At 43.8% G+C, this 144,179-nt stretch overlaps 2 protein-coding genes across 2 annotated transcripts in view; both read right to left on the reverse strand.

The window, feature by feature from the left end:
- Nucleotides 1–4,978: 4,978 nt before the first annotated feature.
- LOC144607020 (unconventional myosin-If-like) lies at nt 4,979–74,900 on the reverse strand. Its single transcript, XM_078423563.1, has 28 exons — nt 74,738–74,900; nt 61,267–61,404; nt 47,403–47,492; nt 42,316–42,410; nt 40,841–40,928; nt 39,438–39,527; nt 38,785–38,916; nt 38,266–38,400; nt 36,405–36,537; nt 33,446–33,642; nt 32,623–32,703; nt 29,004–29,090; nt 28,382–28,465; nt 27,065–27,232; nt 25,675–25,760; nt 23,553–23,634; nt 21,156–21,262; nt 20,565–20,663; nt 19,716–19,860; nt 19,391–19,505; nt 17,272–17,441; nt 15,373–15,518; nt 14,228–14,374; nt 13,535–13,683; nt 12,665–12,745; nt 11,571–11,784; nt 10,729–10,892; nt 4,979–8,952 (listed from the first exon to the last, which is right to left on the reverse strand). Exons 1-28 carry the CDS (start codon nt 74,738–74,740, stop codon nt 8,876–8,878), a joined length of 3,303 nt encoding a protein of 1,100 aa, XP_078279689.1. The 5' UTR covers nt 74,741–74,900; the 3' UTR covers nt 4,979–8,875.
- A 15,910-nt stretch (nt 74,901–90,810) lies between these two features.
- The window catches only part of LOC144607203 (A disintegrin and metalloproteinase with thrombospondin motifs 6-like), a 188,147-nt gene continuing 134,778 nt past the window's right edge, over nt 90,811–144,179 (reverse strand). Inside the window, exons 14-24 of the mRNA XM_078423883.1 lie at nt 130,358–130,460; nt 126,451–126,584; nt 125,893–126,016; nt 123,653–123,733; nt 112,513–112,676; nt 111,680–111,818; nt 106,446–106,575; nt 104,413–104,617; nt 100,331–100,507; nt 97,003–97,159; nt 90,811–95,508 (exon numbers count right to left, since the gene is read on the reverse strand). Coding sequence (XP_078280009.1) covers nt 95,399–95,508; nt 97,003–97,159; nt 100,331–100,507; nt 104,413–104,617; nt 106,446–106,575; nt 111,680–111,818; nt 112,513–112,676; nt 123,653–123,733; nt 125,893–126,016; nt 126,451–126,584; nt 130,358–130,460 — 1,524 coding nt within the window. The 3' untranslated portion in view covers nt 90,811–95,398. The remainder of the gene's footprint in view (nt 95,509–97,002; nt 97,160–100,330; nt 100,508–104,412; nt 104,618–106,445; nt 106,576–111,679; nt 111,819–112,512; nt 112,677–123,652; nt 123,734–125,892; nt 126,017–126,450; nt 126,585–130,357; nt 130,461–144,179) is intronic.

Here is a 144,179-nt window from a genome sequence, read left to right on the forward strand (position 1 = left end):
AAAAAAGTACTGGTTATCAATATAATTGTACACAATGTGTTTTTCTAGACATTTATTGTTTTTTATCAGGTAAATTAATATTTAATGATCTGAAAATAATCTATTGCATGAAAAAAATACTGATCGTAAAGACAAGACGGTAATATCAAAATAATTGCTACAAATTATGTGAATGTCTGAACTTAAATACACAAGTGGTATAATAGTATACAGTTACAGTAAAGCTCTTATTATCTGCTCACTGATTTTAAGAAATCCCGATGGTTCAGTACCTGGCCCACAAATTTTCATTTCAGGTGCTTCTTTTAAACCCACCAGGGCCTCATTCCCATGGCCCTATAAAGTCATGGTGCTTTGTTGCACCCTTAAAACTCACTGGGCTTTGTTTACCTTTTTCTCTTTAGTTGAATGATTTACAATACCATTCTGTAACATTTAAAACAAGTGTGAATGAAAGGTGTGTGAAAGGAAATTAATAGAAACAACATCCAATAGCTCAGAAAACCAGCCAGTCCGAACCCACCAAGGGTGGAGATTATCAGAGTTTTACTGTTTGTTAAATACTTACAGAATCTGACTTATTTTCTCCCAACATCAGTTTAAGTTTGATCGCATAAGGTAAGCTGTAATCATTTTCAAGTTGAGGTCAAATCTCTTTCAAGTTGAGGTCAAGCTGGGCGGCACGGTAGCGCAGCGGTAGAGTTGCTGCTTTACAGCGAATGCAGCGCCGGAGACTCAGGTTCGATCCTGACTACGGGTGCTGCACTGTAAGGAGTTTGTACGTTCTCCCCGACCTGCGTGGGTTTTCTCCGAGATCTTCGGTTTCCTCCCACACTCCAAAGACGTACAGGTATGTAGGTTAATTGGCTGGGTAAATGTAAAAATTGTCCCTAGTGGGTGTAGGATAGTGTTAATGTACGGGGATCGCTGGGCGGCACGGATTTGGTGGGCCGAAAAGGCCTGTTTCCGGCTGTATATATATGATATGATATATTATGGCGAGTCCGAAACTTGTTGGTTGTAGACGAAGTTTATTGCAGCCGCAATACACGAATACAGAGTTAAACAACAAGGTACAGGACAACCAATACAAACTTACTGTCTTCCTTGAAGACTTCGCCGAACTGACTAAAACGGGCGCCAAACGCGCACCTGACATCGCTGGCCAATCAGCGATGTCGTTCCCTGGACCAATCCCCATGGTCGCGTTCCCACGTGACCTCGCTGGCCAATCCGAGGGTTCGACGACCTGGACCATTCTCTATGGTCGCTACATGACCCCCCCCAGAACCCGAGGTGCGGAACCTAGCTGGGAGCCGGATTTCGCGACCATAACGAGTACGGAGAGGGACAGCCTGAACCACAGGAGCCGGAGGTTCCGGACTTGGAGGAACAGCCGGAACGAGAGGTTCTGGAGGAACTACCGGCACGGGGGGTTCTGGAGGAACTGCCGAAACGGGGGGTCCTGGAGGAACTGTCGGAACGGGGGTTTCTGGACTGGGCGGAACTAACGGAGGTCGGCCTCTCCTAGGGGTTTGACCGACCAGGACTGGTTGATCCGGGTCCAAATGGGCAGGTTTGAGCCGGGACACCGAGACGAGTTCACTCTTGCCGCCCATGTCTAAGGTGAAAGTAGCCGTTCCCTTACGTAAAACCCGGAACGGCCCTTGATAGACCTTCTGCAACGGGGCGCGATGGGCATCTTTACGCAGAAAAACAAACTCACAGTCCTTCAGGGAAGACGGTTCATGTACCATGGGACACCCATGACGTGAAGTCGGCACTGGAGCCAGGGAGCCCACCCGTTCCCGGAGAGATGCTAACGCTGATGGGACTGTAGGGAGCAGGGCTGAAGGGTCCGGAAACAGATCTCCGGGTACTCGAAGTGTCGAGCCATATACTAGCTCTGCGGACGACGCACCGAGATCTGGCTTAGGAGCAGTCCGGATGCCCAAAAGAACCCAAGGGAGTTGGTCTACCCAGTCCGGGCCTTCAAGCCTTGCACTGAGGGACGCCTTAAGTTGGCGGTGGAACCTTTCTACGAGTCCATTTGCCTGGGGGTGATATGCAGTTGTGGGTTGTAACTTGGACCCGTACAGTTCCGCCAGCGCGGCCCAGAGGGACGAAGTGAACTGTGGCCCTCTGTCAGTTGTAATAACTGCCGGGACCCCGAAACGAGCTACCCAATGAAGGGCCAAAGTCCTAGCACAAGACGCTGACGAGATATCAAACAATGGGAAAGCCTCTGGCCACCGGGTGAACCGATCCACCACCGTGAGGAGGTGGGTGTAGCCCCGGGAGGAAGGCAAAGGCCCGACCAAATCCACGTGGATGTGGAAAAAACGACAAGCCGGGACCTCGAAATCCTGTACGGGGGGCTGGACGTGGCGCTGGACTTTAGCGGTCTGACAGGGCACGCAGGAACGTGCCCACCCCGCTACCTGTTTCCGCAGGCCATGCCAGACAAACCTCGCTGCTACCAAGGCAGAGGTGGAGCGGATGGACGGGTGCGCCAGCCCATGAATGGCATCGAAAACCCGGCGCTGAAGGGAGGGCGGTACTACCGGCCTGGGACGAGGAAGAGAAACATCGCACCAGACTTTCGTGCCCTCCGACCCACAAGCTACCTGGGCCAACTTCAATCCCGAAGTGGTGGACCGGTAAGCCGAAACAGTATCCGCTAGGAGCTGTGCCTCCGCAAGCTCCTGGGGATCCACTTCGCAGTCCACCGCCGAAATAGGGGGGAAAGCAGGTCTAGACAGGGCGTCAGCAACGGCATTAAGCTTACCCGCGACATGACGGACATCTGTGGTAAATTCGGAGATAGCAGTTAGATGCCGCTGCTGGCGGGCCGACCATGGGTCAGACAATTTCAAAAAAGCAAATGTTAGTGGCTTGTGGTCCGTAAATGCCACAAATGGGCGGCCCTCGAGGAAGTACCTGAAATGACGGACAGCTAAATAGAGAGCTAGAAGCTCTCGGTCAAACGCGCTATATTTCATCTCGGCCGAATTTAGTTGCCGGCTGAAAAACGCTAAAGGCTGCCAACGGCCACCGACCTGCTGCTCCAGAACCCCGCCCACCGCCACGTCAGAGGCGTCAACCGTCAGGGCCGTGGGGGCGGAGGGGCTCGGATGGACCAACATGGTGGCGTCTGCCAAGGCTGCCTTAGCTGCTGTAAAAGCCGACTCTGCAGTCGGGGACCACAACAACTCTACCGGATTCCCCGCAAGGCATTGGAAAAGCGGGCGCAGGACTCGCGCCGCTGCCGGAACAAATCTATGGTAGAAATTAACCATGCCGACGAACTCCTGCAGCCCTTTTACTGTGGTGGGCCTGGGAAAAGCCCGGATAGCCTCTACCTTCTCGGGCAAAGGGGCGGCGCCGGCAGGAGTAATTCTGTGCCCTAGAAAATCGAGAGCAGGCAGGCCGAATTGACATTTGGAGGGTTGGATAATGAGCCCGTGGTCTTGGAGCCGCTGGAACACGGTCCGCAAATGGACCTGGTGTTCCTGCACTGAGGGGCTGGCGACCAGGATGTCGTCCAAATAAATAAACAAAAAGGGTAAACCCCGGCCCATGCGGTCCATCAGTCGCTGGAAAGCCTGTGCCGCGTTCTTTAAACCGAAAGGCATACGCAACCATTCAAACAACCCGAACGGAGTAATAGTTGCAGTTTTCTGTATGTCCTCCGGTCGCACCGGAATCTGATGGTATCCTCGCACCAAATCGATTTTGGAAAACACCACCGCTCCTTCCAGCCCAGATGAAAAGTCCTGTAGGTGCGGTATGGGGTAGCGATCAGCCGTGATGACAGCATTGAGACGCCGATAATCGCCACATGGCCTCCACCCCCCAGATGCCTTGGAGACCATGTGTAACGGCGAGGCCCACGGGCTGTCAGACTGACAGACAATTCCCATTTCCTCCATCTTCCTGAACTCCGCCCTTGCCACCACCAGTTTATCTGGCGGTAGTCTCCTGGCCCGAGCGAAAACGGGAGGGCCTTCGGTGCGGATGTGATGGACCACACCGTGCTTAGCCGAAGGTGCGTCAAAACGTTGGACGAGCAGCTCTGGGAACTCTGCCAGAATCGCAGCATACGAGTCGGGGTCACCAATATGGCGAGTCCGAAACTTGTTGGTTGTAGACGAAGTTTATTGCAGCCGCAATACACGAATACAGAGTTAAACAACAAGGTACAGGACAACCAATACAAACTTACTGTCTTCCTTGAAGACTTCGCCGAACTGACTAAAACGGGCGCCAAACGTGCACCTGACATCGCTGGCCAATCAGCGATGTCGTTCCCTGGACCAATCCCCATGGTCGCGTTCCCACGTGACCTCGCTGGCCAATCCGAGGGTTCGACGACCTGGACCATTCTCTGGTCGCTACAATATGATGATAACATTGAACTTGGAAATATGTCTGATGCACTGGATTAATATACACTAGGATCTGTCTCCCATGAGGTCCAAGGCCTTCGCAGTAGCACATCTTTTTGCAAAAAACGTCCCCAAAATCCACATTATTTGAAAGGTTGAAGATTGAAAGAGAAATAAGGTTGGAATTCTAAATGTTCACAGCATTTATTGAACTATTTAAATACATTTAGGACAGATTCTGTAAGGAACAGAGGAGGAAGAAACATTATGGAGTTCATAAATCATAAGAGTAGAATTAAGCCATTCTGCCCATCGCGTCTACTCTGCCATTCAATCATGGCTGATCTATCTTTCCCTCTCAACCCTATACCCCTGTCTTCTCCCCTTAACCTTTGACACCCTTACTAATCAAGTAGCTGTCAATCTTTGTTTTAAAAATATCCAAAGACTTGGCCTCCACAGCTGTCTGTGGCAATGAATTCCACAGATTCACCACTCTCTGGCTAAGGTTACGGGGAGAAGGAGTCAGGTAGGAAGGTGTGCAAACTCCTAATAACAGGAAACAAATCTTGATTTTCCTTCACATTATTTTTTATTTTATTTTTAAAAAATTTTTTAAAATTTTTATTTTATTTTTGAAAAGCATATGTACAGATAGAAATAAGAAAAAACACATTTGTTACAAAGTTCTTACATAGCTTCAATTTTAAATTATTTGTAATATTAAGATTTCAATACAGATATTTTCTCATTTTATTTTGTTCCTCATGGCTTTACAATGGTTCATTTCTTTGTTGAACATGAATTAGTAGTTGCACATCTCCATTTACTTTGTTCCAACATCTCTTTGGTACCAAATATATTTCCCTCTTTAGGTGCCTTGGAAACTTTAAAACATTACTGGAACTTTATAAATACAAGTTGTGCTTTCACTGATAGTTATTAAAATATAGTAAACTTGTGGGTTACTTTGCAAATCATAATCGATCAAATAACTTTTCTAATAAGACAAATATGACAAGCATTTAAGGCCTTTGGACACAAAAGTGCAGAGCATTTCTTCGCAGAAAGAATATTTTTGTACATTTTTCCATGCCTAAAATTTGTTTTATAAGATAAACCTTTGAATCTTTGAAGGTAAGTGCAGGCGAGGTTAGGGGAATACTAGCTTGACAAAGGATTGGTTAACTAACAAAACAAGCAGTCAGGACAAATTTTTGTTTGGCGATCAGTAACTAGTGGGACGTCACTGTGATCAGTGCTGTAACTTCAACTAAATGCAAAAGAAATCAATAAGAAGGGGAAGCAGTGGTTCAATGGAAGAGCAGCTGCCTTACAGGGCCACAGACCCAGGTTCGATCCTGACTACGAGTGCTGTCTGAATGGAATTTGTACGTTCTCCCCAGGACTGTGGGTTTTCTCCGGGTGCTCCTGTTTCCTCGCACTTTCCAAAGACGTACAGGTTTTAGGTTAATTGGCTTCAGTAAAATTGTAAATTTTCCATAGTATGTAGGATAATGCTGGTGTAAGGGGTGATCGCTGGGGTTGGTGTGGACTCAGTGGACCGAAGGGCCTGTTTCCACGCTGTATCTCGCAACTAGAAATAAGAAGCATAAATGGCTGGCTTGCATGAACAGTGGCAGCTGTGGAGATCATGCTACACTAGTGGGAAACGGTGCTCTTAGTGATGGTGCAGACAATTGTTTTGGGATGAAACACAGCACTATGGTTGTGAACAGTCAGCCTCAGACAGTCACAGAGAAGAGATGGCCTTGGCAACAGCAAAGGCATTTACGATAGGAAGTAGGCAGTAGATTTGTTCTTCCAGTATAAGTTGGAGTAAGTGTCTGCTCTTCCAGTGCTGGATGCCAGACTGCAGCGTGACATGTCAGGAACAGTGACATTGAGGTAGAGTGGGGCATTATCTGGTACACAAGGACGCCTGCCTTATGTTTACAGATGATGGTGTCCAGGGGCATCTATACCCCGGCAATAAAAAGTGTGTCAAGTGAGGTCTTGAGGAAGTTTCCCTAAGTGAAACGTAAAACGTGTTGATTACTTCTGCTTGAAACTCATGTTGCATCTGCCCTTCTTTAAATAGGAAATGACTAGTAAAGTGTTGATACTAAATTGGCTTCACTAGGCCCAATATGTGCCACATAATTAATATCACTAATCTCTCTTGGACTGTACATTTTCTCTTGAGACACTGTCACCGTCCTACTTGGTGGTGTGCAATGGACAGAGGTATGCAATCCCACAATCAATGGATCAGATTTAAGCTCTGCGGTCCTGCCACAGCCAGTGGTGAATGGTGGTGGACAACTAAACATCTTGCTGGAGGAGGCTCCACAATATCCCCATCCTCTGCGATCGATGGGGAGCCTGCACTTCAGAACAGCAGAGAGAGCTGAAACATCTGTGCGAACCTCCAGCCAGAGGTGCCAATGGAGGATCCATCTCGGTCTCCTCCAGTGGTCTCCACAATTGAAACCAGTCTTCAGCCAGTGCGATCCACTCCGCGATATAATAGAATGATATCACGAGACAGCTGAAGGCACTGGTTGCAGCAAATGCTGTGGGACTTGACGCATTCAGACAACAGTGCTGAAGAATTGTGCTCTGGGACTTGCCATGCCCTTGGCCAAACCGTCCCAATACAACCACAACATTGGCACCTCCCCGACAATGTGGAAAGGAGCCCAGGTGTGTTCTATCCACAAGAAGCAGGACAAATCCAACCCGGGTAATTACTGCCCCATTAGTCTACTCTCAATCACCTCAGAGTGCTGGAACAGATCATCAATGGTGCTGTTGACCAGCACAAGCTCAGCAACACACTGCTCACAGAGACTCAGTCTGAGTTTCACCAAGTCACCCAACCTCATCATCAGGCTTGGCCCAAACATGGACGAGAAGCTGAGCTCCAGATGTGGCATAAAAGCAATTGTCATCCAGGTAGCGTTTGATTGTGTGGCATCAAGGAGCCAATGAACTGGAATCAATGGGAATGGAGAAAACCTGCTAATTGGAATCACAGCTTAAAAGCACCAAGGAAGATACCTGTGGTGCTGGGGGGCACTCACCTCAGCCACAGGACATCTCTGCAAGACTTCAACGTCTGAAGTGGGGATGTTTGCTGATGATTGCACAATGTTCAGCACTATTCACCACTCCTTAGATAATGAAGCAGCTTATACCCAAATACAGCAAGACCTGGACAATATCCAGGCCTGGAGGTAAATAACATTCATATCACACAAGTGGCAGGCAGTGCGATATACAACTAGAGCAAATCCAGCCATTGGTACCTCACTTAAGTGGCATCACCATCACTGAATCCCCCATTATCAATAACCTGGCACCACCATTGACCGGAAACTGAGCTGAAGTAAACATGTACACAGAGCAGCCACAAGGAAGGTTTGAGGCTGGGAAACATGTGATGAGTAACTCACCCTCTCATCCCCCCACAGCCTGACCACCAGGCAAGGCTCAGGTCAGGAGTGAGATGGAATACTTTCCACTTGCTTGGGTGAGTGCAGCTACAACAGCATTCACGAAGCTCGACACCACACAGCCTGCTCGATAGGCAACTTGTCCACAACCATTCCCTCACTCCACCATCACACAGCAACAGCAGTTTGTACCATCTACAGGATGCACTGACACAACAGACAAAGACTCCCTAGACATCATCTTTCAAACCTTCCCCCTCTACCTGCTCGAAAAACTAGGGTTGCAAACATACAGGGAACACCACCAAGGGAAGTTGCCCTCCAAGCCACACACTGTCTTAATTCGGAAATATATCACCGTTCCTTCATCATCACTGGTTCAAGATCCTGGAACTCAATCCCTAACAGCACCATGAGTGTACCCATACCTAAGGACTGTAGTGGTTCAAGAAGGAAGCTCACCACCACCTTCTCTAAAGGCAGTTGGGGTTAGCCACTAAGTGCTGGCACAATTTACAAAGCCCGCATCCCTGGAATGAATTAAAAAAATCTTAAGACCCGTTGTCTTATTTTGCAAAAAGCAACAGTCAAAACAAATAATTTATGAAAACTCAGTGATTTTAGTCAAGCTTTGCTTTTTATGAAAATTATAAAACTCATCTGGATTGAATGGTAATAAAGTAAACCTTTGGTCAAAAACATTTAAAAAGTATCTTCATTGCCTTCTCCAGTTTAGTTATTAAAGCAGATCTGAAATGTGACCACTGAATCCCAGTTTTAGCAGATCTATAAACAACTCTAATTGAAAAATGTGGCAAGATTGTACATTGAAACAGAAACTTATGTAATGGTGCGACGGCTGCAAATGTGGAAAAGCCATTTCTACGTTTCCTCCTGTGATGTTTACTCAGAGTGGAGATGTGATTGAGTGAGGCCCCACATGTGGACATTCTGATGTCCATGTCCGATCAGTACCCTTGAGCTTCTGATGATCAGTACAGTACTATTTGAACCCAGATCTGGGACAGTTCAAATCTTCTCCACATAGTTTCCTGGAAAAAGTCCTTCTCTTCCACATAAACGGCCCTTCCACCATCCCGATGGATCTGGAAAATTCAACAAATTCATCACATTTGAGGACATGCCCCTGTTAATCTTGTGCCTACCAAACCTCTCAGATCAGCATGGTCCGAAACACACCTGGACTCTGCTATGGCACACTGGACCTTTATATATGTGAGGTAGAAATTAAATATTTCTGTCGAGTTTTGGCCAGGTGGCTGTTCCTTTAAATGCAGGGAAGGACTGGAAACCTAACACGCACAGGAGTGAGGAGATAAACGGGTCTATGTGCCAGTATAACATGCTCATTGATAGGGGTGGTTGTTTAGCACTGGGAATTCCAGTTGTAAACATACACACTACAATAGGTGAAGTCAGGGAGGTCTGGATTGACGGTCACTAACCCAGAGAGCAGAGTTCTGGCCTCAGTCATTGGTGTTAAATATAAAATACCATTGTAATCTGGTTCCGAAATTCATGTCCATTGGCTTCAGTTATTGAGAGCGTGCTTCAAGCCTGAGGTCTCAAAACAAAAACAAAAAAGAAAACTCCTCCTCAAACTTGTTGAATTTAACAAACGCCTCACAGAGTCAGAGACCCGGGTTTGTTCCTGACGTCATGTGCTGTCTGTGTGGAGTTTGAATGTTCCCCCCTGTGACTGGGTGCTGCGGTTTCCTCCCACATCCCAAAGATGCACAGGTTTGTAGGTTAATTGGCCCCTAGTGTGTAGGGAGTGGATGAAATAGTGGAATAATATAGAACAAGTGTGAACGAGTGATTGATGGCCAGTGCGGACACGGTGGGCCGAAGGGCCTGTTTCCATACTGTATCTCTAAACTAAACTAAAATTAAACAACATGTATAATAATAATAATAATAATGCATTTTATTTATATAGTGCTTTTCATATACTCAAAGACGCTTTACAGAGATTTTGAGAACATAGGGAAATGAATAAATAGATAAATAAGTAAATAAATAAATGAACAGAGAAAGGAGACAGAAGGTGAGGTGACCTTCAGTGGTTGAAGGCAGTACTGAACAGGTGAGCCTTCAGCGATGTTTTGAATGTGGTGAGTGTGGAGGAGTCTCTAACGGTTTGGGGTAGTGAGTTCCATAGGGTGGGAGCAGCGATGGAGAAAGCCCTGCCCCCCAGGATCTGAGTTTGGTCCGGATGTGGGGGGATAGGAGATTGGCAGCGGCAGAGCGGAGGGTGCAGGTGGGAGTGTGCCTGTGGAGGAGGTCGGTCAGGTAGGATGGGGCCAGGTTATGGAGGGCTTTGTAGGTTATGAGGAGGATTTTGTACTGGATTCTCTGGGGGATGGGGAGCCAGTGGAGTTTATAAAGTACGGGGGTGATATGGTCACGGATCGAGGTGTGTGTGAGTAGACGGGCAGCGGATGTATGGCAGTGCAGAGAAACTACTCCAGCACTGAGATGCTGGAACTGAGATGCACTATGGGGTACACAGCCTAATTATCATGCACTTTCTGGGGCTGACTGCACCATTCTATACTTTTATTCTGAACACCTTCATAAGAATTTAAAGGAGAAACACTGAGCTACCATCTGCAGAAGGGTCCCGACCCATAACATCACCTATTCATTCCCTCCACAGATGCTGCCTGACGCACTGCATTCCTCCAGCAGTTTGTGTTTTCCTCGAGGTACAGTTTGCTCATTTTTGCTTACGGCAATTAAGGAAAGATTTTTCAACTTCTCATCTGACAAAAGGAAAGGTTCCAGCTTCCGGTTGAACTAGTCGTCAGTAGTGTTCATGGGCTGTATTGTTAATGTACATGATGGCTCCATAATCTTACCTTCCAAAAGGAGATCCATGACGTCATTGACATCAAAGCTGAGTTCATCCACGTCCTGACCGGTGTACTGATAAAGCGCCCGACACTTGGGGGTCCGCGGCTGTGGTTTAGGGCGCCCCACTGCCGGCTGGGGTCTTTGAGATATGCTGCGTCTTCTTTGGATTCTATCAAGATAGATTTCAGTGCAACTGGTTCAGATGTTTGTTCCCTTATCCGATATTAACTCACTCTCCAAATAAAAAACTCAATATTGAATTCTCCATCTTTCAGTAATTTGCTCTCTCTTTTTGGTAGTCTCAGAACTGGCCACTTCTGTTATCATATTAGCTCAGTTTTGTTTATACTTTCTTTTTTTCTGTATAGTCTAGCCCGCCGGGTATGTCCCGTTCGTCTGATTTTATCTGCTACTGAAGTGCCACATTTAGTCCAAAGGGTCCCGACCTGAAACATCATCTGTCCATTTCCCTCCACAGATGCTGCCTGACCCATTGAGTTCCTCCAGCATTTTGTTTTGCTCAAGATTCTGGCATCTACAGTTTCCAGCATAATTGAATAACCGTTCTCACCCTATCGGAGATATTTTCTTTGTTCCTCACCTTTCCAATATTTGATTTTTCCATCCTGGAGAAAAAGATTCTGACTACAGTGTGTGTGTTATTGCATTAACGGGCCTGTAAAGCTGCAGCAAGTAAGAATCTCATTGTTCCATTGCTGGTACATATTACAATTAAAACACTCTTGAGGCTCTGAGCCATTGCCCTTGGCCCAAGTGCTCTCACCAACTCTGGCTAAGTGAGTGAGAGCAAACACATGCACAGAGCTAGAGAGTTCTCCTCACTTACCCTGCAACTCCTTGATCAGGTACCTTCATGAACTCCATGTTAGCATTGATGTTTATGGACTTTCTTGCTTTGGTCGAAGCACCTTGTTTTGGCAGCGAAGGCATTTCCGAACCGATTCCTGACCTTGCCGGGCCTTTCATGGGTCTGGAATACATTTGTTCCTGACTCATCTGAGAGTTCCGTGAGAACCGAGGTGCACCATTACCACACCGTCCTTGGGAAAAAGAAACAACAATAGTGAGAGATTTATCTTTGCTTCCCCACCGCTGCAGGGACTGGTGAGAACTGCATCTGTGGAGCTTGTGGCAACATTTCTAAACTGCAAGTCAAGCAAATTCTAATCACCCTAGCCCAATACCAGTCCAAGGAACGGTGTAGATACTGTGGGTAATCTGGTCTGGATATTTGATTATGATGAGGTGGTTTAGGTTTAGGTTTATCATTGACATGTGTACCACCCCACCCCCAATCACAAACTCCCAAACTTCCTCCATTTCCCACCCACCCTTGGGTGGAGACTGTGCTCTTCAGCCAATGTCAACCTTACCCACCCGCTCCCTAATTCACACCCGCTGGGCGTTACTTGGGGAATGGCGTCACTCAGTGAGTGCCTCACGTGGGAGGCAAGGCAAACATACAAGCAAACTCACATTGAGGTATCGCACAAACTCAACAGACTGGAGGCCTGACACAACATCTACACTTCACGCTGCCTTGGAAAAGCAGCCAACATAATCAAAGGTGTCCCACCCCGGCCATTCCGTCTTTTCCCTGCTCCTGTCTGGCAGAAGATAGCTTTAAAGCACATACCACCAGACTCAGGAACAACTCCTTCTTCCCCTCTGTCATCAGGCATCTAAATGGTTATTCCAGAAGTTTGGGTACTGTCTGATTCCTTGCAGCCACATTTGCCACATTGGACTTCGTCCATGGAGCAGATGCACTACAATGCTGAAAAGTATTATCTTCCCTTTGCTCTATCTATAGTACTTGAGTCTGGCTTGATTGTAACAACATTATGATGAGTAGTTCACGATACACGATGAGACGACTCATTTATTTACGCCGGTCGACCGTGCTGAGGGACTCAGTACCTGATGGTGCTGGGGGAGCAGCCCTTGCAGGAGAGGGTTTCTTCAACCCTCGGTTCTGTGGAACACTTTTCTTCGTTGGCTCTGTCCAGGGAGAGATAAAGCAACCATCAGCATCACAGCGGGAGGAATACTACAAGCCGGAAACTGGTCGATGGTTTACTCTGCACCCCTCATTCCCAGAACATCTCAGCTTTGCAAGGATTTGGGTAACAGTGAAATAGGCTGGGAACTTGATGGTGATGGAGAGGATGCAGTAGTGAAGGATGGTCGGTGGATAGGCGGTGGGATTGGGAAGCCAGAGATTGCGATTACAAGGGAACTGGGCCATGAACCAATGAAAGAAAGTGTGGAGGCGAAGTGAATGTTGAGGATCTTCCTCCCAGTCAGAGTGGAGGAGACGGATGGTCTGGGAAAGGCATGTCATAATTCTGAGAGCAGCGAGCTGGTATAGAACTGACCCTGACCCTGACCCTGTCCCTGTCCCCCACCCCATGGGCTGGGTGAGAGGTGCTGGAAGAAGATGGTGAATGGATGGAGGCAGCAGTGATGTTGAGAAGCGATGGCTTCAGAGTCGTGGGGATGCAAGTCGCAAGGTTAATAACAGAATGACAAGATCAAAACTTGATGAGGGAGATTGGAAATGGGGATGCGAGTAACGAAGCATGTTCATGATACCCCCACATGCTCAGGTCTCTGAATTTGAAAACTCCACTGCAGTACTTCCCAAGCTCTTTAATGAAACAAGTTCGACAGTTGTTTAAAACTTCTCTTTCTCTTAACCCAATGTTGACCCGGTGGGAAATAACTCGACACACTCAGCAATCAGCTCACCTCAACAACACTTCATGGTGGTAATATACGGGAACTTACTGGAATTCTTGGGTAGTCCGTCTCCAATAGTAATGCTAAGTATCTTCCCAGCAGGTTTCATTGCTACCAGCTCTCCCTGGCCTCTGCTGAAGACAAGGTTTCGAGAGCCACCTCCTCCCCACCCATCCTTCTTGATTTTGAATTGTATGCTGTTTGACACAAACAAATAAGGTGAAGCCACATGATTACAATCAGAGGAAAATCTTGAATCACTCCTCGAAACAAACAACATTTAGAACAAATTGCTGGCGTTGGTGACAAAAGGCATATTTTACTCCTGAGGAAATGGCCTCAGCTCCGATGGTCTGTGGTCCAGGGTTCAGGTGTATATGGCGTGATCACAGAAGGACAGTGCTTGGACCTCAAGAAGAGACTGTCTATGGTTATCCACTCATAATTTTGACCGGAGGAGCTTCTACATTTTCAGTCATCTTATAACTTTGTTAACTCTACTGCAATGTTTAAGAAACATTTAGATAGGTGCATGGATAGGATAGATTTAGAGGGATAAGGGCCAAACACAGGCAGGTGGGACTAGTGTAGATGGGACATTTTCGTCAGTGTGGGCAAGTTAGGCTGAAGGTCCTGTTTCCACACTGACCTGCTGAGTTATTCCAGCACTTTATGGTTCACTGTGAGCTTGAATGTTTACCCAACGACAGAGAAAGGGAAAGTAACAGGGTGCATCCTTACGAGTCAGAAAAATTGAGCTTTAATTTTTGACGGGTGAGCTCTTCAGTTCGCTTGCACAGGAGACTGATGAGCTCCGTCTTAAAAATGGACTCCAGGAGGCTGTCATACTCTGGTTCGTGTAGGACAATGAAGTCATCTTGCCTGGTGCTGAAATAAAAACAATCAACAAGCCATCATTTCCCGCATCATCTCTCAAGAACAATGGTGGGTGTTTACAACAAGTAGCTTTGAAGTAGCTTTGAAGTGGGAAAAATAATCCACGATTGGTATCATGAACATGAGGAATAACAAGAGACTGTTCTTGAACCTTGGGTTCGAGGTTGACCAACTCAAACCCAATAGTTGAGTTAGTGCATCTCAGATCAAAACATGTAGGAAGGAACTGCAAATGCTGGTTTATACCAAAGATAGACACAAAAAGATGGAGTCACTCAGTGGGACAGGCAGAATCTCTGGAGAAAAGGAATCTAAAGGGTCCCAATCCGAAAAGTCACCCATTCCTTCTCTCCAGAGATGCTGCCTGTCCCGCTGAGTTACTCCAGCTTTTTGTGTCCATCTTCAGATCAAAATATTATTGCCAAACGGTTCTCAAACTTGGAATGGTTGCTGGGATTGGCTCAGCTGATTCTGAGCAATTTTGGAGGGGCAGGTTCATAGTGTAGATCTGGGCACATGGTCAGAGTTCCTTGTGTCTTATTTAGAATCAAAAGGCAAGTGAAACCGGTTGTTGTGGTGAAAGTAGGAGGCAAGACCAGCACCAAAAGTGGAATTATTTTCAAGAATCCTTCACGTGAAAAGCACTAGCTTTATTCATTAGATGGATATCCTTAGACCATGGAACAATACAGCACAGGAACAGGCCCTTCAGCCCACGATGTCCGTTCCGAACATGATGCCAAGTTAAATGAATCTCTGCCTGCACGTGATCCATATTCCTCCATTCCCATCATATGCATGTGCCTATCTAAAAGCCATTTTAATGCCTTCTTAGAAATATAATATATTTTTCATAATTATATCAACGTGCAGAATAGGTGTTCAATAGGTGCAATATATCCGAATTTGACGTCAATCCCCAGGCTGGGTGAATACCAATAGTTTCAGTCAGACGCCCAACAGGTATTTACAAAGCAAAGTCACTGTACCTCAATGACACACCAGTGATGTTCTGGATATCAATCTTCCTCTTCAGGATCTCCTTGATTTGACCCTTTTCCGGTCCTTTCTTGACTTTTTCTCGACCAATTAGATAAATATATTTAGGAGACAATATAAGGTCACGCTTTATTCCCTGAAAATGATGATTGAATATAACAATTACCAATAAACACCAAAAACAGGCCGATGCAGGTATATGAATTATTGCAATGACCAGGCATACATTGTTGCTGCTGCATCTGCAGGGTATTCTACGCAATGGCCCCAATGCGACAATAATCAAAATTCAGAAGATGTGCCGTGGGATTATTATTATTATCAGACAACGGTAACAATCCCTTGGCATCAGAGCATAGAGCATAGAACATAGAACAGTCTGGCACAGGAACAAGCTCTTCACTCCATAATGTCCGTGCCAAGTTAAACTAACCTCCTCTGCCTGCACATGATCCACATCCCTCCATTCCCTGCTTATCCATGTGCATATCTAAAAGCCTCTTTATTGCATCTATCATACCTGCCTCTACCCCTACCCCTGGCAGCATGTTCCAGGCAGTCAGTACCCTCTGTGTAAAAAACTTGCTCTGCACACCTCTTTTGAACTTTGCCCTTCTCACTTAAAGCTATGCCCTCGTCTTCGACATTTCCACCCTGCAAAAAACAAGATTCCGACTGCCTACCCTATCTATGCCCCTCATGAATTTCTACTTCTACCTATCACCTACCTGCCCCTGTCCTACCTTTGCCCTCTCTTCTCTATAACTATATCTTCCCTCGCCACTCTCAGTCCTTGATCCAAAATGTCAACATCCTTACCCTCCACAAATGCCCGCTGAGGTCCTCCAGCAGTTTGAAGATATTGTGTATTTTTAAGGTGGAAATAGATAGGTTCTTGATTAGTTAGGGTGTCAAAGGTTATGGGGAAAGGCAGGAGAATGGGGTTGAGAGAAAAAAACAGATCAGCCAAGATTGAATGTTGGAGTAGACTCAATGGGCTGATTGGCCTAATTTTGCTCTTATTGCTTTTCTGCGCCAGATTTCAGCATCTGCAGTCTCCGAGATCAGGAGATCTGCATTCCACATCTCATCCATCCTATACTCCAGAGGGCTGCGTCTCTGATCCTTTGCTCTTGAAAAATATTTATTCCCTCGAGTGCAAACATTTAAAAAGACATTTGGAAAGATTTATGGAGAGGAAGGGTTTAGAGGACTATGGGCCAAATTCAGGGAAATGGAATGACCCCAATATGTCAATTCGGTCAGCATGGACAATGCGGGCTGAAGGGCCTGGCTTCATGCTGTATTGCTCTGGGTTTCCATGACTATGAGGGTAAAGAGGAAGGAAGATCTGGCTTGGTACATCTCTGCTCCTTCTTCCTTACTTTAAGGACAGAGGCAGATTTGTTTTGAGTACACAGGGAGATGGGCTGTCGGGCACAATGTGGATGAAACCAGAGAGCTCTCCATCACTGCACTTCCCCTGAGCCTGACTTTCCAGCGGTGAATCTCACAAAAATTGCTGAAAGCGATGTTTCTACTCTTTAAGGTAAATGGATTGAAAACCTTCAGCTCCCAGATTATTTGCTTAAGGAAACAGTGCAGAATAAACAGAGTATGTTTATAACATTTATAACATGATAACATTTCCCACATCTCCTTTGTCTTAACATCCAGTCCCTTTCCTCTGCTTTGAGTATTCCCAGCAGAGCAGAGAACTATTAATGTTTGGAGTACGATCGTTGCTTAGCTTGGCCAGAGCTCTGTACCCACCAAGAGGTTATTGGTAGGGAGGGAGGGAGGGAGGGGAGAGCAAAATCAATGAGGGAACTAAAATAGTCCATCTTTCTCCTCTCCTTTACTCAGTGATTCGATTATCAAACTCTTACCTTAAATCTTCGATCAAATTTAGTGACAGAGTCTGCAAAATCGACTCTTTCCCGCTTGCCAAGAAACTGCTGCAGTTCTGGTCTGTCTTCAATGCCAAGGTAGTCACCGACAAAGTTTCGGTTAATACTGTTCCGCCGTCTCTCTTTGAAGTTGTAAAGGATGCTGGAGGCTGGAATAATCAACAATAAAATCACTGAAATGTCACCAATGTAACAGAAACAGGAGCCTGATGGAAGTGACAGAAACTTTTTGATGTTATATTAATTTCAAGCTTCTGTATACAGGGGGGTACTACAGATAACACAAAACACAGAGGGTACAGGGAACTATGAGGAGAATGGCAATGGACTAGGAACATACAGACAAGTTGGAGATGCTGGATATGTGCTTGTAAATTTAATGCAGACAATCTGAGGTGACACAATTCCATTGGAACAACAAGTAGAGAAAATGTAAAAAAAAGGATACAATTCTGAAAGGGATCCAGGGACAGGTTTATGGGGTTTAAGTTTCAAGTTTCAAGAATGTTTATTCGTCATGTGCATCAGATATGAAATGGAACCATGAAATGCTCACTTGCTGCAGGTTTACAGGCCCCATGGGCATCAAAGGTTATTGGGAGCAGGCAGGAGAATGGGTTGAGAGGAAAAAATAGATCAGCCACAATCAAATGGTGGAGCGGACTTGATGGGCTGAATGGCCTAAATCAGCTCCTATGTCTTTTCTTGGTCATTAAATGCGACAGCAACACAAATAAATGTACAATAAATTAACAGTTATTCTCAGGCCATAAATGTCCATAAATAATTGACTTTGGTGGTCAGGTTGAGAAAGCACATGTGATTCTGTATCAAGGGAGTCATAGAGTCATAGAATCATACAGCCTTTGTCTCAGGTTGCCAATGCCGACCAAAATGCCCTATCTAAGTTGGTCTCGTTTGACCACATTTGGCCCATATCCCTCTAAACCTTTCCTATTCCAATGTACCTGTCTAAACATGTATTATATATTGCCTCAACTACCTCCTCTGGCAGCTCGTTCCAAATACTTACCATTCTCTTTGTGAAAAAGTTGCCCCTCAGGTTCCTGTTATCTCTTCCCCCTCTCCTCTTTAACCTATGCCTTCTAGTTCTTGATTCCCCATTCTGTGGAAATATCTTTGTGTTTTCATTCTATCTCTTCCTCTCATGATTTTAAACACCACTCTCAGGTCACCCCTCAGTCTCCTGCGCTCCAAGGAATAAAGTCCCAGACTGCCCACTTCTCCCTAGAGTTCAGGCACAAAATAATACTGATAACATCCTTGTAAATCTTCTGTGCACTCTTTCCAGTCATGCCAAACCTTTCTGACCAGAGTTCAGCCACAGCTGGAGGACTGTGTTGGTTCACTCGAGGGAAGATGTGAAAGCCTCAGAGAGGCAGCAGAAGAGATTCACCACATGGTCCCAGGCACGAGGAGCATTATTTCTGTGGACAGGCTGGAGAATCCAGGGCTGTTCTCCTTGGAACAGAGGAGGTCGTGAGGAGATCTGATGGAGGTTTTCATAGTCATGGGGGTATCGTAGAGAGAAACTGTTCCATTGAGGAAGGGGTCAAGAGCCAGGATGCAGAGAGTGAGGGTGACAGGTTAAAACAAACCCATGACGTTACCGATGAAAACCTTTCTCAGCTGTGAGTGGTCAGCTTCTGTGAATCACTGCCCAAGTCAAGAATGGAGGCAACTACCAACATGGCTGTTCCAAAAGTACATCATTAGGCCTTGTAAGGATGAAGATTGCTGGGACATGGGGCGAGGGTTGGTGACTGATATTGGTGGATTGTATTGATAGGGGAAAGATTTAATAGGAAGCTGAGGGGCATCTTTTTTACTCAGGGGGTGTTGGATGAGGTAAGTGAGGAAGATACAATAACAGCATTTAAAAGATATTTGGACAGGTACATAGATAGGGAACGTTTAGATGGATATGGGTCAAATGCGGGCAAATGGGACTAGCTTAGATGGGGCATCATGGTCGCATGGACAAATTGGGCCAAAGGGCCTGTTTCTGTGCTGGATGATTTGATGACTCTATGACTCTACATACAACTTATGATGACTAGTTCCGTCAGAGTTTTACCTTCTTCTCTCATCTCTTCATACTTTCTCCATGCGATGTACTTCCTCCATGCTTTCTGGATGACTCTAGCGTATCTATCAAACTTCCGTTCTCTCATTTCCTCCAAAAGGAAAAGCTGGAATTTCACCACAGCGGATGATTAATGACAGGAGTGAAGGAGTGACAGAGAAATAAATCAGTTAGACACGGATACAACCCTGCTGGATGGTGAACAGGCAAAGTTGCTCAGCACACAGCCGCTGCTGCACCTCGGGAATAAATCAGGTTTGGGCACTGAGACGCAGCTCACTAAACGACGTGAACTCAAGCCACAGCGATAACTTACTGATTCTGGATTCTTGATGAATATTTTACTTTTGCCCATCTGGTACTGGTCGGAGTCCATGTTGACAGAACGAAGCAAATGTTGAGCACCTTGACGTTCATCACCACGCCAATGGGGCCAGGTCTCTGGTGTGAGGATGGCATACCTTTAAACAAGGGGACAGCACAGACATGGGCCTTAGTCAAAGGAAAAGGAGCTCCGCATGTCTCTGCTTTTATATATAACATCCTATTTCCAGTTGCCATGTCCACACCAGGGAAGCCCGATGTCCTGAGCCTTCGCCAGTTAAACACACTGGTGTAATCTTTCCATCACAAATCACCAGAAATGTCCTTTGCCTGCCTATTGGTCCCTCTGCAACTCTCTGACCCCAAACAAGATAAGAGTTACAAACAGTTCACAATCACATGAGAAGCAGAGGCTGTTTGGCTCATCGAACTAACCCCACCATTCCTCGAGATCATGGCTCACCACCAACTTCCTGCACCATCCCACATCCCTTGATTCCCTTAACATCCAGAAAGCTCTCCCTCTCTTCCTTGAACACACACAAGTTGTTAGTGATGTAATTTATTTCACTTTAATTAAATCCTCCAGTTTGGCAGGAGATTCCAACCTAAGCCATTGGTTCAGGTCCCTTGAAGCCTGGGTTAGAAACCTACCCCCGGCTCCCAGAGGTTGGGATGGGTGGTGCTGTGATGAAGCCACTCGGAAGATGTCCAACCAGATTTGGCAATCTCATTAAACTGTGCGTAAAGTTAATAAAGGAATAAAGCTCCCTTTCATTTTGCACACTGAGCGTCTGAGCGGAGATACTGTCGGGGCGAGAAGCCATAAATAGGAATGTACCTCTGCATGAATTTTGGGAAAGCCCTTCTGTAGGCAAATCCAGCTCTCCGCACTCGAATATTCTCCTTCAGTCCCAGGTATTCAACTTGATGCTTTACCCTGAGAGATTTTGGATTGAAAAAGAGAGGTTAGAAATATATCACTTCCTCAGTCAATGTTAAGAATTATTACTTTGGGTTAGATACATGTGGATTTATCGTAACAGCATCAAACTACTGATGCATCACATAAATTGTTTAACTGAGCAACATCACATCATCATACTGTGGGCTTGCGCATCTTTCTTCTGCTGTTGAATCTGAGCACACAAGACATTCCCCCCCCTGCCACTTCTCCTGACTTTACTATCAGAGGTTTCCCAGACTGATTCAGTGGATGTAAAAAATGAATCTAATCACGCAGATTGGTTACAAGAAGTGGCGCACTGAGCACCCAAACCCGACGTTCCTTGCAATGATCCGCTTGCATTCTCAGACACCTATATCCCTGGAGAGTCAAAAATATTTCCACTCAGGGAGAAAGGATTTAGCCACGTCAATAACAACAAATCACTGCGAGGTTGTCAGCCAAATGAAACCAATAAAAACATACCTGCTCTCCTCCCAGTCCCTTGGTTTCTTTGTCTCGTTGGGTTTTATACAACGGATGTATTGTGGAGTACACTTCATTAACCTGCTTACCAGGTCATTTGCTTGTTTCTAAATCAGAGAAAGGAATGAACAACTAACTTTAAATATTACCCGTAATTTGAAGGCCTACTAAACGATCCTCTCCATAGCTAGGATGTAGTCCCGATATTCCAACCGACCTTGTGATCCTTGGACCTTTTTCTCTGTAGCTGTTACACTATAATACTGTAACCACTACATTCTACACTGTGATATTATTCTCTTTGCTCTGCCACTTCTGCATGGCTTGATTGTACTCATGTATGGAGTCAGTTGACTGGATAGCACGGAGAGTATTTCACTATATCTCGGTACATGTGGCAATAATAAATCAATATCAACACCAAGCCCATGTAAAAGGAAAGCAAAAATCTTCCATTCAGTGGACTTCCTCGCCTCCTGAGCAGTTTCAGGCACTTTGGGGCTGGAAAAGTGAGACACATATTGTTCTGCTTCAGACACTTGTTTGCACTGCAACCTAATCTATGTGTGGTGTGGGGAGTGAGCAAGGCAGACGCAGGAAATCGGTTTATTACTTGGGAACGTGACAATTTACACAGTTGTTCAGATTCCTCCCACTCTGCCGATTAAAACTAACTTGTTTTCTTTTGTCCTTTGCCCACTCATTTGCTAATCAAATGATTCTCCTCCCTCAGCTGTATCCACCTATCACTTACCCACCCCCATCTCTCCTCCAGGTTTCTCCCCCCCCCCACTACAATCAATCAGAAAAAGGGTCCTGCCCAAAACATTGACTATCCATGTCCTCCAGAGACGCTGTCTGACCCACAGAGTTCCTCCAACACTTTGTGTTTCACGAATGTTTCTCGCGTCTGCAGTTCCTTGCTGCTCCAGGGTACTTTACAGATGTTCGGGTTTGTAGATTAATTCGCTTCTGTAAAGTTGTCCCTAGTATGTAGGGAATGGATGAGAAAGTGGGATAACATAGAACTATCTGGGGGAGTCCAGAACCAGGGGCCACAGTTTAAGAATAAGGGGTAGGTCATTTAGAACGGAGATGAGGAAAACCTTTTTCAGTCAGAGAGTTGTGAATCTGTGGTATTTTCTGCCTCAGAAGGCAGTGGAGGCCAATTCTCTGAATGCATTCAAGAGAGAGCTAGATAGAGCTCTTAAGGATAGCGGAGTCAGGGGGTATGGGGAGAAGGCAGGAACGGAGTACTGATTGAGAATGATCAGCCATGATCACATTGAATGGCAGTGCTGGCTCGAAGGGCCGAATGGCCTACTCACGCACCAATTGTCTATAACTAGTATGAACGGGTGAATGATGGTCGGCGTGGATACAGTGAGCCAAAGGGCATGTTTCCATGCTGCATCTTTCAAGCAATCAAAAGCCAAAGTGAGATTCCCCCTGCCCAAGCATGGCAGATGAGACAATTAAATGTTGACTTAAACAAAGCTTTTAGAGTAGATGGGGCATCTTGGTCAGTATGGACGATTTGGGCTGAAGGACCTGTTTCTGTGCTGTACGACTCTGACTCTGAAATCATCAAGCTTTTGAGGTTTCCTATATACCTGACTTATATGATGAAATAATTATTGCAGTCATCATTTAATTTTCAAACTTATTAAATCTGGCATTACATGAAACTGACTTTTAAATCATATTGCAGAAAAAGTGCCAGAGCTGCCTTGCAGAGGAAGGAAACAGAGCTGCAGTGATCCCTGCATCCACATGGTGGCAGGCAAGAGGAAGGAACAGTGTGCAGTAGTGGCTGGCTGCCTGACTGCAGACTGAGGAAAGTGGTTCTGAGACACAGTAGGTTGTAATGTAGAAACATCTGACTGGGATCAAACGACCTCAGCTCTCATCATCACCTCGTTTTCTGTAGACACAACAAACTGCTGATACTGTTTACAAAAAAAAGCACAAAGTGCTGGAGTAGCTCAGTGGTTCAGGCAGCATCTCTGGAGAACGTGGATTGGTGATGTTTCAGGTCGGGACTCTTTTTCAGATTTATTGTGGTTGGCGGGTGCTGGGAAAGCTGGAAAAGTGGTAGGGTTGGGGCAAAGCCTGGCAAGTGATAGGTGTATACAGGTGAGAGGGAGATTTGGATAGACATGACTGGTCTGAGGTTGCGAACGTCACCTATCCATGTTCTTCAGAGATGCTGGCTGAGTTCCTCCAGCACTTTGTGCTTTTTTATTTACCCTGTTTTCTGGAATAAATGTTGCAGGAAATAGAATTGAGTCAGAGTCAAAGAGAGGCCTGAGTGGATTAATCTGGCAGCAACACTCTCTCGTTAACCTCTCCCCAAATGGATGAAGAACACTGCTGACTTTAACTCTTGATAGATACCTTGATCTTCGTGCTTGTCGTGGTGGGTCTGCCTTTCTTCTCATTTTGGAGATTTTCTGGAAACAGCGATTGAATGAAGCGGCTGCAAGGAGAATCACTCACAGATCAGAAGGAGACAACAGGCCATTCAGCCCCTCAAGCCTGCCCCGTCACCCAATCCAGTCACGGCAGATCTGCCTCAGGCATTAACTCATCTCCCGTGTAAGTTTGACACAGGCCTCAACTCCGACACAGCTGGACTTGGCCTCCACAGTCTTCTGTGACAAAGAATTCCACAGATTCACCTCCCCCCATAGCTAAAGAAATTCCTCCTCATCTCCTTCCTAAAGGAACATCCTTTAATTCTGTGGCTGCAACCGGATGTCCTCAACTCTCCCACGAGTGAAAACATCCTCTCCACATCCACTCTATCCAAGCCTTTCACTATGTTTCAATGAGGTCCCCTCTCATTCTTCGAAATGCCAGCGAGTACAGGCCCAGTGCCGTCAAATGCTCAAACAAATTCTGTACATCTCTTCCATTCCCATACCCACAACCGCGCACTCTATTGATCAGCATGACGACTAGCTTCCCCCGATAATGTCAGCACCTGAACGACACATTGGCACAATGGTAAAGTTGCTACCTTACAGCGCCAAAGACCCAAGTTCGATCCTGACTACAGGGTGCTGTCTGTACTGATTTTGCAAGTTCTCCCTGTGATTGCGTGGGTTTTCTCAAGGTGCTCCTGTTTCCTCCCACATTCCAAAGATGTGCAGGTTTGTAGGTTAATTGGCTTCTGTAAATTGCCCCTGGTGTGTGGGATAGAACTAATGTACAGGTGATCGTTGGTCGGCGTGGACTTGGTGGGCCGAAGGGCCTGTTTCCACGCTGTATCTCTGAACTACACTAAAACCTTCCCTGCCCTCCCATTCACTCTGCCAGTGAAACCAACCTTCATGTCCTTAGCTCATCCTCAACTCCAGGGCTCCTGTTGTTCCTTCCACAAACCGCAGGCAAACCAACCTCTGAACCAGATGCCTCCCCTCAGCACACCCTGCACTGGAATCACCTGGTGATCACCAATGCCCCCTGGATTTCTCTCGCATTAAACCCTCATCCGTGCTGAGTTAAAAAGCAGGATCTGAAAGTAATGACAGGATTACCTCTGGTGCCCTGTGCCCTCAGCACGCGAGTAAGATACGGCAGATGGATGTGTGGCTGGAGAGATGGCAAGGGAGGGAGGGGGCATTAGATTTCTGTGACACTGGAAATGTTCTTTCAGAAGGGGGGGGGGCAGTGAAAGCAGTTTGTCAGGAAGGTGGGAATTTCAAAGGGAATTCAGGAAGGAGGTAACCAAAACGGGGAAAGTGAAATTAGAAAAGCAGAACCAAATCAGAAAGCAATGGGGGTGGAGGTACAAAATATCTAAATGACAAAATAAATGAACAAGTGAACTAATGGCATCAATATAAGTTGACAGGAATAATCTCATTGCAACTATGGAAATGTGGCAGCAGATCGTCCGCCCAATGCTGGGAACCAGGAATATTCCAGGGTATTTAACATTGAGAAAGCACAGCAGAAAGTAAAAGAGGTTCGTGTGGCGCGGTAATAAGGGAGGAAATCAGTACAGCGGTGAGAAATTATTTTGGCTTCATATGTCATGGTGTAGAATTGGAGTCAATGGAAGGTCAAGATTGAACATTGGGAGTTATTTACAGGCCATCCTGGGTACAGCAAATATCAGGAACATAGAGGAACTGTACTTAAAAATGCACGTGCATCTTGTCCCTCAGAATCCTCTCCAGTAACTTTCCTACCTCAGATATTTGGCTCACTGTTCTATGGTTCTCAGAATTTCTGCCGTTGCCCTTCTTAAATAGAGGCACAACATTAGCCACCCTCCAGTCATCCGGCACCTCACCCGTGTCGAACGATGATTCATTAATCTCAGCATAGTGGACTCAGCAGTTACTGTCACTGTGTGTGGGTGAACATTTACATCAATCTCGGAGCACCGGTATAATGAGGTACTGACACGTTAATAGAGACACTACAGAACTAGTTTGAAGGTTTCAAAAGTTGAAACACATAAGAACATCTTTTCAGGAACATGAGTGATGGATGGTGAATAGCTCACTGTTCACTGGTCTGCATCAGCTCGATCAAATCGTTGAAGAGGACATCTCTGTTGCGCTCACAACATCCGTTTACATCATAGGATACCTGCAGGGAGATATTTTAAACAAAGCCCAGATGTATCACTTCGAGAAAGTAAATCCTTAGGTTTATTATTATCATGTGTACTGAGGTACATTCACTGCTCTTGAGTGGAGAATGGTCACATCCAAAGTGTGAATAGAGGACCAGAAAAGGAGGATCAAAGGGCCAGTTTGAGGAAGGGTCCTTCCTCGAAACATCGCCTGTCCATTCCATCCACAGATCCTGCCTGACCTGCTGAGTTCCTCCTGTACAGGTGTCCCCAGAATACCGTGCGGTGGTGACTCAGGACATGGGAGCAGGTTTCTCTCAAACTCTCTGCCCTAAAGTCAACCAAACCAAACTGACTGACTGATAGAAAATTGAATCAAGAGGCCTCCTCTTGTTGAAATTTCAAAGCTCTGTCTCTTCAGTGTGATTTACATATAATTTTGTTTCTGGCAAATTTGTTCCTTAACTTCTCCAACTTGGGACAGTTTATTGATACCATTGACCATAGTTGGAGGGATTGGACCCTTCTTCAGACTGATGAACACTTACTGAAATCATTGTGTGATCTGCCAGCTGAGAAGTGAACCAGCATTACTCCTTCTGTGTGAGCAACCAAAGCTCTCCTGTTCCCAGAACAGATGCCCTATTACTTCCAACCGTCTCTCAAAATATCCACCTTTGCATTACTTTCCTCTGATAAACGTTATGCTTTTAAATCTGTGTTTCTCTCCTTGCACAGATGATCCACAACTTCTACAAACGTGGGGGTTGAGAGCATCTCACTGGTGTGGAAGCTTTGGTGAGCTCTGCTGTGGTGAGACAGGTTTGTCCTCCTTGATCCACCAGCACCTTGATGTTTTACCAAAGATACCAGCATCAGCAGTTCCTCCTTGATCCTACTCTTAATCATTGGCCACACATTTAGAGATCAATGCACGATGATGAGGAGCAGGAAACCGCTTTCCCTGGCCGCTAAGCATCTAAGTCAACATGAAACCCTGCGGTGGTTTCGAGGACGTGCACAGCATATGCCACCTGATGAAATGTATTACCCAATGAAACTTCAGAGGAAACCCTATTTAAAGTGGCATTGCCGCTTCCATTGGTTGGTGTTGGGTTTCAAACATTCACTGTTGTTTCTTTTGTTCGTTGTCTGTTTGAGTCAAGCTTACCGTCTCATCTCTTTCTGTTTGAGGTGAGAGGAATGAACTGCAAGTCAGGGTTGCAAACAATTATTTCCTCTGCTTTGGTAAGGTTACAAAAGTCACAGGGAGGGGAAATTGCAAGTAGATAAGATATGATATTCAAATGCGAGTTACCTTCCCAGCGTAGTGGTGGATTATGAACCCTTGGTTATAGCTGTTGAAGTGATCGTGACCTCCCACAGCGGCCTGGAGCTTCTGCAGTAACGTGGAGTCAACCCCCTCTCCTGTGGCGTGCATCGTGGCACAGACATCATCCAGCACGCACATAATTCCAGGCGGACTCTGGAAATTAGAACAACAATTCCACACTGCACATGGATGAGAACTCTTTGGGTGCCTCAACGAAAGTTAATCCAACAAAACTTTTTCCATTAAAAAAAACCACCAACTGCTGGAGTAACTCAATGGGTCGGGTAACATCTCTGGAGAACATGGAAAGGTGAAATTTCTTCTTCAGATTTCTAGTTTTCACTGGTGGGGGAGTCATGGGTGAGAACTTCCCCTCATCCGTGTCTACCTATCACTTGCCAGGCTTTGAAATATACTTATTCCATTCCATCCCCAGATGCTGCCTGACCTGCTGAGTTATTCCAGTATTTTACCAGCCTCTGCAGTTCCTTGTGTCTCCATGAGACACAATGCACAGTGGTGGGTATCTGGAATGGGCTGCCAGAGGAGGTAGTTGAGGCTGATACACTAACAACATTTAAAAGACATTTGAACAGGTACATGGATAGGAAAGGTTTAGAGGGATACTAGACCAAGTGGACCCGTTGGGCCCAAACCTCTCCTGCATTGGTGCAGCACCCTCTCCTACCCCCCTCCCCTCCCCCTCCTCCCTCCCTCCTCCCCTCCCCCTTCCCCTCCCCACCTCCCCCTCCCCCCTCCACCTCCCCTCTGCTCCCCCCCACTCCATCCCCCTAAACCCCCCTTATCCTCCCTCCTCCCCCTCCCTCCCTCCACCCCCTCCCTCCCCCTCCCGAGGAGATAGATTTAAACTTTAAAATGTGAATAACTTAAAAAATATGACACCGATTTCAATTAAACTTCTTCCATTAGCACCAAAGAGATGACGGTGAGTAAGGTGGGCCTAAAATTGCCACGCTATCGTGTACCGTTTTAGCTGTAGTTCAAGAACAATCAAACAAACAAACAAAAGTTTTAGTATATAGATGGGCCAAATGCAGGCAGGTGGAACTAGTGTAGATGGGGCATCTTGATCAGCATGGGCAAGTTTTGCCAAAGGGCCTGTTTCTGCACTATGAATCTACGGCATAATCCATTATTTTCATGTGGACCATTTTGATGAGTTCCTCAGTGAAATAGATAAAAATACACACATCAACTCTGCCTCCCTCTCCACTGGCATAGCCTGATCGACAGCACTTACATTTTCAGGGTTTTCAGTCTGCACTTGGGAAAATTACTTACTTTGCTTTCGATAAGATCACAGACAACTTTATTATTGAAGTACTCAATGGGGGTCCACTTTATCCCCTCATGTACATATTCTTCCTGCAGATTGGAGAGAATAGCATGTTTCAGCAGGGCTGGTACCAGAAATCTGTTACCATTACAACTCTTTTCCCATCTTTAACTTCAAACCACTTCTACTAACTTATTGAATTTTTGTTCATTATATAGTATCTGGGTGCATTGTGTTTACAGGGTTGTTTTGCAGCTGCAAGTAAGAATTTAATTGGTCCGTTCTCGGTACATATGACAATTAAACACTCTTTAAACCCAGTTAGGTGTGGGTAGCAAACATTGCTCCATGTTGTAGTATTTCTACAGCAGCTAATTTAAAGTTTAATATCTATTTAATATCCAGGTACAGAGCCTAGTCATTTTTCTTTTTTGTGTTATTATTGACAATGCGTGTTATTTTACTGGCATGTCATTTTACAGGCGTGTCATTTTACAGGTGTGTCATTTTACAGGCGTGTCATTTTACAGGCATGTCATTTTACAGGCGCGTCATTTTACTGGCGTGTCATTTTACAGGCTTGACATTTTACAGGCGTGTTATTTTACGGGTGTGTTATTTTCTTACCTGTTCAGCTTTCAGAGTTAATTCAATGAAAATCTGCTGAAGCTTCTCATTTACAAAATTAATGCAGAACTGTTCAAACCCATTTCTCTGTGAGAAGAAAGGAAAGTATTATTTTCAGATATTCTGGCATAGAAAGAGGTGCAATCAGCCTCTTTAATCTATGCTAGCTCTCCGAGTGATCCCAGCAGGCCCATTCCCCAACATATTCCTTTAAATTTGTCCCTTTGTTTCTTAAAGCTATGCCCTCTGGTCTTTGACATTTCCACCCTGAGAAGGTGGTTCTGAGTGTCTTCCTGTCTATGCCTCTCATAACTTTATTTTCTTTTATCGGGTCTCCTCTCAACCTGTGATCCAGAGAAAACAATCAAACCTCTCCTTACAATTAAAACCCTTTAATACAGGCAGCATTCTGGTAAACCTCTTCTGCACCCTCTCCACATCCTTCCTGTAATAGGTGGACCAGAAATGCACCAGGAAGTTGCAATGTGACTTCCTGACTCTTATACTCAATGGCCCGATCAGTGCCATTTTCACCACACACCTTTTTCACCATTCTATCTACTTGTATTGTCACTTTCAGGGAGCTATGGACTTGGACCTCAACATCCTTCTGCACATCAATGACATTAAGGGTCCTGCCCTTAAGTGTGTACTTTCCCTTACATTCCACCTGCCAAAGGTTTTCCGTTAAATAAACTCTTGGAGACCAAGGGAAACAACTATTACTGTCTGAAATCTACAGAAAGAAAACTAGCAGGAAATGAAACTCCTGTTAATGGGGAAAATGATGATGACAGCATGCCAGAATGATGCTTGGATTAGAGGGCATGAGCTACAGGGAAAGGTTGGCCAGACTTGGATTGTTTTCTCTAGAATGCCAGAGGTTGAGGGGAGACCTGATAGAGGTATATAAAATGATGAGGGGCATAGATAGGATAGACATTCAGAACCTTTTCCCCAGGTTGAATATGTCAAATACGAGAGAGCACGGCTTTAAATTAAGAGGTGCAAAGTTTAAAGGAGTTGTATGGGGCAAGGTTTTTTGTATAGATGGTGATGGGTACTAGGAATGCGCTACCGGGGGTGGTGGTGAAGGCAGATACGATAGCGGAGTATAAGAGGCTTTTAGACGGGCACAAGGACAATGGAGGGATATAGATCACGTGCAGGAAGAGGAGATCAGTTTATCTTGGCATCATGTTTGGCATGGACATTGTGGGACATTGCATGGACATTGTGGGCTGATGGGACATTGTGGGACATTGCATGGACATTGTGGGACATTGCATGGACATTGTGGGCTGATGGGACATTGTGGGACATTGTGGGACATTGCATGGACATTGTGGGCTGATGGGACATTGTGGGACATTGCATGGACATTGTGGGCTGATGGGACATTGTGGGACATTGTGGGACATTGCATGGACATTGTGGGCTGATGGGACATTGTGGGACATTGCATGGACATTGTGGGCTGATGGGACATTGTGGGACATTGCATGGACATTGTGGGCTGATGGGACATTGTGGGACATTGCATGGACATTGTGGGCTGATGGGACATTGTGGGACATTGCATGGACATTGTGGGCTGATGGGACATTGTGGGACATTGCATGGACATTGTGGGCTGATGGGACATTGTGGGACATTGCATGGACATTGTGGGCTGATGGGACATTGTGGGACATTGCATGGACATTGTGGGCTGATGGGACATTGTGGGACATTGCATGGACATTGTGGGCTGATGGGTCTGTTCCTGTGCTGCACTGTTCTATGCTTGCTGTTCTATCTATTGGTTAATTCACATTCCAGAAGCCACACCTCTGAACAACTCACACTTCAGGGTCACGTGGGTCACAGTTTGAATAAATATAATGTTCTAACTGATTTATCAGAAGCCTGCAGCTGAGTGTGTACCCAGAAAATATGCAAAAGTTTCAGCATATCTGGGTTACACTCTGCTTCTGATATTTGGGTCACTGATGTTTGTCTGACCCCAGTGTATTCTACAGGGAGAGGATGTCTGAGAGCTGATGTATCTGTAGAGGATCTGTGTGCAAGAATGATTCTATGACACACGGTAACTTAGACCCCACCCTCAGTTGTATAGATGGGGTGTGTGTGTGTGATTGAATAGAGCATAGAACATTGAACAGTACAGCACAAGGACCGGCCTTTCGGCCCACAATTTCTGTGCCAAACCCTGATGCCAAGATTAACTAATTATCTTTATAGGACTTTGTTTGGGCCGCATTTGGAGTATTGTGTGCAGTTCTGTTTGCCCCATTACAGGAAGGATGTGGAGCGTTTGGAAATAATACAGGAGGTGGTTTACCTTGAATTAGGAGATATTAGCTGTAGGGAGAGGTTGGACAGACTTGGATTGTTTTCTCTGGAACACTGGAGGTTGCGGAGAGACCCGAGAGAAGTATTTAAAATTATAAGAGGATAGATAGGGTAGACAGAATATTTTTCCAAGGATGGAAATACTAAATACTAGAGGGCAAAGCTTCATGGAGAGAGGGCAAAGCTTCAAGGCGAGAGGGGCAAAGTTTAAAGGAGATGTGCAGGGCAAGTTTTTTTACACAGGTGGTGATGAGTGCCTGGAACATGTGCTGCTGGGGTGGTGGTTGAAGCAGACACGTTAGTGGCAATTAAAAGACTTTTGGATAAGCATATGGATATGCAGGGAATGGTGGGATATGTGTTATGTGCAGGGAGATGAGAGTTGGTCTTGGATTCATGTTCAGAACGGATATTGTGGGCCGAAGGGCCTGTTCCTGTGCTGTACTATTCTATGTTCTATGTAATCACACACAGACTCTGAAGACCCTTTCTCTACTCAAGAACAATGATGCATTTAGACTTATTTTTACTGACTGAAATATTTCCAAATCCAGGTCATAGATCATAAAATATATTGTTGTGTTTACAAAAAATGGCACCAATTATTTAGAAAAGTAATGGTTAATAACGATTGAAATGTAACCTGGACAATTGTGCTGTCATTGTGCTGGTGTTGCCGCTTTGGAAGTGTATGGTCTGGGAGAGTTAAACAGGCTGGTCACATCTGCACAACCCGTCCACCCCACCCCTCTGGCAGGACCAGTGGATCGAGCAGCATCTGGAGATAGAATGGAATGGGCTCTGGTTGGCCTTGTGATTGGAGCAATACTGAAGCCAAAGGTTGCTTGGGATGTTCTATCCAATCTCTCCTTGTAGAAAACCCCTCCAAACTCAGGTTTTACCACCAAGAAGAACAGATTAAGAACAGATTAAAGTACAAAATTGTGGGGAGATTATGGAATCCTGGCAGGTAAATCTCATGAATATTTTTTAGCAACCTGCTTTTGTTGGATGGGCAATTTTAAAATTGCCACCCCCAATGCCCAATAATTTAAACCACGTGGCCTTTAATCAAAAGATGCAGGCTCTCACAGACCAACAGTTCAACCCGTGTCCTCCGTCTCTGCAAAGAGTTGGGGTTGAATCTTCATTGAAATCACCTCCAATTACATTCCTATTTGCAACCAGGAGAAGCTGAGATTTGGAACAAATGCAACTGCAGGGCTCGTGCAGAAAATTAAGGGACCTGATCTTTGTACGTTACCTGGAAAATTTCAAAGCCGTAAATGTCCAGCACTCCTACACTGTATTCCTCGTGGGGTTTCTGCATAGCTTTGTTGGCAGCCTAAAATGAAGGAAGAACACAAGGTGGTGACACAAGGTATTAAAATGATAGGGTCCCTCAGTAGAGTACGTAACCCTGCATCAAATGCTCAACTTTGGTAAGTTCTTGCAGCACGAGTTTATACAGTCATAGGTTTATAGACATATGCCTCATGGAAATAGACCCTTCGGCCCAACTTGACAATGTTGACACATTGCCCAATCGAGCTTTATCCTCAGACAGCTTGTTCCATACACCTGCTATTCTTTGTGAGGAAAAAGTTGCCCCTCGGGTCCTTTGCAAATTTTTCCCCTTGTTCATACCCGAACATATGCCAGAAAAAGTTCAGACTACCTACTCCAGCTATGCCTCTTATAATTATATATTTCCATCAGGTCTCCCCAGAGTTGATGATGCTCCAGAGAAAACAATCCAAGTTTGTCCAAACTCTCCTTGTGTCTAATAACTGGTAATCCAGACAGCATTCTCGTAAACCTTCACAAAACATAAAGTGCTGGAGTAACTCAAAGGGACATGCAGCATCTCTAGTGGAGTATGTATAGTATATTTTTGCACATTAACCAGCATTTGCAGTTCCTTGTTTCTCCATGAAGTAACCAAGGTTGCAAAGACCAGTCCTTGGCTGTTTGTGTTGCCTTTCAACCCGTTGTTCATGCTCCGCAAGGAGTTTACCACATATCCCTGACTCTTTATGCAAAACCACATTCGGTATCAGCTCAATTATTCCTTGAGAAATACTTACATCCACCAGATAGTCAAAGAGTCGCGCATAGAGAGCTTTGGCCAAGGCGTCCCGGGTATATCCGGCCTGCTGCACATTCAGGGTCATGTTGATGGACTCCGTCTTGCCTCCCCATTTGCTGTCCATCTTTCTACTGGTCACCTTCTCTCTCAGTTTCTTCTCGTTAATTCCCAGTAGGAATGACGGGAAGGCCAAGTCTTTGTGCAAAGGGAAGGAAGTCAATCAATCATTCACAGTGCCTTCACCACCAACAAATCTAGCATAAATACTTAAATAACCGATGAGCAAAATAATAGGAATAGCAATGACGTCCTAGCAGATGAATCTAAAGTATTGGTAAAGAAGACAAATGGTATGCCTGCCTTCATTGGCCAGGACATTGAGTCAGGAAGTCATGATGAAGCTTTAGAGGTCTTTGGGTAGTCCGGATTTGTGTGCAGTTCTGGTCGCCCCATTACGGGAAGGATGTGAAGGCTTTGGAAAGGGTGCAGAGCAGGTTTAGAAACATAGAAAACTTAGAAAATAGGTGCAGGAGGAGGCCATTTGGCCCTTTGAGCCAGCACCGCCATTCATTGTGACTGGTTATCCACAATCAGTAACCTGTGCCTGCCTTCTCCCCATACTCTTGATTCCGCTAGCCCCAAATTTAACTCTCTTTTAAATTCATCCAGTGAATTGGCCTCTACTGCCTTCTGTGGCAGTGAATTCCACAAATTCACAACTCTCTGGGTAAATGGCCTCCTCTTTATTCTAAGACTGTGGCTCCTGGTTCTGGACTCCCCCAACAGGGGGATGTACAGGGCCCTAGTGAGACCACACCTGGAGTACTGTGTGCAGTTTTGGTCTCCAAATTTGAGGAAGGATATTCTTGCTATTGAGGGCGTGCAGCATAGGTTTACTAGGTTAATTCCCGGAATGGCGGGACTATCATATGTTGAAAGACTGGAGCGACTAGACTTGTATACACAGGAATTTAGAAGGATGAGAGGAGATCTTATCGAAATGTATAAGATTATTAAGGGGTTGGACACGTTAGAGGCAGGAAACATGTTCCCAATGTTGGGGGAGTCCAGAACAAGGGGCCACAGTTTAAGAATAAGGGGTAGGCCATTTAGAACTGAGATGAGGAAAAACTTTTTCAGTCAGAGAGTTGAGAATCTGTGGAATTCTTTGCCTCAGAAGGCAGTGGAGGCCAATTCTCTGAATGCATTCAAGAGAGAGCTGGATAGAGCTCTCAAGGATAGCGGAGTCAGGGGGTATGGGGAGAAGGCAGGAACGGGGTACTGATTGAGAATGATCAGCCATGATCACATTGAATGGTGGTGCTGGCTTGAAGGGCCGAATGGCCTCCTCCTGCACCTATTGTCTATTGTCTATAACATTGGGAACATTTTTCCTGCATCTAGCTTGTCCAGTCCTTTTACAATTTTATATGTTTCTATAAGATCCCCTCTCATCCATCTAAATTCCAGTGAGTTCCTCAGAATGCCTCCTGATTAAGGGGTATAAGCACAAAGGAGAGGTTGGACAGACTTGGATTGTTTTCTTTGAACACCAGTGGTTGAGCGGAAACCTGATAGAAGTATATAAAATTATGAGAGGTAGAGAGAGAGTAGACAGTTATAACCTTTCTCTCAGGATCGAAATATCAAGTACTAGAGGGCATAGCTTTAAGGTGAGAGGGGCAAGGTTTAAGGGAGCTGTGTGGAGTAAATTTTTAAGTGGTGAGTGCCTGCAACATACTGCCAGGGTGGTAATGGAGGTAGATACAGGTGACATTTAAGTATTTAGCTGTTCCCATGGACATGCAGGGAATGGAGGAATATGGATTATGTGCAGGCAGAGTTGGTCTTGGCTTCATGTTCGGTACAGACATTGTGGGCCGAAGGGCCTGTTTCTATGCTGTGCTTTTCTATGTGTTTCTATTAATTTGCCCATTAAGCCAAGATACTCACAAAAGTGTTCAATGAAGTGGAGCGATGCTGCCCAGTCAAATCATACAATAAATTAGTACAACCAAGCCATACACTAATACCACAGGTCGTGCAAGGATAAAAGCATGGGGATAAGCAGAGACCATGGGGAAAAACAGTAAAAAAATGGTCCAGGGCAGTGAGTTAGTGGGAACAGTTAGTGTGAGAACACAATCAAGTGGCAATGCTTTGTTAAAGTTTTTCAAATTTTGGCAAGTTTTAATATAAAATCATTGCTGAAGTTTAAAATATCAATGTTATTAATTAAATTAGGTGCTCAGGCCTTTGAACATCTTAAGCAGCTTGTAGGCTGATGATCCATCAAACACACCAACAGCAAGGAACTATCTTGGTTGCACAAAGGCCCTTGTGCTTTTTGCACTGGGGCTTTTAATGGTTTTGTTTATTGAGTTATCTGGGAGTATTGTGTTTACAGGTCTGTTATGTTGCTGCAAGTAAGAATTTCATCGTTCTGTTGTCGGTACATATAACAATCAAAGACTGTGCCACCCCTCGGGGGCTGTTTGTGTGGAGTTTGCATGTTCTCCCTGGGTTTCCTCCAGGTGCTCTGGTTTCCTCCCACATCCCAAAGACGTGCAGATTTGGAGGTTAATTGGCCTCTGTGAATTGCCCTTCGTCTGTAGGGAGTGGGTGAGAAAGTGGGATAACATCGAATAAATGTGAACCGATGGCATGGACTAAATGGGCTGGACCAGTTTCCATTCTGTATTTCTAAACACTTGACTCTTGATATACAGAATGGTACCTTTATGAATACAAAAAAGGCACAGACAGAGGATGTAGGAGCAGTGAAATGCAGAGCAGAGGGAGGAGGCCGGCAGGTCTGCTTGGGGACATTCTCTGTTCCCACACATAGGAAGAAGGAAGGAAAAATAACAAGCCGCCTCCTTCCTTTCTGAAGCGCCTGTCAATCATCACTGTGACGCAAATAGATATTGAAATATTGAGGAATAATTGTTGCTCACGAGCTTCATTCTCCACGTCTGCATAATTCCCAACTTCCATAAAACTGATGTTCCCAAGGTGCAGAATTCCAGCAACAATGTGCAGCACCATGACTTGAACCTCGGATGGAATACCGATGATCTGCATGGCATTCTAAGGGAAGAGAATTGTCCTCAGTAGTTAGATGGCAAGACCAAGGTTCACAAGAAATCTATTTGAAATATGATCAAGTCAATTTGGAGTTAAAAACATTTCATTGGTTTTGTGTCACTCTCCATAAATTTAACCATTCAGCAAATAACAAATCACATCTAAATGCAGAAATCACTAAAAGCCGATGAATTTGTCTATAAATAATTTAAAAGACTAATGCAGTCCTGTGCTTTATCACAAGAGGTCAGAATACAAAGATGGAGAATTTTTTAACCACAGATGCTCAGAGGTCCGGTTCGAGCCCATCGGGCGCACTCAGGTCTGGGCACCGCAGCTTTGAGCCGATACATTGGCTTTGGAGGAAGTTTAGCTCAGGGTCACCAGACGAAAAGAGGATGTGAAAGGTTAAATCAAGAGGGAATCGTGCAAACAGTTAGAACATGGAACACTACAGCACAGCAACAGGTCCTATGGCCCGTAATGTCTGTGCCGAGCATGATGCCTAGTTAAACTAATTTTCTCTGCTTGCATGTGATCCATATCCCCCCATTCCTATATATCCATGTGCCTATGTTGGCTTGCAATCCCTTTGTCAGAGAAGTCTGAAGGAAAATGTAACTGATTGTTCAGGATGATTTCTTCGTTTCTTAGTTAGGTGTAAAAACATTGTATCATCTGTTCAGTCCAGAACAAAATAATTGGAGCAAAATCTTTCAGGGTGATATGGAAAGCACCTCTTATCAGAAACATTGTGGGAATCTGGGAAACATTCCCCAAAAACTATCTCAGTTGATCCGTTGAAATTCTTAGAAGTGAAACAAGTAAAGTTGTGTTGTGAAGGGTTATGGCATAGGGTGAGATCTGGAGTTAATTAGGACAGCCCTGGTCCAACTGAATATAGAATGTTCAAGGGGCCGAATGGCTCACCGTTTAGTTTCTGACCTCATCAATTGCGATAAAAAATTGCAAATGAAAAAAACCCCCAAATGTTGAGAAAAGAAACAGAAAATTGGTCATCACGTGAAGAAAATAAACATGTTAAGGTCTGGGAACTAAGCATAGGGCATAGAACAGTACAGCACAGGAGAACACGTCAAGTCCTTCCAGAATGTGTCACTGGGAATAGACTACAGGATGCTCGCTGAGTCCAGTGCAGTGCGGACCTCAAGTGTGTGAAAAGTCTCCCAATTTTATCAGTCTGAAGAATGATCCCAACCTGTCCATTCCTCCCCACAGATGCTGCCTGACCCATTGAGTTCCTCCAGCACTTTGTGTTTTGCTCAATATTCCAGCATTTGCTCAATTGTGTTTTGCTCAAGATTCCATCTGTTAGTCTTCGATTTCAGGAGGAGCTCAACACTCAGCTGGTAGAGCTGCTGCTTCACAGCGCAGGAGGCCTGGGTTTGATCCTAACCTTAGGTGCTGTCTACGCGGAGTTTGCACATTCTCTCTGTGACCATGTGAGTTTCCTCCCTCATCCCAAAGATGTGCATGTTGGTAGGTTAATTGGCCCTCTATAAATTGCCCCAAGTGTGTAGGAAGTGGACGAGAAAGTGGAGGGATAACATAGAACTAGTGTGAATGGGTGATCGATGGTCAGCATGGACTCAATGGGCCGAAGGGTCTGTTTCCATGCTGTATCTTACAATCAAACACTGTCAATCAATTATACAGTTTGGCACATTCTGCAATGATGTGTGCAGCTTAGTTCATAACAAAAACATTTACCATCGTTTCCGCAAACTCTTTCTTGTCATCTGTTCCATCCACCTTGTAAGTCCCTGACTGGTTTAAGTAGAAGTAATACGTAGGATCAGCAATGCCCAGGTTTTCAATCTGCTCCCGCGATGCACCTTCCAGCAGCTATTGGAAGAAAAAATTAACCTTCAATTTACCGCTCATTCCTCCTTGCTACAGAGTGCTGAACAGAGTCTGTCCTGTCATATCATTGCAATGACCCAATCCCACTTGGCCCAACAAGATGCCCCATCTAAGCTAGTCCCATTTGCCTGCATTTGACCCATATCCCTCTAAACCTTTCTTATCCACATACCTGTCCATGTCCATAAGTGTCCTTTAAATGTTGTTATTGTATCTGGCTCAACTACCTCCTCAGCCAGCTCGTCCCATACACCCGCTGCTGTGTAACCCACTAGATACCCATTACCTCTGCACAACCATACCTTGCATGTGATGTTACACCTGTAGGTGTTTGCCTTTTAGATCTGGAAGGAAATGATGAGGTACCTGGTAGTAGATGTGGAAATTCCTCTCATTCTCATTCTGATTAACAACCCGGGATTTCTCCAGAAGAAAGTTTGAAATTTTTCCACCATCCGGCTCACCACCGCGACTGAACTGAATTTCAACGTATTTTCCCTAAGGAAGAAATAATACAGAAATATAGGATTTAAGCACAAGCACAGCCAAACTCACACATATACCATGCATATACAGTCTTCACAATAATACGTAACAGGACCAATTTTCCCTGCAGCCAGAGTGCGTATCGGGACCACACATCTCAGACCCTGGAATCTCTACAGAACTTTTTTGATCAGTGCAATCCAGCAGATCACCAAAACTGCAGGGACACAAAGAGTTATGGAGGGAGAATCCTTGGGATCCTCCCCCATTGTATTTATAAACCCTTGGGGTCACTGTGAACCACAAGCAACTGATACACCATGATGACATGACACAGGGTGGCATAGTGGTGTAGTGGGTAAATTGCCCCTGGTGTGTAGGGAGTGGATGAGAAAGTGGGATAGTGTAAAACTGTTGTGAATGGGTGATCAATGGTAGGTGCTGACTGGGTGGGCCAAAGGGCCTGTTTCCATGCAGTATCTTTCAATCAAATTTTGACACCCACAGATATACAGACTCTTGGGGTAACTTACAAATCGACTGGAGTTGTTGTTTCGTACAGTCTTGGCATTTCCAAAGGCTTCAAGTAGAGGGTTTGATTGTAGGATGATATCTTTTACGTGCTGAAACCAAATAAAAAATAAATGATGTCCGTGCCCCATTATAAACATGCAGCAAAGACGTGACCCTCACATTTCTTCCACTGATCCTGGGTGACATTCAGCTCCCAGCTGGAATGAGAGGATAGAAGATACAGTTATACCCAGTCACAGCTCCAAGTGCTGACTCTGGGTCTGGGCACAGGTGGGCACTCTCTTGGCTCATCTACATCTAGACTTGCCCAGTGCCAGTAGTCCACTACTTGTGAGAATGAGCCAGTATAAGGGAATATTCTGCTGAAAGGTAATCAATCTAAACTGTTCTCTCCCCGCAGATGTTGCCTGACCTGCGGAGCATTAGATAGAGAGATACAGCATGGAAACAGCCCTTTGGCTGTTCATACTGATCATTAACCATCCACTTACATTATTCCTACGTTAATCTAATCCAACTTTATTCTCTCCGTATTGTCATCAACTCCCACCAGATTCTACTACTACCTACACTCTTGGAACAATTTACAGAGGACAATTAACCTGCAAACCCGCATGTCTTTGGTATGTGAGAGGAAACCAGAGCACCCGGAGAAAATCCATGTGGTCACAAGGAGAATGTGCAAACTCCACACAAATAGCACCCGAGGTCAGGATCGAACCCGAGTTTCTGACGCTATGAGGCAGCAGCTCCACCAGCTACACCACTGTGCAGCTTTTATTTAGGAAATATAGAATGGTTCCTCAAAGGTAAATAGCCCTGGTTTAACTCCATGCTCTGCCCAAACTCATCTGGTGTCAGGGAGGAAGGAGAATATTTACTTGTTATCTAATAAGTAAGCCAAGTTGACAAAGCAGAAATTCACCTCCACTCTTGGTTGGGGGTGTGGGTTCTAATCAGTGTACCTCAGGTTCCAGTTTTCTCTCACATTCTAAAGATGTGCAGGTTGGGAGGTCAATGGTCATTGTGGAATTTCCCGTAGTATGGCAGAATTTGGGCTTAGTTAATGGGAATGTATGGAGAATAAAACAGGATTAATGGATTGGTGTAACTGGGTGGTTCATGGTCAGCATGATCTGAGAGGGCTGAAGGGCCTGTTTCCTGGCCGTACCTCTCGATGACTTGGAGAGTTGGGCTGAAGGGCTTTATGACTCTATGACTAGGCTGATGTCGTTGGCACTGTTTCTCCCATGCCCCCATTAATCTTGGATGACAGGAAACTCTTCAGTGTCCCAGAGAAGGTGGATCAGTGCATTGGTTTCTGGCGCCTCCTCCTCTCCCCTGCAAACACAAACTGATGATCCTCAAATAATTTCCCAAGCCAACCAGGCTCTGTGATTACCTGAACCTTTGATCCTCCTCCAGATACTTTGGAGATGTAACCCATGATATATTTTGCAGCCACCGTTTTTCCAGCTCCACTCTCACCACTGGAAGACAAAATAAGGGGCGAGAAGCCCCAGAAGTAAGACCTATCACAGGCGTTTCTGCCACATCCACTGCGATTCTCTCTTAACCTCAGGCTGGCAATCGTTCAACTCTGACACAAACAATTTCAACGTGATTCAAGAATAAAGTGAGGTAACAAAGGAAGAACGGTTTATGGAGACGTTGGCACATCACATTCACATCGCAAGAAGTCTCCCCTTTCTAAACCCTTTCTTCCAAAGCTAAATACAAGTTCAAAATGCCAACCACAGAAGAGCTTATCTCAGCAAATTTTCTAAATTTTAACAAAACACCTGCCAAGGTCAATAAAAGGGAAGAAATATTGTTTCAGAAAATTCAGAACAAGAAGAAATGCAGCAGGAGGTATATGTCCCAAGTACATAATGTGCGTAAAACAAGAATCAGAACTGTTCACCTGGTGACCTGGCTCCCATTGAGTGACTACTGTTCTGTCGAGGTCCCATTCCTCCCACCTCAACACCTCCTGCAGAACCCAAGGGGTTACAGCTTTACAGGACTTTGGCAAGGCCACATATGGAGCATTGTGCGCAGTTCCGTCGCCCCATTAGAGCAAGGGTGTGAAGACTTTGGAGAGGGTGCAGAATGGGTTTACCAGAACGATACCTGGATTAGAGAGTATTAGTTACAAGAAGAGATTGGACCAACTTGGATTTTTCTCTGGAGCGTCAGAGTTGAGGGGAGACTTGATAAAAGTATATAAAAGTATGAGAGGTAGTTCCTGACCTTTTACCCAGGCGGCAATATAGGAAAAATTTAGAGGGCATCCGGTTTCTTCCCATATCCCAAACATGTGCAGGATTGCAGGTTAACCGGTTTCTGTAAATTGCCCCTAGTGTGTAGGATGTGAAACTGAGATGACATAGAACTAGTTTATGGGTGAATGAAGTTTGGCGTGGATTCAGAGGGCCAAAGAGCCTGTTGCCATACTATATTTCTAAACTAAATTAAACTAAACTAAACTAAACTAAACTGGAAACTGCAGATGCTGGAATCTTGAGCAAAACACAAAGTACCTGACTACGGGTGCTGCACTGTAAGGAGTTTGTACGTTCTCCCCGTGACCTGCGTGGGTTTTCTCCGAGATCTTCGGTTTCCTCCCACACTCCAAAGACGTACAGGTATGTAGGTTAATTGGCTGGGTAAATGTAAAAATTGTCCCTAGTGGGTGTAGGATAGGGTTAATGTACGGGGATTGCTGGGCGGCACGGACTTGGAGGGCCGAAAAGGCCTGTTTCCGGCTGTATATATATGATATGATATGATATGATACTGGAGGAAGCGGACCAGGCAGCATCTGTGGAGGGAATAGACAGATTACATTTTGGGTTGGGACCTTTCTTTACATACCTGATTATAACACACTGGTTCTCTGCATCAATTAACATGTTCCTGTACATACTGTCTGTAAGAGCGTAAATATGAGGTGGATTTTCATACTGAGCCTGCAGAAAGAAAATAAATTGTCTCAGCAAAAGTAGAAGCTGCCGCGTGTTGAGGGAGGGTGGGAGGCGGACGTGGGAACGCACTGTGCAGTTTTCTGCTGTGGTAAGACCAGGGTGGGTGAGGACATACACATGTAACATCCCAAATGGGCACGTCCAAAATCTACTCAGTACAATGACGCCGTCCTTTGCATAAGAAGCATACATTCCGACAAACATCAGAAATAATGTAAAAGTGTCACACAAATGTTTCTGCTTGCTTTTGAAGAATACTTGGCATCAAACAAATATCTTCCAGGAATTTTCCAGAATCATTCCAAAGACAGGAATAGTTAACTTGGAATTTTAAAAGTGATTGGCCATGTGGCCAAGAGAAAAATGGAAACTTTGAGTTGAAACCAAGCAGCAGGCAGAGTCAAGGTTACTCTGTGCATCGCCCTGTCAGTGTGAGTGGCCCTCACATCTTCACTCTTGGTCACTCCCCAGTCTCGGGGCTAATCCTGCTCTGAGCTGCTGAAACAGTAAATTAGAAGGCAGCTTCCAGTCCCCACAAAGTACAAGTAAAACACAGCGTTGGAATGAACGTTCATGAGACAAAAAGAGAGGTCAAAGGAAAAACGCAAAAGAGCATCTTTACATCCCCATAAAAACATAAGAGAGCATTAAGTCCCTCAGCTCCCTATGCAATCCCAGCAAACCCATTCCCTCTCCAGTTCCCTCTCACAGTCCCATCGACTCCCTCCAGATTCCACCACACACCCACCTTGGGACAATTTGCGGAGGGCAATTAACCTGCAAACCTGCACGCCTTTGGGATGTGGGAGGAAACCGGAGCACACGGAGGAAACCCATGGTGTCACAGAGAGAATCTACAAACTCTGCACAAACAAGACCCGAGGTCAAAGTCATACAGCATGGAAACAGACCTTTCTGCCCAGCTGATCTATGCTGACCATGGTGCCAGGGCCATCTTAACGCATGGGCCTGATGGGCACTTGCCCGGGGCCCCACGAGCATAGGGGCCCCATGCTGATCTGTGTATGTTAAGTGACTTGCAATAAATAAATACTACTTTAAAAATGTAGGTTCAATAAGTGCTTTTTTCGCAACATTTTCGGTCACTAAGTGCTTCTCACAGCGATCTGTAAGTGCTTTTCGCAACAATGTAGCACCCTGTCCATCGCTAAGTGCTTTTCGGTAAGTGCTTTTCGCCGGCACGACAGGGGGGGGGGTGGCTGGTAGGGAAAGGGGGGTGGGGGAGAGTAATGGTAGGGGCCCCAGTACACTGCTTTGCCCGGGGGCCCATAATGCTGTAAAAACGGCCCTGCATGGTACCCCATCTTAGTGAATTCCATTTGTTGGTGTTTGGCCCATCTCCCACTAAACTATTCCTATCTATGTATCTGTCCAAATTTCTTTTAATTATTTTTTATCACACCTGCCTCAACTACCCCCTCGGGCATCTTGCTCCATATAGCCACAACCCACCATGTGAAAATGTTGCCCTTCAAGTTCCTATTAGCTCTTCTCCCTCTCACCTTAAACCTATTCCTACCAGCTCTTGATTCTCTTACCCTGGGAAAAAGACTCTGTGCATTCACCTCAAGAATTTTTATACACCTCTATAAAATCACCTCTATCAAAGTCTGCTTCGCTCCAAGGAATAAAGTCGTAGCCTGCCCAACCTCTCACTATAACTGAGGTCCTCGAGCCCTGGGAATATACTCGCTAATCTTTTCTGCACTCTTTCCAGCTTCATGATATCCTTCCTTTAGCATGGTGATCAAAACTCAACACAATATGCCAAATGTGGCCTTACCACTGTCTTGCAAAACTGTAACATAACATCCCAACTTCTATGCTCAATACTCTGACTGATGAAGGCAATGTACCAAAAGCCTTCTTGACAACCTTATCTACCTGTGACCCCGTTTCTGAGACATATGTATCTGCTCTCCTAGATCCCTCTGTTCCACTTCTGTTCTTACCTATGCCCTCTAATCGTTGACATTTCCTAGGTTCTCAATGACGACCCTATCTATGCCTCTCATAATTTTATATACAACAGGTAACAACGGGTCCAGGTGAGTGTAAATGGTTGAAACAAAGAACTGCAGATGCTGGCAAATACACAAAAGGACTCAACCCAAAACGTCTCCTATCCATGCTCTCCAGGGATGCTGCCTGGCCCGCTTAATTACTCCAGCACTTTGTCTCCTTGAGTGTAAATGGTTGTTTTGAGTACCTGCTGTTACAAAGCAGTGACGATGATGGAAATCCCTTAAACTCATCCTTGAGACTGCAACAAGAGCACGTGTGCAACTTCATTTGGAAGAATGTCAAAAGGCAAGGAAGGAGAACTCAGAGTGGTAGCAGATTGAGAACTAAAATGACAGGCAGATGCATTAGCTGATGTTAAGTAGGTATTGCTCAGCAGAATAGAAGAAAACATTCAGTGCCTTTCAATCCAGACCTGTAACTTTGCTAAAGGGATTCTGTTCTTCGCTTCCTCTGGTCTTTCACGCAGTAACCAATGTAGACAGCCTTTTCACTATCCACATCCACCCCTGGTGCACATACCATGACTTCCTCAGTATTTTCCTTCCCCAATTAAAACAAGTAGACTATTAATTCTGAAAGCCTGAAAACCTCCAATGTAGTTGTTTGTGAATCTTTTCTAGAGTAAGTATCGCTCTCTGGGGAACAACAACATTATCATTTGTGGCCTTCGTGTTGAGCAGCACAGTGTGGAGAAACTCACAAGCAGGAGATCATAGACAGTATAGAATAGCAACAGGCCCTTCGGCCCATCATGTCCGGACCAAATGTTATGGCAAGTTAAACTGGAGAAGAACCATTAGAATCTGGTCCACCACCAACATGACTGTGGTAATCAACCTGAACTCAGCATCTTCTCCTCATCCTTTCACTGGGAGAACTGGTTCTGGACTCTCTGGGTGGAGGCATTAAACTGGAAAGCACTAAAATGGTATTCAAGGATGTTACTGGGAAAGGAAGGTTTGAGTTATAAAGTTTGATAGTTTGACAGTTATAAGGTTTGATAGACTGGGAATTCTTTCCCTGGAGTGAAGGAGGCTGAGGCATGCGCTCACAGAGTGAAGCTGAGAGCTGGATACATTGTATATATGGCCCAATATTGCTTTGTCGTTGAGCTCGGAGAGTCAGGCAGCACAGAAGATCATCTGATGTGGCAGCATCAAAGCTTTGGATCAAATTATGAGAATTATGAATGGTGTAGACAGCAGCAAAACTCCCCCTAAGGCAGAGGTACCTGGAGCTGGAGTGCAAGGTTTAATGTGAGGAGGAATAAGTTTAATGGGGATGTGAGGAATATTCACCCAGAGTGTGGTGATAATCTGGAATGCACTGCCTGTGGAGCTCTCACAATATTTAAGATCTGGACCAACACTTGAATTTTCAAGGCAAAGGCAGCTAAGGGCCAAGTTTACTCCCATATACCAAAGATGTGTGGGTTTGTAGGTTTATTGGCCTCTATAAATTGCCCCTAGTGTGTATGGAGTGGATGGGCAACTGGGATAACATAGGTGATGGGTGGTCAGCGTGGACTCAGTGGGCCGAAGGCCTGGTTCTATGCTGTATCTTTCAAATAAAATAACCCTAGTTGTACTGGGCTTAGAGGGAGCAGAGTTATAAAGACTCGCAATACTCTGAGAGAAAATATTTGCTTCATCTCTTGTTTTCTGTGGTTGCCTCTTTATTTTTGAACACTCCTGCTTCTCCCACAAGGGAACACATCTTCTCCATACCTTCCCTGACAGGACCCCCATATCTGGTAGCTCTCCACCATGTCCCCCCCCAGTTCTTCCATGATCCAGTGGATCAGGCCCAGCCTGTGCAATTTTCCGCACCAGGCAACACAAGCAGATGATGTTAAACTGAGATCACACTGACCTCCCTTTACATACAAAAACTGCAACGTTTTATGGATCAGTAATTGCACCCCTTGGAGTTCTTATCTGAAAAAATAGACAAAGAACTGACACAACACTGAAAATCATTGTAAAGCATCTGATCAAATTACAATCACTGCAGACTTCTGGCTGATGATAAACCTTATAAATCCCAGCTTGCAGCGACAGGCCAAACAACCTAAGAACTTCCTACAGCAAGAAACAAATGTTGGAGCTGAGATCAGGTGTGGGTCAGGCAGCATCTGGGGAGGTAATGGACAGGCAACGTTTCAGGTCGGGACCCTTCTTCAGAACCTGACGTGTTAATCATCTATGCAATGATTCTACTTATCTCCTGTCACTCGTGGGTACCCATGCTGGAGTGCAGTTGTGTGTCAGCAGAGGTAGGAATGCAAAACAAAGTCTGTGAATCCTGGAATTCTGATGGCAGCACGGGAAATGGTGGTAATATTCAGGAAGATTCCCAGCTCGCTGGTGATGAGGCAGTGCTTGGCGGTGCAGAGGGGACAGAGCAGAACTGGAGAGATGTGAAAGTAGCTTTTCCTCAGAACATTCATAGAGCGTGGAGAGAGGTTGAAGAAGGGCCGTCACAAGAGATGCTGTCCAACCCACTGAGATACTCCAGCGCTTTGTGATTTATGAGTTATACACAACCTGACCTGCTCAGCTGTCATATTTTTGTATCTGCAGTTTTTTTAACTTTACATAAATTGAACACTCTTTATTCAAAGCAAAGGTCTTCAACGTGGAAGTGCAAGCTTCATGAGGTGGAATGCATGCTTTAAATATCACTAGGAAGATGCTTTTACAACTGAGTGACAAGTAATGTCACCAGTGACAGGATTACATGACTCTGACAGTTGCAGTAGTCCCAGTTACATTGGCAACTTTACCACAGAATCGCAGGCACAGTGCAGCAAAATAGAAAAGACAGTGGCTCCCACACAGTTCTGACCAAAGTACTGGGGGAACAAATATAAAAGCTACAAAACAACACCAGAAGTTTGGTTTGCATAGAAAAAGTATTAAAGTTACTTACAGCTCCTTGATAAATTTCAACTTCTCTGTCAGTGAAGTAAGGCATCTGTTTGAAAGGGTTGACTGAGATGAGCACTGTACCGATGTAGGTCTGACACACAGGTTAAGGTTTGTTCCTGAATGGTTTGTTAAGAATGGAAACAGACCGTCCCTGTTGTAAGAGCGGTGTCAGGAACTTCCCAGGAAAGTGGCGAGTAGTTTCCTGGCAGCACCTGTAAACTCAACACCTGTTGCACATCGCACCAGAAGAAAATGCATTTGGCGGCACGAGGTTGTGTATGGATTCAGCCACAAAGTCACAAAAATAGGCCCTTCAGCCAACCAAATAAATGTCAACCCTTGCACATTCATTTACCAGAACCTGATCCATAAACTTCTTTACTGTGCAATTCAAAATACTTTCCAAATGTTGTGAGTGTCTCTGCCCCCACCACACCCTCAAGGTAGTGTGTTCCAGATTCTAATTACCCTCTTGACAAAATTTGTCCTCAGATCAAGGTGGCACGGCGGCAGCTGGTAGGGTTGCTGCCTCACAGCGCCAGAGTCCCAGGTTCAATCCTGACCTCGGGTCCTTTCTGTGTGGAGTTTGCATGTTCTCCCTGTGACCACCTGGGTTTCCTCTGAATTCTCCCATTTCCTCCCACCTCCCAAACATGTGCAGGTTTGTAGCTTTATTGGCCTCTGTAAATTGTCCCCAGTATGTGGGTCGTGGGTGAGAAAAGTGGGATAATAGAACTAATGTGAACGGGTGATCAATGGTCGAAGGTAGACACAAAATGCTGGGGTAATTCAGCGGGACAGGCAGCATCTCTGGAGAGAAGGAATGGGTGACATTTCAGGTCGAGACCTTTCTTCAGACGTGGTCGACGTACACGGTGGGCCGAAGGACCTGTTTTCCATGCTGTACCTCCAAACAAAATTTCCTCCAAACTCTTATCCTAAATGTATGCCTTCTAGATTTGGATACCTCTGCTATGGGAAATGTTTCCTACTCTTACACCCTATCTGCCTCCCCTCCAGCTTGACCACCTTCATCGTCCACTCTAAGGAAAACCATAGCTGCCTATCCAGTCTATCCTCATTAACTCCATGCCAGGCACACTCTGGTAAATGTCCCCGCACTCTCTCCAGCATAATCATGGCGCTCCTATTGCGTAATGAGTAGACTATCATTGCTGAACTTGGAGAAGCACAGCCTGTTTATGCTGGTCATTACATCCTCTCTGTGCTGGTCAGTACAGCTTCTCTCTGCTGGTCAGTTAAATTCAACCAGTTCACACACCAGTTCAATTCTCTGATCGATGAAGGCCAACATGGCAAAATAAAATGTTGCTACTCTATCTACCTGCGACGTCACTTTCAGGGAACTATGTACATTGTTCCCTGATAGTGACGTCGCAGGTAGATAGAGTAGCAACATTTTATTTTGCCATGTTGGCCTTCATCGATCAGAGAATTGAACTGGTGTGTGAACTGGTTGAATTCCTACTCCTAGATCCCTCTGCCAAACAATACACCTCTCCCCCTCACAATGTTGGAACATTCTTGTGAGTGGTAAGATGCTTAACAGAAATGTTTTATAATTTGGAGTGATATAAACTAGATAATTAAACGTTATAAAGATGAACAAATTCCTACAACATCAATTTCGAAAAAAGACTTGCCCTCACATAAAACTTTCTACCTCTTGGGCGCAGGTGATGTGTGGTAAAACTGTTCTGATCTTCAAGAAGCAGTCATAAATGCAGGAAAAAAAATCACCAAGCAAATAATTGTGAAGCAGTTCATGTTTTCAGTGACTATGAAATGTGATAAGGAGGTTCTAACACTTGTTCAAATAAAAAGAAACAAAATGCATTTATAGAATGCATTCACTGACCGCAGGACATCTCGGAGTGTTTTACAGTCAATCCAGTACTTTTGATATGAACTCACCATTGTAATTTATGTAAATATTAGGGCCAGTTTGTGCAAAATAACACACACACATAGTACAAGTATCATTCAGTGGTACAGTTGGTAGAGCTGCTGTCTCACAGTGCCAGAGACCCGGGTTTGATCCTGACCTCGAGTGCTGTCTGTGTGGAGTTTGCCTGTTCTCACTGTGACCATGTGGGTTTCCTCTGGGTGTTCCGGCTTCCTGCAACATCTTAAAGAGTGTATGGAGGTTAATTTGCCTCTGTAAATTGCCCCTTGTAGGGAGTTGGTGAGAAAGAGAGATAACATAGAGCTAGTGTGAAGGTGTTATCGATTTTTGGCATGGACTTCATGGGCAGAAGGGCCTGTTTCCATGCTGTATCTTTTAATCAATCAATCAAGTCAGAGATGTTGGTCAATATGTAAATATTGACCAGTATGCAGAAGAATATTTCTTCGTTCTTCTTCAAAATAATGTCACGGTATCTTTTGCAAGGGTAAATTTGTCATTGCATTTGGCACATTGAGCAGTGAAATGTATGGTCGGCATGGACAAGATGGGTCGAAGGGCCTGTTTCCATGCTGTACACCTCTATGACTCTAAACATCACAACTCTGAAAGGTAGATTATTGTGCATTTAAATCACACTTTTAGTCACCCATGAGAAAAAAGAAAGGCACTGAATTTACAGTTAGATATCCTCTCTGCGTCTGTTGGCTAAATTAGTACAGAGGAAGAAGAAGTGAAATGGTGCAGAATGTGAAATAGTTCTGCAGTGTTGCATTGCTTTCCTGCGGACATTACCACATCAAACGTTGACAAACGAGATGCTTCACGGCAGAGAGGCACGGCCACAGAGAAAGGGCGACGGGAGTAGGTTAACTGAATGACCCGGCCCCAGTGTTGATCCAGCCAAACCACGGCATTGCTGGGAGTGGGGTGGGATCTCAGAGTTCACACTACTGATGGTCCACATCCAGCCAGCTCTTGGACATAGTGGTTGAGTTCACATCCTCTTTGTGGTTGGTTCATCAGCAGCTTCTAACCAGCATGGTAAGAAACTGACCCAGCACTAATCTCCTGAGAAAAGCAGTATGGACTGACTTCACCCAAAGATTAATAAGAATCTGAGAGGCAACTTTTTCACACAGTGGGTGGTGGGTATGTTGAATGAGCTGCCAGAGAAGATAGTTGAAGCAGGTACTATAACAATCTTTAAAAGGCATTCGGACAGGTACAGTACATGGATAGGAAATGTTTAGAGAGATAAAGGTTTAGCAAGCAAATGGGACTAGCGTGGATGGGGCATTTTGTTCCTTCCTACCACCTCCTCTCACCTGTCCTCCCTCCCCCCTCCCCCAACAGTCCTCCATACCACCTGCCTGGTCTCTCTACCCTCCACCTGGCCTGCCTACACTCCACCTACCCTACATACTCCCCGTCCACTGCCCGTCCTCACTATCCCCACCTTTCCTCTTAACCACCCCTCCATCCCAGATCTGCCATCCCTATTCCCCCTGTCATTTCCCTCCCTTCCCCCCACTATCTGTCCTATCCATCAGGGAACTACAACAGATAATGAAGTTTATGATGGTTATGAAGGTTATGAAGTTGACGATGAACTGGTGATCTCCTCTGGCAATGACAAATACCTGGAGTCAGTCGTGTTAAGACGAGGCATTCTGAAAGAGGCTGAGACTATTTCTTGTGAAGGCTCCAATTGTGTCGGCCAATTCCAAAATGTGGCCGAAAGGAACCACTTTCTGTAACTTTCTGAGTGTTGGGGGAAGGAATGGGGCAGGGATGGAAGCAAGTGGACAATAAAAGAAGTTTATAGAATCTGGTATAAATGATAAACTGGAAGTCTGAATTTACATGTTGGTGATGAGAAAACTCAACTCTTGCTTGCCTTGACCTTGCCTGATGCAGTAACCAAGCTTCTTTCTGGTGAAGCAAAAAATATACCAAGAAATTCCTCTAAGCAGTGCCTATATGAATCTTATCCAAACAGCGCAGATAATTAGAATGGCAATTTCTGAGTTTGCAGATTCCAGGGACCTAATCCATTGGATAACTTGAAGGTTTAGCAAAAATGTTGATTTCAAGTCTATCAATTCTTCAAAATGTTATGACTTTACATTTTTATGCAAATTGCTAACTGCGCTTAACAACTGTCCATTCACCAGTAAGGCACTGACTCACTGAGATGCTGCAGAACAAATTCCCAATCGCTCACGTTGTTCCTTGCTTTGTACCACCTAGTTCCTAGAAACACAAAGGGTTCTATATTTGTCTGAAGAAGGGTTCCAACCTGAAAAGCCACCCATCCTTTTTCTCCAGAGATGATGCCTGATCCATTGAGTTAATCCAGCATTTGTGTCTGTCTTCAACACAAAGGGTGAGGTTGGCAAAGTCGATAGAGGATGTTATGGAAACAATATCGTTGGAGTAGGTAGAATCCTCAAATTTGGACCACTGATCAATAGAGGGTGGGTCCTTGATCATGGGCTGATCACGTTGGAGAGTACTTACCTTTTCATTTAATTAAGACAAAGTCAAAGTAGGTTTATCCCAATAAACTGAAAGGCCTTTTTAATTGCATGTGGTCCACAATAACCAAATTCCCTGGCCGTCTATATCCTTCCCCTGAGATACTCTTTCATTCTTCAGATGTCTAGGTTCATTGCTCCCCACTGCAACCCACCCCTCCTCACCCACCACCCTCAGTCAAGGCAACACTCTCTTCCCTCTAAGGACTTGATCCAATCTCTCAATCCCTCTTCACCTCCTTTGAAGGTTCTCACAGGCCCCTGGAGTCGCCCCTTCGCCACACTCGCCCTTCAGTTCATTCTTTGATCCTGATCCATGTCCCAGCTGCCGTTCCTCACTTCCTCACCAATGTTACACCTCGGTTTATTCCTTTCCCAGCCCCAAGTTAACATTACACCCACTTCCTCAGTTCATTGGTTCCATTACATTCACTCCATTAAGATATTGCAAGCTCATGTGTGATTAATTTTTCCAGTAGACTATGTATTCTCCATTGACAATTGATCCCTCATGTAAAAGAAGACCCATTTGTTCTGTCCACAAGTAAGTGCACTGAGAATATGGAATAGCGTACTGTACAGCACAGGAACAGGCCCTTCAGCCCACAATGTCCGTGCGGAACATGATGCCAAGTTAAACTAATCTCCTCTGTCTGCTTATCCCTTCATTCCCTGCATATCGATGTTATTCCGATCCAAAATTCTCTTGAATGCCATTATTGTATCCGTCCCCAGCACCAACCCCGGCAGAACGTTCCAGGCACCCGTCACGCTTTGTGCCAAAAACTTGTCCTGCACATTTCCTTTAAACTTTGCCTCACTCACCTTAAAGCTGTGCTCTCACGGTTTGACATTTTTACCCAGGGAAAACGATTCTGACAGTCAACTATGCCTCTCATAGTTTTATATAATTTGATCAGGTCTCCCCTCAACCTACATTGCTCCAGGGAAAACATCCAAGTTTGTCCAACCTCTTCTTATAGCCAATACCCACCAATCCAGGCAGCATTTTGAATGCACAATGCATTCAAAAGGGCGTGTGTACTCTGTCAGTAGTGGGGGAAGATTAATTCATCCACTTACTCATTCTCAGATTATCATAGATAGATAGGTACATAGACAATTGGTGCAGTAGTAAGCCATTCGGCCCTTCGAGCCAGCACCGCCATTCATTGTGATCATGGCTGATCATCCACAATCAGTACCCAGTTCCTGCCTTCTCCCCATACCCCTTGATTCCTCTAGCCCTAGGATCTCTATCTAAGTTTCTTTTAAATGCATCCAGTGAATCAGCTTCCACTGCCTTCTGAGGCAGAGAATGCCACAAATTCACAACTCTCTGTGTGAAAAAGTTTTTCCTTATCTCAATTCTAAATGGCCTACCCCTTATTCTTAAACCATGGCCCCTGGTTCTGGACTCACCCAACATCGGGAACATTTTTCCGGCATCTAGTGGGTCCAGTCCCTTAATAATTTTATATAAGATCCCCTCTCATCCTTCTAAATTCCAGTGAATACAAGTCCAGTCGCTCCATTCTTTCATCTTATGACAGTCCTGCCATCCCGGGAATTAACCTTGTGAACCTACGCTGCACTCCCTCAATAGCAAGAATGTCCTTACTCAAATTAGGAGACCAAAACTGCACACAATACTCCAGGTGTGGTCTCACCAGGGCCCTGTACAACTGCAGAAGGACCTCTTTGCTCCTGTACTCAACTCCTTTCTTTATGAGGGCCAACATGCCTTCTGTAAACTGTAGGAGTCAATGTCTATAAAGTATAGGACACGATGGATTATTTTAACAGAAGCAAATTAAAAAATGCTGGATGAACTCAGTGGGTCAGGCAGCATTTGTGGAGGAAAATGAACCAACAACATTTCGGGTCAGGACCATTTTTGGTCGCCTGTCTATTCCCTCCACAGATTCTGTCTGACCCCGTGAGTTCCTTCAGCAATTTGTTCTTTGTTCAACACTCTAGCATCTGCATTTTCTTGTCTCCAATTTAATTGAAGCAATTGAAAAACATCACAGAGAATGCAAAAAGTCTTTAAATATGAATTTTCAAAAAACGTTTGATAAAATATATGAGTAAATGCCAATATGTTCTTTGATGCTGACAACTGTATTAAAGAGAAATGTTTCAGTAAATAGCAGGGATGAAGGGTGTCTGAGCTAGACAGGGTGTGGCTGTGAGATGCCAGAGCCACATATCCCAATAACTGTATGGTAGATGCATTCCAATTACACAATAATTTAATATTAGACACAAGATGAAAACCAGTGAAGATGATTGCAAGGGTTTGCAGGACTGCAGAGAGGTTAGTGGCGATAATGTTTATTACAGAGAAACGGAAGCAAATCCTAAGAATAGATTTTCAAACTGAACTAAAGCTGCAAACCTTCCTGATTGCAAGAACCTTCTCATGGCCCCTTTCTCTCATCTCTCTTAAAAACAGGACAATCTATTTCTGGCTGGTTTTCACCTTTTTTTCACTCACAAACAATTGCTCTATTCTTTTACATCTCTTTTTGACCTGTAAGTAACTATCTTCTGCACTCTGTACCCTTTGATCTATCCATTATCCTTGAGTTTGACGACTGTTTTCATGTTGAGTGACAATAGACAATAGGTGCAGGAGTAGGCCATTCAGCCCTTCGAGCCAGCACCGCCATTCAATGTGATCATGGCTGATCACTCTCAATCAGTACCCCGTTCCTGCCTTCTCCCCATACCTCCTCACGCCGCTATCCTTAAGAGCTCTATCCAGCACTCTCTTGAAAGCATCCAACGAACTGGCCTCCACTGCCTTCTGAGGCAGAGAATTCCACACCTTCACTACTCTCTGACTGAAAAAGTTCTTCCTCATCTCCGTTCTAAATGGCCTACCCCTTATTCTTAAACTGTGGCCCCTTGTTCTGGACTCCCCCAACATTGGGAACATGTTTCCTGCCTCTAATGTGTCCAATCCCCTAATTATCTTATATGTTTCAATAAGATCCCCCTCATCCTTCTAAATTCCAGTGTATACAAGCCCAATCGCTCCAGCCTTTCAACATACGACAGTCCCGCCATTCCGGGAATTAACCTAATGAACTTACGCTGCACGCCCTCCATAGCAAGAATATCCTTCCTCAAATTTGGAGACCAAAACTGCACACAGTACTCCAGGTGCAGTCTCACCAGGGCCCGGTACAACTGTAGAAGGACCTCTTTGCTCCTATACTCAACTCTTCTTGTTATGAAGGCCAACATTCCATTGGCTTTCTTCACTGCCTGCTGTACCTGCATGCTTCCTTTCATTGACTGATGCACTAGGACACCCAGATCTCGTTGAACTCCCCCTCCTCCTAACTTGACACCATTCAGATAATAATCTGCCTTTCTATTTTACTTCCAAAGTGAATAACCTCACACTTATCTACATTAAACTGCATCTGCCATGTATCCGCCCACTCACACAACCTGTCCAAGTCACCCTGCAGCCTTATTGCATCTTCCTCACAATTCACACTACCCCCCAGCTTAGTATCATCTGCAAATTTGCTAATGGTACTTTTAATCCCTTCGTCTAAGTCATTAATGTATATCGTAAATAGCTGGGGTCCCAGCACCGAACCTTGCGGTACCCCACTGGTCACTGCCTGCCATTCCGAAAGGGCCCCATTTATCCCCACTCTTTGCTTTCTGTCTGTCAACCAATTTTCTATCCATGTCAGTACCCTACCACCAATACCATGTGCCCTAATTTTGCCCACTAATCTCCTATGTGGGACCTTGTCGAAGGCTTTCTGAAAGTCGAGGTACACCACATCCACTGACTCTCCCCTGTCAATTTTCCTAGTTACATCCTCAAAAAATTCCAGTAGATTTGTCAAGCATGATTTCCCCTTCGTAAATCCATGTTGACTCGGAATGATCCCGTTACTGCTATCCAAATGCTCAGCAATTTCGTCTTTTATAATTGACTCCAGCATCTTCCCCACCACTGATTCAGACTAACTGGTCTATAATTACCCGTTTTCTCTCTCCCTCCTTTCTTAAAAAGTGGGATAACATTTGCTATCCTCCAATCCACAGGAACTGATCCTGAATCTATAGAACATTGAAAAATGATCTCCAATGCTTCCACTATTTCTAGAGCCACCTCCTTAAGTACCCTGGGATGCAGACCATCAAGCCCTGGGGATTTATCAGCCTTCAGTCCCATCAGTCTACCCAAAACCATTTCCTGCCTAATGTGGATTTCCTTCAGTTCCTCCATCACCCTAGGTTCTCCGGCCCCAAGAACATTTGGGAGATTGTGTGTATCTTCCTCAGTGAAGACAGATCCAAAGTAACGGTTTAACTCGTCTGCCATTTCTTTGTTCCCCATAATAAATTCCCCTGTTTCTGTCTTCAAGGGACCCACATTTGCCTTGACTATTTTTTTCCTCTTCACGTACCTAAAAAAACTTTTGCTATCCTCCTTTATATTATAGGAGTGTTATCTGATCTGGTTAAATACCATGCAAAACTCATCTTATCACTGTATCTTGATACACGTGATAATATTAAACCCAAACCTAAATAAAAATATGCTTCCAAAAAGCTCATTTCAAGTTACATAATCTCTCTGTAATATTACACCTTTGTATTTTTAATTTTATATTTGCTGCTGTATTTCTATTTTTTAAAGCATTTAAAAAATTTCTCTTATCTTTTTATTTTTTAATTAAGATCTGATTCTGACAGCCACTTTCTTTATGGTTACGGTGTTGGTTTGCAGGTAGCAGGGCAATTGTTTCTCTTGTGTTTGTTCCTGTCTTAGGTCAGGAATAGTGTCTTTCATTTATGGTCACATTTATAGTGATGACTAATTTCTTTAAATTATTTTTTAGAGATGAGGAATTTGGGCCAAACACGAGCAAAGAGGACTAGCTTAGATGGGGCATATTAGTCGGAATGGATGGGTTGTGTCAAAGGGCCTGTTTGTGTGCTGGTCACAATACTTCAGCCGCCAAAGCCCTGAACTCTGGAATCCTATCTCAGAGCTTTCCTCACCTCCTCTCTTTCCTTTCTTAAGATACTTTTAATGTTAATTCACATGGAGTCCATTTCTTGATTACCTCATGTGGATTCTTGTTCACCAGTAAATCTGGAAGTTCTATGATTTCTGCCCCAATCATTCCCATCGTTGGGACTTTACCATTCCCACCCAGAGACATGGACACCTCTGTGTGTGGGCCTGGTTCACAAGAAGATCCTGTTGAACAGGGCTAAAAGCTGCCCAAAGCTCGGACATAATGTGGCCACTGAGGAAAGTTGCATGTGAAATTTTGTGATCTTTTGCACCATTTTATTTGTTTCTGTGTGACTTGAGCCAATATTTAGAATAACAGAGCACTCTGGGGCTGTCATGAGGTTTCATTTGAATGTGGCTTTCAAGCACAAACTTCCCAGAAGCGATGAGAAGAAAATTATTTAAAACCGATGCAGAGGGGGAAATGAGAAAACAATATTAATAATGCAACACAAGTGAGGGAAGAGGAACAACAAGATGTTGCTTAAACTAAAAACAGTACATGCAAATAATGTACATTAAAAAAGTAAAATGAAGCATCTAGGCTGTCTTTTCTCTATGTTCACCAACACCAGTACTCCACTGATACATTGGATAGTCCTCTATGTGTGGGATTTACAGTTTTGGAAGCTATTTTATTCTGAAAGAAGAGTCTTGACCCGAAATGTCACCCATTCCTTCTCTCCTGAGATGCTGCCTGGCCCGCTGAGTTACTCCAGCATTTTGTGATACCTTATTCAGAAAGATGTTTCCACCAAATTGTTTGTTGTGCAGCTCAAACATTTTCAGAAATGTATGTGCAAAGTCCTGAATACAATGCAACTGTTGGTGAATCAGTTGGGTCTGGTGACCTTGTCATGGAAGAAGCACCATTTTGGGATCTTTCTTCAGACACATTGTAGTAGGAGGGAGAAAGCTGGAAAAGAGAGGTGGGGGGGGGGGGGGGGGCAATGCCTAGCAAGTGATAGGTGGATAGACACAAAATGCTGGGGTAACTCAGAGGGACAGGCAGCATCTCTGGAGAGGATTGGGTGATGTTTTGGGTCGAGTTTGAGGATGGGTCTCAACCCAAAACATCACCCAATCCTTCACTTCAGAGAGGCTGCCTGTACCGCTGAGCTACTCCAGCATTTCGTGTCTATCTTCGGTGTAACCCAGCATCTGCAGTTCCTTCCTACAAAAGGGAGAGGCGGAAAGAGGGGAGGGGCGAGGCGATTAGCAGATGGGTGGAGAAAGTGACAAAGGCTAGAGATGAAAAGGAGACAGAAGGGTGTGAGATAAGGAGAGAAGAGGAGTGGTGCCAAGCCAGAGGGTGGAATATAAATGGAAGGGGACAGAGTTTGTGGGAAGAGAGAAAGGAGAGTGGGGAAAATGAATGTGTATCAGAGTGGGTGGGAGGCACAGGAATTAGGAAGGGGGAATGGGGGATTTAATTAAAATTGGAGAATTCAATATTCATAACAATGCCACGTGAGCTACCCAGGCAGAATATGAGATAGTTATCAAAGGAATCTTGTAAAGTTTCTGTGAAAATCTTTGCAGAATTTCAAAAGGCTCAAAGATACAAAATAAAATGTCATTATACTGCCATTGTATCATTGCAAGCCTTGATTACAAGGCCTCAATATCAAGTCATTATCAACCAAGTTGGGTCAATAATTTTGAGAACATCAGCGCATGAAAGATTTTAAAAAGCATAATTGATAGGTTTTATGTTGGAAATTATAAATGTTGACTTGAAAGAGAATATTTAGGGCCACTGTAATTAAGAAACATCACTTGATCCAGTGAACTGTTGAAAATCAGCTTTCATTTGGAGCAATTTGAAGCGGCCAGGATCGTGTTTAAACAAAAACTCAAAATATTGGAAGGCGAGGAAGAAAATAACTAACGATTGCTCAAGAAAATTAACTCTGATTATATATTGCTGTTCTTAAGTAGTTTGCAGCTTATCCTTTTTTTTTGCTCAAGGTTAGTTCTTGTTTCATACTTAGAACTTCCTGTAATTTGCAGAACTACATTTTCATGATTCATGGTGGACATCTGGATAGTTGTAAAAAACAGGAACATTTGCCGAAGGAGAGGGTTTCTAAACTCCACTGACCAGTTTTGCTGTGTAGGAAGGAACCACATATGCTGGTTTAAACTGAAGATAGACACAAAAAGCTGGAGTAACTCAGCGGTTCAGGGCAGCATCTCGGACGTTTTGGGTCTGAAGAAGGATCTCAACCCGAAACGTCACCTATTTCTTTTCTCCAGAGATACTGCCAGACCTGCTGTTACTCCAGTATTTTGTGTCTATGACCAGTTTTACTTTTGATAACTGTTGCATGGCCATCAGAACATAAATCATCACTCCTATTGTACTTCCATCAGAGTGGGGAATGTGGAGGAGCCGCTGTGATGCATGTTTATGTTAAATTTAATGTAGCTGTGTGTCTTGTTGCTTTTTTGGTATGATGGTATGGCAAATCAAATTCCTTGCATGCTGCAAAACATACTTGACTAATAAATTACTCTTATGATTATGATTATGATTTTACAGATTCATTTATTTTGTGGTGAAACAAAGTTGATAAGTCTGGGAATATAGCCATCTTTGCTTCATAAACCACAGAATTTAATTGGATATATTTGGATATTTGGTAAAACAGATAGAAGTATAAAAAATTATGAGAGGTTTAGATGTGTTGGACAGTCAGAATCTTTTTTCCAGGATGAAAATGTCAAAGACTAGAGAGCACAGCTTTAAGGTGAGAGCAGCAATGTTTAAAGGAAATTTACGACGCGTTTATTTTATGCAGAGAGTGGTGTGAACTTGGAATGCACTGCCAGAAGAGTGATAGAAGCAGATGTGATATCAATGTTTCAGATGCATTCAGACAGTCACAAGAGCAGGCAGGGAGGAGAGGGATATGGATCTTGTGCAGGCAGATTGGATTAGTTCAGATTGGAATCATGATCAATGCAGACATTCCAGAACAAGGGGCCACAGTTTAAGAATAAGGGGTAGGCCATTTAGAACTGAGATGAGGAAAAACTTTTACAGTCAGAGAGTTGTGAATCTGTGGAATTCTCTGCCTCAGAAGGCAGTGGAGGCCAATTCTCTGAATGCATTCAAGAGAGAGCTGGATAGAGCTCTTAAGGATAGCGGAGTCAGGGGGTATGGGGAGAAGGCAGGAACGGGGTACTGATTGAGAATGATCAGCCATGATCACATTGAATGGCGGTGCTGGCTCGAAGGGCCGAATGGTCTCCACCTGCACCTATTGTCTATTGTCTATTCCTGTACTGTACTGTTGTGTATTCTAAGTCATGTCAAAGTCACAGATGCTTGTGGGTTCCATGATACCAGAGCCATCTAACTCGGCAAAATTTGTTTGTGATCAATTCCACATCATGTCCAACAGTGGAGGACCTCGTTTGCACTTCTGCTGGGAGAAAGGCTGGCAATACTGATCTGATTTCCACATGACTGAGGAGAGCTGTTCAAGTAGAGTTAGCTCCAGCAAATGGAGGGTGTCCTTCCAGTGTTACATTCTACCCTTGTGATGATGACAACGATCACATACTACAGTTTGTGTGCATCACATGTTGACTATTAGCTAATGTCTATTTACTGACTGTCTAGCCTATCTATGATCACATAGTTTTAAACACTTCTATTTTTTTCTCCTCAACCTCTGACACTCCACAAATAAACAATCCAAGCTCGCCCAGTCTCTCCCTGTAACTAATACCCTGGAAGGCCTTTCTTCAGCTCCTCAAACTCCTTAGTATTTCTGGCAAGTTTTTAAATTCTTCTCTGAAGACAAACACAAAATAATTGTCTAATTCCTCTGCTTTCCCTTATTTCCTGTTATTAACCTCCCATTTTTGCAAGGATCGAGATGAGGAGAAATGTTTTCAGGCAGAGGGTGGTGAATCTTTGGAATCGTCCACATCAGAGGCTGTACACAGTCACTGAGTTCATTCAAAATAGATCAAAGAGGTGCAGATTGTAATGGTATCAAACGATGTAGGGAAAATAGCTTTGATTTAGAAGATCAAGTGAGATCTTCAACAATGGCGGAACAGGATTGAATGGCCTGCTTCTGGCCCTAACTCTCAAGTTCTAATGTTCTTCTGTCTAAACTTTCCTCTAATTTTTATTACAGATTTTAATGCTTATAATTTTAATTGTACCTTACATTGACCTTAATTTTAATCATACTTTAGGTGGAACTATCTCTGCCATCTATTTATATTCGACAACCTTCAACACAACTGTACACAGCCGTGGATGGTTTGTAACTGGGGCATCCATGTTTCATCGCTGTACTTGTTGAAAGGATACAAAGATATAGTCATCCAAGTAGCGTTTCTTAAGATTCTCCACGATAGCATCCTCCGTGATCTTGGACAGAAGCACCATGTCGTCCACGCCACTCTGTTTAACATTGTGGCTCTGCCAGTGATACTTCTCCTTGCTCCCCTGAACAAAAGAGGAAACGTGAATGTTTCAATGCTGCCAGCCAAGATATCTTAACGTTTACCAGCATGAATATAACATATCGTTTTACATGTACACAAAACACACTCACGCACACAGTCAATCAGAACCTTTATCCCAGTGTGGAAGTGTTGTAGACGAGAGGGAATAGCTTTCAGGTGAGAGATGTGCAGAGCAAGTTTTTCTACCCAAAGGATAGTGAGTGCCTGGAACGCACTGCCAGGGATGGTGGTGGAGGCAGATATGAGAGTGGTATTTGAAAGGTTTTTAGGTTGGCACATGGATATAACAGTATAACAGTATAACAGAACTTTATTGTCATTCGGTATAAATACCGAACGAAATTTCAGCAGTCACAAGACACAGCAAAAAAGAAAAGAACACAGGACACACGACCCCAACACAAACATCCATCACAGTGACTCCAAACACCCCCTCACTGTGATGGAAGGCAACAAAACTTCCACTCTCTTCCCCCCGCGCCCACGGACAGGCAGCTCGACCCCTATATGCAGGGAATGGAAGGATATTGATCATGTGCAGTCAGAGATTAGTTTAATTTGGCATCGTTCGGCATGGATGTTGATGCCTGAAGGGCCTGGTCCTGCAATGTACTTTCCAAGTTCTATGTTTACACACATATTGTACTCAAGAATTCCATGACATAAAATAGTTGTGCATGCCTGCTATCTTCCATTTGGGGTAGTGGAACATTTTTGTTGTTTATTTCTTAGAATTGTCAGGAACAACTCAGTTATCATCTGATGAAGGTATGTCAGCTGAATCAGGTACTGCTGTTTTGAAGAAATCAGTTAGATAGTCTTACTGTTTTACAGCGCAGAGACTCGGTTTGATCCTGATCTCAGGTGCTGCCTGTGTGGAGTTTGCACATTCCCCTGTGACCGCGTGGATTTCCTCAGGGTGTTCCAGTTTCCACACACATTTCAAAGACGTGCGGATTTGTAGGATGATTGGCCTCTGTAAATTACCCCAGGAGTGGATGTGACAGTAGATAACAAAGAACTAGTGTGAATGGGTGATCGATGGTCAACATGGACTTGGTGGGCTAAAGAATCTGTTTTATTTTGATTAAAAAAAAAAAAATCTCTCCTCGATACTCTCCAAGTTATACACTGAGGGAATGTTATACTTACTTGGAATAAACAAGTATAAAGGAGTCAGTGGTGGAGAGAAGAATGGAGTTCTTGCAAAACTGGCTCAACATTAGAGCACAACAGCAAGAGAAAATGGATAGAAAGAAATCTTGCATTTATTTGGTACTTTTCACCTCCCTTTCAGGATGTTCTAAAACGCTCTGTAATCAGTAAATATGGTTACTGGACATATGACAGTCATTTTGTGCACAGCAAGCTCTAACAATAGCAATGTCTTTTTATATGGTTCCTTTAACAGTAAAAAACCCACTAATGGTTCCTAGTAAAGAAGAACAAATGAACAGTGTTTGTGACACCTCATTGTCAGGTCCAAGCCTTAAACAGGGTGCAGGGTCCTTTCGAGGAACTCATGGGTGATTCCATCCTGTTTGAGGTTGTTCCTAATTCACTACGTGTAAAAAAAATCTCCTCAGAGTACCGCTATCTATCTTCTCCCCTGCCATGGGAAACAGACTAGCTATCTACCCCATCTGCTATTGTTCTGCCTAACATCCCAGCACCTCATATTTTGCTTGGGGAGCTTACAACCCAGCAGTATGAACATTGATTTCCCCAATTTCAAGTAACCTTTCCATTCCCTCCCATCCCTCACCCCCTCCTCCCGCCCCACCCCCACCCCAGTCATCCTAACAGTTCCGTTGTTTGCATCCTTATATGTCCTTGTTATCATCTTTTCCCCTGCCAACAATGGGTTATTATGGGCTCCACCCTTCCTTGGTCATCTGTTGCTGGTCCTGTTTTGTTCTGGCCCTTTCTTAACTCAAGTTCCCCCCGTTCTACGTTCAGTCTGAAGCAGTGTCCCGACCTGAAACATCAACCATACTTTTTCTCCAGAGATGCTGCCTGACCTGCTGAGGCACTCTAGCACTTTGTGTCTATTCCCAGATGATACATGTCCCTCTGGGTTCACAATGTTCATCACAGTCTGTTATCTCACCACTTTATGTCTCAGCAGCAACATACTAATCAGGTATATTCTCTGCAAGATTACTTCCACACTCTATTCCACCCCCCTTCCCATTTATAAATCCTTTGGTCCTTCTTTGCTGAGTTCTAAATTGTTCCCAGTCTGAAGAAGGGTCCTGACCCAAAACGTTGTCTGTCCATTCTCTCCCCAGATGCTACCTGACCAACCGAGCTCCTCCAGCACTTTGTGTTTTGCCGTTTCCAGTCCACAGTCTAATTATTTTCAGAACTGACTATTTAAGATTGAGAAAAGTAAAGTGTTGGAAGAACTCTGAGGGTTTGGCAGTATCTGTGGAGGGGCAATGTTTCTGGTTAAAACCCTTTTATAAACAGTCTTTTATAAACAGTTAATGGACCACGAGTTGTGAGTCACCAATTGATATTGATCAGTTGTGAATGCTTGTACATTTATGACACTCAACAGGCCAGTCCAATGCCTTTTCTTGCCTTACGTCCTCAAAGTAATAGATAACTAATTTCATATAATGCATTCTCTTTTTTGATGTATTAACATGACTGAAGTGAGAGCAAAGTGGGGCTGGATGCAGGGCACTAGTCTGACAATTTTGGTTCATTATTTTATGGTTTGGGATCTGCCCTATAAGGACAGTGCAGGAGGAAACAAAAAAACCTTTTGCAGCAGAAATGCATAAATGATTGAAGGAAAACAGCTGTTGGACTCAAATGAAAGGGCAGAGCAGAGGACAACATGAATGATGGAACCATGAACTCTCTCCTCCAGACATTATACAAAAATACATGACGAAAATGGCCAGGTGATCCAGGAAAATGCCTGTACATGATCCATATCCCTCCATTCCCCAGCATATCCATGTGTCTATCCGTGAGCCTATTGAACACCACAATTGTATCTGCCTCCACCATCACCTCTGGCAGCACTTTCCAGGCACTCGCCAGTCTCTACATAACAAACTTGCTCTGCACATCTCCTTTAAACTTTGCCCCTATCATCTTGAAGCTATGCCCTCTAGTCTTTGACATTTCCACCTTGGGAAAAAGGTACTGATTTCATATCTCTCATAATTTTACATACTTATGACAGGTCTCTCCTCAACCTCCGACACTCCAGAGAAAACAATCAATTTATCAAACCTCTCATTACAGCTAATACCCCCTAATCCAGGCTGGATTCTGGTAAACCTCCTTTGCACCCTCTCCAAAGCCTCCACATCCTTCCGATAATAGGGCAACCTGAACTGCACACAATACTCCAAATGCAGCCTAACTAAAGTTCTACAACGCAATTCAGGGCCTCTTTTGACCCTTTTAATTCACCAATTAGCCTATTCACTTCCAAATATGAGTAAATCCTATCCCAAAGAATCCTCTACAAAGTTACTCTGCCACTGATTTGAGGCTCAACAGCCTATAATTCCTTCGATTCCCTCTACTTCCCTTTGGGAAAGGAACAATATTGGCAACTCTCTGTTCTTCTGAGACCTTGCGGATAGAGGATACAAAGATCTTCATCAAGGCCTCTGCAGGACCTCTCCACCAATATCGCTCCACATCTGGGACACAGATGTCGGGACTGCACGACATTCATGCAAGAGCCAGCAGTGATGGGGCTGGCTGAGTGGCCTTCCTTCTCTGTACAGACCTTGGGAGGGAGGGCAGAGGGGGTTGGGCACTGAGGAGCAAAGATCTCAGGGAGTCTGGGTCAGAACGGTTGGGTGCCGTGTGGAGTCAGATGGGGTCTCTACGTCCGGATGAGGGAAAGGGTGGGGGGAGGGGGAGAATGACAACAGGAAGACGCAACTTCCTGAGGAGCAATGCAGCCAGGAAATGGTGCAACGCCGCAAACAAGAGCCAGTCGCAGGAGTTAACATGCAGCTTACTGCTGTGACTTTTCTTACCAATGCATTTTCAAGGGATGAACCTGTTATAAATAGATTATTTGAGCTATTTTGTGGCTTCTTGCAAACCTTCAGATGCCAACACAGCAGTGGCAGCAAGCTCTGGACAGTGTATCAAAGCTGAAGCAAAACACAAGGGGGCAGGCAGCATCTGTGGAGGAAATGGATAGACGATGCTTCGGGTCGGGACCCTTCTTCAGACTGATTGGAGTTGGATGGAGAAAGCTGGAGGAGTGGAGGCAGGTCAAAGCCTGGCTGTGATATATGGATACAAGTGAGGTGGGGGAGAGGGGGTGTTTGGCAGATGGGTGGAGGAAGTGACAACGTCGAGAGATGAAAAGGAACAAAATATGTCAGATAAGGAGAGGAGAGGAGGAGTGAAATACCAAGCCAGAGGGAGGGGAGGAAGGGGATAGGGAGAGGGGAAAGCAGCATGATGATGGGGGGGGGGGGGGGGGGGTAGGAGGACGTTAATGGGTCAGGCAGCATCTGTGGGGGAATGGACAGACTGCATTTTAGATCAGGTCCTTTCAAGAAACCTGAAGAAGAGTCCTGACCCGAAACTCCACCTATCCATTTCCTCCACAGACACTGCCTGACCTGTTGAGCTCCTCCAGCATCTGTAGTTCCTTGTGCCTCCATTGTATGGAACCTCCTGGGGTGTCTAACCTCGAGACAGCGGAGCTGGTGTAGAACTTTAGCCAGTCGGTCAAACACTGTCTCTCTTTCCCATGAAGAGCCGGGTAATTCCCCAGTGCTCATGATCAAATGCAACACTCACCTACAGACCCCGACTACTCAAAAAACACCAAAGCAATCAATGAGACTAAAACAAAAGTACTTTATGGTTAATGAGCACATCAGAAGAGGAGGAAATACATTCAGAAATCCAGAAAAATTGCAAACACCTAAATTGCAGTTTGATTGGGGATAGGTGAGAGAAAGAATCTGCCATTGAATGAGAGTTACACCTGACAGGAGGAAAAGGGGAAAGAAATGGTCAGAAAGATGCCACAATGGTACAATTGATTATGCCCGTATATTCCCTCCACAGATGCTGCCTGACCCACTGAGTTCTTCCAGCACAATGTGTTTTGCTCAAGATTCCAGCATCTGCATTTCCTTGTGTCTCTGGTACAATTGATTCTGTGGGTGCAATAGGTCACCATGAGAGAGTTCTCCAAGGGTCTCCTGTACAGCACCTCCCACAAAGGCCCAGCTTGCTCACCCCCCACTTCCACCTCAGCCCTAACGCCATTTAATCACCAGTCCGCTGCTGTCGGAATAGTACAGCCAGCCGCAAAGACCACAGCAGAAGGCAATGTCAAACTTCCCCAATTTTTCTCAAAGCAAAGTGGCCTACTTATAGCTGGCCTTAGAAGTGGATGAACAAGGCACTCATTTGCACCAAATCACTGCAAAATTTAAAATACATGAAGACCAGTAATCATCTGAGCATGGATTTGACCAAGGCAGACCCACCCTAGTCAATCCTGCAAAGACCTCCTCAGGAACTGTGAATCTGCACCTACACTAGCAGTCACCCACAGACTGGACTAGCATCAGCCAGACTTCAGCCGACTCAGAATCACACCTTTCCACCAGCACCCATAACTTCATCATCACCCTGTATATGAGAAGACACACTGCGCTGGAGTAACTTAGTGGGTCTAGCAGCATCTCAGGAGAACATGGATAGGTGGCGTTTTGGGTTGGGACCCAGCTTCATCCTGTAGGTTCCATCCCCACAGATACATGGGCTAGCAGAGGTGGTGTAGAGTGATCTACCATCAGGAGGGATTTCACACTTGGATTGGACTTGATGTTAAGATAGTACATAGAACAGTACTGCGCAGTAACAGGCCCTTCAGCCCACAATGTCCATGCCAAATGTGATGCCAAGACCAACACTATCTGCCTGTACATAAATCCATATCCCTCCATTCCCTGCATATCCATGGGCCTGACCAAAAAGCTCTTAAATGCTATCATATGTGCCTTCACCACCACCCCCGGCAGCGCGTTCCAGGCACCTGCCTTCTCTGTGTAAAAAACTTGCCCAGCACATCTCGTATAAACTTTGCCCCTCTCAGAGTAAAGCTATTCCCTCTAATATTTCTATTTCCATACCATAAAACTCTGACTCTCTAACCTATATGCCTCTCATAATGTTATATACTTCCAGCAGGTCTCCCCGCAGCCTCCAGAGAAAACAATCCAAGTCTGTCCAACCTCCTCTAATTGCTAGTGCCCCATAATCCAGGCATCATTCTGCTAACGTTGACCATGGACATTCCATACCAACTGGTCAAATGGACTATTGTTAACTTGGACTGCTCTCCAACAGCTGATGAATCATGTTCCTGTCATGAGCCTGAAAAGTCCCGACCCGAAACATCATCTGCCCATTCCATCTCCAGATGCTGCCTGACCTGCTGAGTTCCTCCAGCACTTTGTGTTTGCTCAAGATTCCAGCATCTGCAGCTCCTTGTGTCTCCGGTCACATCTGAATGGGCTTGCGAGAGGCACTGAGTGTGAAAGGTCATGGAGTCTGCTCAGTCGAGGGACCTCAGCACTCATTTACAGTGTAGTTTCATCACAAGCTGACTGGGTTTGGAAGACACGGTGACCAGACCTATCTGGGGCAAGTGGGTGGAGAAGCAACCTGAGGAACATGGCATTGCCATCGGGTTCCCCACAACGCTGCTGTCGATGCCTCTGTGCATGGCAACCATATGCACTATTTAACACATCCTATTGGGAGGCATCACAGTTTGGTTTGAGGACAGTTCTGCCCAAGACCACAAGAAATTGCAGAGAGTTGTAGATGTATCCTAGTATATCACACGTACCAAACTCTCCACCATTGACTCCTTCTGCACTTCAAGCTGTCCTGGGGAAACAGTTTGACTATCATAACTGTTGCAAGAAAAGTGTTCAAACTTCCTTCCTTGAGGAATATGTCAACATTTTCTATTATTAAACAGCTTTAATGTTTCTCCACAGACATCCACCTAGTTTCTGCCACACCTAATTTCATGCTGTTTCTATTCATCTTAACACCTCTGTAATATTTCAAGATTAGATTATTTTATTAAAAGACATTTGGACTGGTGCATGGATAGAAAAGGTTTAGAGGGATAGGGTTCAAATGCAAGCAGGTGGGTCTAGTGTGGATAGGTATGGGTAAGTTGGGCCATGGCACCTCTTTCCATGCTGTTTGACTCTATGACTTTCACATAATCAAAGACCTTTTCCACCCTGGTCATTCCTTCTTCCCACTTCCATCGAGCCAAAGATACAGAAGCTTGAAAGCGAGCACCACTAGACTCAGAAATAGGTTATTCCCCTCGGTTATCAGGCTTCTGAACAGTCCTTCCATAAGCTAGGGTACTATCTCAATCTTCCAACCTACCTCATTGCAGACGTTGGATTTTTTTCTCCGGAAATGCCACAGTGCTGAGAACGATATTCTGCACTCTGGTATTTTTCTGTTCACTCTACCCACTATACTTGAGTTTGGCTTGATTGTATTCACGTTGAGTATTATCAGATTAGATTGGTTGGCACGCAAGCAAAAGCTTGTCACTGTGTCTTGGTACACATGACAATAATAAACTAATACCAATTGTGTTAGAACGGATGTAGAAACAAGGAACTGCAGATGTTGGTTTACAAAAAAAGACAAGTGCTAGAATAACTCAGTAAGTCAGGCAGCATCTCTGCAGAACATGGATAGGAGACTTTTCAAGTTGGGATCCTTCAGACACTGTCAGGATGTTTAGTTTAGTTTAATTTAATTTAGAGATACTGCATAGGAAACAAGCCCCACCCAGTCCACACTGACCAAATATCACTCGTACACTAGTTCTATTTTACACCCTAGGGACAATTTACAGAAGCCAATTAACACAAACTGCATGACTGAAATGTGGGAGAAAACCAGAGTACAGAAAAAAACCATGTGGTCACAGGGAGAACAGATGGGGGCAGGACAAAGCTTGGCAAGTGATAAGTGGATGCAGGCAAGGGCAGTTTTGATTGGCAGGTGGTTGGACAAAGGTCAGAGTGCAGGAGGATGAGGGGTGGTCTTATAGCGGTATATGAAATCATGAAAGGAATAGATCGGGCAGATACACAGAGTCTCTTGCCCACAGTAGGTGAATCAAGAAGCAGAGGACATAGGTTTAAGGTGAAGGGGAAAAGATTTAATAGGAATCTGAGGGGTAACTTTTTCACACAAAGGTTGGTGAGTGTATGGAACAAGCTGCCAGAGGAGGTAGTTGAGGCAGGGGTTGAGGATTGGGGGTGTGTGTTTGTAGGTCAGTTGTAGACTTGGAAACAAAGTGCAATTGCTGGAAACACCAGGTTAGGCAGCATCTGTGGAGACAGAAATCATTAATGTTTCCGATCAAAGACCCTATGTCAGAGTGTTCTAACAGAGGGACTTCGACTTGAAATGGTAACTATTTCTCTCTCCACAGACACTGCCTGACCTGTGGTGTGATTCCAACATTGTGTTTTTGAACCAGATCCTATTTTATCTTTGATCTGCATTCGATAACAGGAACTGTTTCTCATCTTCATTAAATAAGTTTCAGAATTTCTTCACTGTCTGATCAAATGTTGACAGAGACCTGTTTAGATTAACCGCCCCATTCAAACAACCTCTTGGTACTGTCCACGCACACAAACAGCTCAGATATCTCACCCATTTCTGCACTTGTTACAAAAGTGCGCACATAGACAATAGACAATAGGTGCAGGAGTAGGCCATTCAGCCCTTCGAGCCAGCACCGCCATTCTTTCTACCATCGTCTCAATATTTTCACGGACTCAAGTCTGAACTTCTCCCCCTGAGCTTCCTGTGCACTGGTCACCTCAGTCATCATCAAAGCCGGTGACAAGGACAGTGAAGCTGTGGTTTGCTGAGGTGGCCTCCAATTTGCACTTGCTCAACGTCCGCTCTCAGGCACTTCCTGACACTAGACTCACGTCCCACCACAGAACACTGTATACACTGGAATTTAGAAGGATGAGGGGGGATCTTATTGAAACATATAAGATAATTAGGGGATTGGACACATTAGAGGCAGGAAACATGTTCCCAATGTTGGGGGAGTCCAGAACAAGGGGCCACAGTTTAAGAATAAGGGGTAGGCCATTTAGAACGGAGATGAGGAAGAACTTTTTCAGTCAGAGTGGTGAAGGTGTGGAATTCTCTGCCTCAGAAGGCAGTGGAGGCCAGTTCGTTGGATGCTTTCAAGAGAGAGCTGGATGGAGCTCTTAAGGATAGCGGAGTGAGAGGGTATGGGGAGAAGGCAGGAACGGGGTACTGATTGAGAGTGATCAGCCATGATCGCATTGAATGGCGGTGCTGGCTCGAAGGGCTGAATGGCCTACTCCTGCACCTATTGTCTATTGTCTATTGTCTATTGATATTCCTCACACATTCACTTCCCTTGGCTCCCCAGAAAATCATCCTCCCACCACCTCCTGCCTCAGTACCAGTCCGGGCACTTTCCACCTCCTCCCGAAATTCACAAGCAGGACAGTCCTGGTAGCAACGCACGAAATGCTGGAGAACTCAGTGGGTCAGGCAGCATCTGTGGAGGGAATGGACAGGCGACGTTTTGGGTCGGGACCCTTTGACAGACCCACTAGACCCTTTGCTTCAGCAGTCCTTGTCCCACAAAACCCAGTGTTTCCTAGCTTTCAGCTGCAGGGAAGGTGGGAGGTGCTGTGGAGAACAAGGGGAACATTTCTTGACAGGTTGCCCAAGTATTGCTATGGCAAAATTAAACACAGAGTGTAGGTGTAACTGTGGGTCAGGCAACATCTCTGGAGAACATGAATAGGTGATATTTCAGGTCGGGACCTTTCTTTAAATTACAGCAGCAGTTAGGGGTAGATTGTGGTTTGTCTGTCTTGAAGCAGGGGTGTTAGGCACATTCCTTGTGTGAACCTGCATCTCCCCATGGAGAGTGGGAAATTCCATCATTCTCTCCAACTGAAGACCAATCGTTTTTCTCTTTCCCAATCCTGATGAAGGGACTCATATCCAGAACGTTAACCCTGTTTCCATAGATACTGCCCAATCTGCTTCCAGCATTTTCTGTTTTTATTTTATATTTCCAGCATTTTCAATTTATTGATGTTCATTTCTTTGCACTTTGACTGCTGTTTTCCCTCTCATCCAGTCTCTTGTCACTTACACCCAAGACACCCCTTTTGCCATCCACCACTCTAACACTTTGCAGATTCCTGGTCCAATCTTTATACATTCCATCCTGCACCAACAGAGTCTGAGGGCTCTTTGCTTCTTCAATGAACAGACGCCCAAACAGTTCCCCCATTCCAGCACATCTTTCCACTTATTAATCTCATTCCTACAATGCAACTCCATTCATTTTCTGTAACTCCATTCATTTTCTCCAAGTCAAAGGCACAAGTATGAGAACTCCCATGGGCCCAAGCTGTGCCTGACTCTTCAGTGAATAATTGGAAAGTTTCTCATGCCGCCTCCCTCAACTCATTTCCTGATTGATAATTGTGTTGCTGCAGTTTCTTGCACTCCTACGGAATCTGAGGTTCATGATGTGTTCTACCACTACTGCTCTTGTTTTCACATCACTGATGCTTCCCTAGCCTTGCTCGACCTCTCTATGCTGTAGGGAGCAGTTCCTGGCCAATTTTCAACAGACATCTTCTGACTGCCTCCTCCCCACCTCCTCCCAATCTATCTCACTTTCTCCAACTCCAACGATAAAACTTCCCACTCCAGTGCTTTAGAGACACCTTCCTTCTTCCTCAATCCTTCACCATAGTTGTCAAAGCTCCCTCACATCCCCAACCTTGACTCTCAACCTTGATTAGTAAGGGCGTCAAAGGTAACAGGGAGAAGCCAGGAGAATGGGGTTGAAAGGGAAAAATAGATAGAATAGTGGAACAGATGACGGAACAAATGGCCTAATTCTACTTATATGTCTTATGGTCTTCTAGACTAACCCCTCTCCACAAACTACTAATCCTCCTCTTCAATCTTTGCCACCTCCTCTCAGATTCCACCCACAGACATATCCTCCCCTCTCCTCCACTCTCACATTCAGAACCATTCTCTTCACGCGTCCCTGGTACACTCTTCCATCTCCACCAAACCCTCATGATCCTTTCCCATTCAACATTGGGCCTTTCACCTCTGCTTCTCACCGCCTGGTGGTCCGATCAGTCCGTCCACGTGAAGTGGTCATGATGTGGTCTCCTTGATGCCGGTGGCCTCTTTGTAGACACCTCCACTTAGTCCACAGGAATGACTGTGAGCTGCAAGTCACCCATCACTTAAATTCTCCATCACGTTGCCACCTCTTGGTCGGCATGGACAAGTTTGGCATGAGAAGTCTGAACCTGTGCTGCATGACTCAATGACTCTCTCTCTCTCTCTCTCTCTCTCTCTCTCTGTCCTCCAACAATTCTCAATGGAAGCTCAAATACCAGCTCATCATCCGATTGCGTAAAGCACAGCCCAAGGAATTTAACAGTGAATTCACCCCAATCTCGGATAACTACTTTGTTCTCTCTGCACAGATGCAGACACACCTCTCTGGTTCAATTTGTTTCTCTTTTATTTTCTAACTCCGACTACTGTTTTTTTAGGGATTTGTTCCCTTGACAACTTTGGTCCCTGCCTATCACCTATGTTCCTTCCGTTCGCTCCTCATTCCCCTTCTCTAGAACTTAACATGTTTGTTCTTTTACAGTTCCTGTTCTGATGAAGACTCCTTGTCCTGAACCATAACACTGTTGTTTTCCTTCAGATCCTGCCTGACCCACTGACTGTTTATTGTATTCTCTTTCTTCCCTTCTATTCCATTGAGTTTAGAGGAACTCACTCTCAGTGAAACATGTCAAATCCCTACAGGGCTCAACAGGCTGGATGAAGGAAGGAAGTTCAGAGAGCGACACAAGCAACTGCAAGTGTTGGAATCATATGCAAAACACAAAGCGCTGGAAGAACTCAGCAGATTGAGCAACATCTATGCAAGTAACAGATTGATGAAGGGTCCCAACCCAAAACATAATCTGTCCATTCCCTCCACAGATGTTGCCTGACCCGTCGAGTTAGTCCAACACTTTGTCTTTTGCTTCGGAAGGGTGTTCCCTGGCTGAGGTGCTCGGGACTGGGATATGGGAAAGCCCATCTAGAACTGGAGGAAAATGTTCTTCACCTGGGAGTGGGGCGAATCTTTGAAATTCTCTACCCCAGAGGCGAAGTCACCGGGTTCATCCTAAGCAGAGATCGACATGTTGATGGACATTAAGGGTTTGGGAGGATGTGGCATTGGTGTGGAGGTAGATCAGCTGTGAACTTGTCAAATGGCAATGCAGCACTGGCTCTTCCTCCTGCTCTAGTCCTTGTGTTTTAATCTGCTGACTCTTCCCCTATAACTTTGACAATGGTTATGTGTAAACCTCTTAACCAGGGCGTGGCTGGGGGGGCAGAAGCTCAGGGTTCTGTCCCTGTGGGGAGGGGAGGGGCATCAACAGCTGGACACGTCCAGAACAAGAAAGACCAAGCTATCAGATCAGATCAGTCAAGGGTTCCCATTTTCCCCAATAAAAATCACTTCAATTTAACTACTGTGGCTATAGCTGACATTTCAAGCTTGCAGTACAAACAACGCAAACCCTTCCCAAATCCAGGTTATGTTTTCCCCAAGGACAGGACAAGGTGTCAGATCAAGAGGGGCACAGATAGGGTAAATTCACAGAGTCTTTTCCCCAGGGTAAGGGAATCAAGACCCAGAGGGCATAAGGTTAACGTGAGAGGGAAAGAGAAGAAAGATTTAATAGGCAACTTTTTCACACAGGAGATGGCGAGTATAGCTGCCACAGGAGGTGCTTGAGGCAGGTACAATAACAACATTTAATACATATTTGTACAGGTACGTGGATGGGAAAGGTCCAGAGGGACATGGGCCAAACGCGGGTAAATGGGGTTAGCTGAGACTCGGTCTCACGAGCGAGTTGGCCCGAAGGACCTGTTTCCTGTGTATATGACTAAGCTGCAAACACAAAACTGCAATAAAGGTCGGAGAACAGCAGCTTCTGTTCAGAACAGTTGGGTCATCGGTAGCACTGGCAAAAGTTACACTGACAAGTTGTAAAACTCTCCTCCTGAGGACCGGGACAACCTGAGTGCACAGTCCCAGAACTGGATCTGGTCTGGTCCCAGGCGAGACAGAAGTCATTCCGACCCACACGCAGAACTGTGGTAACAACGGACAGGACCCCGCTCACCATTGTCTGGCGCTGTTCTCACGGGCTGCTGCCACCGTCCCGAAATCGCTCGAAGCTTCCCAAAGGGCCGGCTTTGTCTAACTGGACATCTACTGTCCGGCAGTGCTCTCTCATTCCTCCCGGCCCCGCGGTGTCCCGCCAGCGACTGTCGCACCTCACGACTTCCTCCTCTCAGTTCCAGCTACCAATTACCATCCGATTGGCAGATCCGACAGTAATTTTCTGTTCAAACTGCTGCTCTCCAATGAAGAGTTACCGCCAACAGGTCAGCTGGAGAGAGAGGGGAGGGGGGGGGGGGGGGGGGGGGGTGTAACGGATACTAATGACAGAGTGAGCACCACGGGGCAGGAGTGGACGAGATATAAGATACAAGACAGTAGTTTCAAGCACGCGCCTACATCAGTCCCCTTATGATACTTTCATTTCCCCAGTCTAAATTGGAGTGGAAGTGACAATGTTCTGTCGACCCCGGCCAGCAACAAGCCCCCGAATTCAGCGCAGCTCTTAGCGTGGAGTCCACATTGGACAAGTGGTCCCAGCCTGTCCCATCACCGTCGCCTTTGTTCGCGGTTCAGGGACAAGGCGACCGCCGAGTGTCTCTGGGCAATAACTTAATTACTGAGCAGGTGACACCGAGCGGCGTCTTTCACCTTGAACTGCTTGGCAAACCCATAAACACAGATGACACCAAGGAGCCGGACTCAAATAGAATTAGAACGCCCGGCCGTTCAGCCCGGCTATGTCCATTGTGATATCCCCCTATTTTCTCCACTTCACCTCAGTTTCTTATAAATTCATTTAATTTCCTTTTGAAACGATTTAATCTATTCCTCCCCACCACTTCCTGTGCTGGCAGGTTCGACGTTGTAACTACTATCCGACAGGAGCCATTCTTCTCACTTCCGTGTTGACAAAATCAGTGATAGATTGACAGATCAATAACCCCTTCCCGTTATATCAATATTACCCAATATATCAATATAACCCCCTTCCCCGTTTTAGGTTCTGCAACAAGTGGAGAGTATCTTTGCACGTCTATCCTGAACTAACAAAGGCGCAATTTAGAGTCGCGCTGAACGAAACCAGGCCCTTCGCCTACTGAGTTCGCACTATCAAGCCTCCATTTGCACCAATTCCACCCTGATGCCACATTCCCATCAATTCCCCGCAGATTCAGACATTCACCGAGGCACTTAATGAACAGTGACCAAGAGTTCAACAATTAGTTCATTCACGGATGGAATAGGCTTGGAGGGCTCCGAGCCAAACGCAGCTTGGTCTGGTGTAGACCATCTTGGTCGACGTGGACGTTGGGCAGAAGGGCCTGATTCTGTGCTGTATGACTCTACCTCTGACTCTAATCTTGCAACTTTCACGTCTTTGGGATGTGGATGAAAACTAAGGGCACTCGGGAGAAACCAAACCGGTCACAGGGAAAACGTGCAAACTCCATACAGACAACACCCGAGGTCAGTCAGAACTGAACCGATGTCTCCGATGAGCTACCAGCTGTGTCACGGTGCTGCCTTGGTCAATCTCATCCACAGTTGCGGCACCCTCCTTGCTTGTTTTCTCCTTTTGTGTAGGAAGGAACTACAGATGTGTATGAAAGAACTGCAGATGCTGGTTTAAATCGAAGGTGGACACAAAATGCTGGAGTAACTCAGCGGGACAGGCAGCATCTCTGGAGAGAAGGAAAGGGTGACGTTTCGGGTCGAGACCCTGCTTCAGATTGATGTCAGGGGAGTGGGCGGGACAGAGATAGAATGTAGTTGGAGCTACGTTTCACGTTTCGGGTCTGAAGAAGGATCTATATCCTTTTTACAGTTTTGGTCTGAGCAGCACAGTCACCACAACGTCCTACTTTGGAATGCTCTATCCTCTGAACTGTAACCCTCTCAACCGGAGTTGAGTATAGGAGCAAAGAGGTCCTTCTGCAGTTGTACAGAGCCCTAGTGAGACCGCACCTGGAGTACTGTGTGCAGTTTTGGTCTCCAAATTTGAGCAAGGATATTCTTGCTATTGAGGGCCTGCAGCGTAGGTTTACTAGGTTAATTCCCGGAATGGCGGGACTGTCATATGTTGAAAGACCGGAGCGACTAGGCTTGTATACACTGGAATTTAGAAGGATGAGAGGAGATCTTATCGAAACGTATTAGATTATTAAGGGATTGGACACGTTAGAGGCAGGAAACATGTTCCCAATGTTGGGGGAAGTCCAGAACAAGGGGCCACAGTTTAAGAATAAGGTGTAGGCCATTTAGAACTGAGATGAGGAAAAACTTTTCCAGTCAGAGAGTTGTGAATCTGTGAAATTCTCTGCCTCAGAAGGCAGTGGAGGCCAATTCTCTGAATGCATTCAAGAGAGAGCTGGATAGAGCTCTTAAGGATAGCTGAGTCAGGGGGTATGGAGAGAAGGCAGGAACGGGGTACTGATTGAGAATGATGAGCCATGATCACATTGAATGGCGGTGCTGGCTCGAAGGGCCGAATGGCCCCTTCCTGCACCTATTGTCTATTGTGTTAGTGTTTTCCCCTTTCTCCTCTGGCCTGGGTCGCTGTCCTTCTAATGATTAGCTTCCCACTGAACATGTTTCATTTGGTTTTCCGCATGGTTCTGGTACTCATTCCACCCCCCTCTCCACCCTGGCGATGTGGGAGTGTTGCAGCAGGGTCCGAGTTCCAATGTTGGGAAGAATTCTGCTTGACCGTGGCTTTAATCTCAGCTCATCAGTTCCCCGTTTTGGCTCACAGTTCTTCAAACGTCCTGCTTGCTAATCTCACCACCGAAAGTCCTCCATTTCAATGTAAATATCCTTTTCACAAGAACTGTTTTCCTGGTGTCAAAAATAGACACGAAAGATGTGAGCTTTTATCCGTTCCGATTTTAGTTTAATTTGGATTTTAAAACCCCCCCTAATTTTATTTCTTAAAACGTTTCCTCCCTTCTTTCCCTCCTGTATTCCAACTGTGTCATGGGACAAACAGCCACCTCCACCCTCGCTCTCAGCTCACTGTTCGCCTGGTCACCGGCTCAACGACCTCACTACACCGCGATGGACCAGCAACTTCAATGTGCGAGGCCAAACCCTAACTTTAACACTTGTTGTGCCAGTTAGTCAAGCCAACAGCAACGGCTGTTAAATACTGTAGTCCTGGCAAGTTGTAGTCCATTAGCTAAAGAACAACGTGGTGGAAGAACAGCGGGCTAGGCAGCAGCTATGCCCTTACCCTCCGCAGATATTGTCAGACCCGCTGAGTTCCTCCAGCACTTTGTTTTGTTTGCTCAAGATTCAGCATCTGCAGTCCCTTTCGTCTCTGGAATCCATTAGATGCTGTTTAGAAAAACAAATTTAGGACAGAATCTTACAGATTATTAAGAGGATGGGAACTAAAATTGTAATACTATTTTTAATTGAACTGTTGATGTTAAAATAACATGGGTTTAAACGAATAAAAGAGCCATTAGGAGGCAGTGATCACAATATAAGTTTTACTCTCCAAATTGAGAGGGAGAAGGGAAAATCGGAAGTGTCAGTATTACAGTATAGCAAAGGCGATTACAGAGGCATGAGGCAGGAGCTGGCCAGATTTGACGGGAAGGAGGCCCGAGCAGGGAAGACGGTGGAACAGCAATGGCAGGTATTCCTGGGAATAATGCAGAAGTTGCAGGATCAATTTATCCCAAAGAGGAGGAAAGATTCTAAGGGGAGTAAGAGGCACCCGTGGCTGACAAGGGAAGTCAAGGACAAAATAAAAATAAAAGAGAAGTACAACATAGCAAAGAAGAGTGGGAAACCAGAGGATTGGGACTCTTTTAAAGAGCAACAGAACTAAAAAGGCAATACGGGGAGCAAAGATGAGGTACGAGGGTAAGCTAGCCAATAATATAAAGGAGGGTAGTAAAAGCTTTTTTAGGTATGTGAAGAGGAAAAAAACAGTCAAGGCAAATGTGGGTCCCTTGAAGCAGAAGCAGGGGGATTTATTATGGGGAATAAGGGAAATGGCAGACGAGTTGAACCGGTACTTTGGATCTGTTTTCACTAAGGAAGATACAAACAATCTCCCAGATGTTCAAGTGGCCAGAGATCCTAGGATGACAGAGGAACTGAAGGAAATCCACATTAGGCAGGAAATGGTGTTGGGTAGACTGATGGGACTGAAGGCTGATAAATCCCCAGGGCCGGATGGTCTGCATCCCAGAGTACTTAACGAGGTGGCTCTAGAAATTGTGGATGCATTGGTGATCATTTTCCAATGTTCTATAGATTCAGGATCAGTTCCTGTGGATTGGAGGGTAGCTAATGTTATCCCACTTTTTAAGAAAGGAGGGAGAGAGAAAACAGGAAATTATAGACCAGTTAGTCTGACATCAGTGGTGGGGAAGATGCTGGAGTCAATTATAAAAGACGAAATTGCAGAGCATTTGGATAGCAGTAACAGGATCGTTCCGAGTCAACATGGATTTACGAAGGGGAAATCATGCTTGACTAATCTTCTGAAATTTTTTGAGGATGTAACTGGGAAAATTAACAGGGGAGAGCCGGTGGATGTGGTGTACCTCGACTTTCAGAAAGCGTTTGACAAGGTCCCACGTGGGAGATTAGTTGGCAAAATTAGAGCACATGGTATTGGGGGTAGAGTACTGACATGGATAGAAAATTGGTTGACAGACAGAAAGCAAAGAGTGGGGATAAATGGGTCCCTTTCAGAATGGCAGGCAGTGACTAGTGGGGTACCGCAAGGCTCGGTGCTGGGACCGCAGCTATTTACAATATACATGAATAACTTGGATGAAGGGATTAAAAGTACCATTAGCAAATTTACAGATGATACAAAGCTGGGTGGTAGTGTGAACTGTGAGGAAGATGCTATGAGGTTGCAGGGTGACTTGGACAGGTTTTGAGAGTGGGCGGATGCATGGCAGATGCAGTTTAATGTGGATAAGTGTGAGGCTATTCAGATAATAATCCACATTCAGATAATAATCTGCCTTCCTATTCTTACTTTGGTGGTAAGAATAGGAAGGCAGATTATTATCTGAAAGGTGTCAAGTTAGGAAAAGGGGACGTGCAATGAGATCTGGGTGTCCTAATGCATCAGTCACTGAAAAGAAGCATGCAGGTACAGCAGGCAGTGAAGAAAGCCAATGGAATGTTGGCATTCATAACATGAGGAGTTGCGCATAGGTGCAAGGAGGTCCTTCTGTAGCTGTACAGGGCCCTAGTGAGACCGCACCTGGAGTACTGTGTGCAGTTTAGGTCTCCAAATTTGAGGAAGGATATTCTTGCTATTGGTAGAAAATTGGTTGACAGACAGAAAGCAAAGAGTGGGGATAAACGGGTCCCTTTCAGAATGGCAGGCAGTGACTAGTGGGGTACCGCAAGGCTCGATGCTGGGACCGCACCCTAGGTTTACTAGGTTAATTCCCGGAATGGCGGGACTGTCGTATGTTGAAAGACTGGAGTGACTAGGCTTGTATACACTGGAATTTAGAAGAATGAGAGAGGATCTTATTGAAACATATAAGATTATTAAGGGATTGGTAGGGGGAGAAGGCAGGAATGGGGTACTGATTGAGAATGATCAGCCATGATCAAATTTAATGGCGGTGCTGGCTTAAAGGGCCGAATGGCCTACTCCTGCACCTATTGTCTATTGAATAAAACTATTCTTGGAATTGATAAAGATTTTCTTTCTGCAAAACAGTAGTGAATGTGTGGAGTACAATTCTGGGAGAGTGTTGAAGAGATGAATCAGTGGTGGACGAGCTCTCCGGATCTTTCCAGTGGACAGGTGAATGGATTAGGAAGCATAAAAAGATTACTATGCAAAATGTGACAGTGGAGTTTAGAAGGACGAGAAGGGATCTTATAGAGACGTATAAAATTATAAAAGGACTGGACAAGCTAGATGCAGGAAAAATGTTCCCAAAGTTGGGGGAGTCCAGAACCAGGGGCCACACACAGTCTAAGAATAAAGGGGAGGCCATTTAAAACTGAGGTGAGAAGAAACTTTTTCACCCAGAGGGTTGTGAATTTGTGGAATTCTCTGCCACAGAAGGCAGTGGAGGCCAATTCACTGGTTGAATTTAAGAGAGTTAGATAGAGCTCTAGGGGCTCGTGGAATCAAGGGATATGGGGAGAAGGCAGGCACAGGTTACTGATTGTGGATGATCAGCCATGATCACAATGAATGGCAGTGCTGGCTCGAAGGGCCAAATGGCCTCCTCCTGCACATATTTTCTATGTTTTCTTTGTCTATGTTTTCTAATGTACCTTATTGCTCTGTAAGAGATGTTCACCTGGATACAAATTAAAGTTTGTACACTGTTGCTTGGAATAGGTTAATATATGTCACGCTGTTAATTTCAGAACTATGAATGCATTTGCCCAAACCGACCACTAAGACAAAGTGAGACTGTCTGCATTAGGCGCGGATCAGGTGCAGTCTTGATTAAATCTGTATCTGGAACATCAGTTCCCACTGCTCCACACTGATGTTGAAGACTACGGTGTGAATTCAAGTGTGGGCTTCATCGCCCTCTGCTGGGAGTGTTGGAAATATCAGCATTGATTAAACTGCTTCTTCCCATCTTCTATATAGTAAAACTCGTTTGTTTGTTTGTCCCTGAACTACAGCCAAAACAGTACACCATAGCGCAACAATTTTATGCCCACCTTACTCACCGTCGTTCCTTTGGTGCTAATGGAAGAAGTTTCATTGAAATTGGTGTTATATTTTTAAAGTTATTCACATTTTAAATTTAAATCTATCTCCTAGGGAGGGAGGTGGAGGGAGAGGGGTGGAGGGAGAGGGGTGGAGGGAGAGGGGTGGAGGGAGAGGGGGAGAGGGAGAGGGTGCTGCACCAATGCTGGAGAGGTTTGGGCCCAACTTGGTCTAGTTCCATATAAACCTGCTGCTACTGGAAGGTGGAATAGACGGGCTCAGAAATAAGACGACGTAAACAGCGAAAATAGAAGAACGAATGCCTTTCGTTGCCAAAGATGTTTCAATTAAATAAAACAAGATTCTTTAAAAACACCAATCCATGTTCTCCATAGATGTTGCCTGACCGCTGACTTGCTCCAGCACTTTGTGTCTTTCTTTGGTAAACCAGCATCTGCAGTTACTTGCCATGACATATTAATTATTATTAATTATTATTGTTGATTTATTTTCTCGGTCCACTTATGATCAACTTTAAGAGTCAAGAATGTTTAATTGTCACATGTACTGGGACCAGAACAATGGCATTCTTACTTGCTGCAGCTTTATGGGCACATTACATGCAACAACACAATAAATAAATAGCCAAGAAACAGGAATATACAAATATTCAGTTATTCTCGGTAAACACCTCTAAATCTGTGCTGCATGCCCCAGCCTTGTTATTATTATGGAGGATGGTGAACAGTAACAAGACCACGACCAGAGCTTGGGAACTCTCCACACGTCACTTGGAGCTGAAGAACTAGTTGGCTATCACACCCTAGCTGTGGTGGAACCTTCCAGAACACATTTGACAGCAGTAATACATGCTGGTTTTGCTGAAGATGTTCAGATTCCATTTAACGTAGTCACAAGACTGAACATCATTTGTTAACTGAAACTTTGTCTGTGCAAATTGGTACTGATTACGAAGTTCCTAGTGATATCATAAGTTTCTGTTCTGTGTAGTCACTTTACATGATTCATTGAAGACCTTCTGAAAGTTTAGGCAAACAAGCAACTTCCTCAAAACCTTCAGCGAATTTGCATTGCAGACACGGACTCTGCACACAATATAAGACAGTGCTTTAGGTCACACTGCTGAGTTGTTACTAGCTTTAGAGTGGTTGCAGGATCAAGCCTCAATGTACCTCAGTGTTTTGCAGTCAGAGACATAAATGAAGACGTTGTGGCTGTTTCTGGGTAGGTTGTATTGGCCCACATGATTCTGTACAGGAAATCCACAGTGATGGAACGGTAGCATGAATGATCACTGTGAGAAAGACAGCCTTTATGTTAACCCCTTTTCTGTTCATGACCAACACGGATGATAAAGTTATTGAATGAATGCACCTGTGGCTGTTAAATACAAAGGTCCAGTGCAAGCGGGAAGGTGATTATCGTTGAGCTGCTTTTGATAGCATTAGCATTGCTATAAGAATGTTGTTCAGAGAACACAGCACATCGGTGGCCTTTCTTAACAGATGCTGCCTGATCTATTGACTGGATCTAGCATTTTCTATTTTGCCAACACAACTAGACTCTCAATGTCAGTAAGACCAAGGAACTGATTGCGGACATTGGAAGAGGAAGGATGAGGACCCACAAACCTGTCTATATCGAAGGGACGATGGTGGAGAGTCAAAAGTTTCAAATTCCTGGGCGTGCATATTTCTGAAGATCTTTCCTGGACCCAGCACACTGATACAATTATAAAGAAAGCCCATCAACGCCTCTATTTCCTGAAAACATTGCGGAGATTTGTAACGTCAGAGAGGATTCTCCCACCCTATGGAACTCACTACCCCAAACCGTCAGAAACTCCTCCTCACTCACCACATTCAAAACATCACTGAAGTCTCACCTGTTCAGTACTGCCTTCAACCACTGAAGGTCACCTCACCTTCTGTCTCCTTTGTCTGTTCGTTTACTTATTTATCTATTTATTCACTTCCCTATGTTCTTTAAATCCCTGTAAAGCGTCTTTTGAGTGTATGAAAAGCGCTATATAAATGTAATGCATTATTATTATTATTATTATTAAGTGTACAGTAGAGAGTATATTGACTGGTTGCAATAGACAATAGGTGGAGTAGGCCATTCGGCCCTTTGAGCCAGCACCACCATTCAACGTGATCATGGCTGATCATTCTCAAACAGTACCCCGTTCCTGCGTTCTCCCCATACCCCCTGACTCCGCTATCCTTAAGAGCTTTAGCTAGCTCTCTCTTGAATGCATTCAGAGAATTGGCCTACACTGCCTTCTGAGGCAGAGAATTCCACAGATTTACAACTCTCTGACTGGAAAAGTTTTTCCTCATCCCCATTCTAAATGGCCTGCCCCTTATTCTTAAACTGTGGCTCCTGGTTCTGGACTCCCCCAATATTGGGAACATGTTTTCTGCCTCTAACGTGTCCAACCCCTTAATAATCTTATATGTTTCAATAAGACCCCTCTCATCCTTCTAAATTCCAGTGTATACAAGCCTGGTCGCTCCAGTCTTGCAACATATGACAGTCCCGTCATTCCGGGAATTAACCTAGTGAACTTACGCTGCACGCCCTCAATAGCAAGAATATCCTTCCTCAAATTTGGAGACCAAAACTGCATGTAGTACTCCAGGTGCAGTCTCACTAGGGCCCTGTACAACTGCAGAAGGACCTCTTTGCTCCTATACTCAACTCCTCTTGTTATGAAGGCCAACATTCCATTGGCTTTCAATAGACAATAGGTGCAGGAGTAGGCCATTCAGCCCTTCGAGCCAGCACCGCCATTCAATGCGATCATGGCTGATCACGCTCAATCAGTACCCCGTTCCTGCCTTCTCCCCATACCCCCTCACTCCGCTATCCTTAAGAGCTCTATCCAGCTCTCTCTTGAAAGCATCCAACGAACTGGCCTCCACTGCCTTCTGAGGCAGAGAATTCCACACCTTCACCACTCTCTGACTGAAAAAGTTCTTCCTCATCTCCGTTCTAAATGGCCTACCCCTTATTCTTAAACTGTGGCCCCTTGTTCTGGACTCCCCCAACATTGGGAACATGTTTCCTGCCTCTAATGTGTCCAATCCCCTAATTATCTTATATGTTTCAATAAGATCCCCCCTCATCCTTCTAAATTCCAGTGTATACAAGCCTAATTGCTCCAGCCTTTCAACATACGACAGTCCCGCCATTCCGGGAATTAACCTAGTGAACCTACGCTGCACGCCCTCAATAGCAAGAATATCCTTCCTCAAATTTGGAGACCAAAACTGCACACAGTACTCCAGGTGCGGTCTCACCAGGGCCCGGTACAACTGTAGAAGGACCTCTTTGCTCCTATACTCAACTCCTCTTGTTACGAAGGCCAACATTCCATTGGCTTTCTTCACTGCCTGCTGTACCTGCATGCTTCCTTTCAGTGACTGATGCACTAGGACACCCAGATCTCGTTGAACATCCCCTCTTCCTAACTTGACACCATTCAGATAATAATCTGCCTTTCTATTCTTACTTCCAAAGTGAATAACCTCACACTTATCTACATTAAACTGCATCTGCCATGTATCCGCCCACTCACACAACCTGTCCAAGTCACCCTGCAGCCTTATTGCATCATCCTCACAATTCACACTACCCCCCAGCTTAGTATCATCTGCAAATTTGCTAATGGTACTTTCTTCACTGCCTGCTGTACCTGCATGCTTCCTTTCAGTGACTGATGCACTAGGACACCCTGATCACGTTCTACGTCCCCTTTTCCTAACTTGACACCATTCAGATAATAATCTGCCTTCCTATTCTTACCACCAAAGTGGATAACCTCACACTTATCCACATTAAACTGCATCTGCCCACTCACACAACCTGTCCAAGTCACCCTGCAACCCCATAGCATCTTCCTCACAGTTCACACAACCACCCAGCTTTGCGTCATCTGCAAATTTGCTAATGGTACTTTTAATCCCTTCATCCAAGTCATTAATGTATATTGTAAATAACTGCGGTCCCAGCACCAAGCCTTGCCGTACCCCACTAGTCACTGCCTGCCATTCTGAAAGGGACCCGTTTATCCCCACTCTTTGCTTTCCGTCTACCAACCAATTTTCTATCCATGTCAGTACCCTACCCCCAATACCATGTGCTCTAATTTTGCCCACTAATCTCCTATGTGGGACCTTGTCGAAGATTTATAGCTCAGTCATTCCCTCTTCTCCCCTCAGGCTGAAGATAACAAAGCATTAGTCTTAGGAATAGCTTCTTTTCCACTTTTATCAGACCACTGAATGGTCTTTTCATAAGTTAAATGTAGTAAAATATCCCAACGGACCACATCCAGCCCTTGTACTTTTTTAATTTGCACCTTTTTCCTGTAACTACAACACGATAACACTACATTCTGCACTCTGGCATTTTTTCCGTTGCACTATCTTTGTGTTTGTGCATGGCTTGATTGTACTCGTGTATGGTATGATTTGACTGGATAGCAAAGTTTTTCGCCGTATTTTGATACACGTGACAATGTTAAACCAATACTAGGAGGGGGATAAAGTAGGCTGGAATATACCTGCATGGTCGGAATGGCATGCTGATGCAACTTGGAAAGATCTCCTGTGCGTCAACTGTGCTGCATAAATTGGTCTGCCACAGCAATGTACAAGTCACCCAATCTCCAGAATTTGGCTCAGGCACAGGGAGGCAGATGATCTCCTCCTCTGCTGCGTCACTGAAAGTTTATGCTTGCATAATACTCTCAATGTGAACAACCATCTGAGGTAATTAACAGATGTATTATTTAATAGAATTGACATAGGTGATTACAGAGTCTTTAGACACATTAACGGAGGAAAGGTGTACGGAAGATTAGGGAAGGATTAACAAATTACATGACGTAGTAATTTAAATTGGGAACACTGAAGAGGACAAACATTTAAAAACATCAAATATTTCAGCGTAGACCCAAGGAATAGCAGATGCTAGGATCCTGGGCAAAACACAATGTGCTTCAGTAACTTAGCGGGTTACAAGGCAGCATCTGTGGAGGAATCGGCAGGTGATCTTTCAGGTCAGGATTTCTCAGTGTGTTGATCTGCTTGGGATAATAATAGAACCACAAAAGGACAAGGCTGTGGAAGAATTTAAAAAGCAGAGTGTGATGAAAGATTTGAGATGAAATTCCACTGAGAACCTAAAAAAAATGACTTGCTGGGATTTTGTTCAGAAGCAATTTCAATCAGGCAGAAACCTGTCAAAGGTCACACAAGGGGCATGCACCTTGTCTACTCACTTCACTTGTGATAAATATTTTTTGCAAGGCTTTGTTTTTGCGGCTGTCAGTATATTCTGCCCTTATATGGCAGTGTGCAGCCAGATGAAGTGTCCAAATGTTTGTACAGCTCATGGGAAATGACATACTTTATTATTTAAAAAAACTCCACAGATGACTAATTCAATCCACATTTGATATTTTCATTTTAGCATTTTTACAAAGTGACTGATTTCAGTAATTAACTAATCTGATATCTATGCACACAATCTGCACAATCTGAAAAACAAGAAATATAAAGTTTAAAGAATGTCCTTTAAGGCTGAAACCCAAAGACCCATGACTGAGAGAAAATATAATCACTTTGTCTCAGTCTTAAGTGGGTGACCTCTTATTTTCATTCAGAGACCCCCAGTTCGAGATTCCCCCAGAAATGGAAACATTTTCTGCACACACAAAGTAAAAACAGAAAATGCTGGAAATACTCAGTAGGTCAAGCTGCATATGGGGGAAGAAAAACAGAGTAACAGTTTCAGGCCGAAGACACTTAATCAGAACTGGGGAGGAGACAAAAGATGCTTGATAAATTACAGGGAAGGTGGGTGGGGATGTCCATGATAGGGCAAACAGGTTATTCTATCTCTCCTCTCCATGAAGCGACTTCCAGTTCAATGGTCTGCTTAGATGTTTGGATCTTGCTCATAAAGCTGAGGTGACTCATGCCCGCCAACATCTTCCATTCTCCCTGTCTGATCTTCTGGTCTCGATTCCACACCTCTCTGCACTACCAACAATTTGTCGACCACATCTCCACACTCTGCCTATTTTGACATTCCTCTTCGACAACAATGTTTAAGTTTCCAATCCCTTCTGCTCCCATTCACCATGTCCTGATAATCCACAGCACAGCCTCCACCCCCGATGTCCTGACTCCATGATGTCCCAAGGGTTGTGGCACAGTGGTTAACTTATGGAACTGTGGAATTTAAATTTGGTCATTAATTGCGAACTTGGAATATCCACAAATTGAATTTAATAACTGCTAAATTTTTAGATTTGGAAAAACCTACCTGATTCACTACTGTCCTTCAAGAGAAGAAATTTGCTGTCCTTACTTGATCTGGCCTTTATATGATCCCAATCCCCTTTGATTAATTCAGTAAGCCACTCAGCTGCAGGTGGCTCACACCATCTTCCCAAGGACAGTCCAGGTGGGCAATAAATGCTGGTAATGCTCCATGACACTCAGATCCTGAAAAAAAGAGTTAAATAGTCCCCTGTTCTTATCCAATATGTCAGAATGTTCGATTTCACCCTCCTCTCCCCCCCCCCCCCCCCCCCACCCCACCTACTCCATAACTATCTCACTCCCAAATAAGGGACAAGGTGATGTCACCGCCCTGCGCCCCACGTGACCTCACCCAGCCAGCGGCCACGTGCTCCCGCTCCACCAATGGTGGCTGCCCAGGCTAAGCAACTTCCATTAGGCGGCACCTACACTGTCCGGTCCTGCAGCGGCCCCGGGCCTAGTGTCCAGACCTACACTGTCCGGGCCTACAGTGTCCCCCGGGCCTAATACGGGACAAGGGCGGTCCGTATAGGACAAACCAATTTAGACACAAAATACGGGACAGTTGGTAACCCTACTCCACAGTCAGTTTCCTCTGGAATGGGAGCTTAGTGGCATACTCTCACTGAGGGTAGGGCCAGGGGCATAGAGGGAGGGGCAGGGGGTACACTCTCACTGTGGGAGGGGCTGGTGGTACTTGCTCACTGAGGGAGGGGCTGGTGGTACACACCCGCTGTGGGAGGAGTCAAGGATTCCCACTGAGGGAGGGCCATGGGGTACATTCCCACTGAGGGACGGGCTGGGTGCTTCACTACTATTTGCTGTATCCTTCAAAATAAATACTGATGCAAAGAATTGATTTAACATATCTGCTGTTCATAAGTTCAATTCTTCCTATTAATTCACCAGCTTTGTTCTCTGCAGGTTTCACATTTACTTTAACCGCCTCCTTCCTGTTTATGTATTCATAAAACTTCTTCCTGTTTGTTTTGATATCACATTGTTTTTGTTAAAAATCGATTTTCTTTCTTCTTATTTACTTTTTAGTCTGTAGCTGATGTATCCAAAAAACTTCTTGGTCTTTTGGCCTATCACCAGCCCATGTCACCTTCTGTGCCCTATTTTTCAATGTATCAATTTCCTGGATTGCCTTTATTACCAATGTTTGTTGATGCAGAGACCCATCTTTTCATGAAAGTTTGGATTATTATTTAAAGCCAAGTGGGGAAGAGTGTAATTTAGGAAGGTAGTGTGGTAGAGTTGGTCCTTAATTGCTCATACGAACATCTAAAAGAGAGATAGGCTCACCTTGCCTTGATCTATCCTCTTCTGTTAACAATTTTATTCATGGATTGTCAGGGACCCAGGCAATGCACATTTACTGCTCACCCCCAGTACAAAAGAAACTCCCATGGTGCTGGTATGGAATGCCAGATATTTGACATAGAAAAAATGAAGTTAGAATGCAAATGTCTTTGACAGGCATGCGGAGTAATGATGTTAACTTCTAGAGCCGTATGAACTTCCATGGAGTCACTTAGATTAAAAAAAAACATGCATTTAGGTAGCTATTTGTGAGGGTGCAAAAACTAAAAGTTTTTACAAGAAAGTCAAAAGGAAAACAGCACACAATCAAATAATTCATTTCCTGGATTTATCTCAGAGATTGTGTGTACAGCCCGAAATGTCTAAAATCATCAGTTTTGTCATGAATACTTCGAGCAACCAGTGCAGCAGGTTATTGATGGGGTCAATCCCAACCCAAGAATGGATCTCCATCTTTGTTTGACTTGTAACCTACAGAATCTAATGATGTTTGCCAATCAACTATTTTGTTTAAAACTTGTGACCACTCCTTTGGGCAAATATTGTTGTATCAGGCTCCGCATGAAGTGTTACATGTTAAACATTTTACCACCAATCCTTACACTATTTTACTCACCAGTTCAGAGGAAACACCGCCAATGAATTCAAGTGTGACTTGTACAGCTGCATCTATTTCACTGTTGAGGGAAATGTGTCCTTCTTGCAGTCATGTTTCTTTTCCAAGTCCTCCTCTTTGAAGACAATTTACAGTGACCTTCTCTTACAAATCTTAGTTTGCCTTGCTGTGTTGCTATCGTGGACAAAGCAACCCAGGTGATTGTCAGCTGCCTTCCATGGGAGCACCAGGCTTTACGAATAGATTGTTTCATTCTTTGACAGTGTCATTGATCCACCAGTAAATGGAGGTGCTACCTCTGCAAGCTGAAGGCTGCTTGCATTCTCTTGCTTTCTAGAGGTTTCCGAGGAGTGGTTTGATGCCTGAATTGCTAAACTTAGTTACTTTGAGAGATGACTCCTTCACCTGTTCCTACATTTTCAGAGCAATGAGGCTTCCTTTTCAATGGACATTCCCTCAGTTGAGTCTGCTACTTGTAAACTAACATGGAAAGGTGGACAATGTTTGGCCCAGATCCTTGCCACTTCTCAAGGATGTTTCCTGCCATATATATGTCTTGTAGTCCTAACTAGCCCATATTTCCATGTGTCCTGAAACAATGCAGTCTCAAACGTGTTTTGGAGTTATGACAACTCTGCAGACCTCTGCGGTTTATTGAGATGGTGTAAGACTCTCCCCTGGCCCCATGATTCCATTCAAGTAGATGGAACTGATGAACCTGTGCAACTGCACTGGTGGCAGACAACTGATGACTCTGGGATATTCATTGAGAAGGCAAGTGGACTACATTAGTTTCTAGAACCACAGAATGTTTTGAGGACAGCTGTTGACAAGCTGTAAAATTAGTATTTAAACTCCTTTGAAGAAACAACATAGGCAAATGAAAGGTAAGTATGAAGTTTTTAAACATAAAGTCCCTGCAGGAACTTGACACTGTGGGACTAAATTTTAATGGGTTATGCTTAACGTTTTCAATATACAACAAAGCACAACGTCATATATCAAACTGATGGTGCGATTTAAAGACTGGACACATAAAAGTGAGACAGTAATCCAGTCAAATATTATCTTGCATAATTTAAGATAATGAATGCAAGCTCTATGTATGAATACTGTCATTTATTTTATTAAGACATGAAAATGACAGACCAAAGCACATTTTGAAGGTAATCTGAAATACAAGAGGTAATTGAAGTCTCTCCTGCATTACTTCATGGAATATGATGTTTGTAACAATGGTTAGTTATTACAGTGGTACAAGCCTCTCTTTTGGACTGAGAAGCATATTGTGCAATGTTTAAACTGACCTTGTTTGTGAAATATGACACATTTTTAGTCTTTTTAAATGTAGTTTTTGTTATTTAAATTATGCTGTAATTTACAGAAATTATTACAGAAATTAAAGATGCTAGAGTATAAATTAATCTTTGACTGTGAATGCTAATTTAATAAGACAACTTCAACCATTTGCCATACTTCCTTTCTAACCAATGAAGTCATTGAAATGGAATATTGGGAAGTGAGTGCAGTAGAAGTTAGTACCAAAGTTAAACTTTGTGTTTTACCTGCCAAAATCCGGGTTTCGATCTGAAACGTCACCTATTCCTTTTCTCCAGAGATGCTGTCTGACACGCCGAGTTACTCCAGCTTTTTGTGTTTATATTTGCTTAACTTTTGTTTTCGGCTTGCTCTCATTTTTCATGACCTTTAAACGTTTTCTGGGATATTATTCCCTGGGGTTCAGTGGCTCACTGGTAAGCACAGCGAATGTCAGCAGTTTTCGCAGTCTCGAAAACCATTGTAGCTAAGCACATTTCTATTCTTACACAACATTCATTGATGCAACTAGAAGATGTAACTGAATATTACACTGCTCCCTTCATCCAGGGATGATGAGGCCATTGACCATTGCCACAATTACCGCAGATGTGAGCTGCCACCTCTATACAGGTAAAACTACGGCTGGGTACCAATTGAATCATACAAGCCTATTCTGTAATTAAAATAGATCAGCCTTGGAGTCCACCTCAAAAAAAAATCTCTGTTGTATCAGAAATTCTGGCATACAGTGCAGGCAACCGCTGACACAATTCTGAGTGTGGAAGACTGAAGTCAACTGTATGTAAACCATAGGGTATAGATATTGTAAACAGGCTCACTGGGTTACATAATACTTGTCCCTTTCACCTGTGCAGCAAGACTAGATGCAAATCAATGACACCTAGAAGGCAGATTAGTTACTGTGTCACTGACTGAACAGAGAGTTACTCCTTGTCAGCAGTGACAGTGATTACTGTCATGTTTTCACTGAGAAACGACTCAAATAATTGGTAACATGTTGCAGAAGAATGTTTGGATTCAGTTTGGGTTGGCACCTGGATTCAGCAAAGATTTCAATCTAGGCCAAATAATGATAACATTAGATGCAAAGGAAACTCGGCCCATACAGCACTTGACAGGCCAGAATAAAATCAGTCATGTTCTGCATTTAAACGGCATGCAATGGGGCCAGGGTTTCTCTCAGAACGTTTTGCACGCATTCATGGGAACTCAGAAAAATTAGGAATTGGAGGCAAGCACAGCCACCTCTCCATCACCTTGAATATCAGCCACATAAATACTCTGGTTGCTGAAACAGGACAGGTATTTTGTCTCACTTCTTGAACTACCAAAACATCGTCACTCACAAGACACAATCAAAAATAATCTCCATTTGTCCAAATAGCTGCACAATGACACCAGAAATAACAGCAGCATCTCCCTCCTCAGGTCTGCTCTGCCATTTAATAAGATCGTTAATGTGTGTGCCACTTTTCAGCACTAATTCCCCATCCCTTGATTACTTTAACATCCAAAAATCTACCAGACACTTACCTGAATATACTCAGTCTCCGAGCCTGCACACCCCTCCTGGGCAGAGAATTCCAAACATTTCCCCACTCCCCTTCAAATTGTTTTCATCTTGGTCTAGAATAGCTAACTTCTCATTGAGATTTTGACTCCTTTGGTTCTTGAAACTTTTGTTCAGGAAAACATCAGCTCTATGTCTACCCTCCTGAGCCCAGTAAGGGTGTCTTTTGTTTTAATGAGAGCATCTCCCATTCTTCAAATCTCCAGGGAGTGTAGACCCAGTATATTTAATCATAAGGCAACCACCACCACCACTGCTCATACCCTCCCCCACCCCCAGGAATCAATTTGGTCAATCGCTATGGCAACCTCTATTGCGAATATATCCTTCCTTTGACAGGGAAACCAGATGCAGAAGAACATACAAAATCCATCTTCAACACACATTATCTCCACTAGCTGGTGCAACGTGCATCATCGTATTGCAGAAGCCAAGCATGATTCATTGGACCAGCCTTCCAGGCATGTGAGGAATCCACTGCCCCACTATCCCTCCCAGTTCCATCACCTCTTACAAACCTAGCCCCTGCCCCAATGCACTCTGTACCATCCACCCTCAACCTACCTCTCATCCCACTGTCACTAAGAATCTGCTTGTATACAGCATCATCTCCTACTTCCCCTCCACAACATGGACCATCCTGACTTTGTCATAATTTGTTGGTGAACATCCTGGAACTTGTTAACCAAGAGCATTGCAAAACACCTGCAGCAGTACTGGGCTATAACCCACCATTACTTCCTCACAGACAACAGGGAAAGGAAATAAATATCTGGTGTTGCGATGATGCCCATATCCCAAGGTTGGAAATAAAGGGAAAGAATTTGTATTTACAGAGCCACTGATTGGAGATGATACCAAGTCTGTAGTCAATGTTAATGGACACAAGCTATGTCCAGCAGTTTATACAGACTGTAAATATGGTTTGTTCAGATCTGGCATGCAAACAAGTCACCCATAAAGTTACAGAAGTGCAGAGGATGCTGGGTCTGCATCACCCAACAGATGGTGGGGTTGTGCCCGAAAGGGGCAGAACAAGCCGATTCTCATGGAAAGTGGACTGATAGGGGTTGGTGCCCACCTACTGGTTTGTATTATCGAGAATCTGGAAACGTCTATGCGTGGCAAGTATCCGATACCTCTATATTTGAAACAGAGAGGTGGCACTAGATGCAGAAGCTCCATCTTGGTCTACATTTTTTTACACCATTGATGACTTCAACCTTGGATTTTGTATTGCATTGCATAGTGTACAGCAGGAATTGAATTCTGTTTTGACAAAGACTCGAGGCTATTGGTATATATTGCTAATGTTATAATTCTCCATCAGAGATGGTTGGTTCATTCACATCACCAATTAACTCATTTCACAGCTGACCAAAGCTGAGATGCTGGCAGTGTGGCACCGTTTTGAACTGTTACACTCCTTGTCATGAAGATATTCCCTTTGAGATACTGATTCTTGACATAACTGACTCACAGGGCCATTTCTGATGGGAATTGAGAGTCAACCATGTTTCATTGGCATTGTATGTGAAGTGGACATGGAACAGCAGACTTCTTCTCCACAGCCAATTAGAAATTTCTCACATTATATTCCAATGTAGGATGATAAAGAAGTTGGCAATTTGTATAAAATGGATAGGCAGTGCAATTTTGCAAATAACAATCTTTTGAGAATCATTGCTAAGGAAAACACTAATTCTACTTTAAACTACTTTCATTTTAATCTCAATCTTCTCTAAGATGTTAACAGAGGCAATAATGAATAAGACTAGAGATTCTACTTCAGCAGCTGGTTAGTTGCAAAGTTGCTCATTTGACAATCTTTCTGTCCAGTCAGTAGAACACCAGATGTAATCATTCAGTGACTCCATAATTTGTGAACAACATAATTTGTGAACAACATTTAAGAATCCATAAATATATAGCAATTTGAACTAATAAACAGAAACATCTGTGAGCAGCTTGGACTTCACAGTCATTTTTTTTCAGTCTATTAATATTGATTTACATTGTGCTAGTTCTATTAGATGTTTTATTAATGACTGTTTCAGTAGTGCAACCCAGAATAAAAATTACCACTGTCTAGATTAATAGTCCCACACTGAAGTTAGCTTCATTCACTGGTGGAAAAACTAGAAAACATAGAGCACAGAAAGCAACTGGTTAGCACCCAAGGCTCATGGGGATTATAATGCTGTAGCTGTTTGGCAAATCTTAAATAGCACCTCTATGGATAAAGAATGGAGGTACTGTACAGTATACCTTTCACAAAGTTCATTACTGAAACACTGTTACAAAATTTGATAAATATTCCCTTTGTGAACAAGTTAATAGCTAAGCAGCACTCTCATTATATAGGTATGTTGTCAACCAAAAAACTGAGGCAAGATTATTTTTGAGCAATCAGCTCTTGTTCTGATGATGAAATTGTTAAAAAAAAAAGCTGAACAACTTCACAAAGGAAGTGGGTGATAGCATAGTTTGTAGCTTTGTGCATTAGTCTACAGTGATGCTGTTTGAAGGCAACATTAGGACTGGAATGACGAGGTCCATAAACCTAGCTGTAAATAAATCATGGTCACAGTTGGCTGTTGTACGACAAACCCATAAGGAGTGTTAGAGATCAGACTTACGATGATGCATTTGGAGTTTCTTGGTTCATATCATTAGCTGGTTAACTTTTTTTTCTCTCCTTTTTAATGAATACAAAGTTTCATAATTTGGTCCATACTGCTCGGTAAAACACTTTGTTCATTTGAAGCGGTTCCTGAAGATCAATGTCCTTGGCAAGTTTTACAACACATTTGCCTGAAGTAAGGCCTAACACAAAATTTAAATTTTAGCACCAGTGGGCAATAAGCCACTTTATTCACATCCTTGCATTCTGTGGGAGAAAAGCAAAGCAGATCAGACTTCACTGTTTCAAGAGGTACTTTGACTAAAAATGTTCAGAAGAAACAGTGATGTTATTGTAATTATTTTTCTCATGCAGAATGGGACTAGTTCATTTAGATAAATCTGACATTATGCAACAGGTGACAAACATCAGCAGTGGAGAATATTTGGAATGAAATGTAACCTAAAGTGATATAGAGTGCAAATGTAACAAGACATTGCCTTAATAAGTAATTGGTTCATCTGAGGAAATTTTTCATGAGATCTGGGGCTTTCGCTTAAATTATATTTCTAAAATGCACGTTTTGTTTCCTCCATTCGGGATGCTATTCATTTTTTTGTATTAAGCTATATTTGAATTTGCAGTTACTTATTGAACATTGAATTATAACTGTTAATTCATATCATTGTCTGAGCCATGTATTAAGCCAAAGAGAGATTGTGGTGTTTGTGGATAGAAAGGAAGGTTGTCTAGGGCTATAGCAGAATATAGATCAGTTGAAAAGTTGGGCAGAGTATTGGCAAATAGAATTTAATCTCAAGTGCGAAATGTTCCATTCAGAAAGTCAAATATGAATAGGGTATATACAGCAAAAGCTAAATTGGTAATGAATGTTGATGTACAGAGTGACCAAGGGTGTTGATAATAGTTATTATGTTATTACTTGAAACTCTGGCAATATTTTCCCTTTTAATCATTTGCTTTCCAGCCTATTACAGATCTTTTTACTTCTTCCCATCCGCTCCTCATTTTTTCTCATTCTAGATATGTTATAAATGTCTTACACAAGCAACATTTATCATTCTGATGAATCATCAATAATATGAAACACCGGGCTAAATCAAAGTATGTATTAAATTTATGCATTATGGAATCCAATGATGGGGCTGAAATCCCCAGCATTATGTTGGGAACCACCTCTCAGACCTGATGCCTTGTTAATTCAGGGTGGGGATTAAAAGCTTAAGTTCAACATTCGTAATCATGTTATGTGTTTTGATTAAAAAATTTAAATATTTTATGTTTCTTAATTTGTTTAAATTAATGATGGCAATTTCTTAATTTTAAAATTTCTCTGAATGTCAGTTTTTTCTTTGATATTAGATTTAATGGCAGCATTCAGGGAAAGCTTTGTCCTCACCAATACCCGTACTTTGACACTTTTGGCCCCATCATCATTTGGATCACAGCATTTGACCCGAGGATGTTGAAGACTGGTGAGATAGCCCTCTAGATCCAGCCCAGGTTAGTGCAGATATTCTAGTGAGTAGGTTGCTCCAGGTTGATCTGTCCCCTTAGTTCTATCCCTTCCATATAAGTTAAATGACCTGATGTATATTGCCAACATTTTCTGCTGATATTCCAGGCAAGCTACTTAATATCTGCATTGCCTTCCACAGAACATTTAATATAGATTTTCTAGTATAATCATTGTAAGAATAGATACAGAACTATGAAACAGAACTAAAAAGATAGTTTTACCTTCTGGATTCTCAGTTGGAAGAGCTTCACATCTGCTTTCACACTGTTGCATGGCTGCAGGCTTGAGGGACTCTGGACATTCCATTGATGGCTGGCCAATGTATGACAAGCACTGAACAGTCCGCATCTGCTGACCCAGACCACACTGAATAGAACACTGATGAGAGAAAAAAAATGTCACAGATGTTATCCCAAGCAAGTTGGAAGAAAAAATACAATTGTTCAATAGTGTCATACTTCTGGATGTACTGTCGGTCATTAGGAAATGTTCACTTTGTTGTTACAAAATGTAGTCCACATTATGTAATCCGGAGTGCAGCAAAGAAGATAACAGTTGAATATCATACAAGATATTAGGGGAACTACCTTTATTTTAAAAAAACAAGTGTGTCGAAAGGATCTTAGTTTTATAGCTCATCCAAAAAGGTGAGACTCAAAAAAAGTAGGACCCCAATATTATACTGTTATGTTAGTCTGGTCTGATCTTGTATCTTGGAGTTTCTGGATAAGTTTTGATTAAACTTTTAAAGTCTTTTTAATAATTCAAAACTTTTGAAATCATTTGTGTCAATTTAATATTTTATGAATATTTCTGCATGTTAGTTTTTAGTTTGAGATTAAATCTAATGCCAGCTTTGAAAACCTTGTGCAGAGAGGTGAATGTGTCATTGGCTGAGCTGAGCTTGAACCAATAATACTGTGAGGAGGTTGTGGACAAATCGTGCAGCCAGAAAATTGTGGGAATAGGTTTATCTTATTGTTGGCATTGTTTTAAATTTAAAAACTTAATTTTAGAACGTAGAATATGAATAGGCCCATCGGACCACAATGTTCATGCTGAACATGATGTCAAGTTAATCCTTAACAATCCAAGTATGTTCAACCTCTCCTTACAAATAATGCTCTCTCATCCAGGCAGGATTCTGGTAATCCTTTGCACCCTCTCCAGAGCCTCCACACCCTTCCTGTGATGGGGCAATCAGAAAGCATGCATCCTACAAATGTGGCCTAACCAAAGCCTTATAGAGCCGCATCATGATTTCCTGACTCTTATATTCGATTCCCCGAGCAATGCAGGCAAGTATACCATACGCCTTCTTTACCACCCTATTTACATGCTACCACCTTCAGTGAGCTATGAACTTGGACGCCAAGATATCTCTGCACACCAATGCTGTTAAGGGTCTTGCCATTAACACCATGGTCTTGCCATATATTCTCCCCCTACATTCAAACTCCCAAAGTGCAGTAACTCACACTTGCTCGGGTTAAACTCCATCTGCCATTTCTCCGCCCATTTCTGCAGCTGATCTACAACCCGCTATATCATTTGACAGCCTTCCTCGCTCCACAATCCTGTTCTGAATCCATTCAACCAAGTCACCGTGAATCCCGTGCATCTTAATCTTCTGGATCAGCCTACCACGAGGGACCTATCGAAAGCCTTAAAGGCCTGTCCCACTTAGGCGATTTTAAGGTGACTGCTGGCAACTAGGCTGTCGCCGAACGTTCGCTGGGGTGTCGCGGGCATGATCGTGAGGAGCCTTCCAAAGATCGTAGTGGATCGTAGTGGATCGCGTCGCGTCGCCGAGAAATCAAACGGTTTGAAATCTCTCGGTGACAGCTGGCTTGTCGCCAGGCATTGTAGCTTATTGAGGTCACTTTTGCATGCTGTCCCCAGGTTTGATAGGTTCTCTTACATGCATTTAGAAGCACATAATATTAAAATAAGTAAAGTCATTTGAAAATACCATAAAATACTTGTGTTTAACCAATTTATTTTCCGTCAGGACAGTTGACAGGTAGATTGGAGGCGACAGTTTGACGGTTAGGTAAGCGTGGGAATTTTCGCAATGTTTTTGGCCTCAGCCATTACATTTAAAGTGGGCTCCAAACCCAGATATTCAACCCAGAAACCAGATATGCATCTCCCTTACATTTTCAAAGAATGCCCACGCACTTTTCACAAAAATCCACTGAACCACTTTTTAAATTATTTTTTTAAATACAGCTATTAGTAAACTGGAAGTAAATCCAGTTTATTCCTTGTTACAGTGAAGCTTGGTTTTCCCCATACAAGATGTTATAGTTCAAACCTCTCAAGTACTTACCGACTTGTCAGTGATTTCAGCGAAAATTAGGATGCCTGAGAAGCATTGACAGTGTGGGAATTTTCGCGATGTTTCAGAAGACGCTGTAATCTCGAACTGACTCGGCATTGTCGTCGGGTAAAAGAAATGTTCGGCGATCTGCTACGACTTTGACAGTCGCCGGCAAAAAAAAATCGCCTAAGTGGGACAGGCCCTTTACTAAAACATCCACCACCCTACCTTCATCCATCTCCTTTGTTGCCTCTACATTCCTCAATCTTCCTCATCACCTCTACCATAATTAACCTCCTTCATCACCACGACATTGTTGTTGTGTTTTGATAGTTTTGCTCTCCTGTTGAGCTAAAATGGCTGAACTGAGAATCAGTGCATCAAATGTAGGCTTTATGAATTAAACTTAGGTGCACACCTGGAGGAGGATGAGGGAGCATTGAACATTCCTGAAAACAGGAATCACTAAGGCAACCTGTATTCTCATATTGCATCTTAAAGTTCAAGCACATAAAACAGGGAGCCAAATAATTGATTAATAAAATAATTGGAGATTAGAACTTTGTGGGGGAGCAGTTTTCATATTTAAATTCTCAATTAATCAGAGTATCTGGGAAAGAACGGCATCTTGAAGAATTGTTTACAATCTAAACTGACGATGATATTCTGTCAAGTATCATTTTCAACTTGCACAGATATGTAGCTCTTTCCTGCATTGTTATTCAAAACTGAAAATAACAACACAGCATTTACTATGACATCAAATCAATGTCCAGGCAATCACATTGAAGAAAAATCCATCATGACTGCCAAAATAAATATTTTATAAGCTGTAAAGTGAACTTCAGAGTTGCATAAAAAAAGGAATAAAAAATTAAGAATACTAAGAGATATAAAAATAGTCCCAAAGCTAATTTTTGAAGTACATCGCATTTCCAATGACAGCACCCAAATAACTCTGGAATAATCTTAATACATTTTGTCTCTAATGACTTACTTGATGGGTTCTTGCAAGCATTTATCATTATTTTTAAATTGATAGCCATTTAATATTGGAATTTTTGACAATCAATTTTCAACAACTAACTTTAAACTTGAACCCAAACTTCTATGAAATCTGTTACTGTATGGGGCCTCATATCTTCAGTCGACTCAAATCTGGATTTGTAACCAGTCCAATCGCACTTCTCCGAGTGAAACAACAAATATGCATCACTACTGATTACCGGGCTCCATTCTCCTGCTACCCAGCGAGGTGGTGGACATCGCTGTAAAGTACATCGCATTCGGATGGGAGGTTTGGAGTTCACAGAGCAACGTGAAGCTGGATATGTCACTGAATAATCACTGCTCTTGCAAAGTACAATACGGTGCCGGAAACCTATTCCACAACTTGGTGTACACTGTTAAAAAAGAGAAAAGACTGTAAATTCTTTAAACATAGTGCATATTTTGCCATTTTACGTTGTGTACATTGGATGCCACTGTCAAGAGAAAAATGTCTCTGTATTTCTCTGCAAGGCTTTTGAGGCAGAACTTTCTAGATTTGTCCCAAGTTTTGGGAAAGTGGAATTGATATGGACAAAGTTTTATGTCAGATGTAGAACGACTGAACAACTGCTTCAGCAGGCAAAGAAGGGACTTGGCAGCAGTGCCTGCCTATTACATTAAACAGATTGTCATTAATACTGTAAAATGAAGAAGAAATCCATTAACTCTGCTATATTCTTTGGGACACCAAGTGTTGGAGTAACTCAGCGGGTCAGGCAACATTTCTGGAGAAAAGGAATAGGTGATGTTTCAGGTCGGGACCCTTCTTCAGACTGATTGTAGGGGGGCACGTGGTGGATAAAAAGAGGAGAGTGGACGAGAGAAGAGGCAGGACAAAGTGTGGCAGGTGTGGACACAGGTGAGGGGTGTTTTTTGATTGGCAGATGGTTGGATGGGTTCCAGCTTATGGATGATTAGTCGCTAAGCAGGAGTGCACTAGAATTATCGAGTCTGCTGGTAACTGAGATTTTGCAGAAGAGGAAAGACTCAATAATTTGTGGCTGATATCTTTGATAACACCTGCCTGATTTTTTTTTAACAGATTAGAATATATATCAACAAGATCTGGAAATTGTGCCATTCACAATAAATTAAGTGACTTTTCCTCTAGAATGCCTGTATTCCCAGTTACACCATAATTTAATATTTATTTAGAACATAAAACTTGGAACATAGAACAGTACAGCATTGGAACAGGCCACGATATATACGTTGACCATAATACCAATTTAAATTGCACATCTGCCTGCACGTGGTCGATATCTCTCCCTCGTCTCCCTGTCCACATGTCTGTCCAAATGCCAATTAAATGTTGCCATCATATCTGCTTCCACCACTATCCCTGGCAGCACATTCCAGGCACCTAGCTCCCTTTAAAAGCTTGACGTAAATTTTCTTTAAATTTCCTCCCCCACAACTTATAGTTGTGTCCTCAAGTATTTGACATTTCTACCCTGGTAGAAAGACTCTGACTACCTATGCTATCTATACCCTTTCATAATTTTATTTACTTCAATCAGTCTCAGTCTTTGAGAGAAAATGATCTAGATATGTCTGACCGTTCCTTGGAGCATATATTCTCTAATCCAGGCAACATCCTGGTGAACCTTTTCTGTACCCCCTCTAAATCCTACACACGTTTCCTGTAATGCAGCAACTATAATTGCATCAAATACACCAGATGTGGCATAACCAGTTTTATGCAGCTTTAGTTTTTTGTTTTAGAGATACAGCATGGAAACAGGCCCTTCGCCCACCGAGTCCTCGCCGAACAGCGATCCCCGTACACTAGCACTACCCTACACACTAGGGACAATTTAGAATTTTACCAAAGCAGATTAACCTACAAACCTGTACATCTTTGGAATGTGGGAGGAAAGCAGAGCAACCGGAGAAAACCCACACGGTCACAAGGAGAACATACAATCTCCGTACAGTCAGCACCCGCTGTAGGGCAGCAACTCTACCGCTGCACTACCATGCCCCCTAAAACTGCAGGATACTTTTTCCCCTGACTTTTATTGGTAATACCTGATCGATTAAGGTAAGCATGCCATGTGTCTACTTCATCACCCGATCTACTTATGTTGCCATTTTCAGGGAGCTGTGCACTTGTCTAAATCCTTCTGGTAAACTACCGTTGTCAAAAGAATTTCACTTTAATAATCCTGCACTTTCTTTGGTTGTTCTTATATTTTATATAGACATTTAAAGGATTCTGCCAATTCTATTGATACATCTTCTAGCTATTTATCATTTTCCTACCTTCTTACCTGGTATTGATTTATTATTGTCACGTCCACCGAAATACTGAAAAACATTGTTTGCCTGCTATCCAGTCAAATCATACTGTACATGAGTACAGGAAAGGCTGAATTGTGTGTTGGATTGTGCTATATCCTACATATCAATAATATGCTCAGATATTTTGCTTCCATTGTGAACACGCACAGTACATAGGCGTAAGGATTTCAATGCATGAGTGCGCTGGATGGGTATAGCCCACAGCCTTGCTTGTTGGACTCCCTGTGAAACTCATTTTGACTAAAATGCCCTGGGCCTTGGCTGCATTTCGACTGGGTGTCGTATATTCTCAAAAATAGGGGTGTGAATACCCATGTTCAACTCTGAGGTTGGTTGGAGGATGACTAGTGGGCATGGCTTCTGGCTATAGCCAGGCGAGGAAGAGTGAAACATGGGACTGCAGCACCAAATCTGAAACTGGTATTGTAGTACTTCAAAGATACAGGCAACTAAAACACCAACAGTGTTTAATGGCTGGATTTCATGGCCAGAGGTTGGGTGGATGGTGAAAGGATTTGAGCTGCTAGTACTGATTTGGGCTGGTGGCTTGTACTCGGGATGGGTGGGGGGGAGGGGAAGATGAGGGGATTCTGGAGAATGCAGATGGGAGGAGAATGGGTGAGGGATGAAGGTAAGTGTTCAGCTATACTCAGAACCCCGGGTGGTGGCAAATTTCTAAGTGATGTGTCCGTTACCGTGTTTCATGCTGAAAAAAATGTTTTAAACCACACAGTGCTGATATTTATTTTCCATGTGGTTTTTCACATCTGTTGTACATACCACCTGGAATGACCTATTCTTACTTATTTTCTCAATTCAGATATATTGCATAATTGGATCATGGGCTCGGAACTTGGCGAGTCTCAGAATAGATATAGTCTAATTTATGTGAAAAACTGCAACTTGTTTAACTGCATTGGCTCAATCACTTGGCTTGAGTTGTTTTAAAGACTGATCCATCTGTCATGCTTTCATTTCAGGGCCATGCGAAATCTACATGCTGTTACAGTTAATGCTGTTTTGTTGAATTCTGTAGTATTATTTCAGGCAAAAGGATGATCAGCAATATTGTAAGTGGGAGTTAGACAGATAATGTCACTTTTTAATTGCAGATGCAGTATATAATACACATAAATGTCAGGTTTCAAAATCTTAAAGTGGTCAAATTTACTACTCTACAAATTCATAAATTTGGCTGAAGTGGTAAAAATAAAACAAAGTCAGCAGATAAAATATGAGGCTGCTCGGATTTAATTCAATTGAGAAATAGGTTATAGTGCCTATTTACTCATTCCTTGGATGGAAATGGAATTAGAGGAAACTGCAAACTTGAAAGTGGTCAGAAAAAGATTTACTGTAAAAATGTTGCATGTAATCTATGGGAGGCATTTGACCAGCTAAAGAAAGAGCATCTCAGAGTTCAGGTGGACTCGAATGCTCAATATGTCCAACTAATGAAAATCACTTTTGGCTTTAAAAAGACATCAACACGATTGCAAAGGATAAGAGATCTGTAAAGGTTAAGAGCCAATTTAGTCCCCCATAAACTCCTGAGTTGTGAATCCAAATCCATTTATGAGAATGATCAGCCATGATCACATTGAATGGTGGTGCTGGCTCGAAGGGCCGAATGGCCTACTCCTGCACCTATTGTCTATGAGTGAAGTCAGCCCAAAATACCTTCAAGACAATTTCTTAATACACTAGAAGAGTCATGTGCAAATTGTGGGGCTGGGAATGAGGGGAAAAAACATGATGATTTGGGGATATAACTCAAATTGTCAAGATTGCATCACATTTCAATTGCTTCTGCTATTTAGAACTTTTTTGTTTATAACCTCTTTTTATTCTCAATTAAAACATGATTGTGTTGCACCCTTGTATTTCATTAACTTCATTGATAAAAAGATTTATTCAGATACTTTACATCTAATTAGAATAAAGCACACATTACCTCAGACCAATCGAGAGGAACCCATTCAGGTGGACAGGTATGGTTATTGCAACTTTCCTTTATTATGGGGCGGACTTTTGTACAATAACTATCATCCAGTACTTTTTCCTCAGAGGCAGTGACCTTTTGGACACACATCACATCTCGAGTACGAAGTCCATCATTGCAGGACCTACTGCACTCAGACCAGTCACCGACAATCCACCTGGAAAAATGTAAAATACGAATTATTTTTTATTGATGAACAGATTCATTTATATTGACAAAGATTAACAAAAATAAAAACTGAAAACACTGTACTCTTCAAGAACTTTGGGCAGAGAAACAGACTTGATGTTTCATATTGATAACTGTGGAAGAAAATATTAAGATCCTTTCTTACTTAATTTTGATTGGAATTGAACAAGGTAACGAAAGGGTGTATGAATGTGACAACTGGCATCTCTCGTTGACCAGGTGTAGAAGAGGTTCGTGGGAATCGTCAAAGTAAGATTAGACGTATTACCATGTCTCGGAATGTGTCGAAGGGTGGATGGTAATGTATACATGAAATAGTAGACGGAGATAAGGAAGCTTGTTTGTCTCAACAGTGTGTTACAGTAGACCACCCACGCCCCCACCACTAGTAGCGTAGATACGTTGTAGAAAATGGGGGGGTTTATGATTTGCTCGGAGAGGCGATGGTGACGCGGTCCGCCTAAAATAGAATATGTCAAGATGCCCTTGTATTGTGTTTGACTTGTATTTACCATTTGTTGTTAATAAGATTGACATAAACAAAAATTATGTTATTACTAATGAAATAATTGGTACACATGTAGTAGATAGTATATTTTTGTATAGTTGTATCTATCAAAAAACAAAAGTTGTTTATTGCACAGTATAATTGTCGGCTAATTCTGCTGTGAAGTCAGAGAACTGGTGAGCAGTTAACTGCCACCATATCTCCATTATATCATGCAATAAAGTCTCTTGAAGCAAACCTGCAAAGTCTCCGCTTTTCATTTTCCTTCAATTTCCCTCTAAATTTATTTCTTCCACAATTACCTTTCACTGGAACATATCAATTCTGATGAAAGACTTGATATGTGAACTTTGTTACTCTCATTGTAGACCTCAACAGCTGAGTATTTACACCATTTTTGCATATTTTTCTTTCACACAAATAAAAGCTTATTACTTAAATGTTTGACACACACGTTATCTGGCTCAGAAGTTTAGTTTAGTTTATTGTCAGGTGTACCGAGATACAGTGAAAAGCTTTTGTTTGTGTGCTATCCAGTCAAAGAAAAGACAGTGCAAAGATAAAGAATACACCATTCGGTGCAAGGTAAAATCTGATTAAAGATAGCTCGAACATCTCCAATGTGGTAGATGGGAGGTCAGAACCGCACTCTAGCAGAGTTCAGTACCTTTCAGTTAAGTTACCTGATAACAGGGAAGAAACTGTCCCTGAATCTGGAGGTATATTTTTTTTAACTTCTGTACCTCTTACCTAATGGGAGAGGGGAAAAGAGGGAGTGACCGGATGAGACTGGTCCTTGATTATGCACAAAAAATAAATAAGCTCCAATGATTTGTGTCACAGAAACAGAAATTGCTATGGAATAAAATGCATTGCAGTCCACCGCACCACTGACTATTGATCAGAACTGTTCAATTCATTCCCAATAACCCAGCAATATATATTTTTTCCTCAATCAGATACTAATCCAAATATTTTTGAATGCAAATACTGAATCTCAGTAGCCACTTCATTCACTGCCCCTTCATGTCATGGATTTCAGTTCTAACAATTCATTACATTATTTATCTTGTCTGAAATAGTTAGTTGAGAGAAAATGTAATTTTGAAAAAAAAATCCTGTTTACTGCTTTTTCATGTTCTTGGAAGGAGACCCAACATTACCACTGAATGACTTTGAGCCCCGAAGTTGCCAGTTCCAACGTAGGTATTGGTGTGACATTGTCACACAGCTGTTAACATGTTGTTTCAAGAGTTGCTTAGTTTTATATATTCCCAGTGTTACTTACACTGATGTACATGGTTCTGTGTTGCAAGCACGTTGTTTTTCTGGAAGCTTGTTTTCACTGTTACAGTGATAAGTAGAAACAACAGAATTATCATCCAGTTTCTTGCACACAACAGGCTGTTCCTGTACACCTATTCAGAAATGATAACATTTAGTGATCAGTAAACTTGATATCACCTTTTTAAAACCACATTAGGCCCAGGGCCCTCTCTAACCCTAATGGTCCTTATAAGTTCTACAAAATCTTATTAACAAGACCTTGCAGTTAACCTGAAGATTATTAAAAAAATTAAAGGAATCATCCAAAATTCAAATATTTGGTTGTGTGCAATTCCTTTATTTTTGTGATTGTTGCCTTCTTTACTTTTCCTATTAACATCAATTTAAAAATAAACTGGGATTTCACAATCTGATGAATGGAGGTGAGGAAGAGGGAAAGTGGTTCTGCAAACTTCTGAGAGTAAATGTGCTCAGGAATTTCACAGCCTATGTTCATGTCATGTGGCTCAAAATTTATTTGTATTTGCAAGTCAGCAATTTCTCTAGTAAAAGATAGATTAATCTCACTGAACTCTATCTTCATTTTTTAAGGTATTAACATTGAAACTCTGGTAGAGTCGGAGCCACACAGCATGGCAACAGTCGGCTCACTTGTTCATGCTGACCAAGTTGCATAAACAAGTTAATTCCACCTGCCCATACTTGATCAATTTCCTCCAAACCTTTCCTTTCCATGTATCGGTCAAAATGTCTTTTAAATGTCATAATTGTATCCTCTTCTACTTCTTCCTCTGGCAGTTGGATCCATATACCCATGGCTCTGTATGAAAAAGTTATTCCACAGGACCCTTCTAAATATTGCCCCTCTCAGCTTAAATCCATGCCCTCCAGTTTTTAAACTCCCCTATCCAGGGGGCAAGACCTTATTTCCCTTAGTTTTCACGCTTTCATTTCCTCCCGCCTAGACTACTGCAACTCCCTATACACTGGGATCAGCCAATCTTCCCTGTCCCGCCTGCAACTGGTCCAAAACGCCGCAGCGAGACTCCTGACGGGTACCCGTAAAAGGGACCACATCACCCCGATTCTGGCCTCTCTCCACTGGCTCCCTGTACGGTACAGAATCAACTTCAAGCTCCTCCTATTCACGTATAAAGCCCTAAATGGACACTCCCCCCCCTACATCAAAAATCTTCTAACCCCCCTCTCTAACTCCAGGTCCCTCAGATCGGCCGACTTGGGGCTATTCACTATCCCGCGGTCTAGGCTTAAACTCAGGGGTGACCGCGCTTTTGCGGTTGCAGCTCCTAGACTGTGGAACAGCATCCCTCTCCCGATCAGAACTGCCCCCTCCATCGACTCCTTTAAGTCCAGGCTCAAAACATATTTCTACTCCCTAGCGTTTGAGGCTCATTGAGGAGGCGCTGTGAACTGTTTGCGTACTACTGTATGTTTTCATTTTTTTTTCTATTGGAACCTAATCAAATGTACAGCACTTTGGTCAACGTGGGTTGTTTTTAAATGTGCTATACAAATAAAATTGACTTGACTTGACTTGACTTAGTTGTACCCTTCATGGTGTTATATACCTCTATAATGCCATTTGTCAGCTTCCTACACTCCAGCGAAAAAAGATCCAGCTTATCCAGCCTCTCCATATCACTAAAATCCTCCAGATCCAATATCATCCTCGATTATGATATACAAATTGTCGGTGCATGAGAAAATTATGTAAACTTTCAATATTAAGTGTTCAGTTTAATTTAACTCAAAGCATGCAATTACAATGTATTTGTCAGTTGACATTACACAGGCAAATTTGCATGCAATAATATGAATAAAGAATGGGAACAGGTTATTCAACCACTTGAACCTGCTCAAAATTCAATATGATTATGGCAGATTGATTAGAAATTAGCTTCACATGATACTCCTTTTGCCAGATCCCAGGAATTAGCCTTGTGAATTCCCTTTGGACTGCCACCAATGCTACTGCATTCTTTCTGAGGTAAAGTGGCCTTACTCAAAGGCAAGGGGATCTTTCTATTCAATTTGTATTGCTCATCTGACGGGTGATGAAACAAAGCTTTGCCAATTTAGTGCTTGTCCAGCAACATTTTCTCAGTCACAAATCCTCTACTCTGTAATGGTGTGCATCAACCTGTCATTTCAGAATCTGGCCACAGGATGGATTTTTCTAACAAATCACTCAACACCTCTGAAGATTCTTAGTCCAGAAATATTTTCTTTGCCATTAAAAAAAATCAGCAAATTTTTTTTGTTTTATAAACCTCATCTAAAGACCTTTCCCCCCATCAGCTTCTATAGTGTTGGGTCCCAGAGAAGCTGTGCTCTTCAAAGCTTAAGGTGTTAGTCTCCGACTATATCCTATCTCTGTCTGTCTCCGACTACATCCTATCTTTGTCCCACCCCCTCCTCTGACATCAGTAGGAAGTAGGGTCTCGAACCGAAACGTCACCCATTCCTTCTCTCCTGAGATGCTGCCTGACCAGCATTTTGTGTCCCTACTCCAGCATTTTGTGTCTACCTTCGATTTAACCAGCATCAGCAGTTTTTTTCCTACAAAGCTTAAGGTGTGCTCTTCAAAGGACTTATCTGTACCGCACAAATCACATTGTTTAATGACACTGCCATATCCAGTGGCCACCTGATAGGTCATACAAAATGAAAAATGTATAATATTTTACTGCATTTGGTGGGCTTTTCAAATAATTCTCTAGTACATCCTACAAAAACAGCTTTAAATTAAATTTTTAGTCAGATAACTTTTTAATTTAAAAATTTGATGTGTGGAAATTGGATCATGCAGTGATTTTTTTGTGCTCAGTGATTAAAAGTTGATTTAAACCAGACTAAATCACATTTGTAACTATTCCCAGGTCAATAAGGAAATTAAAATTTTCTCAACTGGAAATCCAACTGGGCAGTACCCATCAATAGCCTGAAGGTAATGAATGCTATTGTATAAATTATGGCATCATTTATTGTACAAAACTCCATTTAGAACATTGTAGGGGACTTGACATGTTATCATAGAGGTGCAAATTATCAAGTACTCCTGGAAGAATATGGTCTGAAAATACACTCCAGAATGGGAGGCCTGAAAATAAGTAAAATTTTTATCAATGTCCTTTTGCACCTTCCTCATTGACTATACTCAAAGCTTCATAATTCCCAAGCAGAGAGCTTTCCCACTTCCCAATCTCTAATCAGTGTGCCTCCATAACTCCTGATCTCTAACCAGAGCACAGATTCCTTTCTCTGAACCAATCCTTGAGCAAGAGTGACAGTTCCTTCCCTCCTGATCCTCCAGCAAGGGTGATGGATGGAATTTTATGTTATACCTGTACCCTGAATCTGGCTTTGCTTTGGGTCCAGCTCAGATAGGTACAGACACAAAATAAAACATCTTGTAAATTAGTGGTGAGTTTCAGTACAAGTTGGTTTATTGACAGCCTTAAAAGTACACACTGATACACACTCTGAGAAAAACTAAAGTGTTTCAAAGATTCACAGCACACACAGCAATTTTATTTTCTCACAACACAACAATTTTATATTCTCTCAACAATGCAGTGCAGCGTAGGTTTACTAGGTTAATTCCCGGAATGGCGGGACTGTCATATGTTGAAAGACTGGAGCGACTAGGTTTATATACATTGGAATTTAGAAGGATGAGAGGGGATCTTATCGAAACGTATAAAATTATTAAGGGGTTGGACACGTTAGAGGCAGGAAACATGTTCCCAATGTTGGGGGAGTCCAGAACCAGGGGCCACAGTTTAAGAATAAGGGGTAGGCCATTTAGAACAGAGATGAGGAAAAACCTTTTTAGTCAGAGAGTTGTGAATCTGTGTAATTCTCTGCCTCAGAGCGCAGTGGAGGCCAATTCTCTGAATACATTCAAGAGAGAGCTGGATAGAGCTCTTAAGGATAGCGGAGTCAGGGGGTATGGGGAGAAGGCAGGAACGGGGTACTGATTGAGAATGATCAGCCATGATCACATTGAATGGCGGTGCTGGCTCGAAGGGCCGAATGGCCTTCTCCTGCACCAATTTTCTATTGTCTATTCTATTGTCTATAATGGTTACATGTGGATTCAACTTTCTTGAAATAATTCTTCATTCATCAATATTTCTGCAACCGTTCCCGTTTGCCTTTTGCCAGTTATATTTAACCTTGTTTACTGTTATTTTGAAAACCTCTCTCCCATATATCTAGCAAATGGGCACAACAAAGGACACTATTTCCTGAGCAGTTTTATAACCCTCAGCTTAGTTTACAACCTCCAATGTTTATTTTAACTAAACTAGCTGTGCCTTGGAACCTAAACACCACAATAAATCTATTTATTGCCTCTCTAACATCTTTAGGTACCCTAATGTTGGCCATTTCCCCCATCATTCTTCCCCAGTATGCAAGCTCTTAGGTTAAATAGATTATAAAGGACTCATCTTCCTTATAATTTTCAAAATTTCTGACACCAATGGGCAGTGATTCTTTTAAATGCATCTTCTCCTTCCCGACCTTATATTCCTGAGCTTGGATTTTACCTAAAATAGGGAAATACATTTCTGCCGATAAAACTGTACAATGACTGGTCTCTTGTGACTGAGGTTTCTTGACTCATTGGCAACAGAATTTTGATGCAATGTGGCAATGATGGAAACAGCTGCTATTCCACCGCATCTATGCCATCCCAGCATATTTTTCAAGGTAAACTGGAATCTTAGGCAATAATTATCCAATGTAATTAAAATTGTTAATTAATCATTTGAGTCTTTGCTATGCTGTAACTTTACTTGTAATGGATTAGGCTCTTTCAAATGCCATTTTTTAAAGTGCTTTGAAGCTATCAGCTAAATATAGATTTGTGCCACTCTGACTTCTGTGCCATTGGTATTGTGTGCTGGTGCAATCACAATTACAGGTATTTGATAAAAATTGAATGCAAAATGCACATAGGATGTGGCTGACCAGCACTTTACACCCCAATTTGCTTACATGTTATGAGGTGGAGATTGCAATTGCTTATCGTCAAAACTACACCAATACATCATTGATAAGAACAAAGCACAAGTGAAAGCTACATCAAAGTTATGCATATTCACCCTCTTAAGGACATTCATGTTATAAACAAACCGCATCTGGCATTTTCAATCCAATGTAATCCACTATAAACATGATTAATGTTCATATGTTGCTACTTCCTACCTCCTGCGCAGATTGCAGTACACTTGGACCATGGAAAATAGCACCATGCATAGTTTGTCAGTGAGTCACCACCGTCTGTGCGTGTAATGGGTGCATTAAATTTGTAATGAATACCCTGATTTTCCTCTTGTACCAGCACCTGCATAAAAATTAAAAGGTTAGGCACCAGAATGCCATGTTCAAATAAATTAATAAATATACTTTTAATATAAAGAAATAATTATGACCTATTATGTAGCCCGATGGCGTAGGTACATGAAAGACATTTATGATTGTTCAAATGCATTTTTATGCACGCTCAGGGAAACTTTAATTTTAAATTAACCAGAGCAATTTGGGGTGTATTTCCTGATTTCAATTTCCTAATTGGATCCATAATGGAAATTCCAGTCCAATCTTCAGACATAAAAACATTTGACCACACACTATTTCTTGTAAATGATCACAAGTTTTATGATAATGGTTAAAATAACTTAAGCATTTATTAAAAAATATTTGGAAAGATTAATGAAATAAAACTGGCAATATTTTGTGCTTAAGTCTTTTCCTGCTCTGGATAAAAACAATAATCTTAAATAAAGTGAAAGACAAGGAACTGCAAATGCTGGAATCTTACGTAGAACACAAAGTGCTGAATAAACTCAGCTGGTCATGTCTTGACTTGAAACGTTGCTAGCCTGACGAAGGGTCTCAAGCCGAAATGTTATATCCATGTCCTCCAGAGATGTTGATTGACTGACTGACTGAGTTATTCCAGCACTTCCTGCCCTACTGCATCTTAAATAAAGCTGTTACAAAGCATCATCCAAATAATAAAATAATGGATTGATTACCATAAGAAAAAGACTTGCATTGGTAGGCCCCAATGCTTCCAAACACTCAGGCTCATCATCTGGTCTCATATAGTGGAAAATAGTCCCAGCAATATCAAACTGCTGTGGTGTATCAATGGACCAGCCACCATTTACAAAGTATTCTTCACCATCGGACTTCAGTGCTTAAAGGAAAATTAAAAAGTTATTTGAGAAGTTCTCAATTCTGCAAATTAGATACAATGATTTAGTTCAAACACATTTTCTTAATCTTTCAAGGTGGAATACTGACATCAATGTCCTTGTCTTTTAACTTATCAATCCTCTATTGATCATTCATTTCTGAAGAAGGGTCTCGACCCGAAACGTCACCCATTCCTTCTCTCCCGAGATGCTGCCTGACCTGCTGAGTTACTCCAGCATTTTGTGAATAAAAAGATTTCCTTGCTGTCTAGCCTACAGTTTCACGTGCAAAATAAACACAGAAAATGCTGGAAAGAATAATGAGTGTGAGCAACCTTTGTAGAAAGAGAAAACAATTTGCTGGGACCAATTGTGCCTCAATATGGACAGTGGTTCTGTTTAGTCAGTCACAGATATTTATGTCCACATAAAGGCCAAATTCATTTCCTTCTCATACATTGAAGAAGATGGCAAAATATTTTGGTGATGCAAAAGTCAATATCTTCTATAATTCATTCAGAAACTGTAACTTGAACCCAAGAAATTAATTTCTGGAAGCTTAAGGTCTTGGAAAGGAAACTTAATAACGACTCATTAATGATCATGTCATGCATTTGCGCTTGGTGGTGAACTGGTGGGGGAGGGGGGAGAAAGGAAGGAATGGCCTAAGAGGCTTCTGGGAATCATAGAAAATTTAGAACACATGGCAATTCCATCCAGTGACTGTGTTGGTTGAGAAGACCTTACCAATCTGAATCTTACCTGCTGAAATTAAATTAGTAGTCTTGGAGATCCAGCTCCTTAGGCTAACATAAACAAGTAGTTTTTTTAAGAATAAAAGAGTTTTTGCCTCAAACATTCTTTCAATTAACTTCCTAATACCCTTTGGATAGGAATGTTTTTGCCTCATCTTCCTTCAAATTATTCTACCAATTATTTTATATTGATGAGCAAAACAAAAAGTGCTGGTGGAAATCAACGAGTCAGGCAACAACTGTGGACGGAATGGGCAGGCAATATTTTGGGTCAGAACTCCCACCATGATGCTGCCTGACCAACTGAGTTCCTCTAGCACTTTATGATTTGCTCAAGGTTTCAGCATCTGCACCTCCTTGAGTCTTTAAATTAATGTCTGCTGGTTTTTGACCCCCTGCTAAGGGAAATCTGCACAGGAATAGACATGTACAACCCACCATGGCCATATTGACCACCCTATCTATACTATTCTCATTTACAAGCACTCAACTTTTACAAGCATTTGTGAGTGTTACCAAACTTCTAAATTCATTTGGGTGGAACCCGCTCCAAGACAGACCTAAAGCCCACCGTTTGACCAGTTTTTACAAAATGTTAAATGGTCAGCTCGACATAGATTACCAAATCTACACCAAACCTAAACCTATCAGGAGCAGATGAGGGCATTCGATTCAATTCGAGATACCAGCTTCCAAAAGAGATGTGTATAGCAATTCATTCTTCCCTTGCACAATTAAAGCATGGAATAGTCTTCACCCTACTATAGTTACTCAACCAGATGCAACTAAATTTAAGGTAGCTCTTCTTCTCCAAGAAGCCCTTCCTGCTTAAGTCCTTACACTGCCACCTCCAGTTTAAATTCCATTTGGAATATTTTGGAGGACCAAGAACCACTCAATTCCTGGATGACAATGATTCAAGTGCTTGATGTTCCTTAAGTATTCAGCAATCAGGGAATTGAGTATAGATGTTGGGACATTATGCTACAGTTGTACAAACTGTTGGTGAAGCCACACTTGAAATATTGTGTTAGTTTCTTTATCACTCTCTATGGGAAAGATGCTTTTAAGTCGGAAGAGCATAGAGAAGATTTATGAGAATGTTGTCAATACTCCAGGGTCTAAGTTATAGGGAGAGTTTGGATAGGCTAGGACTTTATTTCTTGTAATGTAGAAGACAGGAGGGTTATCTTATAGGGGTGTATAAAATCATGAGAGGAATAAAAAGGATGAATGCACAGTCTTTTTCCCATTATAGGGAAATCAAAGGACATAGGTTTAAGGTGAGAGGGAAAAGATTTAATAGCAGGCCGAGGCGACTTTTTCACTCAGAGGATTGTGGGTATATGGAATGAGCTGCCAGTGGAGGCATGTTGTATAACAGTATTTAAAAGACATTTGGACAGGGTTATGGATAGGAATTGTTGAGGAATAGGGGGTGAATGGGATAAACTTAGATGGGGCCATCTTGGTCGCATGTACGAGTTGGGTTCTAGAGCTCTATGTCATTAAGTGTAACATTTCTTGTTCTTTATCTATGCCTCTATAAATTTTGTACAGCTCTACATGTGTTCTCTCAGTCTTCTCTACTCCAAGGCAACAAACCCTGCTTACCCAGTCTGCCCTAATAACTGAAAACATCCCTTCCCAGGCAATGCCCTGGTGAATATCCTCTGCACCCTCTCCTGTGCAAAAATGTCTTTTGTATATTGTGACCGAACACAATAAGCCAGCTGTGGCCCAACTAATGTTTAAAATCCATGTATAAAATCCGTGCTTTTAAACTATGCCCTGGCTAATGAAGGTAAATATTGTGTATGCCTACCTCACCACATTATCATCTAAACATAGCACAAAAAGTAAGGAAATTTGTGTTTGGTAGATTATTTCTTTGTTGTAACAATGCTTCTTGGCAATAAATCTTATACCGTTGGAAAGCCTGTTTATTTCCCTTTTAAATGGTGGCACATTTGTAAGGAACATGCATTTGTAGGATGAGCAGCAGAGCTGAGTATATGGGTTGCGCCCATGAAAAATTTGCCAAATCTTCTCTGCCAATGCCAAACAGCTTATTCTGTTGTTGCCAGTGACTCTTGTTTTGAGCTTCTGGTACCCCCAGGTGCTGACAATCAGGTGCCTGATTGGCACCTGATTGGCAGCATCTGTGAGCATGGGCCCTGCTACAGTGGTCAGTAGGTGTCTGCTCCAAGAATCGGCATGCCACGTTTGACTGATCTGGATAGGGCCCGTGCGATAGGGCAACTTCAAGCTGGTGTTCCGCAAAACCAAGTTGCGGCATTATTTGGAGTGAGCCCTAGTACCATCTCCAAAGTGAAGGCCAAGTTCCATATAACGGGGGATGTCAGAGTGGGCGTCCCAAAAAGACGACACCTGAAGAAGACCGTTTCCTCACCCTGTCAGCACTTAGGAACCGTAGGCTGTCTTCTACAGATTTGCAGTCAAGGTTTGCAGGACGATATGGCCGACGGCTCTCTGCCCAGACAATTCGGAACAGACTGCACGCAGCCGATCTCCGGTCTCATAGGGCTGCCAGGAGGCCTGCCATGACTGCCCTTCACAGTCAGGCCCGTTTGCGCTGGTGTCGGCAACACGTGCACTGGAACCTGAACATGTGGAGGAACGTTATGTTCAGCGATGAGTCCAGATTCTGCCTACGGCAGTTGTATCATAGGGTCAAAGTGTGGAGAAGACGCGGAGAACGCTATGCTGATTGCTGCACCGATAGAGTAACATCTTTTGGTGGAGGCAGTGTGATGGTGTGGGGCGGCATCTCCCTCACTGGAAAAACGAGGCTTGTCATCATTGGAGGCAATCTCAATGCAGAGAGATATCGAGATGAGATTCTGCAACCAGTGGCAATCCCATATCTCCACAGTCTGGGACCGAACTCTATCCTCCAAGATGACAATGCTCGCCCCCACAGAGCAGGGTTTCTCAGAGACTACCTCCAGAATTTGGGAGTGGAGAGGATGGAATGGCCTGCCAGCAGTCCTGACCTCAACCCCATTGAACACTTGTGGGATCAGCTTGGGCGTGCTGTTCGTGCCAGAGTGACCAACACAACCACGTTGGCTGACTTGCGACAAATGCTGGTTGAAGAATGGGATGCCATCCCACAACAGTGTGTGACCAGGCTGATGACCAGCATGAGGAGGAGGTGCCAGGCTGTTGTGGCTGTGTATGGTTCTTCCACACGCTACTGAAGCTCCTGTTTATTAAATGAATGAATTGTTAAATTGCCAATATGTCTTGTTTCTTCAGACTTCAATCATCCAATCCACCAAACAACACCGAACAAGAGTCAATGGCAGAATAAGCTGTTTGGCATTGGCAGAGAAGATTTGGCAGATTTTTCATGGGCGCAACCCACATACTCAGCTCTGCTGCTCATCCCACAAATGCATGTTCCTTACAAACGTGGCACCATTTAAAAGGGAAATAAACAGGCTTTCCAACGGTATAAGATTTATTGCCAAGAAGCATTGTTACAACAAAGAAATAATCTACCAAACACAAATTTCCTTACTTTTTGTGCTATGTTTATATTGCCACATGCGAAGATCTTTGGATTGATGCACCAAGGTTTTTTTATTTCCTCTACTCTCCAAGTCTGAAGAAGGATTCCAACCCAAAACATCACCTATCCATTTTTACCAGAGATGCTGCCTGACCCGCTGAGTTACAATACTTCAACATTTTGTGTCTATCTTTGGTCACAAGGAATAGGAGTAAAATTAGGCCATTCGACCCATCAAGTCTACACTGCCATTCAATCATGGCTGATCTATCTCTCGATCCAAACCCCGGGACGTCAGGTTAGTGTTGGCGGACGTCTCTTTTGAAGACCCGGTAGCGTTCGCAGAAAAAGCCGACGCGCTCGTCACGGAGGCCTCCACTCGGGACGACTCGGTAAATCGGGTTTCGAGGCCCAGCAGCAGCCGGCCGCGCGGCCAAGATGGCGGTGCATCGGCCGCCATTTTGCAGTCAGCCCGCGAAGACGGGGCTGCAGCACCCGCCATTTGGCAGCGGGCCCGAGCAACAGAGCCGCACAGGCGTGGCTGGTGCTTTTTTCATAGTGAAGCCCGAAGTTGCAGGGCCCCTTGTTCGTTTCCGGGAAATGCCTCGGCCGATCGAATGTAGAGGCAGTTTCGATCGGCCGCAACCGCCGCCTCTACGCCACAGATCAAGGTACCGGCACCGTCTTTTTGGTCGATACGGGAGCGGTTGTTAGCATCGTGCCTCCCTACGACTGCGAAGTGCGAGCAGGTGGGAAGGGTCCATCCCTCATTGCGGTCAACGGCAGTCCCATCCGCACCTACGGCAAGAGGGCCATGTCCCTGTCCATCGGGTCCGGGACCTACCGTTGGGATTTCATCGTTGCCGACGTGGGCCAGGCCATTCTGGGCGCGGACTTCCTCTGGGCTTTTTCGTTGGTCGCAGACGTCCGCGGGAAGGGCCTACAACCCTCGGCTAGCAGTATGGAGCCTGCTACTCCTCCACCTGCTTCCCCACCCTGCCCGTCGGTCCAGGCCATCACCACGGTCCCCGGCCAGTTTGCTGCGGTCCTCGCCGACTTCCCGCAGCTCCTCGTTCAGCGTTTCGATGCACCTTCCGATAAGCACGGTGTCATCCATTTCATCCCTACCGAGGGACCGCCTGCATTCGCCCGGGCGCGGCGCCTACCTCCCGACAAGCTGGCCATAGCTCGGGAGGAGTTTCTCAATTTGGAATGACTGGGGATTGTTCGGCCTTCAGATAGTCCATGGGCCTCCCCCTTGCATATGGTCTCTAAAGCATCTGGGGGGTGGAGACCATGTGGGGATTATCGGCGTCTTAACGCTGCAACCCGGCCTGACCGCTATCCGATCCCTCACATACAGGACTTCTCAGCCAGACTCGAGGGGGCTACGGTTTTTTCAAAAATCGATTTGGTGCGGGGATATCATCAGATCCCTGTCCACCCACCGGACATTCCCAAGACGGCTACGATTACTCCGTTCGGGTTATTTGAGTGGTTGAGGATGCCGTTCGGTCACAAAAACGCGGTTCAGGCATTCCAACGTCTTATGGACCATGTGGGTCGCGGATTGTCTTTTGTATTTATTTATCTTGATGACATTCTAGTGGCTAGTCGTTCGGTCCCAGAGCACCTGGTCCACCTTCGCTGTGTTCCAGAGGCTGCAAGACCACGGTCTGATCCTCCACCCGTCCAAATGCCTATTCGGCCTGCCCGCGGTGGATTTCCTGGGTCACCATGTCACATCGGCCGGGGCCACTCCTTTGCCCGCTAGGGTGGATGCCGTCCGAACCTTTCCCCGCCCTACCACCATCAAGGGATTGCAGGAATTCGTGGGCATGGTGAATTTTTATCACCGGTTTGTGCCTGCGGCAGCTCGGATCATGCGCCCCCTTTTTTAATGCCTCGCGGGTAACCCCGCTGAGTTGGTTTGGTCCGCAGCTGCAGAGGCGGCTTTTGCCGCGGTTAAACATGCCCTTGCCAACGCCACCATGCTCGTGCACCCCCGTTCCTCTGCCCCCACGGCCCTGATGGTGGATGCCTCAGACGGGGTTTTGGAGCAGCAGGTCAACGGTCACTGGCAGCCTCTGGCATTTTTCAGCCGGCAGCTCGCAAAACCTGAGGTGAAATACAGTGCCTTTGACAGGGAGCTCCTGGCCCTCTATTTAGCAGTTCGCCATTTCCGATATTTTTTGGAGGGCCGCTCTTTTGTTGCCTACACAGATCACAAACCCCTTGAGTTTGCTTTTTCTAAGGTTTCTGATCCGTGGTCGGCCCGCCAGCAAAGGCATCTCACCCTCATTTCTGAGTTCACCACCGATGTGCGCCACATCGCGGGTAAGCTTAACGCCATGGCTGACGCCCTGTCCCGGCCGGCCACTTCCTCTGTTGCTGCGGTGGGGGGCGAGGTGGATTTCCAGGAGCTAGCGGAGGCTCAGCGCCTGGAAGGAACTGCCTCAGCGTACGCCTCCGCAGCCTCGGGGTTGCGGTTGGAACAGGTGGCGTGTGGCCCCACAGGTACCACACTTTGGTGCGACGTTTCCCTTCCCCGCCCTCGCCCGGGGTGGTGCCGACCGCCCTGCGGTGTAAAGTTTTTGAGGCCATTCATGGCCTGGCACACCCGTCCATCCGGGCGACCTCGGCCATGGTGGCCGCCCAATTTGTCTGGCACGGCCTGCGGAAGCAGGTGGCCGCTTGGGCCCGCGCCTGCGTCCCGTGCCAGACCTCCAAGGTCCACCGTCACGTCCAGCCCCCGTACCAGACTTTTGTGGTTCCCCCCCGTCCGTTTTTACCACATCCATGTGGATTTGGTTGGTCCATTGCCCTACTCTAGGGGCTGCACTCATCTACTAACGGTGGTCGACCGTTTTACTCGTTGGCCGGAGGCTCTCCTGTTGTCGGACACCTCGGAGGCCTCCTGTGCACGGGCCCTGGCGCTGCATTGGGTTGCCGTTTCGGCATCCCGGTTATCATCACTACCGACCGGGGCGCCCAATTCACCTCGTCCCTCTGGGCCGCGCTTGCGCAGCTGTATGGGTCCCGCTTGCAGCGGACCACCGCCTACCATCCCCAAGCTAAAGGGATGGTAGCGCGTTTCCATCGACAGCTGAAGGTGTCCCTCTGTGCCCGCCTGACCGGCCCTGACTGGGCCGACCAGCTGCCTTGGGTCCTCCTTGGGCCCCTAAGGCTGATCTGGGTACCTCCTCGGCGGAACTTGTCTACGGTTCGCCCCTGTGGGTGCCGGGTGACATTATTCCCTTGTCCTCCCCCTTGCCGTCGTCCGTCCCGTCGGTTTTGGCTTCTCTCCGGGCGCGGGTAGGTTCCCTGGCCGCAGTCCCAGCCTCCAGTCACGGAAGTACAGCAGTGCATGTGCCGGCGGACTTGCAGGATTGCGAGTTCGTTTTCCTCCGGCGGGACTCCCATCGTCCCCCTCTTCAGCCAGTTTACCAGGGCCCGTTCCGGGTGCTGAAAAGGGGGACGGTTACCTTCACGTTAGAGGTGGGAACCCGTCAGGAGCTCGTTTCGGTCTCCCGGCTCAAACCGGCCCACTTGGACCCGGACCGTCCCGTGCAGATGGCCCAACCTCCTCGCTGGGGTAGACCTCCGGCCGACCCACCTGATTCACCAACTGCGTCTCTTCCCTCCCCCTCGTGCCTCCACCGCCCTCGGTTGGGTTCACTCTGCCTTTTCTAGCTACGCCCCCATCGCCTACATTGGCGGGCTCCACCTTCCCTCCCCCTCCACAGGAGTCCCCATCGTCTCCAACGGCGGGGTCCTGCCCGCCTCCTGCCACGCGGGCGGTACCGGCCTCCCCTCTTCGTACGCGTTCGGGTCGGGCAGTCCGGGCGCCCGTGCGGTACGGTATCAAGGGTTCTGGGGAGGGTCATGTAGGGACATAGGGATTGGTTGGATGGTCGAACCCTCGGATTGGCTAGCGAGGTCACGAGGTGGGTTAGCGCGGTAGATTCGAGTAGTCTAGCGTTGGAACCCTTTTAGGTAAGACGTTAGGTAGTAGTCTAGAGCTTTGAGTGTTGCGAATTGTCACCGGGTTTTTAGAGCTGTTTAATAAACTTTGACTGCAGCATCCATCGCTATCGGACTCACTACAATCCTTTAATTCTGAGGCTATGACCTCTAGTCCTATACTCTCGCACTAGTGGAAATATCCTCTCCACATCCATTCTATCCAAGCCTTTCATTATTCTGCATGTCTGAATTAGGTCCTCCCTCATTCTTCTAAACTCCAGCGAGTTCAGGCCCAGTGCTGACAAACACTCGCCATAGGTTAACTTATTCATTCCTGGGATCATTCTTTAAACCTTCTCTGGATTCTCTCCAGCACATCCTTCCTCAGATATGGTGCCCAAAATTGCTCACAATATTCCAAATTTGGCCTTACCAGTGCCTTAGAGCCTCAACATTACATCCCTGTTTCTGTATACAAGCCCTCTTGAAATAAATGCTAGCATGGAGTTTGCTTTCTTTACTACCGATTCAACTTGCAGATTAACTTTTTGTGAATCCTGCACCAGCACTTCCAAGTCCCTTTGCACCTCCGATTTCTGGATTCTCACCCCATGTAGAAAATAGTCTACGCTTTTATTCCAACTACTAAAATGCCTGACTCCACACTTTGCTGCACTATATTCCACCTGCCACTTCTTTGCCCACTCTCCCAACCTGTCTAAGTCCTACTGCAGAGTCCTTGCTTTCTCTACACTACCTGTCCCTCCACCTACTTTTGTATCATCCGCAAACCTTCCCACAAAGCCTTCAATCCCCTCGTCCAAATCATTAATATACAACTTGAAGAGTAGCAGCCCCAGCACCGACCCTTGCGGAACTCTACTAGTCACTGGCAGCCAACCAGAAAAAGCCCCCTTTATTGGCACTCTTTGCCTTCTGCCATCCAGCCAACCCGCTATCCATGCTCTTTGATACCGGGGGCTCTCATCTTCCTAAGCAGCCCAACATGTGGCACCTTTTCAAAGGCTTTCTGATAATCTAAGTAAACATAATTTACTGACTCTCCTTCGTCTGTCCTGCTATTTACTTCTTCAAAGAATTCCAGCAAATTTGTCAAGCAAGACCTCCCCTTCACAAAGCAATGCTGACTTCAGCCTATTTTATGGTGAACTGCTAAGTACTCCGTAACCTCATCCTTGATAATGGACTCTAAAATCTTACCACCCACCGAAGTCAGACTAACCAGCCTATAATTGCCACTAATCTGCTTTGCTCCCTTTTTGTGCAGCGGGGTAATATTGGCAATTTTGCAATCATCTGGGACCACTCCTGACTCGAGTGATTCCTGAAATATCATTATCAATTCCTCCACAATCACTAAAACCACCTCTTTCAGAACCCTCGGGTGCAGTCCATCCGGCCCAGGTGACTTATCCATCTTCAGTCCTTTCAGCTTCTCAAGCACCTTCTCCCTGGTAATAGCCACTCCACTAACTTCCACCCCCTGACTCTCTTGAATTTCAGGCACATTGCTGGGGTCTTCCACTGTGGAGACTGATGCAAAAATGTTATTCAACTCCCCTGACATTTCTCCCCATTATCACTTCTCCTGCAGCATTCTCCAGCGGTCCAACGTCCACTCTTGCATCTTTCTCGCTCTTTATATAACTGAAGAAACTCTTACTTTCCTCTTTTCTATTATTGGCTAGCTTACCTTTGTATTTCATCTTTTCTCCCTATATTGTCTTTTTCGTTACCCTCCGTTGTCCTTTAAAAGCTTCCCAATCCTCTGGCTTCCCACTAATCTTTGCTATGTTATATGCCTTCTTAGTTTTATACTTGCCTTCCCTTGTCAGCCACGGTCACCTCTTTCTCCCCCTAGAATCTTTCTTCCTCTTTGGAATGAAAAGATCCTGCATCTTCCAGATTATGCCCAGAAGTTCCTACCATTGCTTTGCCACAGTCATCCCTGCTAGGGTCCCTTTCCAGTCAACTTTGGCCAGCTCCTCCCTTACGCCTCTGTAGTCCCTTTTGCCCAGTTGCAATACCGACACATCTGATTTCACCTTCTCCCTCTCAAATTGCAGATTCCCTTTGGTATAAACCAGCATCTGCAGTTCCTTTTTATTACATCAAATGATATTGAAATTCCCACCATTAACTGAATACTTTCCTCTTACATTCGTCCTCCCAAAGTATTCGGATGAAACTCTATTTGCTTGTGGCAGCATTCTCAGAGATCCTCAACCTTCACTCACACACCAACCACCTTGTAATATCTCAGCGACCAATTACAATGCTCCAAGTGTGGCAAGTTTAAGTCCTAAACTATCCCAACTATCAAACTCTAACTACGGCTCCCTTTGCTTTCTCCCCCAAATAATGCTTTGTCTTCCTTTGTTCTTTTTTTAAAATGGCAGGGTACAGAGAGGATTGGATTTTCAACACATTGATGGTCTATTCTACATTCTACAGAACCTTGGTAAAAAAAGCATTTCCTGGAGGTCATCCATCCGCTTTACAGGTTTTAAACTATTTGCAGGTATCAAAGTTTGGACATGTCACATCAGTGCATCATCTAAACACAAGAGTAAAGATTCAATTGCATACTTTAATTAAAAGAGCAAATAATAATACCCTCAATGGAAAGAAAATGTTGTTTTATGGGTGCACACACCGAAAGCTCTGGTCAAGAATGTTTACAATGACTGTAACTTACCAAGGTAATTCTGAGATATATTTAGTTCTTTAATTTCAATGTGTACTGACCCACTTGGAATATGGATAATTTCCACATAACCTGAAAGAAACACATTGATACAATTATATAAATAATCTAGAACAGTATTTTGCATCCAAACACATTTTCAACCCAATACTTTGTGCCATTTGGAGTATAGTGATTGAAGTAAACATGTCAATATAACTCAGTTGAAACAAGGGTTTCATCTAATTTATATGCTCTGTATGTGATTTCTTACACATATCCGGGTCATCCAACAAACTGCATATCACATCCTTTTTTCAGACAAAGTGGGACACAGACATAAGGCAAAAAAGCAGAGCTGCTTCTTGAAGATTTTGTTTTGGAAGACAATGCTGACCATTGTACCTTAGTAAGAGAAGGCATATCTCATCTCCCCTGTAGCACTTGCAATCTGGAAAATAAACTGCCCGTTCTGTCGCTCTCTTAGACAGTTTTCTGCAATGTCTACAACATCCTAGTCGCAAGTACCAATCCATGCCCTGGGTTTATCAGCCTTACCTGTCAGTCCTCTTGCATTAAAATAAATGCAATTTAATCCAACAGCTCCCTGCTGTGTTCCTGCCTATTCTATCCACTGAACTTTCTTTTGTTAACATGACGAGGCACAAGGGCAAGAGTATATATGGAAATATTTATGATATATACTTCTTTTCAAAAAAGCATCCTTCCACTACTTCCTTCTTCCTACTATCACCAAGAAAGTTTTAAAACCAATTAGCCATCTTGCCTTGAATCCCATATGATTTAACCATCTGGACTAGTCGACCATGTGGGTTCTGGTAAATACCTTATTAAAGCCCATATAGACAATGTCTACCTCCTCAAAAAGTTCAAATCGAGGACTAATCTCTGCTTCCATAACTACTTTGAAACCGAGAGTTATGATTACCGTTCCCAACGAGTTCCCCCATTGACATTTACATAACCTGGCTAATTTTATTTTCTTGGATCGAATACTGCCATATCTCTAACAGGACTATTTAATATTGTCTGCAAAAAGTTTCTTGGATGTGCTTACATTTTGTCCTATCTAAGCCTCTTGCACTGGGGCAATCCCAGTCAATATTGAGAAAGTTAAAATCCCCTGCTAAATTAACCATTGGTCCTGCACCTTTCTGTGATTTCCTTATATTCCCACCAACTATTGGAGGACAATTGTAAAACCCCAGCAAATTAATCCACTCTCCCTTATTCCTAACTTCTATCCATATGGTCTCATTCACCGTTCCCCATGGATATCCTCTCTTAAGTACTGCAGTATGCTCTCCCTTAACAGTAATGTGACTCCACCTTCTCTTTTGCATTTCCCTTTATCATGACCAAAATTTTGTTTTCCTCAAACATTAAACTGCCATTTCTGACCTACCCATAACCTCTCATGTCCTCGCATTTGAAAGTAGATAATATAACACTGTATTGAAGAAAATCAGAGGTGTTACGTCTTATATTTTACGGTAATATTTATCATACAAGCAACATTACTAAAACAAGAAAAAACAAATGTGCTAAAGCAACTCAGTGGGTCAGGCAGCATTTATGGAGCACGTGGATAGGTGATATTTCGGGTTGGGACCCTTCTTCAGATTGATTCTATAATAATGAGATTAGCTAGTCTATGTCACATGCTAGGAGTAGGTTCTGCACTTCCTACAGGACAACAGTGGTAGCACTTCATAAAATAATTCATTGTTTGTAAAGCATTTTGAGATGTACAGTAGAAATAAAATGACCATATAATTTTATATATTCCTTTTTTGATCACCAGCTGATGGCTATCTCCCTTACTGAATTTGGAGCCCCTTGTCTTATAGGCGAGATTTCTGGGAGACTCCAGTCAAGGCTCTCAAGTACTGGGTGAATGTATCCATTATCCTACTAAAATTTTAGGATTATATAAATCTGACCAAACCAGTGTGCTCTACATCAAAGACCATCAGTTCAGAATTACATTGAAACTGGGTGACTTGCAACTGTCCTGCAATATACAAGAACATTTTTGGGTCAGCTAATTCAACTGCAGTTTCTTCTCTTGTCTAATACATTCTTTCAACTGGTGGTGTTCTTTTATTGTTATATTGTCCCTTTAACTGTAATTCTCGGAAATAATTCAGACTCTTGATAAGGAAGTTTAAAAGTTAGTTTGGCTAGTGCTGTTGATGTTAGGTGGAATGTTTAAATTAGGTTGGTCTTACTTCCATGAGGATTGGATCCATTAAAAATCCCTTCTATGGTTTCACAAGTGCTCCCGTCGCCACCACAGACACGACAGCGGTCTTCTCTTACATCTGAACCTAGTGTATGATCACAACCCACATGCTGCAAGGGAAGGAAGAGCACAATATCAGTGTATTCTGTGACAACAATTTCATCTTTTGTTATATTCATTAATTTTAGCCTAATTATCAAATAATTCAATGATCATCTTTGTATCATTTTCCATTTGTGCTAAAATGGTCGATAATTGATTCCTTACATTATGGAATGACACAAACTATCAAATATTTGACTTCTTTAGTTACATTTAAAAAAAAATTACAACCCATTTATTTTACTGGATTCTTAATCATAATTGCCTGAAAAATAAATACACAGCAATATGGATTTAATTTTTGGTTTGAAAGAAATGTGTTTGACTTTATTAAATACATCACATTGTTTTGCCATTCAGTGGTCAAGAAGGCTAAATTACCAAATACGAATCATGGTATTGTTGAATAATTTATCAATTATGAGACAGGTTCATACCATACCTTACATTCCCCATTGACACATATATCGAGAGAGTTTGGTCGACACAAGGTACCATCCACCACAGCTGCAGTATGCTCAGTGTAGAAATTGAAGCCCACAGCAAGGCAGTTCAAAGCACAGGACTTCACACCACCTGTATTTTAATAAGATACTGGATTAATTTTATAAGATTAAGGAAAGTAAAGCAATGTGGTTAAATTACTTAAATGGCTTTTTTATTTAGCAGGTATAGTGGTTCCATTAACAGAATAGTAATTCCAAGACTAGTAACAAAGAAAACTGCAGTTCAAACGCAACCATGCCAACTTGAGAATTTAAATGGAGTATGAAAAAACTTTAGGGAAAGTGCTAGAATTTTTTGTAAGTGCCAATGATTTTGTCTGATTGTTTTAATTCTTAAGGATGGAAACTTGCCTGGTCTGATTGATATGGGACTGGAGTCAAATATCGGTATTTGACCTTTTGCTGTCAAATATCTTAATAGCCAAATGTTGCATCAAGGTACAAGGAATGTTGCTGTTATGTTAGGCCAATCAGGAATCAATGATTGCCATCTAATCAATGTCCACGTCATAAAAATGAATTGATAATATCTTCCAGACTATGGAAGCAGCACTGAAAGCTGTCATCCCAGCTAATTAGAATAAGGTGTCGTGATAACCCCGAGTCCCTAAGAGCCCTGGGAAAGCAAACTCAATGCTAGCATTTATTTCAAGAGGGCTTGTATACAAAAACAGGGATGTAATGTTGATACTTTATAAGGCTGCATTTGGAATATTGTGAGCAATTTTGGACACCATAACTGAGAAAGGATGTGCTGGCTCTGGAGAGGGTCCAGAGGAGGTTTACAAGAATGATTCCAGGAATGAGTAGGTTAACCTATGAGGGCGTTTGTCAGTACTGGACCTGTACTCGCTCAAGTTTAAAAGTATGAGAGGGGACCTAATTGAAAAATACAGAATAGTGAAAGGCTTGGATAGAGTGGATGTGGAGAAGATGTTTCCACTAGAGTCTAGGACTAGAGGTCATAGCCTTAGAATTAAAGGACATTTTTATAGGAAGGTGATGAGAAATTTCTTTCGTCAAACGGTAGTGAACCCGTGGAATTCTTTGCCACAGAAGACTGTGAAGGCCGTCAGTGGATATATTTAAGGTAGAAATAGATAGATTCTAGATTAGTACAGGTGTCAGATGTTATGGGGAGAATGCAGGAGAATGAGGTTAGGAGGGAGAGATAGATCAGCCATGATTGAATAGCGTAGTAGACTTGATGGGCCGAATGGCCTAATTCTACTCCTTTTCCTTATAACCTTATGAGTCTTGAAGTATTAATGCAAAGAATTTGTCACATTCCCCGAGGTCAAAAAGAGAATTTGAATTCATTAAAAGAAATAATTTGTAAATCTACATTCTTTAAATCCATACACTAAAGAAACTGGTATCAGTAACTATGAAACATTATGTTCAGATAATTATTCTACTGAACAGTAGAGCCAATTTGAGGGGTAGGATGACGCACTTCCAATTCAATTTTTTAAAGTTAACTGGGCATCCACAGGCTCTAAGCTACAGAATTCCAAAGATTTGCAACCATCAGAGTAAGAAAATATTTCCTTATTTCAATTCTAAAATGTGACCGTTTATGTGTGGAAAAGGTTCCCTGCTTCTTGGTTCCTCAGCTGGTGCAGAAGACATCTACCCTGTTGATCATTTTAGATTTTTACATTGGGATGCTGTTGGACTGGGTCAGCAAGCATAGGATAACAAATGAATGAGACTGAAGTAAGTTAAGGTACAGGTAGTAAATGTTTGGATGTATGCACATAGGGTAGCAGATGGGAGGCTGGCGAAAGGAACGTGGGAACAGGGTAGATGTAACAATTATCAAGTAACAAGATGCAACAAGAGGAGTTGAATATAGGAGCAAAGAGGTCCTTCTGCAGTTGTACAGGGCCCTAGTGAGACCGCACCTGGAGTACTGTGTGCAGTTTTGGTCTCCAAATTTGAGGAAGGATATTCTTGCTATTGAGGGCGTGCAGCGTAGGTTTACTAGGTTAATTCCCGGAATGGCGGGACTGTCATATGTTGAAAGACTGGAGCGACTAGGCTTGTATACACTGGAATTTAGAAGGACGAGAGGGGATCTTATCGAAACGTATAAGATTATTAAGGGGTTGGACACATTAGAGGCAGGAAACATGTTCCCAATGTTGGGGGAGTCCAGAATCAGGGGCCACAGTTTAAGAATAAGGGGTAGGCCATTTAGAACAGAGATGAGGAAAAACTTTTTCAGTCAGAGAGTTGTGAATCTGTGGAATTCTCTGCCTCAGAGGGCAGTGGAGGCCAATTCTCTGAATACATTCAAGAGAGAGCTAGATAGAGCTCTTAAGGATAGCAGTCAGGGGGTATGGGGAGAAAGCAGGAACGGGGTACTGATTGAGAATGATCAGCCATGATCACATTGAATGGCGGTGCTGGCTCGAAGGGCCGAATGGTCTACTCCTGCACCTATTGTCTGTCTCTGGAAGAAGCTTTCAGCAGATGAAATTAGGCAGGAGCAGGAATTGGTATTGTCAGTGGGTATTTTTTGATGGAATGAACTTGTGGACAAAAACTCAGCTCCATATCAAACACTGTATGGAAAAATGAAGATAGAAGGAACTGCAGAGGCTGAAATATTGAGTAAAACACAAAGTGCTGGAGTAACTTAGTAGGTCAAGCAGCATCTCTGGAGAACAGATAGACAATGTTTCCAGACACAAATTGTCGCCTATTTATGTCCTTCAGAGATGCTGCCTGACACCCGAGTTACTCCAGCACTATGTGTTTTTCTACAATATAGAGAAATATAGACTAATGCAAAATCACCAAATTGTAGAGATTAATAAACAATCAAGATCAATGAATACTATGAATTCTACTTCACAGGTTCCTTCCAGTTAACATCAAAATATGTGTCACCTTGATTAATCACCAATCCATTCCTCATAAAGTGAGGCAGTACCGTGATGCAGCTTGTACAGCTGCTGCAGCAATACTCTGGTGATCCAGGTTAAATCTTTATCTTTGGTGTTAGCTGTGTGGAGATTTCATTTTTTTCCCCCTGTGACAACCTTGGAGTACTCCGGTTTCCTCCCATATCCCACAGATGTGCGAGTTATAGATGAATTGACTATGTAAGTGAATGCAGTGACATGGGAATGTGTGGAGTAAATGTCACATGAAAAATTGTTTGGGGAAATAGAATTGCTCTGTGGACTAGCGTAGATTCGATGAGTCAAATGTCCACCTTATCGTAAAGAAATATTAATTTATGATTGTAATTATTTCTTCCTTTGGGGAGGAACTTACTATATGGAGGTCTAACCATACTACTACTACAGCCAAAAAGGCACACCAACACTTCTAATTCCACAGGGAAATTCAACATGTTTCTAATGACTCTTACTAAGTGCACTACTGAAAGCATTCTCTGTGTTTCCATCACAGCTTGGCAAGGCAACTATTCTGCCCAATTCTGTAAGAAAGCATAGAGAGTTGCAGATGCATCCACTCCATTTAGGCTTCACGGGAAAGCAGCCAACATAATCATGTCTGCATAATCCCACTGAGCAGAAGATATAAAAGCTGAAAGAACATACCACCCGATTCAAGAACAGCTTCTTTCCTGCTGTTATGAGACTTCTCACATACTAAAGATGAATTCCTAATCTTCCAATCTACCCTAATTGTGGGCCTTGCACTTTTTTTTTTTTACTGTGCCACTGTATTCTGCACTCTGTTTATTTTCTCTTTACCACTATCTATTGTAACATTTCATTTTGTTGTATCATTACACTAACTATTGAAAAACAAAATTTTCCAATGCATCTCAATATACATGACAATAATAAAAAATACCAATACCTCCAACGTACGGTTTCCAGGTATAAAACTTCCCACGAAATGCAATGTTATTAAATTCTGTGCATTGTGTTTCTCTGAAGTCTTGAGACCCTGGTAGACAGTCCTGCATTAAACAGAAATAAAATTTAAAAAACATAGTCATAGACTAATAAAACAAAAGAAACAGACACTTTAGCCTGACCCGCCTATGCCAACCAAGATGGACACCTAAGCTAGTCCCATTAGGCCCATATCCCTCTAAATCTTTCCTTTCCAATATAATGGTTAAAAACAAAAGCTTAAAAGTAAGCAGAAAATTAAACTACATTATGAAAGATTATTTTTATTTTTAATTATAATTGCCTTCTATTCATGAAGAATAAGTTGAAATACCAGAGAATTTTTGATATCTGTAGATGAAGATTAAGCACAGCATTGGCAAAGTGTGATTTTCTGCATTGAACCAAATGGTCAAAAAGATTTTGTTGGAAGGCTTGCTTTCTTATTATGGGCATAACATATATTTTTCTTAATGTAAAATAATTGCAAATCAAATGCTGTCCACAAAACCACCAATTTTTATGTCATCTACAAACTTACTAATCACACCTTCTACAATCACCACCAATTTGTTAATATAGTTCACAAATAACAAGGCTCCCAAAACTGCTCCCAGTCCCTTGGACCAAACCACTGGTCACAGACTTCCAAACAGAATAACATATTTTAAGCTTTCCTCTGCTTCCTATCACCAAACCAATTTTAGAAGCAATTTGTGTCTTTATGCCTCCACTCTCGTCTCCATTTAGGGACCCTGACAGTCCTTTCAGGTGAGGCCAAGGTTTACTTGCACCTCCTCTAACCTTATCTCCGTCTGTGTGGGCTCCTATATGTCGGCGTGATTGAGCGATTTGGAGATTGTTTCGTTGAACACTTACGCTCAGTCCTTGGCTTACGTGATCTCCCAGTTACCAAACATTTTAACTCCCCTTTCCATTATGAGCTCTCTGCTGTCAGAGTGGGGCCACACACTCTGTGGAATTGGAACAACACCCCATATTTTGCTTGGGCAACTTACAACCCAGCGGTATGAAAGTTGATTTCTCTAATTTTAAGTAACTCCTGAACTGTTTTTCTTCGTTATTACAATGTATTGTTTACAGTGTATTATGTTTACATATTCTGTTCTGCTGCAAGTAAGAATTTCATTGATTTTTCTGGGACATATGACAATAAAACACGCTTGACTTGACTCTCATTTCCTCCCCCCTCTCTCCACCTCCACCCGAGTCGTCCTAACAGTTCCACTGGTAACATCCGTGCATCTACTTAGAAACATAGAAAATAGTTGCAGGAGGCCATTTGGCCCTTCAAGCCAGCACCGCCATGCATTGTGATCATGGCTGATCATCTACAATCAGTAACCTGTGCCTGCCTTCTCCCCATATCCCTTGATTCCACGAGCCCCTAGAGCTCTATCTAACTCTCTTTTAAATTCATCCAGTGAATTGGCCCCCACTGCCTTCTGTGGCAGAGAATTCCACAAATTCACAACTCTCTGGGTGAAAAAGTTTCTTCTCACCAGTTTTAAATGGCCTCCCCTTTATTCTTAGACTGTGTCCCCTGGTTCTGAACTCCCTCAACATTGGGAACATTTTTCCTGTATCTAGCTTGTCTAGTCCTTTTATAATTTTATACATCTCTATAAGATCCCTTCTCATCCTTCTAAACTCCAGTGAATACAAGCCCAGTCTTTCCAATCTTTCCTCATATAACAGTGTCTCCATCCCAGGGATTAACCTCGTGAACCTACGCAGCACTGCCTTAATAGCAAGGACGTCCTGCCTCAAATTAGGAGACCAAAACTGCACACAATACTTCAGATGTGGTCTCACCAGGACCCTGTACAACTGCAGAAGGACTTCTTTGCTCCTGTACTCAAATCTTTTCGTTATGAAGCCAACATGCCATTAGCTTTCTTCAATGCCTGCTGTACCTGCATGCTTACTTTCAGTGAATAGTGTACAAGGACACCAAGGTCTCGTTGCACTTCCCCTTTACCTAACCTGACACCATTGAGATAATAATCTGCCTCCTTATTTTTGCCCCCAAAGTGGATAACCGCACATTTATCTACATTATACTGCATCTGCCATGCATCTGCCCACTCACTCAACCTGTCCAAGTCACCCTGCAACCTCCTAACATCCTCTTCGCAGTTCACACTGCCACCCAGCTTTGTGTCATCCGCAAACTTGCTAGTATTACTTCTAATTCCATCATCCAAATCATGAATATATATTGTAAATAGTTGCGGCCCCAGCACCGAACCTTGCGGCACTCCACTCTCCACTGCCTGCCATTCTGAAAAGGACGCGTTTATTTCTACTCTTTGCTTCCTGTCTGCCAACCAATTCTCTATCCATGTCAATACTCTACCCCCAATACCATGTGCTCTAATTTTGCTCACCAACCTCCCGTGTGGGACCTTATCAAAGGCTTTCTGAAAGTCTAGATACACTACATCCACTGGGTCTCCTTTATCCATTTTACTGGTCACATCCTCATGAAATTCCAGAAGATTAGTCAAGCAGGATTTCCCCTTCATAAATCCATGCTGACTTGGACCAATCCTTTTACCGCCATCCAAATGCGCCTTTATTACCTCTTTAATAATTGACTCCAGCATCTTCCCCACCACCGATGCCAGGCTAACTGGTCTATAATTCCCTGTTTTCTTTCTCGCTCCTTTCTTGAAAAGTGGGATAACATTAGCTACCATCCAATCCACAGGAACTGATCCTGAATCAATTGAACATTGGAAAATGATCACCAATGTGTCCACGATTTCTTGAGCCACCTCCTTGAGTACCCTGGGATGCAAATCATCAGGCTCTGGGGATTGATCAACCTTCAGTCCCATCAGTCTACCCAATACTATTTCTCGCCTAATGCAAATTTCTTTCAGTTCCTCTGTCTCCCTTGATACAGAATATACAGAGAATACAGAGCCTTTATTTGTCATTCGGTACCGAGGTACCGAACGAAATTACGTTACCAGCAGTCACACAAAAAAAGAAACACAAGACACATAACCCCAACACAAACACCCATCACAGTGACTCCAAACACCCCCTCACTGTGATGGAGGCAACAAAACTTCCGCTCTCTTCCCCACGCCCAAGTCCCCGCGGCCGAGCCACACCGGGCGCTGAAACATCCCACGGCCGAGCCGGGCGATGGAAGGCCCCGCGGCCGTACCGTGCGCAGCTAAGTCCCGCGGCCGAGCTGCGCCGGGCGATGGAAGGCCCCGCGGCCGAGCCGCACCAGTGATGTAAAGTCCCGCGGCCGAGCCGCGCCGGGCGATGGAAGGCCCCGCGGCCGAGCCGCACCAGCGATGTAAAGTCCCGCGGCTGAGCCGCGCCGGGCGATGTTAGGTCCCGCGACCGAGCCGCGCCGGGTGATGTTAGGTCCCGCGGCCGAGCCGCGCCGGGCGATGGAAGGCCCCGCGGCCGAGCCGTACCTGGCGCTGAACCGTCCCGCGGCCGTACCGGGCGATGGAAGGCCCCGCGGCCGAGCCGCACCTGGCGCTGAACCGTCCCGCAGCCGTACCGGGCGATGGAAGGCCCCGCGGCCGAGCCGCACCGGGCATTGTTAAGTCCAGCGGCCGAGCCGCACCGGGCGATGGAAGGCCCCGCGTTTTTTTTCCCAGCGCAAACGGAGATACGACTTGGAAAGGGTCGCATCTCCGTTGAGGAAGAGATTTTTAAAGGTTTCCCCCACCCCCCCACCACATATACACAGCTAAAGATAGACTATTTCATACATCTAACACTAACAAATAGACAAGAAAAGAAAAAAGACAAACAGACTGCCGGCGAGCCGCAGCTGCAGGGCAGCGCCGCCACTAGTGATCCTCTGTACACTAGTACATCTGGGAGATTGTTTGTGTCTTCCTTAGTGAAGACAGATCCGAAGTACCTGTTCAACTCTTCTGCCAATTCCTTGTTACCCATAATAATTTCACCCGATTCTGCCTTCTAGGGACCCACATTTGCCTTGACTAATCTTTTTCTCTTAACATACCTAAAGAAGCTTTTACTGTCCTTTATATTCTTGGCCATCATTTCATCTTTTCAGCCCGTATTGCCCTTTTTGCTATCTTCTGTTGTTCTGTTGTTCTTTTGTCTGTTTGTCCTCTCCTGTTATCACATTTTCCCCAGCCAACAATGGGCTATTACGGACAGGTCATCTGTTGCCGGCCCTGATATGTTCTGGCCTTTTTCTCGCCTCCAGTTCATTTCTGACCATGCTGACGATGACTAATCAGTCTGTGCCTTTCCAAATGTACATAAATCAAATCCCTTCCAATTTTCCCCAATACTTTGCCTTCCACTGGTATCGGGCTCATTCTCCTTTAGTTACTTGGCTTATCCCTGGTGCCCTTCTCAAATAAAGGAACAACATTAATTATCTTTCAGTTTTGTGGTACCTTACCTGTGACTAACAAAGATGCATTAGTCTTCATCAATGCACCAGCTATCTTCTCCCTGGTTTCCCATAGCAACTTGGGATAAATCTCATACACCTCTAGGGATTTATCAACTTTCAAACATCTCATGACATCAAACAGCTTCTCCTTCTTAATACTGATCTAGTCCAGATTATCCACATACCACTCCCTTAACTCACTATCTTCCATTTCCTTCACCTTAGTACATATAGATTCATATAGGAAGGAACTGCAGATGCTGGTTTAAACCAAAGATTGACACAAAAAGCTGGAGTAACTCAGCAGGTCAGACAGCATCTCTGGAGAAAAGGAATTGGAGATGTTTCGGGTCGAGAGCCTTAATTTTCCCTTCAGCTCCGTAGGAGACTCACTCTTTTACTGGCTACCAACTTGCTCCTATTTAATTGTAGAATGTCCTGGCATTCATTGAAGGATACAAATCCTATCGAAAAGAGAGGCAGGTGGGCAGAGTGGGTGGGGTTGCTCTACAGGTAAGGAATGAAATTCAATCCTTTGCAAGAGATGATAACGGATCAGAAGATGTAGAATCCTTGTGGGAAGAGTTAAGAAATTGCAAAGGTAAAAAGACCCCGATAGGACTAAGATACAGGCCTCCAAACAGTAGCCAAAATGTAGGGTACAAATTACAAAAGGAGATACAATCGGCGTGTAAAAATGGAAATGTTACAGTGGGCAAGAGGGATTTCAATATGCAGGTAAACAGGGAAAATCAGGTAGGTACTGGATTTCAAGAGAAGGAATTTGTAGTGTGCTGATGAGATGGCTTCTTAGCACAGCTTGTGGTTGAGCCTACTAGGGAAAAGGTGATCCTGGATTTGGTATTATGTAATGAACCAGATTTGATTAGGGAGCTCAAGGTGAAGAAACCCCCAGGAGGTAGAGACCATAATATGATCAAGTTCATCCTGCAGTTTGAGAGGGGTAAGATGAAATCAGATGTGTCGATATTACTGTTGAGGAAAAGTAACTGCAGAGGCATGAGGGAGGAGCTGGCTAAAGATGTAATGTAAGAAAATAACTGCAGATGCTGGTACAAATCAAAGGTATTTATTCACAAAATGCTGAAGTAACGCAGCAGGTCAGGCAGCATCTCAGGAGAGAAGGAATGGGTGATGCTTCAGGTCGAGATCCTTCTTCAGACTGATGTCAGGGGGTGGGACAAAGGAAGGATATAGGTGGAGACAGGAAGACAGTGGGAGTTCTGGGAAGGGGAGGGGAAGAGAGGGACAGAGGAACTATCTAAAGTTGGAGAAGTCAATGTTCATACCACTGGGCTGCAAGCTGCCCAGGCGAAATATGAGGTGCTGTTCCTCCAATTTCCGGTGGGCTTCACTATGGCACTGGAGGAGGCCCATGACAGAAAGGTCAGACTGGGAGTGGGAGTTGAAGTGCTCAACCACTGGGAGATCAGGTTGGTTAAGGCGGAATGAGCGAAAGTGTTGAGCGAAGCGATTGCCGAGCCTGCGTTTGGTTTCGCCGATGTAAAGAAGTTGACAGCTAGAGCAGCGGATGCAATAGATGAGGTTGGAGGAGGTGCAGGTGAACTTCTGTCTCCTTGGAAAGGAACCCCAGCAGGAATGACAGTGCAAACAGCAATGGCAGGAGTTTCTAGGAGCAATATGGAAGACACAGGATCTTTTCATCGCAAAGAGGAAGAAACATTCTAAGGGGAGAATGAGGTGACCGTGGCTGACAAAGGATGTTAAAGACTGCAGAAAGGTAAAAGAGAAGGCATATCATATTGCAAAGATTAGCAGGAAGCAAGAGGATTGGGAAGCTTTTAAAAGCCAGCAGAAGGCAACTAGAAAGGCAATAAGTGGAGCAAAGTTGAAATATGCTCAGGAAGCCAATAACATAAAAGAGGATACTAAAAGTTTTTTTTTCCAGAACATAGCACAAAAAGTAAGGAAATTTGTGTTTGGTAGATTATTTCTTTGTTGTAACAATGCTTCTTGACAATAAATCTTATACCGTTGGAAAGCCTGTTTATTTCCCTTTTAAATGGTGCCACATTTGTAAGGAACATGCATTTGTAGGATGAGCAGCAGAGCTGAGTATATGGGTTGCGCCCATGAAAAATTTGCCAAATCTTCTCTGCCAATGCCAAACAGCTTATTCTGTTGTTGCTATTGACTCTTGTTTTGAGCTTCTGGTACCCCCAGGTGCTGACAATCAGGTGCCTGATTGGCACCTGATTGGCAGCATCTGTGAGCATGGGCCCTGCTACAGTGGTCAGTAGGTGTCTGCTCCAATAATCGGCATGCCACGTTTGACTGATCTGGATAGGGCCCGTGCGATAGGGCAACTTCAAGCTGGTGTTCCGCAAAACCAAGTTGCGGCATTATTTGGAGTGAGCCCTAGTACCATCTCCAAAGTGAAGGCCAAGTTCCATATAACGGGGGATGTCAGAGACAGGCCGCGAAGTGGGCGTCCCAAAAAGACGACACCTGAAGAAGACCGTTTCCTCACCCTGCCAGCACTTAGGAACCGTAGGCTGTCTTCTACAGATTTGCAGTCAAGGTTTGCAGGACGATATGGCCGACGGCTCTCTGCCCAGACAATTCGGAATAGACTGCACGCAGCCGATCTCCGGTCTCATAGGGCTGCCAGGAGGCCTGCCATGACTGCCCTTCACCGTCAGGCCCGTTTGCGCTGGTGTCGGCAACACGTGCACTGGAACCTGAACATGTGGAGGAATGTTATGTTCAGCGATGAGTCCATATTCTGCCTACGGCAGTTGTATCATAGGGTCAAAGTGTGGAGAAGACGCGGAGAACGCTATGCTGATTGCTGCACCGATAGAGTAACATCTTTTGGTGGAGGCAGTGTGATGGTGTGGGGCGGCATCTCCCTCACTGGAAAAACGAGGCTTGTCATCATTGGAGGCAATCTCAATGCAGAGAGATAACGAGATGAGATTCTGCAACCAGTGGCAATCCCATATTTCCACAGTCTGGGACCGAACTCTATCCTCCAAGATGACAATGCTCGCCCCCACAGAGCAGGGTTTCTCAGAGACTACCTCCAGAATTTGGGAGTGGAGAGGATGGAATGGCCTGCCAGCAGTCCTGACCTCAACCCCACTGAACACTTGTGGGATCAGCTTGGGCGTGCTGTTCGCGCCAGAGTGACCAACACAACCACGTTGGCTGACTTGCGACAAATGCTGGTTGAAGAATGGGATGCCATCCCACAACAGTGTGTGACCAGGATGATGACCAGCATGAGGAGGAGGTGCCAGGCTGTTGTGGCTGTGTATGGTTCTTCCACACGCTACTGAAGCTCCTGTTTATTAAATGAATAAATTGTTAAATTGCCAATATGTCTTGTTTCTTCAGACTTCAATCATCCAATCCACCAAACAACACCGAACAAGAGTCAATGGCAGAATAAGCTGTTTGGCATTGGCAGAGATTTGGCAGATTTTTCATGGGCGCAACCCACATACTCAGCTCTGCTGCTCATCCCACAAATGCATGTTCCTTACAAATGTGGCACCATTTAAAAGGGAAATAAACAGGCTTTCCAACGGTATAAGATTTATTGCCAAGAAGCATTGTTACAACAAAGAAATAATCTACCAAACACAAATTTCCTTACTTTTTGTGCTATGTTTATAAAGAGTGAAAGGGAGGCAAGAGTGGTGATTGACCCTCTGGAAAATGACACTGGAAATGTAATAATGGGGAATAAAGAAATGGTGGATGAATTGAATACATTTTTTGTATCAGTCTTCACAGTGGAAGACACCAGCACCATGCCAGAAACTCAAGCGAGTCAGGGGGCAGAAGTTAGTGTTGCTATAACCAAGGAGAAGGTGCTTGGGAAGCTGAAAGGTCTGAAGGTCTGGATAAGTCACTTGACCAGATGGACTACACCCAGCATTCTTATAGGTAGATTCAGATATTTTGAAAGCATTAGTGGTGATCTGTCAAGAATCAATAGAGTCAGGAGTAGTTCTAGAGGATGGAAAATTGAAAATGTTACTCCACTGTTCAAGAAGACAGCAAGGCAAAAGAGGGGAAACTATAGGCCGGTTAGCCCGACTTCAGTGGTTGGTAATATTTTAGAATGCATTATAGAGGATGAGGTTACGGAGTACTTTGAAGCACATACTAAAATAGGCCGGCATGGTCAGCATGGTTTTGTGAAGGGAAGATCTTGCCTGACAAATCTTTAGTTTAGAGATACAGGGCCTTCAGCCCACAAAGTCCACACCAACCAGCGATCCATGCACTCTAACACTATCCTACATACACTAGGGACAATTTACAATTATACCAAGCCAATTAACCTACAAACCTGTACGTCTTTGGTGTGCGGGAAGAAATCGGAGATCGCGGAGGAAACCCACGCATGCCATGGGGAAAACGTACAAACTCCGTACAGACAAGCACCCATAGTCAGGATTGAACCTGGGTCTCTGGCACTGTAAGGCAGCAACTCTGCCTCTGTGCCACCATGCCACCCATTCTATTAGAATTCTTTGAGGAAGTAAATAGCAGGATAGGCAAATGAGAGTCAGTGGATGTTATTTACTTGGAGATGAAGAGGAATTTCTTTATCCAGAGGGTGGTGAATCCGTGGAATTCATTGTCGCAGATGGCTGTGGAGGCCAAATCTTTTTTTAAAGCAGAAATTGAAAGGTTCTTGATTAGTAAGGGTGTCAAAGGTTATGGGGAGAAGGCAGGAGAATGGGGTTGAGAGGGAAAGATAGGTCAGCCATGATTGAATGGCAGAGTAGACTCGATTAGCCAAATAGCCTAATTCTGCTCCTATGATTTATTCTCCTTCATCTTATTTGCCAAGGATATTTCATGGGCTCTTTTATTGTTTCCCAGACTTCTTTAAGTTCTCTCCTACACATTTTATAATCCTCAAGATTCTCCTTCAATCCCAGTTGCACATATCTGCCATACGTTTCCATTTTGTTTCTGATCATTATCTATTATTATCCAAGATTCACTAATAGCGTCATAAAGTCATACAGCATGGAAACAGGCACTTCGGCCCAACTTGCCCACACCGGCCAACATGTCCCAGCTACACTAGTCCCACCTACATAGGTTTGGCCCATATCCCTACATACCGATCCTACCCATTTACCTGTTTAACTGTTTCTTAAACATCTCCACTACCTCCTCTGGCAGCTCGTTCTATATACCCACCACCCTTTGAGTGAAAAAGTCACCCCTCAAATTCCTATTAAATCTTTTCCCCTTCACCTTAAACGTATGTTCTCTGATCCTCGATTCCCCTACTCTGGGGAAGAGAATGTGCATCTACCCGACCTATTCCTCTCATGATTTTATACACCTCTATATGATCACCCTTTAAACTCCTGTGCTTCAAGGAATAGACTCCCAGCCTACTCAACCTCTCTTTACAGCTCAGACCCTTGAGTCTTGGCAACATCCTCGTAAATCTTCTCTTTACCCTTTTAGACAGCATTTTGCCTATAACATGGTGTCCAGAACTGAACACAATACTAAATGCGGCCTCACCAACGTCTTAAATAACTGCAAAATGACCTCCAAACTTCTATACTCAATACTCCGACTGATGAAGGCCAATGTGCCAAAAGCCTTTTTGACCACTCTATCTATCTGCAACTCCCACCTTCAAGGAACTATGTACCTGCACTCCTAGATCCCTCTGCTCTATAACACTCCCCAGAGCCTTATCATTCACTGTGTAGGTCTTGCCCATGTTAGACTTTCCAAAATGCAACATCTCACATTTCTCTGTCTTAAATTCCATCAACTATCCCTCAGCCCACCTGGCCAACCAATCACAATCCTGCAGGGCCATTCGTAGTCACGTGTGTGGCCAAAAATATGAACAATTGTGAAATACATCTCTTCTAATTCTGAAAGCATTACAGGTATATTGTTTTGTACAGTATATATGACTTATGTCGAAGTTTATCAAGTGAAACGTTTATATATTATGCTGACAATGTTAATTTAGGGTCAGAGGTCAAATAGGACTGGTCACGTGTGTGACCATGTGAGGTCACACACGTGCCCAGTCATATTTGACTTCTGGCCCTAAACAAACATTGTCAACATGACATATAAAAATTTCATTTGATAAACTTTGACATTATAAGTCATATATACAGTCGAAAACAATATACCTGTAATGCTTTCAGAATTAGAGATGTATTCCACAATTTTTCACATTTGTGGTCACACACGTGACTAAGAATGGCCCTGCTGCATTTTTTTACAACTATCTTCACTATCTACAATACCACCCACTTTTGTATCATCTGCAATCTTGCCATTTTTGCCTTTCACCATTACTGGAACATGCTTGCTCTGAACTCTTGTAGTCTCTTTTAACAGGCTTCCACTTGAGAGCTGTCATTTTACTTGCAAACATTTGCTCTCAATCTATTGCCAGGTCGTCTTTTTGAAATCCGCCTTCATTCAATTCAAGACCTTAACTCGTGAATCAATATTTCGTCATTGTTCCCAAAGTGTTCGGAAATTGTGACAATCCATCATTTGCAGTTTTGTTTGTTAAGGTTGAATACTGCCTCATTACTCATTGGATCTCTACGTATTGTCTCAAGCTTCTCAATATGTTACTCAAGCTACTCAAGCAAACGGTTGAGGCAGGTACTTTAACACCATTTAAAAGACATTTAGACAGTTACATAAATAGGAAATATGTAGAAGGGCATTAATCAATCATGGGCAAAATAAGGCAAGCATAAATGGGCATTCTGGTCGGCATGGACAAGTTGGATCGAAGGGCCTACTTCTGTACTACATTACTATAACCCTATGACATCCTGAACATAGCAGCAGGGAAGCAATAGATCATTCTGGAGTTTTCCTCTTGGCCACATCGAGTTCCATAATGATCAGTGCTTTGGCCTTCTCTATTCGCAATCGATGGATGGTTGGAGGCTACAAACACTTTTAAATTTTATTTTTTTTAAGACATTACACAGCATTATGATAAGCCAGTGAGCCAGGCAAGATCAAGTCTGAAGAAGGGTCTCGACCCGAAACGTCACCCATTCCTTCTCTCCCGAGATGCTGCCTGACCTGCTGAGTTCCTCCAGCACTTTGTGAATAAATACCTTCGATTTGTACCAGCATCTGCAGTTATCTTCTTATAAGATTAAAGGGAACGCTGGAACCAGGTAAGTGGAAATGGAGCATGGTAACCAAGGCCCCAATAAATGTTACGAGGATGCAGGAACTAGGGTCTCAATAATGGAAAGAAAGTGTGGGGACCTCAGATTTGGCGAGTTTGAAAGCAGTGTGGTAATAATCATCGAACGATCTAGATTTCTAAATTATTGAGGCCTTGGTTACCACACTTCATTTCTACTCACACAGGCCATTGGACAGTGGATTATCTGAGATTTGCTTGATATGCAAGGCACAGATTGAAAGATTTTTAAATATTAAAGGAATTTGGAGTTATACAATGGTAATGAGAAGCATAGAATGTACAAAGGACCAAATGAGCTCCTGCTCTTATTTCTTTTCTTCTTACCCCCCCCCCCCCCCCCCCCCACACCAACTGAGAGACTAGATGGGAGAAGAACATATTAAGGATGGACAAGTAATAAACTTCTTGCTGGTAGATACAATACTTTGGAAATTTTCCCAAACCACAATATCCCCAATGCAAACGGCCTTAACATGATATTCTTGACTCTATAGCTGATCTTGCTACCAAATGAAAATCAAAGCAGGATCAAAAGCAGACTATATTCCTCCTGAAGTACCTTTTCCCACGTGCCTGAAGAACTGTTCTTCAAATTGCAGTGTGGATTACTTCAATCAAGATGCACCAAGGCAAGGTCTCAACAGTGCGATTACTCAAAGAAGAATGCAGATAGCAGAATTACCCACCATCCACTATCTTCCCTGATCTGATAAAAACTTTTGATTTCATTTTTGGTTGCTGTGGAAATTGATCATCATTTTATGTCTGCTACATGATGGCAGGCATGCCATGGTTCACCCCAGTTCCATTGCATGATGGTGTTAACCAAAGCTCCTCATAACTCTACGTACTTTCGAATTTGCTTCTTGGCATCTTTGTCTCCAATATATTGCAACCTTTTTGCTGGAACTAATCCAGGATGAATGAGAAATTGCTTCAACTCTTGTTGTTGAAGGTCAATCATCCCAGCTTCAGAACATCACTGTAGGTGTTCCACAGAGCAGTATTTAGTTGAATCATCCTCATTTGTTCCTTCAATGATCTTTCTTTCAACACATGCAAAGATATGTGAAGAGGAAAAGATTAGTGAAGATAAATGTAGGTCCCCAACAGTCATAAACAGGTGAATTCATAATGGGAAACTAGGAAATGGCAGACCAGTTAAATGAGTAATTTGGTTCTGTCTTCACTAAGGAAGACACAAATAAACTCAGTGCTGGGACCCCAGTTATTTACAATATATATTAACGATTTAGAGGAAGGAATTAAATGCAACATCTCCAAGTTTGCGGATGACACAAAGCTGGGTGGCAGAGTGAACTGCGAGGACGATGCTATGAGGCTGCAGGGTGATTTGGATAGGTTGGGTGAGTGGGCAGATGCATAAGAATGTGGATTAATGAGAGGTTATCCACTTTGGTGGCAAGAACAGGAAGATTATTATCTGAATGGTGTCAGATTATGAAAAGGGGAGGTGCAACAAAACCAGGGTGCCCTTGTACATCAGTCACTGAAAGTATGCATGCAGGTACAGCAGGCAGTGAAGAAAGCTAATGGCATGTTGGCCTTCATTGCGAGAGGATTTGAGTTTAGGAGCAAGGTGGTCCTACTGCAGTTGTACAGGGCCCTGGTGAGTATTGTGTGCAATTTTGTTCTCCTAATTTGAGGAAGGACATTCTTGCTATTGAGGGAGTGCAGCATAGGTTCGCCAGGTTTATTCCTGGGATGGCGGGACTGACATACGAGGAAAGAATGGGTCGACTGGGGTTGTATTCATTGGAATTTAGAATGATGAGAGGGGATCTTATAGAAACATATAAAATTCTTAAGGGGTTGGACCGGCTAGATGCAGGAAAAATGTTCCCCATGTTGGGGGAGTCCAGATCCACAGGTTACTGTTTAAGAATAAGGGGTAGGCCACGTAGGACTGAGATGAGGAAAAACATTGAAGGGCCAAATGGTGACTCATGCACCTATTTATGTTTCTATCAGAAGTGAAAATATTCACTGATGATTTCACAATGTTCAATTTCTTTTGCAAAGCCTCAGCAAATGAACCAGCACATACCAACAAGCTACAAATGTCCAAACCAATGACCATCTCAAGCAGGGCGA

This window comes from Rhinoraja longicauda, chromosome 28, assembly GCF_053455715.1.
Source record: "Rhinoraja longicauda isolate Sanriku21f chromosome 28, sRhiLon1.1, whole genome shotgun sequence".
Lineage (NCBI taxonomy): Eukaryota > Metazoa > Chordata > Chondrichthyes > Rajiformes > Arhynchobatidae > Rhinoraja > Rhinoraja longicauda.

Coding starts and splice junctions, on each gene's coding strand:
- LOC144607020 (XM_078423563.1), bottom strand. Junction 38,401..38,784: donor ATTTCCACATCTACTACCAG/GTACCTCATCAT, acceptor TTCTTCCAATAG/CTGCTGGAAGGTGCATCGCG. Junction 28,466..29,003: donor TAACTCTGAAAGCTGAACAG/GTAAGAAAATAA, acceptor TCCAATCTGCAG/GAAGAATATGTACATGAGGG.